We start from the raw sequence: 125427 nt of genomic DNA on the forward strand, positions 1-125427 counted from the left end.
CAACAATTGCCTTTCAGCAAAGATACTCATTTTTATCCAACTAGGCATGCCAAAGGACTGTGTTTCATTCTGCCTAAATGTAGAACAAACCAGAGCCAACGGACAGTGATGTTTCGAGCCATGAGAGAATGGAATCATTTACCACAAAAGTTAAGGGAACTGAGCAGTGGTCTGGGTTTTAAAAAGGAACTTAAAAAGTATTATTTTAAGCAAATGTCTGAAGCATTGTAATGTATTATGAGTTTTCATTGTGTTTTATAGGCCTTAATGGAAATGTGTTGTGTTATTGTACTGAAATGTGTATTTGTGAATTGTAATTAAAATTTGAATGGACCCCAGGAAGAGTAGCTGATGCAGTAACACTGCAGATGCTAATGGAGATCCAAATAAACAAACAAACAATGAACGGAATTTTCTCAGCACAACAAAATAAATAAAAATGCACAATCCAAAAGAAATAATACCAAATCAATGAACTTAATTGTCCATACTGTAACAAGAGGTTATATTATTTTTATAAAGTCTTTTAAAGCTGACTAGAGTACCGCATAATTTAATATGTTCAGGACAGATGTTCCAAATGTTTACACCTTTTTCAGAAACAGTGACTTTTTACAGTAGTTTGAGTCTTTATCAAATAATAATGTTCCTCTCAAATTATAATTGGAGTCCCTCATTTTAAACAGATTTTGGACATGTTGAGGTAGAAGTTTGTTTTTTGCTTCATACATGGTTTGTAATATAATCAACTAAGTCCTTGAATTTCAGAATATTAAAACAAATAAATAGTGGGTTTGTTGGCTCATGGTAAGGTTTAATATTGATCAATCTTATGGCTTTCTTTTGCAATAAAAATATTGAATTAGTGTTTGTTTTATAAGTGTTTCCCCAAACCTCAATACAATATGTCATATATGGAGCTATTAATGAATAATATAGAATGATTAGAATACTGAGGTAGGAACTTTTGGGCTTTATACAGAATTGCAATGGATTTTGACATTTTCGATTTAACATAATTTGTGTGTTTTCTAGCTTAATTTATCATCAATGATAACTCCAAGAAATTTTGTTTCAGTTACAACTTCAATTTCAGCATCATGTAATAATAAATTACTACTTAAATTCCTAGACGTATTTCCAAATATAATACCATTTTTTTACCAAGATGAAGTGATAATTTATTTAAATCAATGGTTTGTCCAAAAGCTGTTCCAAATGATCCCCACTACAGAACACAGTCGCATCATCAGCAAATAAAATACAATTCAGGGACTTAGAAATCAAACATTATGAATATTTAAAAGAAACAGCACTGGACCAAGCACTGAACCTTGAGGCACATCACATGTAATCTTCAAAAATTCTGAGTTTATCCCACCAATATGGACACACTGATACCTGCTGTGTAGATAGCTGCCTATCCAGTCATGAGCCAATCCCTTGATACCATGCATCTGCAAATTATCCAATAGTAAGGTATGGTCTATGCTATCAAAACCTTTCTGTGTACTTCTTACTCTCAATTGCATTTGTTATTTGTTCAATAAAGTCAATTAAAGCCAACAAGGTATTTTAATTCTTTCTGAATCCATACTGCTGTTCACTGAATATATGATGTTTAGCTATAAAATCATTTAGCCTCTTTGCAAATACCTTTTCCAAAATTTTTGAAAATTGTGGTAACAGTGAGATTGGCCTGTAGATTGAAAAGACATGTTTGTCACCAGATTTGAACAGTGGAATCACTTTAGCTATTTTCATTTTAGAAGGAAATTTCCAAGTCATTAATGACAAATTACAAATATAAGTTAATGGTTTAATGATAGTCAATAATCTTTATCAAAAACATGTCAAAATTATAGATGTCGGTTGACTTTTTACCTTTTAATTCATGAACTATGTCAATCATTTCTTTTTCAATTGTTTCTTTAATAAACATTGAATCCAAAATTGTATTGATTGTTTTGTTGTTATCCAAGGAACACATTTTAGGGGATACAATTGAATTAGCTAAATTTTACCCACATTAACAAAATAATCATTGGTCAACTATAGGTTTATTTTCCTTAATGATTGTGTCTGTGGGTGTGTAAAAAATAAAGTGGATAGTCTTTAACAACTTTTCTCTTTTTGATGATTTCATATAAAAGCTTCCAAGTGCCTTTAATATTTTTTTTTTTGGCATTCATTCTGTAGCCCCTTTGTGATCCATGGATTAGCATCATTCCATTTGTTACCAACTAAACACTTTGTTACCAATTTAACAAATCAGTGTCTCTTTATCAGCTATAGGCAGATCAAGATGAATCTTTGCTATATTCTGTGAATGATTAAAAGCCATTCTTGGGTAATCTAATGTTAAAGTCAAAGGTCAATGTGGAATCAAAGATTACGAAAGAAGTTTTAGCATTATCACTATGATGCAGCCAATGGTACAGTGGACTGTGAATTTTGGAAATAGGAAATTATAACTTTTTGGTTATTTTAATGAAGCCACACAATCCTGTAAAATTCTAAAATAACATTGTATTAATGAGCATGTTCTATATCAACTCCACAGCTCCACACTATCTGTCCAACAAGTGCTTTACAGGAAAAAAAATAGGAAACCTAAACCTGTCTTGCCTGAGGGATTGAAGGTCACGGGCATTCAATATTGCTTTTCGGCCTTGCCACTTACGTGTAGAAAGTTCTCCAGATTCTCTGAATCTTCTGATTATATTATGGACTGTAGATGATGGAATCCGTAAATTCCTTGCAATTGAACATTGAGAAACATTGTTATTAAATTGCTGGACTATTTTTTCATGCAGTTGTTCACAAAGTGGTGTTCCTCGCCCCATCTTTGCTTGTGAATGGCTGAGCCTTTTGGGGATGCTCCTTTTATACCCAGTCATGACACTCACCTGTTTCCAATTAACCTGTTCACCTGTGGAATGTTCCAAACAGGTGTTCTTTGAGCATCCATCAACTTTTCCAGTCTTTTGTTGCTCCGTCCCAACTTTTTTGAAACATGTTGCAGGCATCCATTTCAAAATGAGCAAATATTTGCACAAAAACAATAAAGTTTATCAGTTTGAACATTAAATATCTTGTCTTTGTGGTCTATTCAATTGAATATAGGTTGAAGAGGATTTGCAAATCATTATATTTTGTTTTTATTTACATTTCACACAACGTCCCAACTTCATTGGAATTGGGGTTGTAAATGTAGAGGACGATCATCACCAAGCTTCAATAAATGATGGCAATAAGTCAGTGCTGGCATTCAGCAGATGAGTCAAAGAGAAGTGAAATATTGTTAGAAAGTGGAAGTGTGATCTTTCTTCTTCCTGTCTTAAAGAGCAGGGGAGAGTTGAAAATATATTTCAATTTTGTGTTGTATCTTTCACTTTTGACATTTTGGCCTCAGAGTGAATCACCATCACATCTGGGGATTTTGTTTATTATTATTATTTTGTTGGTGGTGTTTTTCCTGTGGCGGAGCGTCGCAGCGGCTGCGAGCCGACGCTGCAATCCGCCTGCACGTCTTTCATTAAAAAAAATCTCCTTTAACAGTGGAATATCCGGATAAAATGCTGAAACCGACTTCTTCTGAAACTTCTCTGTTCTCTCACGACGTCCTGGATCAATAGAGCCTGAAATGTGGAGGTTTTCAGCTTGAAACAGGCTGACGACGGCGCCTGAGAGCGCTGCGCGACGTCTCGCACCGTGGGAAGTCCTTAAAGCGACAGTATCACCTCAAAATCTCTCATCAGCCATTAAAATTTTCACTGAAAACCAGCTTAATTTTCCGAACCGTGTCCACTTCGATGTGTCTCACAGGTTTAGAAAATTTTTTGATCAAACAAAGCGCCAGTCTCTCAGCAACTTCTCAGACAAAGGAATTCCGACGAGGGGCTGGACGACTCCTCCCACAAGGAGTGCTCACAGGCGAATGACGTCACTGACAGGCGTGGAAAACTCACGCATGCGCACGGGGGTTCAAGCATGTCTGACGTAAAAACATATGAATGAAATCCATATAGTTTTTGAAAAAAATAAAAAGGACCTATACTTTATTGACAGACCTCGTAACATAATTGTTATGTAGCTCAATGTGAGAGAAACAGCCAATTTTTTTAGTTGAAATGTGTAATTTTGAATCCTCACATAATGAAGTTGCCTTTTTATATTACTTATCTTAAAATTAAATATTATTATTAATAATTGTGTTGTTTGTCTCCAGTTATAATGTGTAAAAGTTGTAATTATTTCTAATTTAACCGCAATTCAAATTTCAGACATAAACATCACTGCGCACTAATCTTAGAGATTATTTATAAAGAATGCCCATAAGGTATACACACACATAAGGTTTGTTACTTTCTTCAGTACATTTTGTTATTAAAGTAGACCAGATTCTTAGAATTTTTAACTGATATTTGGAAATGCCAAAGTAATTCGATTTTGTTTTTTTTTATTAATGAAGACAAAAGCAAAACAAACAGTGAATGTCAAATGTATTAAAAATGGGTGCTTAAGACACTTTTACCAATTCCTCCATCATATATGTGTTGTTTGTAAGCCTTTAAGTGTATTTTTATAGTTTTGTCTCAGAGTTGAAAAATACGTGTGTCTACTTTGTTTAATGATTCTATGATTTTTATTATTATTATTATTAAGAATTGTTTTTTTTAAATAGTAAAGTTCCCTAAAACTCTTCCGCTGAGATGGGCTGTATGTTTTTGTTCAACATAAAATACAATGAAAATGAATCAGATGAAATTCATGCTATTTCTGTTTGAAAAGTGTCAGATTTGTGAATTAATTTTTTTTTTCACAGCGATACATTTAAGGGCCTTATTTTGATGACCATCGGCGTACAGTATAAAGTGTATAATTCAAGTGTTTTTGGGGCGTGTCCAACTCCTCATTGCTGTTTACAAAACACTGAGTAAAGTGGTTATATTTAGTCACTTATGGAAGGTTTCAGCCGTAACCCAAAATAAACCAGTCACATTGTCACTCCCTTTATGACGCAGGTGTCACACCATCTGGTGCATTATTATCAAATCGTGCGAATGGATCATTTAGAGAAGCAGCAGTCGTACACCTCACCTCTCTGATGTCAAGCATTTGTGCTCCTCTTTCTGCAAACCTGGAACATCCGCATCCCACCAGCTGCCGCCAGCCTGCCGCCTTCTGCTGAATCACAACAGGGATTCACCTGCACTGCTGGACAAGAGCACCCCATGTCTGTAAATCTGCAGAAGTGCACAGCTCAGCTGTGTGAAGACAGAAAACCTCTTTAAATTCCATTATGATCTGAATTACATTAAGTGAGGAAAGAGGCAGCAGGCCTGTTTTATAATTCCTCTGTGCCATTAACGTGTCTGTGCCAAATGCATATGTCCATCAGCAGGTCCACATCCGCACTCAGCCTGTGGGCACAGGCTCATCACATGGTGTTCACCGCGCTTGCTTTCCAAACCTGTTTGAGCAGAAAAACAAACACGGATGGAAGTGAAGCCTCTGCGGGTTTCACACTCTTAAATCACATGGCAGCAGCAAACAAGCACAAGTTGAATAAACACGGTGGTAATTAAAATGCACCTGATTGACTTATGTATGTATAAAGACGCACCTATTGCCACCAAGGACCAAATTCAGGGAGTATTTGTGCATGGCCAGCCAGTTGGAAACCACAGTCAGGCACGCCAAAAGACAACAACTGACTCAGCTCGGGCATTGTCCTGATGACAAACATCTTCCTCGGGCTGTCACTTTAATTTCAGACAAGTCCACCTTGACCTTCTTTGAACGGTTGGGAGCTTCTTCGTTTCTTATTAAGGTTAAGGTCAAGGTTGCTTTATTGGTCTCCCATGAGAGAAAATTGTCCTTGACAAGGAAACTGCTGTATCAACAAACATTACAAGACATCACAATGACAGCATAGTAAGTGCATCGTAGACGGGCAAACATTTTCACCATTATTCTGACGTAAAATACAATCACACACCTCTCTTGTATATAGTTGTATATAATATAGTGCAGCCAACCCTCCAGGCAATGACTAGTGGCAGTGGAGTGGAGGAGGTAACATCCAGGTCAGCGACTGCAAGCAACAGTGAGGTGAGTTCGAACTGACATCTTTAAATGATGTGCATGTTTTGTATTGGTTGTGAGCTGATGAGTGAAAAGGGGTCCAGCTGCTTCATAATGATGATGTGAAATGTGAGTATTCGTGGGTGAACTCATACTATGCTACTTTTCCACACTCCAAAGCACCTACAGTTATCTTCGGGCCTTCCTGCTACTCTGCAGGAAGTGTCCATTCATCAGTTCAAAAAAGGAACAAAGGAATGTTTGTAGAGGTTGCGATAAACACAGAGGGACCCTATACCTCCTACCAGAGTTCATTAGTACATATTCAGAGTTCAACACATGAGAAGGGTCAATTAAAATCCTCTGTCTGCTGCAGAGTGAACTACTCAAAAATACCTTGTTGATTAAGGAGTATGGGTATTCCCATCATCTTCCCTACCATTTTAACCAAATTGTGTATTTAAGACTTGACCGTTCCTAAATTTGCTGGTAACACTATACCATAAAATGGACTCTATAGTAGCCCTGTAAAAAAAAAAAAAATTCCTACAGACACCACAAATTTGTAGTTTCTGGAGGAAATGCAGGCAGTGGTGGATTTTCATACAAAGCTTTTTGAAAAACTCTTTGTCTCTGTCCTCACCTGAGAGCAATTTCTCAAGGGAAGCCCTACCAGGATCTACAGCTCCAGGTAATTCTCATCTCCCAGGATCACTGGAGCCCACAAACCCCTCCATTATGATAAGGGTGTGGATTCAGGGAGGGGTCAGTATCTAATAGGATACAAGTATTTGAAAGCGCTGTTGAAGTGAGCCTTCTTCTTAACTTCGGTCATTATCATGACCACAAATAAAACTTTTTGCCTACAACAGACTAGAGGCTCAAACACATTTCACCTCACCCTCATATCTGGTTCTGAACTGAGATGGACCTGGCCACAGAATGTCCAGAATCAGTGTTGACTGTTTACATCTGGAGTCTTGAAATGTGATACTAAAACAGTCACAAAGTGGCTGCTATCAGTTCCAGATGAAAGAATCAAACAAAACCATCTGTGATATAAAATCCCTGATCGTGGGTTTCAGAACTCGACCCTCTTCCAGTAACTGATGGTTAAAGTGTTGCTTTTCACAGATAAATGCTTCTTCCTGAACTCCTCCCATTCACATGTCAGTTTTCTCTTCTTTGTGGTGACCCTCAAGCGATGTTCATTGTTCATATTCACGCGAACTATCGAATGTTGATGCTTTTACTAACAGAAAACAAGCCAGTGGTTGTCATGTGACACCTCATTTATTTTTTTCAGTGAATGGATACAGGCCAGTTTTCTCTGTGATTCAATTGGAGCAGGAAATGATGCTTACCAGACCAAACCGATCCATCTTCGAGCAGGCCAGCTGCAGACAGCGCACACATTAACTCGTGCATCATGGCATTAGCCACGCTCTTGGCCAGAGGATTTAAGATTTTTTTTTTTTTTTTTAGAATAAAGTTTCTAATCTAATCCTTGCCGTGATCTAAATAGCCTCTTTTGTACACATTCTGTCATTTCCTGTTTACTTGACAGTAGCCGCTGGGTATTTTACTACGGCCCATTATTACATCATTGGCACAAAGCAAATCAACATAAAATACCATCCCTCTCCAACCACACAGCCAGCATTTTTATTCTTACAAGATATTTTCAAGTTTTACTCTGATGTAGAAACACCCTGTTGACACATTTGTGGCTGATGTATTTAGTCATTAACTTATGGACATGATCCCGTTTTAACACTCTGGGGAGAATACCTTATAGTTATTTCAATTCAATAATTTATTTTAAAATCTCAGAGTCCTCTGTAAGCCCTGAGGTCCACTGGTGCCAGTGCTTATTCCTGTCTTCCATAACATGAGGTGGATGAGGGTCTAAGACTCTGGATAGGACAACAGTCTGATGCAGGCAAGGCTGGTACCCATTAACAGCTGGGTGAACTGGAACCATACAGATGAAATGTTTTGTTAAAGGACACCCACAGATGGCGTGACCAGTAACTGAACCAAGGACTACATATTTAGCCCAGTTCCTTATTCCACTGAGCTATACGCTACACCCACCTTACACATTACGGTATAGGGTGCATTATAAAAAAAAGAGAAGAAAATATTATGGAAAAAGTTTATTTAGTTTTTGTGTGTTTTTTGTCTGTGTAATTGTGGTTGGTGTTTCTCTGGTTGCACTCTCTTGTCTTTCAGTGTGGGCTTTGGTTTGGGTGTGTGTGGTCCCTTTTGTTTGCCATGCTCTCTTCTTGCTTGTTCTCCTGCACCTGTGTCTGATTATCTCTGATCACACCTGTTACTTAAGCCTCTTGTTTTCTGCTTGTGTGTGTCAGATCATTTGTGCATTATGCCTGTGTTTCCAGCCTTCTTGTCCCAGTGTCCTTGTTCCTCATTTTTGTCTAGTTGTGTACCGACCTTGCTTTTTGACCTCGCCTTTTGTCTCATGTTTTGGACACTGTTATTACATATTGTTTGCTCTACTGTGCACCAAACCCAGCCTCAAAACCGTTTAAAGCTTTTTGAATAACTGTACTTGTGTTTAAGTCCTGCATTTGCATCCTGCCTCATCCAGTCTGAAATCATGACATTTTGTCATTTATCTGGGAGGTGGCGGCCCAGCAGTTAGTGCGCTTGTTTCTAGAGTGGAATTTTCCACAATTCAAGACCATTCTCCATTTAATGTGGAGCTGTGTCAGGACGGACATCCGGTGTAAAATGATATGATGTGGTGACCCAGACTGATAAAATGGAGACACTGAAGGAACTTGCTATTTCAGAAAATGAAAATTTTATATATTCCAGACTTATACCTAAAATGTTTTTTAATTAATTTTGATTCTGGTAATTATGACCTAGAGTTACAAATAAATAAATAAAAAAGTTAAAAAAGTATGTAGAATATTTTTGCAACATAAATACCACGAATCTCTCAGTATGGTTCAGTACACACAACTACAATCATTAAACTGCTGACATGACAGCTGTCTAGAAAACACTCACTGACACCGTCCACAAGAAGAACAAGCCACAGAAGGTCATGGCTGAAACGACTGGCTGTTTAGAGTGCTGTATCAAGGCATATTCATGGAAAGTTGACTGGAAAGGAAAAGTGTGGTTGACCAAAAGTGTGACCAAGTATTGAGTTCATAAATGATCATTATTTTCAGCGGTCCTACATCTGATTGAGCTTATGAAATATTTTAATATTTGATATACAATCCCCTCCAAAAGTATTGGAACAGCAAGGCCATTTCCTTTGTTTTTGTTGTTCACTGAAGACATTTGGGTTTCAGAACAAAAGATGAATATGAGACAAGAGTTCACAATTTCAGCATTTATTTCCTGGTATTTGCATTTAAATGTGTTAAACAACTTAGGACATATCACCTTTTGTGTTGGACTATAAGAATTTTAGATGAGCAAAATTAAAAGAAAAGTCTTAAAGTAAATAATATAAAATAATGAATGTTCATTCGTACAATGGAAAGAATATTTCATTCTTTGAAAGATTAAGTGTTCCATTCAACAAAGTGCACATTCATTATTTGTTTTATGTAACACCTAAAATAGATCCTTGTCATTTGATATTTTATTAATTCATAAACAAGAGAGCAGGGACGCACATTTTGGTGTGTGTCACTGGTCCTTTGAGGTCAAGAGGTTCCAAACAATCCAACACAAACTCTAAATAGCAATCCAATCCAGAAATGTTTTCAGTCAACTTGCAGATAGTCCAAAAACAATCCTGACGACGTAGTCTTGTATTAGTCTTAAAAGAATAAGCACAGCCAATAAGTTCATTCAACAACCGCCATGTTTGATTTTTAAACTCAGCACTGTTGCCGCTAGTGTGAGTGCACAGTGGTTGTGGTGTGCAATGTACGAAACATATGTAACCAAAATTGCATGGTAAATGGAACCAAATGGAGCACATCGAGTCTGCCACCCACCACCCCCACCCCCGGACTCCTCCTACTTCGCTTTTCTATCCAATCACTTGACCAAGGATGCCATTGCCACCACCCTCCACCCAGCCCTTACAAGTCTGGACAATAAAGACTCATATGTCAGAATGCAACATAATCATCCCCCAACAGCTGATGGTCAAACTGAACAGGTTGGGACTGAACACCTCACTATGCAACCGGCTGCTGGACTTCCTGACAGGGAGAACACAGGCAGTGCTGGTCAGCAGCAACACAGCCAGCGTCATCAACTTAAACACGGGGGCCCCTCAGGGATGTGTGTTAAGCCCCCTCCTCTTCACCCTGCTGACCCACAACTGTACAACTCCAGCCTCCTCATGAAGTTTGCGAAAAACACAACCGTGGTGGGTCTCATCAGCAACAGTGATGAGACCAGCTACAGGAATGAGGTGAGCCACCTGACCTCTTGATGTGAGAGCAACAATCTCTCCCTGAATGTGCAGAGGACAAAAGAGACTGTTGTGGACTTCAGCAGAGGACACACCCAACACCCCCCTCTGACCATCAACAGTGCTGCTGGGGTGAGGGTGAGCAGCACCAAGTTCCTGTGTGTCCACGTCACATCACGTCCCCCCATCATGTGCACTTTCTACAGGGTTATGACTGAGAGCATCTTATCAAGCTGCATCATGGTGTGGTACGACGCCTGAACCACATGCCGTAGGACCCTTCAGCGCATTGTGAAAGCAGCTGAGAAGATCACAGCCCCCCCCCAAGACATATACAGCATCTGCCTTATCTGTAAGGCCATCTGCATCACGGGAGATTGCAGCACGAGAGATCCCACCCACCCACACTGCCTCGTCAGTCTGCTACCATCAGGGAGGAGACTCTGGAGTCTCTGGGCCAGGACCAGCCGACTGAGGGACAGTTTCACTCACCAGGCTGTCAGAACACTCAACTCCCCCCCTGCTCTTCCCTCATTTGCCCTGCTGCTCCCCCTCATATACAAACTCTGGATCCTGACCTCCCCCCAGTCACTGACTTCTTACTCCTGACACCCACCTCACAAACACTGAACATATCTCCAGGGACTGCTTATGCACTTCAAATTAGTTTGAATAAACTCATCAGTGTTGAATCACTGCTCAAGTTGCACAAGATATATTGCTACTGTCAGGTACCTCACTGACCACGTTGTACTGCCTACCGTATTTAAATATTAATTTTATATTCTACTGTTGTGTGTTTTATTTACTCTGTATTGTCTGGGAGAACTCCGCCTGGGTGGTGTTACACCCTGGGTGTTTCTCCCTTCAGGTGACTCCATGCTGCTGTATTGGGTTAAGGTCAGGTGTTTGATTGGCCAGACTAAAACCTTCCACTTTTTCCTCCTGATGAAGTCCTTTCATTGACAGTCTGCTTTGGGTCATTGTCGTGCTGCATGATAAACTTCCTCCCGATTAGTTTGGATGCATTTCTCCGTAAACTGGAAGACAGAATGTTTTTGTGCACTTCTAAATTCATAATTCAGCTGCTACCATCATCAGTTAGATCATCAATAAGTATTAATGAGCCTGTTCCAGAAGCAGCCATGCAGACCCAATCCATGACATGACCTCCACCGTGCTTCACAGGTGAGCTCGTTTGCTTCGGATGATCATAAGCAGTTCCTTTCTTTCTCCACACTTTGGCCTTTCCATCACTTTGTTGGAGATTAATCTTGGTCTTGTCCGCCCAAGAGATTGTGTTCCAGAAATTTTGTGCCACATCTCTGTACTTTTTTAATCTGGCCTTCTGATTCTTACTGCTGATGAGTGGTTTACATCTTGTGGTATGGCCTCTATGTTTCTGCTCTCGGACTCTTCTTTGAACACTAGATTGTGATACCTTCACCCCTGCACTGTGGAGGGTGTTGGTGATGTCACTTACTGATGTTTTTGGGGTTTTCTTCACAGCTCTCACAATATTTCCATCATCAACTGCTGTTGTTTTCCTTGGCTGACCTATTCGATGTCTGTTGCCGAGTACATCAGTCACTTCTTTCTTTTTCAGGACATTCCAAATTGTTGTGGTGGCTATGCCCAATGTTTGTCCAATGGAGACAGCTCTCTCGTCTTCATGTTGGCTTATCTTCTTTAACAAGAAATGCAGTCTTCAGGGCCATATATAGGAATGTGAAAGGGGGGGGGGGGGTTCAAATCCTTGAGTTTGGGGTCCAGTGGACCGCAGGGGCAACGCCCTTGTGGGGGGTTCAGGGGGGCGAAGCCCCCCGAAGCAGAAGTTTTTTGAGGATTTCAAGGGGTAAAAAGCTACATAAATTTTATTTGAAACCCAAAATGTATCATTTTAGGAAATACATTTATATATGCAAATAGTCCTTGCTTGGGATTGGATCAGTTGCCATAAGAACCACCCAGGAAGAACCAAGATAACATTAATGCAAACTTTATACCTGCCCGACAGCCGTGAAAAAAAACTCACGCATGCGCACGAAGGTTCAACCCCATGTTGAACCCCCTGAACCCCCTCTATATACAGGCATGGTCTTTATGTTAAACCTAAGGCTAAAACCTACACTAGGCATGCAGAGCTATTTAATGTTTGAACAATCAACCTAAAAGGCAACAAGAAACGTGTCAGTCACATGTTCCAATAGTTTTGCTCACTTGAAAAATCAGTGGGTTCAAACAAAGGGTGGAATGTCATCAGTTGTTTAACACATCTGGATGTAAATACCAGGAAATAAAAGCTGTAATTCTGGACTCTTGTCTCATATTCATCTTTTGATCTGAAACAAAATGTCTTCAATGAACAATAAAAACAAAGGAATTGGCCTTCGTGTTCCAGTACATTTGGAGGGGACTGCATGTTTTTCTCTCTTTTCTTTAACTGTGGGCTGCAATCTTCAAAATTACACTAAAAAAATACTTGAAACATTTTAGTTTATATGTAACGAGTCTAGAATATATAACTTTTTTGCTTTTACATCTTAAAACTAGTACTGGTCGCCCCAAGGATATCACTCTTTCTTTAAAAAATCCTATAACTTAAAGCCAACAGATCGTGCTGGAAATGCAGTCCGTCCTGTCACTCGGAAAGCATCTGTAGGATGTCAGGATCTCGGTTGGTGTTACTGTTTTGGGAAAGTGGCTGTTGTGTGAACATTTGTTGTGTGTATCCCTAGTGAAAGAGCTGCTCTGCTGTTTATTAAAAAGTGTCATCCTGCTTGTTTTATGAACACTGCAGCCGTAAACAACCAGTGCAATCTTGTTGGCAGTTATTAACTGAGGGCTGGACCTGGGAAAGGCTCATTAATACTTTTCCAGGGAAAGAGTCCAGAGTCGAGACCCAGACGAAAACAACAAAGATGAAAAAAATTGCGCATGTTCTTGTTTCTCAGTGTACACTTGGAATAGTCACCTGCTACACTCAAAAATGCTCTTTGGATGAATTCAATTCAATTATGTGCAGGATTTGCATCTAATAAATATATGTAGCCTCAGCTCAAATAAAACACATCCATGCAAGATAATGTAATTTGATTTAGTTGGGACTACATATACACTCAACAAAAATATTTTGGTTTTGCTCCCATTTTGTATGAGATGAACTCAAAGATCTAAAACTTTTTCCACATACACAATATCACCATTTCCCTCAAATATTGTTCACAAACCAGTCTAAATCTGTGATAGTGAGCACTTCTCCTTTGCTGAGATAATCCATCCCACCTCACAGGTGTGCCATACCAAGATGCTGATTAGACACCATGATTAGTGCACAGGTTTGCCTTAGACTGCCCACAATAAAAGGCCACTCTGAAAGGTGCAGTTTTGTTTTATTGCGGGGGGGGGGGGGGGGGGGGGGGGGGATACCAGTCAGTATCTGGTGTGACCACCATTTGCCTCATGCAGTGCAACACATCTCCTTCGCATAGAGTTGATCAGGTTGTCAGTTGTGGCCTGTGGAATGTTGGTCCACTCCTCTTCAATGGCTGTGCGAAGTTGCTGGATATTGGCAGGAACTGGTACACGCTGTCGTATACGCCGGTCCAGAGCATCCCAAACATGCTCAATGGGTGACATGTCCAGTGAGTATGCCGGCCATGCAAGAACTGGGACATTTTCAGCTTCCAAGAATTGTGTACAGATCCTTGCAACATGGGGCCGTGCATTATCCTGCTGCAACATGAGGTGATGTTCTTGGATGTATGGCACAACAATGGGCCTCAGGATCTCGTCACGGTATCTCTGCATTCAAAATGCCATCAATAAATGCACCTGTGTTCTTCATCCATAACAGACGCCTGCCCATACCATAACCCCACCGCCACCATGGGCCACTCGATCCACAACATTGACATCAAAAACCGCTCACCCACATGACGCCACACACGCTGTCCTGCCATCTGCCCTGAACAGTGTGAACCGGGATTCATCCGTGAAGAGAACAACCTCTCCAACGTGCCAAATGCCACGAAATGTGAGCATTTGCCCACTCAAGGTCGGTTACGATGACGAACTGGAGTCAGGTCGAGACCCCGATGAGGACGACGAGCATGCAGATGAGCTTCCCTGAGATGGTTTCTGACAGTTTGTGCAAAATTCTTATGCAAACCGATTGTTTCAGCAGCTGTCCGAGTGGCTGGTCTCAGATGATCTTGGAGGGTGAACATGCTGGTGTGGAGGTCCTGGGCTGGTGTGGTTACACGTGGTCTGCGGTTGTGAGGCTGGTTGGATGTACTGCCAAATACTCTGAAATGCCTTTGGAGACGGCTTATGGTAGAGAAATGAACATTCAATACACGAGCAACAGCTCTGGTTGACTTTCCTGCTGTCAGCATGCCAATTGCACGCTCCCTCAAATCTTGCGACATCTGTGGCATTGTGCTGTGTGATAAAACTGCACCTTTCAGAGTGGCCATTTATTGTGGGCAGTCTAAGGCACACCTGTGCACTAATCATGGTGTCTAATCAGCATCTTGATATGGCACACCTGTGAGGTGGGATGGATTATCTCAGCAAAGGAGAAGTGCTCACTATCACAGATTTAGACTGGTTTCTGAATAATATTTGAGGGAAATGGTGATATTGTGTATGTGGAAAAACTTTTAGATCTTTGAGTTCATCTCATACAAAATGGGAGCAAAACCAAAAGTGTTGCATTTATATTTTTGTTGAGTGTATTTCTTAGATGGAAGCAAATCCAATGAGTCAGTTTTTTGAGTGTATCACACAAACAAATGGCTTATTGGATGAACTGAATTCAATTGTGGGCAGTGTTGTGGCCAAGCCAAAGAAGAAGAAAAGAATAAGTTTTCCATATAATAAATATATGTAGTCCCAACTAAATTAAATTAAATTATCTTGCATGGATGTGCTTCATTTGAGTTGGGCTACATGTATTTATTAGATGGAAATCCTGCACGTAATTGAATTGAGTTCATCCAATGCATCAGTTTTTTTGAGTGTACCAGCTGTATAGCCGAGGACTACTCTGAGTAAATCTATGAGCAAATCTTTCTTGCTGATAACTGAGCTCTGCTAGTTTCTTCAGAGCTTGACCTTCAAAATGTCAACCGTTGCTACTCCTCCAAAAACTGATTCCCTTGTTTTGCAAATGCCCCAACGGAAGCAGTTCAAATATCTCAAGGTATTGTTAACAAGTGATGGGACACTGTAGCATGAGATTGTCAAGCACATTAGTGCTTCATCAGCAGTAATGGATCAGTCGTTCTCAAGTGTCATAGTGAAAAAGGAGCTGATCTTATAGGTGAGACTCTTAATTTATGTATTCAACCCTCACCTATGGTCTGGAACACTGGTTAGCTCATGGATACAAGTGGCTTAAATGAGTTTTCCATTACACAGTGGCTGTGCTCAGTCCTAGAGACAGATTGAGAAGCTCTGACATCCAGAAGGAGCTCTGAGTTCAGCTGCCTGCTCCTTCACATTGAAAGTAGTCAGTGGTGGTGGTTCAGGTTACATGCACCTACACCTCCCTTTGAAGGATTTTCTGGCATGTCCAATTGGGAGGAGTTTCCAGGATAAACCCGAAACTGGCTGGTTATGACACCACTCGGTGTTTCCCTTTGGAATATATATGGACATGTTCAACCAGGAGGAAGCTCTGTGGCCAACCCACAACACTCTGGAGGGAATTCATACATACAGTACAAATATCCAGAATTCAGAAACAGTACTCGTTTTGTACTGTAGCATCCCCACATTCTTTATCCTCTGTCTGTACTTTTACTGGTCTGGTTCTTTTAAGATTCTTGGATTTTTTTTTTTAACAGTCTTCTAACCTGTTTGTCAAGTCCAAGACAAAAGACTTAGCTTTTTCCCCAGAGTTTTTCCTGCCTTATTTGCTTTCTTCCTTCATTCTCTTTTAATTTGTTTCTGGGAATGCCCTTGCATGGTTGACACCATACCTGACGACTTGTTCTCACTGTGTTTTGTGTGAGAAGTTGGATGTCTAGAAACTTCCTACTTTTCAACTCTGATAAGACTGAAATGATGGTTCTTGGTCCAGTGAGACATTGGCATCAATTTGACCAGTTAACACTCAGCCTAGGCTCGTGTGTCATACATCACACTGACAAAGTGAGGAACCTTGGGGTAATTTCTGAACCTACGTTGTCCTTTGAGCTCCACATTAGAGATATTAAGAGGCCTACTTTCTTCCACCTGTGAAATATAGCGAAGATTCATCCCATCCTGTCTATGGCTGATGCTGAGACCCTGACTCATGCGTTTGTCTCTTCTAGATTGGACTACTGCAACATTCTATTTTCTGTTTTACCGCAGTCCAGCAATAGGGGTTTCCAATTGGTTCAAAATGCTGCTGCCAGACTTTTGAAACAAAGCAGAAAGTTTGACCACATTACACCCATTTTGGCATCTCTTCACTGGCTTCCTGTCCCAGTGAGATCAGATTTTAAGGTTCTGCTACTAGCCTAGAAAATTGTTCGCAGACTTGCACCTCCCTACTTAGTTGATCTACTTAAACCCTATAGCCCGGGCTCTACGTTTTCAGGGTACAGGACTACTTTGTGTCCCTAGGGTGAATAAAATGATCTCCCTGCGTCAATAAAACAGTCAGATTCTGTAGAGACTTTCAAGTCCAGACTTAAGATGCACTTAATTTCCCTTTCGTATGGCTAGCATACTGGCATAGTATGTTACTATACTTTCTACCCTTTAAAATTCATTTTATTAGGAAACAGAGCATGCCACTGCCTCAGCTTTATCTAATGTCTGGGTCTGTTAGTGAAGCTTAGGGCTAGTGGCTGGTGATCACCTTAGTATTTCTTCTGTTTTTCTTGTTGCTTAATGCTGACAAATTATACTGTATTTGTTGTCTGTCTGCCACCTGATTCTGTTTTTTCTCTCTGTATGAGGTGAGGCTCCATCCAGATGGGAGTGGGTGTCTTCTTCTGCAGGCCTCCCATCCTGTGCACCAGCATGTACTCCTAAATTTTCCAAAAATTTCCTGTATATTCGTTTTGTAAATTGTTTTGTCAATTGTGCTGGTAGCATGACCAAAGGTGAGGGTCGCCCCTTTGAGTCTGGTCTGCTTGAGGTTTCTTCCTCAAATCAACAGAGGGAGTTTTTCCTTACCACTGTTGCCTGTGTGCTTGCTCTAGGGCAGGGGTGGGCAATTTGTTCCAGAAAGGGCCAAGAGGGTGCAGGTTTTCTTTGCAGTCACTGACTCCACCAGGTGATTTCACTCATTAACTGATTCCATCTGCTCAAAGTGATATTAATCAGTGAAATCATCAGGTGGAGTCAGTGGCTGTAAAGAAAACCTGCACCCTCTTGGCCCTTTCTGGAACAAGTTGCCCACCCCTCCTCTAGGGGTTGGTAAGGTTAGACCTTACTTGTGTGAAGTGCCTTGAGGCAATTTTGTTGTGATTTATTGCTATTTAAATTCAATAAATTGAAAACTGAACTGAATTTCTCAAATGCATCAACGCTTCCAGACAGTTCCCCTAAAACAGTCTGATGTCACTCAAATGTGGCCAAGACACAAACAAACTAGAAGACACTCAAGAGCACATACGGCTGCCAAAGCCACATGTTCTCAATCAAATTCAAAACAAAATCCCCATTTTTTTTCCTTCTGTTCACCAAATTTTATCAATATCCTCTAACAACTTTTGCTATGTGCCAAATAATCCTCTGGATTTTTTCTGTTTCAGAATATATTCCAGATCACCTTCAAAAGTAAATGACTAACTGTATTTAATTGAAATCTGTTCATTAATAGTAATAATAATAATAATAATAATAATGGGGGCCTTTATTGTCATTGTGCACACATACAATGAAATTTGTCATCTGCATTCATCTAATTACAGTTAGACACACTCCAGCCACTGGGGGCAGTGGGCAGCCAGAGTGCACCACCTGGAGACACCCTCCAGATGTAGAGGCGCTGCCTTTGCCAGCGGCAGAGAGGGACCCAGAACCTAAAAAAATCATGCTTTTGATTGTTGGAGGAAACCCACGCAGACACAGGAAAACATGCAAAGTCCACACAGTTTGGCTCAGACGAGAAGTGATCTCAGGACCTTCTTGCTGTGAGGCAAAAAGTGTGAACCATTAAGCCAGCAAGCTGCCGTTCATTAATTTTTCAGTTATCCTGCTAACAGAAAAACAGACAAATGCCAGTGAAACCATTGCCTCCTTGGTGGAGGTAACAAATGAAATAGTAGTAATTGTAAATGCTCAGAGCCAGTTAGATGTGAATCTCAGTCTGGATTTGAAGCAAATCATATTTGTGTACAATGATTTATGCCATTATTTTTTAATCAAGATATGGATGGATGGATGGATGGATGGATAACTTTATTGTCATTGTCATTACAACAACGAGATTGCCACACTCACATTCCACAGACAAACAGCAATTAATCCACAATTATTATTTGTTTGTCCCAATTATGACTTTAGAATATTCACCGGCCTCCGAAACCTTCAGCTTCAACTGCAAAACAAATGCATATGTACATTTGTTTTAATTTACAGACAAAACAACTACAACAAAGTGTCTAATGTTGCAAAGTTAACTAATTCCAAATTCTGATTAACACCCTATTTCAATGGGTTTTCTGAAAGCAATTTTCTTTTTAAAATGTTGATGAAACTTTCCAGCTGTACCCAAAGATCCTCTGAAGAGACCTCATTATAAAGCTATCCAGGTGTCACCTTAGGTCACTGGTTAGCATCTAAGTCTAACTTGCGTCCCTTGGCTTCAATTGTGAGAGTCAGCTTTGATATATTGGGCATGTTGCACATTTCTCTATGGATGATCTAGCATGCAGGTGCCCAGCTGTTGTAGAAGGCCAAAAAGACACCCGTGCTTCACCTTGTTGAGGCAGGTAGATAGTTACTTTTGAGCAAAGGGGATGGAATGGTTGTCTGCCCACCTGGTTACCATCCAGGACCTGGGGCATTTCTGTCGTGTCATAGAAGCTGTAATGAGCGGATGTCGAGCAATTTCAAAGAGTGGAAGCTGGTTGTCCAGCAATTTCTTACTTTTAAACTCTGACAAGATGGAAATAATGGTTCTTGGTTCAGCAAGACATCGGGATCAGTTTGACTGGCTAACGCTTAGCCTAGGCTCGTATGTCATACATCAATCAATCAATTTTTTTATATAGTGCCAAATCACAACAAACAGTTGCCCCAAGGCGCTTTATATTGTAAGGCAAGGCCATACAATAATTATGTAAAACCCCAACGGTCAAAACGACCCCCTGTGAGCAAGCACTTGGCTACAGTGGGAAGGAAAAAACTCCCTTTTAACAGGAAGAAACCTCCAGCAGAACCAGGCTCAGGGAAGGGGCAGTCTTCTGCTGGGACTGGTTGGGGCTGAGGGAGAGAACCAGGAAAAAGACATGCTGTGGAGGGGAGCAGAGATCGATCACTAATGATTAAATGCAGAGTGGTGCATACAGAGCAAAAAGAGAAAGAAACAATGCATCATGGGAACCCCCCAGCAGTCTACGTCTATAGCAGCATAACTAAGGGATGGTTCAGGGTCACCTGATCCAGCCCTAACTATAAGCTTTAGCAAAAAGGAAAGTTTAAGCCTAATCTTAAAAGTAGAGAGGGTGTCTGTCTCCCTGATCTGAATTGGGAGCTGGTTCCACAGGAGAGGAGCCTGAAAGCTGAAGGCTCTGCCTCCCATTCTACTCTTACAAACCTTAGGAACTACAAGTAAGCCTGCAGTCTGAGAGCGAAGCGCTCTATTGGGGTGATATGGTACTACGAGGTCCCTAAGATAAGATGGGACCTCACATCACATTGACAAACTGAGGAACCTTGAGGTGATTTATGGCGCCACGTCCTTTCACCTCCACATTAGAGATATTACGAGGACTGCTTTCTTCCACCTGCGAAATATAGCGAAGATTCATTCCATCCTGGCTATGGTTGATGCTGAGACCCTGATTCATGCATTTGTCTCTTCTAGATTGGACTACTGCAATGTTCTACTTTCTGGTTTACCACAGTCCAGCATTAGGGGTCTCCAGTTGGTTCAAAATGCCGCTGCCAGACTCTTGACAAAAAGCAGAAAATGTGACCACATGACACCCATTTTGGCATTTCCTCACTGGCTTCCTCTGTCTGTGAGGTAGGACTGACACCTCCCTACTTAGCTGGCCTAATGAAACCCTATGTACCGACCTGGGTTCTGCATTCTCAGGGTGCAGGACTACTTTGTGTCCCTAGGATGAATAAAAAGTCTGCTGGTCACAGAGCTTTCTCTTATCATGCATCTGTTTTGTGGAAACAAAATAAAACAGTCAGATTCTGTACAGACTTTCAAGTCTAGACTTAAGACACATTTATTCTCCCTCTCGTATGGCTAGTATACTGGCATAGTATAGTCCTATGCTTCCTATCCTTTTAAAGTCATTTTATTAGCAATGGAACAGGTCTTGGCCTCAACTTCATCTAAATTCGGGGTCTGTTAGTGTGGCTTAGGGCTAGCAGCTGGCGATCATCTTAGTAATTTCTCTGCTTTCCTGATGATTTACTGGTGATGAATTATACCTCAGGTGTAGTTTTTCCGGCCAACTGCTTCTGCTGTTTTTCTCTCTATCTGAGGTACGTATAATGTAGCTTGGGATTGCAGGACTGACTGCTACAAACTGCAGGTTGTCAGACTGCCTGTGAGATGCCAGACCTGTAGCTGTGCGGTTTGTGTTTGGCATGGACGTTGTTACAGGAGCAGGCCCACTGATGGCGTGAGGAAGCCTGGATGACCCCTGCCTGTGCAAACACCTGCATGGATGTCTCATCAAATGAATCTTTTTTCTTTTGTAAAGTTGTGTTGTTTGATTTCCTGTTTTCTGTTTCTTCAGCTTTTTAAAACTTTGAAAAAAAACTTGTAACTGTTAGAATGGCCTAAGCAGTGGGTCACCCCTTTGAGTCTGTTCTGCTTGAGGTTTCTTCCTCAAATCATCAGAGGGAGTTTTGTCTTACCACTGTCACCTGTGTGCTTGCAGTAAGGTTAGACCTTACTTGTGTGAAGCACTTTGAGGCACCTTTGTTGTGATTTGGTGCTATATAAACAAAATAATTTTAAACTGAATTGAATAAATGGCACTGGTGCAGTGCTATCGCAGACTTGACCAAAATTGGTCCTACCTGCAGGCAAAGTAGGCAACGTATTTGTTGAGGTATCAAACATTAGCAAGTCTACACTTTGTCACTCCAAACTCGCCACTTAAAAAATGTGTTGGGAAAACATACAGTATGAACTGTAGCATCTCTTTGAATGCTTACCCATTAATCAATCCATACATCCATCTTGGAGCACTTAACTCAGCTGAGAATCAGTCAGGAAGGCCAGGTAGCTTTTTGTCCTAGTCAATCCCTCACCAACATCTCTTGGGGATGCCAAGATGTTTCCTGTCTGGGTGAAACAACTTCTGTATTTCCACAAGCATGTTCTGGTTTTGGCATTAAGCAAATTCTCATCTGAATTGTGACAATAGTCCAGGATGCATCCCAACAGATGCTTGAGGAGATTCTTAGTCATTCAGGTTGGAGATATCTAGAAGTTTAAAGCAACTGGAATTTATTTAGGCTTAAAGATGTATTGTCACTCACCCAAGTGATTTCAGTATTTGCTTTCGAACAAACTTCTACAATTCTGCATATTCAAACTTCTACAGCAACTTTGTGCAGGGGCAGTAGGTCAGTGATGACCTCCATAGAGTTGCCCTCATACTGGGAGAGCAGAACCATCACGCAAAGAAAACTAGTTTGGCTGCTTGTATCTGCGACCTCATTCTGCATATCATTATCCAAAATATTTTCCCGTCAAACTGTTAATTATCTCACATCTTGAGCAGTTTTATTTGAAAAGTGGGGTAGCAAAGTTCCCAAACACCTGTTGGTACAACACCTAATGACAACAGCTTCTTTCTGGTCCATTTTTGCCAAACTTCAGATCAACCAGAGTGTGTGGAAGTTTTAAAAATGAAGAAAAAGGCACACTGACCATAGTGTACAAAATCACCTTTATCTCAGTGTGTCTAGGTGGCATATCTTTGTGACAAGACCACAGTGTGGTTTTAACACTAGATTACTCGTACTTGAGACCAAGGGTTGCCAGGTCAGCCAAAGTGGAACTCCCTACTAGCCAAGCCAGTAGGAAATCTTTTCAATCCTAACGTCACCTTGTTGTATCACTACCAATAATGAAAACAAAACATCCTCACAGTGTAACAGACCCCACCAGGGAAAAAAAAAATCACATCTCTATGTATATTTGAAGCCCTCACTACTGTAAGTTAGAACTGATTAATATTTTCTGGATGAAGAGTGAAATGTTTTCAGGAAAATGTAGCGTAGCACAAGTTCTACCAAGAAGACTCAGGTTTCAACCTTTCATTAACATCTGCTCATGAGTAAGAGCGGTCTCTCCAATCCCAAGCAGCTGGTTCACGATTTAGTTATCAATTGCAACCTGTAAGAAATATCAAAGCCATTTACCAGTGTCAATCCTGACTTATCTCTCTGCTGCTTGCAGTCGCTGCCCGGAACATTGCCTCCTCCACCTTGCCACCACCAGTTGGTTCCTGTTGCTGGCCTGTGTTGCACTTCCTCTGTCCCACTGCCTCCTGTTGGCCCCTATCTGCCACTGGGGTCACTGGCCAGTCCTTTGCCTCCTTGTTCTGACCCCTTCCGCTCAGTTCCTGTTTGCTGTCCTGGTTGCTGAACTGTACCTCACCCTCCTTCCCCCCACCACCACCAGTTAGTCTCTGTATGACATTGGGGGATATGCTCCATCCCTGCCTTCTTCAGACGGCAAGATTCAAGTTCGACATTCCTTGATGTTGTCAGGAGTGGGATCAGCACCAAAGACTCTTTCATTTGTAAAAAAAAATATATATATCACTCACACTCTCATTTCCTGAGTCTTAATGGTAGAACTAAACAAGTCCAGTTTGTATGACTCTAACTACCTGAGTGCATCTATAATGTTATTTTTTATTATGTCCGCCAAGGATGTAATAAAATCATCAGCGTTTATTTATTTGTCTACCAGTTCGCAGAATTACATCAAAACTACTGCACTGATTTTGACAAAATTTTCAATACAGAAGATATAAGGTCATGGAAGACTCCATTACATTTTGGAGGTGATCCAGATCTGGGTCCAGATTCTGGATCAAGATATCTCATTATATACACTTTGAAGGATTAGGTTTAAAAAAAAAAAAACTACTTCACGCACTCTCATCAAATTTGCACTACAGTTAAATTAGGGCATGGAAGACTCCACTAAATTTTGGAGGTGATCCAGATCCGGATCCAGATTCTGGCTCAGGATTTCACTTTATAGACTTTTAAGGATTAAGTCAAAACTATTTAATGGATTTTCATCAAATTTTCACTACACACTGGTGTTAGGCCTTGAAAGACTTCATTAAATTTTGGAGGTGATCTGGATCAGGATTTCATTTTGTAGACTTTGAAAGGATTACGTCAAAAGTATTTCATGGATATGACATGACGATGTAAAGACACTGTTTTGTTTCAGCTTGTGAATTAAATATCACATTGCAACATCTTGATCAGTCGGACCATTCTGGATCAGTATGCAATTATTGCATTGTGTTGTGGAATCTGGATCCAGGTAAAGTCTGAGTCATGATATGAATCATATATCTGTTATTTTGAGTCCTTGTCAACCCTTGGCGGATGTAAAACATCTTGGATTGCTCTTGTTGTTGATATTATTATACACTCAACAAAAATATAAACACAACACTTTTGGTTTTGCTCCCATTTTGTATGAGATGAACTCAAAGATCTAAAACTTTTTCCACATACACAATATCACCATTTCCCTCAAATATTGTTCACAAACCAGTCTAAATCTGTGATAGTGAGCACTTCTCCTTTGCTGAGATAATCCATCCCACCTCACAGGTGTGCCATATCAAGATGCTGATTAGACACCATGATTAGTGCACAGGTGTGCCTTAGACTGTCCACAATAAAAGGCCACTCTGAAAGGTGCAGTTTTGTTTTATTGGGGGGGATACCAGTCAGTATCTGGTGTGACCACCATTTGCCTCATGCAGTGCAACACATCTCCTTCGCATAGAGTTGATCAGGTTGTCAATTGTGGCCTGTGGAATGTTGGTCCACTCCTCTTCAATGGCTGTGCGAAGTTGCTGGATATTGGCAGGAACTGGTACACGCTGTCGTATACGCCGGTCCAGAGCATCCCAAACATGCTCAATGGGTGACATGTCCGGTGAGTATGCCAGCCATGCAAGAACTGGGACATTTTCAGCTTCCAAGAATTGTGTACAGATCCTTGCAACATGGGGCCGTGCATTATCCTGCTGCAACATGAGGTGATGTTCTTGGATGTATGGCACAACAATGGGCCTCAGGATCTTGTCACGGTATCTCTGTGCATTCAAAATACCATCAATAAAATGCACCTGTGTTCTTCATCCATAACAGACGCCTGCCCATACCATAACCCCACCGCCACCATGGGCCACTCGATCCACAACATTGACATCAGAAAACCGCTCACCCACACGATGCCACACACGCTGTCTGCCATCTGCCCTGAACAGTGTGAACCGGGATTCATCCGTGAAGAGAACACCTCTCCAACGTGCCAAACGCCAGCGAATGTGAGCATTTGCCCACTCAAGTCGGTTACGACGACGAACTGGAGTCAGGTCGAGACCCCGATGAGGACGACGAGCATGCAGATGAGCTTCCCTGAGACGGTTTCTGACAGTTTGTGCAGAAATTCTTTGGTTATGCAAACCGATTGTTTCAGCAGCTGTCCGAGTGGCTGGTCTCAGAAGATCTTGGAGGTGAACACGCTGGATGTGGAGGTCCTGGGCTGGTGTGGTTACACGTGGTCTGCGGTTGTGAGGCTGGTTGGATGTACTGCCAAATTCTCTGAAACGCCTTTGGAGACGGCTTATGGTAGAGAAATGAACATTCAATACACGAGCAACAGCTCTGGTTGACATTCCTGCTGTCAGCATGCCAATTGCACGCTCCCTCAAATCTTACGACATCTGTGGCATTGTGCTGTGTGATAAAACTGCACCTTTCAGAGTGGCCTTTTATTGTGGGCAGTCTAAGGCACACCTGTGCACTAATCATGGTGTCTAATCAGCATCTTGATATGGCACACCTGTGAGGTGGGATGGATTATCTCAGCAAAGGAGAAGTGCTCACTATCACAGATTTAGACTGGTTTATGAACAATATTTGAGGGAAATGGTGATATTTTGGAAAAAGTTTTAGATCTTTGAGTTCATCTCATACAAAATGGGAGCAAAACCAAAAGTGTTGCGTTTATATTTTTGTTGAGTGTATAACGCCTGAATAAATCCTCATCATTTGATTGGTTATTGATCATTTGTCCCATTTGCCATTTTGCTCCATTTAATGAGCAAATTTGGTTCCATATGATTTGTACCATAGAATAGAGCCCTTATTGCCATTGTACATATATATATATACACATACAATAAAATTTGTCCTCTGCATTTAGCCCATCCTAATTTCAGTTAGACACAATCCAAACACTAGGAGCAGTGGGCAGCCACAGTCCGGCACCTGGGGACTAACTCCAGATGTAGAGACACTGCCTTGGTTAGGGGCAGAGAACAGAGCGGACCCTAAATAAGCATGTTTTTGATTGTGGGAGGAAACCGGAGTGCCTGGAGAAAACCCACACAGACACAGGAAGAACATGCAAACTACACACAGACAGGGCGAGAAGCGATCTCATGACCTTCTTGCTGTGAGGTACCAGTGCTAACTGCCACCATGCCGCCCCATGCTGCAGAAGACGTACACGAAGACGTCAGTGCACAGCATCAGCTACAGACTACATCGTCAGGATTGTTTTGAACTATCTGACTGTTTTTGCAAGTTGACTGAGAACAATTTTGGATTGGACTTTTTCAAAGTTGTGTTGGAGGGTTTGAAACCTCTTGACATCAAAGGACCAGTCACGTACAAAAATATAGTCTCTTTTCTCTTGTTTATAAATGACTAAAATATAAAATTTTTAGGCATTATGTAAAACAAATAATGAATGTTTTATCATGGGGTATACTAAAATACGAAATGGATGAAATGGAGAGAAATGGGGACTGATAATCACAAAATGGAGGTAAAATGTAACAAAATGGAACAGACTGACCCAGACTCCAAATAAGTACTTTTATTTTATTGTTTGCTTTTTTTGTGTGTGTGTGAGCTGCTCAGTACAAATATTCGGGGCAGGTGCGCCATTTGGTGTTCAAGAGATGAAACTTCAGCCACTGTTACATTTTACCCCATTTCGTTATTATCAGTCCCCATTTCACTCCATTTTGCTTAAAAAAATTAAATAAAAGTACTTAATTGAATCATATTTGGAGGCAGTCTGGGTCAATCTGCTCCATTTTGTTACATTTTACGCCCATTTCGTGATTATCAGACTCCATTTCACCCCATTTCATATTTTAGTATTCACTGAATCCTTTGTGTGCTGGGGAGGGAGGGTTGATAATGGCTCAGCTTAATGCTAACTTTAACATTGAAAATGCCATAGGCATGCTAACGTATTAGCATCGGTTCCGTTTTTAAGTTATAAAATAGATCTATCAACTGTTTCAGAAGACCAGAACAGGTCAGTTTAACATAAAAAGGTAAATATTACTCACAGACATATGCTCTTTAGGGTTTTAGCGGGGAAAAATTAAGATAAAGCGAAATAATAAAAAGAACCAACAAAGCAGCAGATCAAAGATCGAAGCACTGCTTCATTGGTTCAAGGTTCAAAGCAAAGCCGAGCTGCAGAAACGGTTGATTACAGACCCACTGCAGGGTCTGTAATCAATGTAGAGAAATGATCATTTTCCTGAGAGGCACCCCCAAAAACAACGGCCACTCTGAAGGACTGATAAGGGATGTCGATGGATCAAATTATTTGTTAAAGATACCAGAAAAGAACCAGCTCCTGACACGCAACCCTAACAACACACTTGTTTTTTTTGTTTTTGTTTTTTTTTAATAAAACTCACATTAAAGACTCACAATTATCTTAAACACCTAAACACATATTTTGTTTTAACTCACCTCCATAACAACAATGCAATGTTGCAAACAAGTTGCCGCAAACGGTTGTTTACACTGAGAACGAAATCTCAGCCTCCCCACCGAGAATGTGATTACGCGCGAGATTTGGCACTGTAAAGGCATCAATAGCCGTTTTTTTTTTTTTTTTTTTTTTCATTTGCTCAATTATATGAATATTTCATGAGGTTAAACCTTGTTGAATGGAACATTCCACCTTTCACCGAATGTATCCCAGTGGACCCAGTCGCTAAGCTGTGCGAGATATCTAAATGTAGGACGTTACACGGCTCCAAAGACGGATCAAATACGTTTACATATTTTTCAAATTTATTTTATTATTTGAATTATCCTTGAAGCTCTTCGAAGCACATTTATAAACAAGCAAGACCAGACAGAGCCAAACCACATCCTCAACAGCACACTAACACAATGACACATTTCTCAACTCATACAAGCAAATACTAGCCCGTTTGTCTGCCTCATGCCAGATAAACTCAGCTTTTTCAGCGTCTTTTTTTTTTCTTTTCTTGAACTTTTGCCAAAATAAATTTATTAAACAGTATTTAACAAGTATAAGTTGTTTAAAGTAAATAATCACGCTGAGTGGAAAGATAGTAATATCGATAGTGGGCGGGGCTTTCGATGCGCGCTAGAATCAGAGAGAGAGAGAGAGAGAGAGAGAGAGAGAGAGAGAGAGAGAGAGAGAGAGTCGCCTGTCTTTCGGTTCGTCAGTTTGCCGTCTATTTATCGACACTTTACCGGCGCACGAGCCGTTTCAGTGACGTCGACGCTCCGCGTGTCAACTAAAAAACAAAACAAAATATTAGTTTAACAACAGCAATAGAAAGTTTTGGAGTCGCTGTTTTCCAGAGGAGCCGATGAAAGGTGAGAGATTATTTATTACACATGAAATCTGCCATAAAAAGATGTGTGAACGTTTCAAAATGATAAAGTTAATGTAAAATTAGTGTTGTACTGGAACTCCGCTTTGACCGTTCATTCAATAAAAAAGTGTAATTTACAATATTGTAAATGAAATGTGTTGACCAAGTGAAACATTTGAAGACTGTCTTGGCTTTAATCTATCTATCTATCTATCAATTTACAACAATATAGAATGAATCAGGATACTCAACAACATTCCATAACAGATTAATTTTTAATTTAAAAATAATATTATGTGTAGTCTCCAACAATGTACAGGAAAATCAAATTTTATACAAGTCAAGTTTGTTTGTTTGTCTTTTGCAATCATTTTATGATTGCAAAATTTGACAGATAATTACTTTCCTGAATTAAATATAAAAATTCATGTGTTTATTGTGCAGCACAGTGTCTTAGTGGTTAGCACTGTTGCCTGACTTGGGAAGGTCATGGGATCAATTCCCACCTGTGGCCTTTTTCTGGCTTCCTCCCACATCCAAAGACATGCAGGTTAGGTGAATTAGAAACTTGTCTGTAGGTGTGCGTGCGGCTGTGAATGTGTTTGTTTTTCTACCCCACCTCATGCCCTATGGTTGCTGGCATAGGCTCCAGCCCCCCGCTGCCCGATCTAAGCGGTTGAAGATAAGTGAGTGAGTGTGTGCCCATGTACACAATGGAGTTGAAGTGAATTGTGGAATGTCACCTTTAATTCAAGGGGGCTTAAACCGAATATTGCACTAACCATTTGAGTCATTTGTGTACATGCTCCCTCCATTTTCAAAGACCATAAGTAATTGCAGAAACTAAACAAATAAAAGGATTAAATTGTTGTTCATATAAAAGTGGTGATTTGGACAGCCACTTCTGCATCTGTCATCAAGGAATAAAATCAGTAAAACTGGAGTAGACAGTTCCCAAAGACTGAGTGAACATGTAAGAAAGAAACTCGTGCTGGACGCCACCAAGATAGCTGTGGCAAAGCAGTAATAGGCTAATGTGTGATTGTAGAAACTGCATGTTGCACGGTGAAGGGGAACAGAGAAGAATTTTCTAAAAAAAGATGATGTGAAATTCAGCTACACAGGACACTTGTTCCTTTATTTGATATTTTCTTGTACACTCAACAAAAATATAAACGCAACACTTTTGGTTTTGCTCCCATTTTGTACGAGATGAACTCAAAGATCTAAAACTTTTTCCACATACACAATATCACCATTTCCATTGTTCACAAACCAGCCTAATCTGTGATAGTGAGCACTTCTCCTTTGCTGAGATAATCCATCCCACCTCACAGGTGTGCCATATCAAGATGCTGATTAGACACCATGATTAGTGCACAGGTGTGCCTTAGACTGCCCACAATAAAAGGCCACTCTGAAAGGTGCAGTTTTATCACACAGCACAATGCCACAGATGTCGCAAGATTTGAGGGAGCGTGCAATTGGCATGCTGACAGCAGGAATGTCAACCAGAGCTGTTGCTCTTGTATTGAATGTTCATTTCTCTACCATAAGCCGTCTCCAAAGACGTTTCAGAGAATTTGGCAGTACATCCAACCAGCCTCACAACTGCAGACCACGTGTAACCACACCATCCCAGGACCTCCACATCCAGCATGTTCACCTCCAAGATCGTCTGAGACCAGCCACTCGGACAGCTGCTGAAACAATCGGTTTGCATAACCAAAGAATTTCTGCACAAACTGTCAGAAACCGTCTCAGGGAAGCTCATCTGCATGCTCATCGTCCTCATCGGGGTCTCGACCTGACTCCAGTTCGTCGTCGTAACCGACTTGAGTGGGCAAATGCTCACATTCGCTGTCGTTTGGCACGTTGGAGAGGTGTTCTCTTCACGGATGAATCCCGGTTCACACTGTCCAGGGCAGATGGCAGACAGCATGTGTGGCGTCATGTGGGTGAGCAGTTTTCTGATGTCAATGTTGTGGATCGAGTGGCCCATGGTGGTGGTGGGGTTATGGTATGGGCAGGCGTCTGTTATGGAAGAAGAACACAGTTGCATTATATTGATGGCATTTTGAATGCATAGAGATACCGTGACGAGATCCTGAGGCCCATTGTTGTGCCATACATCCAAGAACATCACCTCATGTTGCAGCAGGATAATGCACGGCCCCATGTTGCAAAGATCTGTACACAATTCTTGGAAGCTGAAAATGTTCCAGTTCTTGCATGGCCGGCATACTCACCGGACATGTCACCCATTGAGCATGTTTGGGATGCTCTGGACCGGCGTATACGACAGCGTGTACCAGTTCCTGCCAATATCCAGCAACTTCGCACAGCCATTGAAGAGGAGTGGACCAACATTCCACAGGCCACAATTGACAACCTGATCAACTCTATGCGAAGGAGATGTGTTTCACTGCATGAGGCAAATGATGGTCACACCAGATACTGCCTGGTATCCCCCCCCCCCCCAGTAAAACAAAACTGCACCTTTCAGAGTGGCCTTTTATTGTGGACAGTCTAAGGCACACCTGTGCACTAATCATGGTGTCTAATCAGCATCTTGGTATGGCACACCTGTGAGGTGGGATGGATTATCTCAGCAAAGGAGAAGTACTCACTATCACAGATTTAGACTGGTTTGTGAACAATATTTGAGGGAAATGGTGATATTGTGTATGTGGAAAAAGTTTTAGATCTTTGAGTTCATCTCATACAAAATGGGAGCAAAACCAAAAGTGTTGCATTTATATTTTTGTTGAGTGTATTACAATTTTGGCTGGAAAAGTCATGATTTGTATTACACAAAAATTTTTATATGGTGTTTTTCTGGGCAGCCCATGGCTTAGTGGTTAGCCAGAAGATCACGGGATCGATTCCCACCTGTGGACTTTCTGTGTAGAGTTTGCATGTTCTCCTAATGTTTGCAGGTTCCTTCCAGGTGCTCCAGCTTTCTCCCAAAGACATGCAGGTTAGGTGAATTAGAAACTTTGAGTTGTCCGTAGGTGTGCATGCAGGTGTGAATGTGTTTTTCTGTCTATATGTGGCCCTGCAACAGACTCATGACTTGTCCACCCTGCCTCACGCGCTATGACTGCTGGGATAGGCTCCAGCCTTGTTAAAAAGCAAACAATAAATAAAATAAAAATGTGCCACTGTCCAAATACCAAAAGGACAAACCAGAACCAGTAAAAGTTTATCTTTTACATGATCATTATCTCATTGTTGATTATTTTCAAACATATATGCCCAGTTATAATGAAGTGTCATTCTGCCAAGTAAAGTACAAAGCGGATATTTGGAATGGGTCAACAGTGAAATGCATTACAATATAACTATTCAGAGAATGATTCATAATTGATAACAATTAATTAATAAAATATAACTAATAAATCTAACCTAATCTAATCTCTAATCTAAGCGGAATCGATAATGGTATCGATTTCGATAAAATCTTATCAATACCATCCCTATTTCCAATCAATCAATCAATCAATCAATTTTTTTATATAGCGCCAAATCACAACAAACAGTTGCCCCAAGGCGCTTTATATTGTAAGGCAAGGCCATACAATAATTATGTAAAACCCCAACGGTCAAAAACGACCCCCTGTGAGCAAGCACTTGGCTACAGTGGGAAGGAAAAACTCCCTTTTAACAGGAAGAAATATTTCCACAAGTGTAAAAGAACCACTCTACACAAGGATAAGAAAGGCATTGCGGGGGGGGTGGGGGGGGGCACATAAAACGTGTGATTTTGTACAATAGTGACATCATGTCATGACGTTTTATCGACATCATCATAATGCCACTACTGACAAGTAATTAACGGATTGATATTCATAATTGATAATGATTAATTAATAAAATATAACTAATAAATCTGTTGTTAATGTTTTTCGAAGTAGTTTTACCTCTTTATATCAGTAACATTTGGGGAAATGCTGGCATATTTTTGTAATCAATCATTCAATCAATCAATCAATCAGTCAAGCAACTTTTATTTATATAGCCCTATACACAGCCCAAAGGGTAACCATAGTGCTTTCCAGTACAACTAAAAACAGACAAGGACAGTATATAATAACAAAATAAAATCAAGGATAATAAGAATAAAATGTCACAGCACTAGGTGTTAAAAGCCATTTTGAATAGAAAAGTCCTTAGTTTAAAAAAATGTTGTTATGATCAGTTGCCAAACAAATTGTACCTTTAATTATTACAATGAACTCTTGTTTCATATTTTTGATGTCATAAAAACTTTTAAGAGCTGTTCCCTGTATGAACAATAAAAATTATTTTGTTTTTTCTAATTGGTTCCACAGATTGACTGCAGTTGAAGATTGCAAGAAAGTGATATAAAGGCTACTCAAAGATGCTTTAAGTCAGAGCAATATGATGGGTCTCCTCCTGCTGCCTTGCCTTATTTGTGACCAAATAATGGCATCAAGGGGTCAGGACCTGCTTCTTTTGCTGTCTTGGAGCTCCTTATTTATTCAACACTGAGAAGTCATATTAACTCACGAGTATGCTTGCAAACGTATCCTGTGTAAACAGCACTGATGTCAGGGTGGATGGCAAGCCGGCTATGAGCATCATCATGTTTGTGGCTGCTGTGGTGGGAAATCTCTTGGCCCTCTTCATCCTTGGAGTCCACCAGAAGGATAAGCGCACCAGGTCTTCTGTTTTCTGCATCCTAGTGACTGGCCTGGCCCTCACAGACCTGTTGGGAACCTGCCTCCTCAGCCCACCTGTGTTCATCTGCTATGCTTATAAATTGTCACTCATTGGTTTGACGGGCAACCACCACCTTTGCAACCTCTTTGCCTTGGCCATGACTTTCTTTGGCTTGGCACCGACACTCATCCTGTGTGCCATGGCCGTGGAGCGCTGCCTGGCCATCAGCCATCCTTACCTTTACGCCAAACACATCCGCTGCAGCTTTGCAAAGTATGTCCTCTTCTTTATTTACCTCTTTACTTCGGCCTTTTGCCTCTTGCCTTTCATTGGCTACGGCCGCCACAGACAGTACTGTCCCGGGACGTGGTGCTTCATTGACATGGACATGGAAGGAGATGAAGCTGGATCGTGGGTGCTAGCCTTCTCTCTGTCCTACTCTTCCCTAATGGCGCTACTAATTTTGGCAGTGCTTGTGTGCAACGGGTCAGTGATTGTCAGCCTGTGCCAGATGCACCGGAGCCAGATGATGCGGCGAGGCTCTGTCGCATCAATGGGTAGAAAGCGAAAGATGAGCCTAGCCTGGTTTGGACAGGGAGAAGAGGAGATGGACCACTTGCTACTGCTGGCAGTCATCACCATCATCTTTATGATTTGCTCACTACCACTCACGGTGAGTTCATATTTCACCTTTCTTCAGCACGTGTCTGCAGTTGTGTGTTAGCAGAGACAGATAAACAAATTAGATCCATTTATTGACCCTTGGAAGATGTCACTAAATACTGCTGTCCTTTTCAATCAGCTTGAACGGGTGTACTGACTGTAGCTGCTTGTAACTGCTGTGCTTTGTCATCTTTGGAGGTAATTAACTTCTCCACAGTTATGGGCCAATCAATGAGAAACCTGCATTCACTTTGTACAAAGTACCGTAAATAACCACAAGTTGCATATTGTAGGTAGAAAGCTACATCACAGTGAAGGTGCAACAAGTGCAGCGTCCTCACAGTGTTTTGGAAATGCTCAACAAATGGTGATAAACAACAGGCTATTCACATATTATCTGTCAGTGCTAAAGGCATAAGAGAAATGAAATCAAATTTTTCAGTCTTCAATACTCACCAAGGACCGTGTGGTCAGTGAGTACGACCTGCAATATTATTGCAGTTATACTGTGATCACATGCATTACTTATGAACAATGACTGCATGCATTTGTTTTCCACATAGGGTTGGGTATCGAGAACCGGTTCTTTTCAGGTATCGTTAAGAAATTATTCGATCCACCGACATCAATAGACTTTTCGCTTAATGATTCCGTTATCAGTCCTTCAGAGTGGCCATTGTTTTTAGGGGTGTTTGTCGGGAAAATGATCATTTCTTTACTTTGATTACAGACCCTGCAGTGGGTCTGTAATCAACTGTTTCTGCAGTGCGGATCTGCTTTGAACCTTGAACCAATGAAGAAGTGCTCCGATCTGCTGCTTTGTTGGTTCTTTGCTTTGCTCTTCTTCAGAAGCGGCAACTCCGCTTCTTATCCCCTCTCAAAGCCATTAAAAAATATGTCAATCAGGAGTCACTTTTATGGGGATTAAAGTGACTAACTGGGACTCCTGTCTTGTTGCGAGAAAGAAACGAGAATCGTCCTCCGTTCCGATGCTCCAAACGCTGCGCCACTGTACTGAGTCAAGTTAGAAAGATAGAGTCCACTCGGAATTAATAACTTCAAAGCGAATCGCCATTTAAATCAAATGACACCTCTTTCCAAACGTTGTACAAACAATAAACTGCAGTCAATCAAAATGTTTTTTCCTCCAAAAATAAGACATCCTGGCTGACGTGCAGCAGCCCAAGACTGTATGGCTGCAGACTTGCAGACTCCGGCAGCCAGCTGAGTTCATCTCAAACGAGCAGCCATTCAGCACTGATGCAGCAAGTCTGATTTATTTACACAGATCATCAACTCTCCATCAGTCTTGCCCTGTTTCATAACATGATGCAGACTCAGTGGTACCAGGCAGCACACCCACAGTGCAAATTTCCAAAACATATTTTTCTCCTTTGCTTCAGATATGCACAAAGTCTGTTTCTGATGGATGGTGCATGTGATACAACCTTCTTACTGGACAATTAGATATCATTTTGCACATAAAATACTAATACTACAACTCATAATAATAATGAATATATTTTAACAACTAAAATGTTTTTTAATCAATACTACTTTGCACATCCTAGTTTAATAACTACGTATAATGCTGCACCAAGTGGAATAGGGAACTGTAGTCTCATTTGAGGGTGGGCGATAAAGGGGTTAAATTAAAGAGCATATGTTGTACTTCTGGGGACAACCCCAGTATCATTATTCACATTAAATCTTGCTAAAACTTACCAACACAACCTCTCTCATTTGCCATCTCTTCCTGTCTCCACTGGGAACTGGAAAAAACTGCACTTGTTGCAACTGATTGGTGACTGCAGCCGAAAACAAAACAGTACACCATTTTTCCGTTAGAAGCGATGCTGTGTTTGTGTAGGCTGTTCCCGGAAGTGGTCAAATCCCACAATATCACACAGGGTTTCAAACGAGACTGTGATGCTCAATTGACGAGCCATATATAGAAAATCAATTGAAGGTGTTTTTTCTTAATGCATGGCAGAGCTGTTAAAATGTCAAGCACATGCATTGGATTGAGTTTAATGTGCTTGCAATGTGCTCTGTGCAAGTGCAACGTTGAGGAAAATACAAGTGTTGGATCGGGACAGCTAGTCCGTATTAAATGACTTGGATCGGGATCGGGGTTTAAAAATGATCGGGACATCTCTAATTTCCGGATTAATAAAATCTTCACATCCTCTCTCCAGCTCTATTGTTTGCAGAGGTAACCTGAAAAATTTGTTTTTCACACGATACTTATAATTACCTTGACCTTGGCTTTTGACTGATCTGCTCCAAAATCTAAGACACACATAAGGAATGTTCCTCCCACGTTTAGTAAAAATCTGTGCACCTGTTTCCAAGTTCTTTTTTACACAGACAGACCCATGAGTGCCTACAATACCATATGCTAACAGCCTGTGTGGATAGTTATGGTTGCAACAATTTGAAGAGACATTATGCAGAGCATCACTGAGGAGTGCCTTAGCTGGGGTGTGAGGTGTGGCATCGCATACAGTGCAGCCGGAAAGTATTCACAGTGCTTCACTTTTTACACATTTTATGTTACTGCCTTATTCTAAAATGGATGAAAAAGTTTTATTTTATTTTGCAAATTTATATAAAAACAAAACAAAATAAAAAAAACCCAACAACTAAGAAATCACGTGTACATAAGTATTCACAGCCTTTAGCATGAAGCTCAAAACTGAGCTCAGGTGCACCCTGTTTCCACTGATCATCCTTGAGATGTTTGTACAGCTTAACTGGAGTCCACCTGGGGTAAATTCAGTTGATTGGACATGATTTGGAAAGACACACACCTGTCTACGTATAAGGTCCCACAGTTGACAGTAGATGTCAGAGCACAAACCAAGCATGAAGTCAAAGGAATTGTCTGTAGACCTCTGAGACAGGATTGTCTCGAGGCACAAATCTGGGGAAGGGCACAGAAACATTTCTGCTGCTTTGAAGGTCCCAATGAGCACAATGGCGTCCATCATCTGTAAATGGAAGAAGTTTGGATCGACCAGGACTCTTCCTCGAGCTGGCACCCATCTAAACTGAGAGATCGGAGGAGAAGGTCCTTAGTCAGGGAAGTGACCAAGAACCTAATGATCACTCTGTCAGAGCTCCATCATTCCTCTGTAGAGAGAGGAGAACCTTCCAGAAGGACAACAATCTCTGCAGCAATCCACCAATCAAGCCTGTATGGTAGAGTGGCCAGACGGAAGCCACATCCTGAGTTAAAGGCACATGGCAGCCCACCTGGAGTTTGACAAAAGGCACCTGTTGGACTCTCAGACCAGGAGAAACTTAATTCTCTGGTCTGATGAGCAGTGGCGGTTCTACACTGAATTACTTCCCGGGCGACACTCCGTCCGATTGCCCCACCTAACAGACAAAATTTTGCACAGCCAGCCACTTTTTTATTATTATATTATTAATATTTTAGAAGTGCCCCTGAAATTGAAATTGAAATTGACATCAAAAGCCCGCAGGCTACAATATAACTCTTATACAAAACATCCATGAATTGCAAGTTTGAATGAACCTGCCTTTACATTAGGCACTTTATTAATCTGTCTTTCAGGGAGGAACGATTAGCTCTTTTATTAAGGTGCATATTTGTCTCAACATTTAGCTAAATATTAAGCTTAATGTTTGTACATATTAGGCTAAATGTGTAAATACTGAGCATTAACTAATCTGCAAAAGTTTTAGGTTTGACAGAAATTTGATCATGTAGTGTTTGTCTTTTTTTCTCCCAATTTTTGATTTTCATCTGTGGATCAAACAAAAATCTAAACCGAAATGTTACTAGTGTTCCCATGCCATTGAAATCAAATGTGTGATTCTTTTTCTCCATTAAATAAACCAGTTAATTGTGATGATAAGCCTAATTTTAAATTTCATTATCATTGTTATTATTATTTTGTCAGTGTACATGACAACAGAAAGAGTTGCCAGCTGCTGGAAAATTATTGTAAAAACACACTCTTGCGGACAAAAAAATGGTCAGGTTCAGTCACTTCAGCTTGGAATGTGAACACAGCATCAGTTTTAAGCCATCTTTACAAATAGGCAGGCTGTCCTTTTTGCAAACATTTTTCCACAAGTGGGCAGATTCAAACTCGTTTTTACACCCTGTCTGTCTGCTTTCAAATGCCTTTCATTTCGTAAACTGGCTGCCTGCCTCATTTGCTGTGTGATCTGCAGAGAAATGTGGCTCAGAGTTCTGGTTCTGTGCTGCATCCTAAGTGGACGGAGCCAAAGCAGAGCAGAGCGCATGGGAGGAGAGCGCCTGTCCCGTTTTCTGCCGCACACGGAGAGAATTCAGCTGCGCCCAGCTCGGGATAAAGCTGAATCCTCTCCCCGTGTGTGGCAGGACATGTCACACAATTCAGAAGAACGTGCAGGAATTATAACCCTGTATTTATAATGTTATGAATGAGATTAAATTTTTTTTTATTTTAATTTAATTAGCTTATAATGCGCCAAATCACAGCAAAAGTCATCTCAAGGTGCTTCACATAAAACAATTCAACATAAAATTTAAATAAATAATTAAAAATTCAATTACAAATTCAAATACATGATTAAAAACAGAAGTAAAAGAATAAAACAGATAAAAATAAAAACTATTCATAACAAAGAGAATAAAAATAGGTTTTCAGTCTTGACTTAAAAATGTCCACGGACTCCGACTGCCTCACGGTCACAGGAAGACTGTTCCACAGGGTGGGTGCACGATGAGAAAAGGCTCTTTGACCTGCTGACTTCTTCTTCACCCTGGGAACACAGAGAAGTCCCGCATCCTGCGACCGCAAAGCCTGAGATGTGCGCTGTTTGGAAGAGAGTCGAGGTGTAACTGACTTTAGCCCACGACCCCCCCCCCCCACTTGTCACTCCCATTAGAGAAACCCAGAGGTGGACTGTCCTCTGCGTGCGGCGTGCCCATGCTCTTTCTTTCACTATCTCACTGCTTCAGCAAGCAGGGGTGCCTGCAGCTGCCTACAGGGGGCACCAATTTGCCAATTCTACACACTGACAAGAAAACCATTTTGCGGTGGACACGATTTTTTTTTAAGTGCTCGTCCCCATAGTGCCACCCCTCCATAAATGCCACCCAGGGCAACAGCCCGCGTGGCTCATATCAAAAACCGCCACTGCTGATGAGATGAATATTTAACTCTTTGATGTGAATGTCCGGTGTCATGTTTGGAGGAAACCAGGCACCATCCCTGCAGTGAAGCATGGTGGTGGCAGCATCATGTTGTGGGCATGTTTGTCAGCGGCAGGAACTGGGAGATTAGTCAGGATTGAGGGAAAGGTGAATGTAGCAATGTACAGAGACATGAAACCTGCTTCAGCACGCTCTTGACCAGGGTTCTAGCTACAGTGGGCTGCGCCAGGTGGTACCGCCCAGCACTGCAAATTTCCTCCCGGCTCTCAGGTTCAAATTTCCTCTCCTGCCCGCCACGGATTTTCCAAAAAATGAACTGAAATGTTGCTGAAAAATGTACCAATTCGATCATATTTCAAGCTTATAGTGTTGTGCAATTTCAACCAAATAATTAAAGAAATAACAAATATATTTCTCATTTTCTTCATATCTCCACTGCAAATGGCAGAGAGCTCGGCAGTCAGCTGCTTTCAGCACTTAAAACAGATCAGAGTGGAGATGCTATGCATCTCTCTCTGCTCTGATTTAAAGGAGAAAAAAAAAACGCAGTTAAAATGTTTCATTAAAATAATCCAGAGTGTCAGTGTTGGTAGATGTTGACACATTCAGAAGTTTAAGGTTTATTTTACAGTTTAAAAGCTCCCATTTCCCAAAAGCTCAGAGGAACAGTGAGAGCGAGGAGGAGGGGGAGGAGGAGGATGGGGAGGAGCATCAACAGATATTGAGCAAAGGCTGTAAATTCGTATGTACATGTGGGAGGTGATGGTCTAGTGGCTAAGGTGTTGGGCTTGAGTCCAGAAGATCATGGGTTCAAATCCCCACCTGACTGGAAAATCACTAAGGGCCCTTGGGCAAGGCCTTTAATCCCCTATTGCTCCCGGTGTGTAGTGAGCGCCTTGTATGGCAGCACCCCGACATCGGGGTGAATATGAGGCATAATTGTACAGCGCTTTGAGCGTCTGATTCAGATGGAAAAGCGCTATATAAATGCAGTCCATTTACATGTGATTTCTTTGTTTTTTATTTTTAATAAATTTCCAATAAATTAAAAAAAAAACTTTTGAGGGAAAAATGAATTTACTCAGTTTTGGAATAAGGCTGTAACATAACAAAATGTGGAAAAAGTGAAGGACTGTGAATACTTTCTGGATGCACTGTACTGTTGCTATACTGAGCTTCTGTGCTGTAATTCTTGCTACCCTTGCAGATAAAACATGATTTTGCATGCGTATTGCATCATATGTCGGATCTGTTTCTTTTGTTTTCTCAGAATACACTGAAAAAAGAGAATGTTTGAACTAACTTAAAAAAGTGTTACAATTTGTAAAAACCTGAATGAATTAAGTTGTTTGAACTTAAGTTTGTAAGTTGATTTAACTTTCAAACTTAAGTTCAAACAACTTAATTCATTCAGGTTTTTACAAATTGTAACACTTTTTAAGTTGGTTCAAGCATTCTCTTTTTTCAGTGTATGTGAACACCTGAACACAAGTGTGATAGTCCCCTATACTTTATCATTTTCACTGCCTTGCTTGCTTTTACAACTGGAGCACCGTGCTTGTAGAGTGCAAACCTCCACCAACACTAGTTTCCAGTTCCACACATTTTTACCTTGGAAAAAGGTCAAAGTTCTTGAAAGTGGCTTTTCATGAGCTAAATTATAATACAAAATAGAGATCAAAAGGGCTTTTCAATGGTAAAATCAAATATCCGCTAAATATCCGTGAATCAAACTTAGTCTATTCATTGTGAGTGCCAGTTTGCACCTCACTGTCACAAATGAGAATGATTGAGGCACTTTTGATTGAGATATAGAATGCAAAATGTACATCAAACAGGCTTTTCAGTATTAAATTCAATTGTCCACAAAATCCACAATCTAGATCAGATCCAGATCAAACTTTGTCAGGCGATAGTGAGTGCCAGTCTGAACCTCACTTTCAAATATGATTGGGGCATGTTGATTAAGATATAATGTAAAATATAGATTAAATGGGGACTTCAATGTTAAATTTTAGTGGAACAACAGTTGTCAGTCGATAAAGGATGCCATCCTACATAATGCTGTCAGATATGAAAGGAATTTCATCTTTTTTGACAGACTTATGAATTTTTGAAAATTTGTTCAGTGTTAAAGGATAGAGATTATTCCAATTTTCCAAGATTTTTCCTGACTTTGACCTTGAATCAGTTCTTGCCTATCAGGATATGAATCCTCTGTAAAAATTTCATAACAATATATAAAAAAAAATGTGAGTTACAGGCTGCTCAGGAACAGACAGACGTAAACAGGATCAGAATCAGAATTGAATTTATTGCCAAGTAAGTTCTCACCTTCAAGGAATTTGATTTGGTGTCATTGGTGCATAAACAACAATAAAAGAAACTTCTGTAAGAAGTAGTAGGTGTATAAACAACAATAAAAGAAAAGGAAAAAAATACAACTGTAAGAAGTAAAGGAGTCAGACAAATGGGCAAAGCTAAGTTTACTGTCAAATAGATATAGTGGAATGGGGCTGTGCAGGCATGTAGGTGAACAGTCTGATCTATCTGGCAAATCTGGACTTCTGGACTGGAGTTCCTGCCAGCACGATGTTTTTCCTTTTGCCTTCATGCTCTACTTACAGATAATTAAGTCAGTCAGGTGTGTTCAGCCAATCAAGAACTGGGAGACACCAGGCTTAGCTTTTTGGGTGTGGCCGGATCCGTGCAGGGAAGGGGGCCTCTGGGTTCCTGCAATGGGAAACACGCCACGACGTGAAAGCAGGAACATAGGCGGAGCTGCATGAGATCTATGTCCTTTTGAAATTTTCCAAACTGTATGACACTTTCAACACCCTTTTCTGTGTCCATTCTTGGCCTTTTTCACAGTTTACCTTTGAATCCGGACTTGAACTCCCACGTTCTCCTGTAGTGAGTTGTGAAAAGAAAGCACAGAACAGAAAAAAGTGTTTTTTCAAGCCTTTTAAATCAATTAATGAAAATCCTGACAAAAGATTTTGCAAAAATCCTGCAGAGTGTGTTAGCCTGCATTTAAGAGTAATTGTTCTGCAGTATTGGGTTATCATTATCTCAACAATAAATTGGCATGGAGACCATAGTTACTTTCATGAGTGTGGTATGTGTTTTTGTGTGTTGCATTCACACGCTGCAGTGTTGGTTGGTGTGAGGTGCGCCTGAGAGGGGCCCTCATTTTGTGTGCATTTTGTCTGTTGGCTCATTTTTTCTTTGTGAGGACAGTGGCAAACCTGACAATCCTGGAGGACTGGTCCTGCCCTGGGGCAAGGCTGCTCCAACAGCACGATGAGGTTTAAACCTCTCTACTGGTGTGTAAGTTCTGCACTGGAGTGAGCTGGAAATCACTTTGTGAAATGTCATGATTTTAGTAAATCACACAGCAAAGAAAAACTTAAAGGGTTACAATCGCAGGTCGTTTCCAGGAAGCAGTACAACTGTTCTTGTGCTCTAAACTGTGAACTCATTGTGTGCATGTGGACGGTTTGTGGTGAAAAGGATTGGTTGCATGCAGTCACATCTGAGCCGTGGTTGAAACGCCTCGGGAGGGGAAGGCGATGAGTTGAGTTGATGATGTATGCCGTCATCACACCTCCCGAACACCTCACCAGCTTCACCAGTCGAGAAACATATTTGTGAAGATGCCTCGAAGTCAAAGAGTTTAGTTTGGAATGGTTTTAAATAAATCTTTGCTCTGTAAATATACTTCTGTTTTTTTATTTGCATGTCAATATTTGAATTTAATGATATTTGTCAAACAGTCAGCCAACATATACTGTCAGCCAACATACGAGGTCTATTAGAAAAGTATCCGACCTTATTATTTTTTTCAAAAACCATATGGATTTGAATCACGTGTGATTGTGTCAGACAAGCTTGAACCCTCGTGCGCAAGCGTGAGTTTTTCCACGCCTGTCGGTTGCGTCATTCGCCTGTGAACAGGCTTTGAGTGAGGAGTGGTCCAGCCCCCTTGGCGGATTTTCATTGTCAGGAAATGGCGGAATGATTTGGGCTTTTTTCCATCAGAATTTTTTCAGAAACTGTTAAGAGACTGGCAGCTGGAAACCATTCGAAAAATTTATCTGGCTTTCGGTGAAAATTTTACAGGCTTCACAGAGAATAAGGACTGTTACTACAGCTTTAAGGATGGCTTCAAGGACGGTTTTATGGACGCTCGGCGCGCCGAGCTCCGTGCCGCCATCGAGTGCCACAAACCACCGGATCATTTCTAAACGGATGGCTCTGTGGATCCGAGACCGTCGTGTGCACTTTCTCTGGTTATCACAAGAGCTGGACATCAGCCATTTTCTGGCAGATTTCACTTTTAACAAGAGATTTTGTCATGGAAAGCCGAGCGGAGGCTTTGCACGTCATGACCGATTTGCTGATGGAGCAAGACAAAGGAACAGCTCTGTTTTGGTCTCACAGGACGGCTTTGAGATGGTGTTCAGACAGCTGTTGGTGGTTTTTCCATCGAGTGATTATCCGAGAAATTGTGGATGTGCCTGGACATGCCAGAACATGTCCCGTGAGGCTTCATCACGGCATTGCTGTGCGCCATGCAGCACCGCCGCAACGCGCGGAATTCCTCCGCACGTCTGTCTCAATGTGCCGAAAAAGTGTTGATGTCCACGTCTTTTCATAATTCCTGTGCTAGTCAGACGACGTCCCGGATAAAACACAGCGTCCAGTTTGGAAATGAACGGCACATTCCACTGTTACAGGAGTTCTTGTCATGGAAAGAGGAGCGGAGGCTTCGCATCGCGGCGGTGCCGCATGGCGCACAGCAACGCCGTGATGAAGCCTCACGGGACATGTTCTGGCATGTCCAGTCACATCCACAATTTCTCGGAATAATCACTCGATGGAAAAAACACCGACAGCTGTCTGAACGCCATCTCAAAGCCGTCCTGTGAGACCAAAATGGAGGTGTTCCTTTGTCTCGCTCCATCAGCAAATCAGTCGTGACGCACGAAGCCTCCGCTCGGCTTTCCATGACAAAATCTCTTGTTAAAAGTGAAATCTGCCGGAAAATGGCTGATGTCCAGCTCTTGTGATAACCAGAGAAAGTGCACACAACGGTCTCGGATCCACAGAGCCATCCGTTTAGAAATGATCTGGTGGTTTGTGGCTCTCGATGGCGGCACGGAGTGCGGCGCGCCGAGCGTCCTTAAAGCCTTCCTTAAAGCCGTCCTTAAAGCTGTAGTAACACTCCTTATTCTCTGTAAAGCCCGTAAAATTTTCACCGAAAGCCAGATAAATTTTTCGAATGGTTTCCAGCTGCCAGTCTCTAACGGTTTCTGAAAAAATTCTGATGGAAAAAAAGCCCAAATCATTCCGCCATTTCCTGACAATGAAAATCCGCTGAGGGGGTGGACCACGCCTCACTCAAAGCCTGCTCACAGGCGAATGACGCAACCGACAGGCGTGGAAAAACTCACGCATGCGTATGAGGGTTCAAGCTTGTCTGACGCAATCACACGTGATTCAAATCCATATGGTTTTTGAAAAAAATAATAAAGTCGGATACTTTTCTAATAGACCTCGTATATTGTACTTACTCATTTAAGACGCTACCATGAAGTCATTAATGATTCATACTGCACCACACTTATATTTAAAAGCAGTATATGTGCGGCTGAGTGTGCTTTTTCATATTTGTTCACATATCCGTGTGCGGTTGTCTGTGAAAAAACGGACGTGATGGTGACACAGTGTGTGAGTGTAGCTCTGCATGTATAATGCCACACAACTATGATTACGTGACGAAGACCAGCTGTGCTTCAGACTAACACCCGAAGTACAGGAAAGATTTTAGAGGAAAACTGAGCATTTGTAGATTTGGGAAAACGACAGCAGTGCTGTTGTTCAGTCTGCAGAATGACCCTTTAAATCCACCGGAGCTGGAATGTCTTTATTTATCAATTATTTCAATGTAAATCATATTTCCATAAGGCATAAAGTGAGGAGAGTTTTTAACTGGGTTGTTCATAAGATAACATACTCCCTTTCAGCATCGTAAATGCTAAATGCACATTTTTCATGTAATCTGTACAATCTGATAACTATGCATCCTAGTTTCTACTCTTATTTTCAGCTGCTACCTCACAGCAGCTTACTGGAAAAAAAACCCTAACCCTCAAACTGCTCACTTTGATTTTAATCTCTGCCACCTCCACCGCAGCATGCACCTGTAAACTCTGACTATATTCTTCAATCTTGCAGAGTTAAACAGGTTTGTCCCTCCCCAGTACACTACAGTAAACTTAAAGGTGTAATCCCTTTCCATTTTTCAAAGCATTGACAACATTTACTTTGTGTGATATATAACTATGATAGAGTAGATTTATTTCTGTGGTAAAATCACAAAATTACAACATATAGAAAAAGACACATGGCAGTATTTTCTTCAGGCACTACAAATCACTGTTAGAAAAACAGCATCCACATTTTAGGGTCTAAAACTTCTGGAGAACTTTAAAAAAGGTCACAAAACAAGAAATTATGAATGACTTTGCCAACTGACATCTAAAGACACACCTATGATCTTTATCCTTGGTCACTTTGCGTACCTGTGTGTGTATGTGTATGTGTGTGTGTGTGTGTGTGTGTGTGCTCCCAATCTTGAGTTCATGTCTGTATCTTGGAGTTAGTGTCCTGTCTCCTGTCATTGTTTGTCATCCGTGTGTGTTCCTCATTGTGGTTCTTCCTTTGTCTTTGTCCTTGGTCTGTCTCCTGAGTCTGTGTTCAGTCCTCGGTCTGTGTGTTGTCTTCCATTTGTGTCCCTTTGGTTCATCATGTTTTGTTCACCTGGTTCTGTACTTTGTCACTTCTCAGTTCCATGTTGTTTTTGTGTTTATGTTCCTTGACTTAGTTATTGGGTATGGTTCAGTTCTTTTTGTAGTTAGATTAATCATTGTCCCTTTTCAGGTGATGGTCTAGTGATTAAGGTGTTGTGCTTGAGACCAGAAGATCCTGGGGTCAAAATCACTGGAAAATCACTAAGGGCCCTTGGGCAAGGTCTTTAATCCCCTGTTGCTCCCAGTGTGTAGTGAGCACCTTGTATGGCAGCACCCTGACATCGGGGTGAATGTGAGGCATAATTGTAAAGCGCTTTGAGTGTCTGATGCAGATGGAAAAGCGCTATATTAATGCAGTCCATTTTCATATGTTTGTCTTCATGTTAATTTTTTCCGCAGTTGCCAGTTATGCACTTCTGGGTTCCACCTTGCTTACCTGTTTGATTTCGGTTCAGTTCTTATTGTTAGTTGATCACCTCTTTTTATTGTGTTAGTTGATATTAAAGGATTATTAACTGCGCATGAGGTCTGTACGGGAAAATATCAGACCAAGGTCTGATATTCTGATACAGACCGAGCAAGCGAGATTCATAATTTGTTTATTACACTCAACAAAAATATAAATGCAACACTTTTGGTTTTGCTCCCATTTTGTATGAGATGAACTCAAAGATCTAAAACTTTTTCCACATACACAATATCACCATTTCCCTCAAATATTGTTCACAAACCAGTCTAAATCTGTGATAGTGAGCACTTCTCCTTTGCTGAGATAATCCATCCCATCTCACAGGTGTGCCATACCAAGATGCTGATTAGACACCATGATTAGTGCACAGGTGTGCCTTAGACGGTCCACAATAAAAGGCCACTCTGAAAGGTGCAGTTTTGTTTTATTGGGGGGGGGATACCAGTCAGTATCTGATGTGACCACCATTTGCCTCATGCAGTGCAACACATCTCCTTCACATAGAGTTGATCAGGTTGTCAATTGTGGCCTGTGGAATGTTGGTCCACTCCTCCTGGCTGTCATTACATCATCAATAAATGCACAAGTTTACGGTGATATTTTGGACACTTTTCTTATCCCATCAATTGAAAGGATGTTTGTGGATGATGAAATCATTTTTCAAGATGATAATGCATCTTGCCATAGAGCAAAAACTGTGAAAACATTCCTTGCAAAAAGACACATAGGGTCAATGTCATGGCCTGCAAATAGTCCGGATCTTAATCCAATTGAAAATCTTTGGTGGAAGTTGAAGAAAATGGTCCATGACAAGGCTCCAACCTGCAAAGCTGATCTGGCAACAGCAATCAGAGAAAGTTGGAGCCAGATTGATGAAGAGTACTGTTTGTCACTCATTAAGTCCATGCCTCAGAGACTGCAAGCTGTTATAAAAGCCAGAGGTGGTGCAACAAAATACTAGTGATGTGTTGGAGCGTTCTTTTGTTTTTCATGATTCCATAATTTTTTCCTCAGAATTGAGTGATTCCATATTTTTTCCCTCTGCTTGGTCTAAAAAAGTAACCGTTACTGACTGCCACAAGTTTTTTTCCTGATTTCTTATAGTGTTTCTTAAAGCCAGAAAGTTGCCATTTGAAATGACTTTAGTTTTGTGTCATGTCTGTCATCTGCTTTTTTCTACAAAATTAAACAACTGAATGAACATCCCCCGAGGCTGATGATTCCATAATTTTTGCCAGGGGTTGTAGTTATTAAACTAGGATGTGCAAAGTAGTATTGATTAAAAAACATTTTAGTTGTTAAAATATATTCATTATTATTATGAGTTGTAGTATTAGTATTTTAGTATTTTATGAGCAGGGGTGGTGGCCAAGTGGTTAATGCGCTTGGTTTCAGTTCAGAAGGTTCCGGGTTCAAGTCTCACCCCTGCCGCATTTCTCCATGTAATGTGGAGTTGCATCAGGAAGGGCATCCGGCGTAAAACCTGTGCCAATTCAACATGCAGATCCACCTTGGATTTGCTGTGGCGACCCCAAGTGCAAACAAGGGAACATCCGAAGGGACTTACTTATTAGTATTAGTATTTTATGTGCAAAAATGATATCTAATTGTCCAGTAAGAAGGTTGTATCACATGCACCATCCATCAGAAACAGACTTGGTGCATATCTGAAGCAAAGGAGAAAAATATGTTTTGGAAATTTGCACTGTGGGTGTGCTGCCTGGTACCACTGAGTCTGCATCATGTTATGAAACATGTGTAAATAAATCAGACTTGTTTAAAGCAAAGATGAGTGTTTAAAACATGCACTGCAACTCTGTGGTGAATGCTGCATCAGCGCTGAATGGCTGCTCGTTTGAGATGAACTCAGCTGGCTGCTGGAGTCTGCAAGTCTGCAGCCATACAGTCTTGGGCTGCTGCACATCAGCCAGGATGTCTTATTTTAGACCTCTGCTTGGTTTAAAAAAGTAACCGTTACTGCCTGCCACAATTTTTTTTCCTGATTTCTTATAGTGTTTCTTAAAGCCAGAAAGTTGCCATTTGAAATGACTTTAGTTTTGTGTCATGTCTGTGATCTGCTTTTTTTCTACAAAATTAAACAACTGAATGAACATCCTCCGAGGCCGGTGATTCCATAATTTTTGCCAGGGGTTGTACTATAGCAAAGTACTTCTACTAATCACTAAGACTTTTAAAAGTTCCAAAGTATATTCATGCAATCTACTGACTCTGGAATTTAAAAGATTTTAAGGTCCTTTAAGGTAAAGTACAAATGTACTTTACAGGTCCTTTTTGGCTTGTGACAGGGAAGGTTATAGTAAGTTAAGTCTTCTTTGACAAAGTTTATGATGTTAAAGGTGGTATGGTGTCAGTGTTAATGACTTTCACATCTGAAACAGACATCGGTTATTAGTAATCTTTTCAAATGACATTTCCCCCAGTATTCCATTTACCAAAAGCCTCATGGAAACATTTAACACTAACACAAACACCATCTGTGATGTTACATGTCTTAATACTAGCAAAAAATGGTGTCCATCTTGGATTCCAATATGACCGATATGTAAATTGAAAGTAATTGAAAGTGATGGGGCATTAGATTCCCTAGACCTGAAAACATAGGGATAGGTCAAGGATTGGTTCTTCTGTGTGGTTTACTGAAGGAGTTCTGAGATAAAACCGATTTCAAATGGTGGCCATCTTGGATTCCAATATGACTGACATCTCAGGTAATTGGAAATGATTCCATTAGGTTCCCTGGCCCTGAAAATATGGGGATGGATCAAAGAATGGTTGTTGTAGGTGCTTTAGTTAAGGAGTTATAATTGGCAAAGCTTCTGGGGAAAACCTGGTCTTGTTAGGAGAGACGGCAGCCATCCCACTTTGGATGGAGCAGCTCTCATTTCTAGAAATCTGGCCAATTTTCTTAAATCCTCCAAACCGTGACTATCCAGGGTTGGGACCAGGAAGCAGAGTTGTAGTCTTACACACCTCTCTGCAGCTTCTCTCCCCCTGCCATCCCCTCATTACCCCATCCCCGTAGAGACGGTGCCTGCTCCCAGACTACCAATAACCAGCAAAAATCTATTTAAGCATAAAAATTCAAAAAGAAAAAATAATATAGCACCTTCAACTGCACCACAGACTAAAACAGTTAAATGTGGTCTATTAAACATTAGGTCTCTCTCTTCTAAGTCCCTGTTGGTAAATGATATAATAATTGATCAACATATTGATTTATTCTGCCTAACAGAAACCTGGTTACAGCAGGATGAATATGTTAGTTTAAATGAGTCAACACCCCCGAGTCACACTAACTGTCAGAATGCTCGTAGCACGGGCCGGGGTGGAGGATTAGCAGCAATCTTCCATTCCAGCTTATTAATTAATCCAAAACCCAGACAGAGCTTTAATTCATTTGAAAGCTTGTCTCTTAGTCTTGTCCATCCAAATTGGAAGTCCCAAAAACCAGTTTTATTTGTTATTATCTATCGTCCACCTGGTCGTTACTGTGAGTTTCTCTGTGAATTTTCAGACCTTTTGTCTGACTTAGTGCTTAGCTCAGATAAGATAATTATAGTGGGCGATTTTAACATCCACACAGATGCTGAGAATGACAGCCTCAACACTGCATTTAATCTATTATTAGACTCTATTGGCTTTGCTCAAAAAGTAAATGAGTCCACCCACCACTTTAATCATATCTTAGATCTTGTTCTGACTTATGGTATGGAAATAGAAGACTTAACAGTATTCCCTGATAACTCCCTTCTGTCTGATCATTTCTTAATAACATTTACATTTACTCTGATGGACTACCCAGCAGTGGGGAATAAGTTTCATTACACTAGAAGTCTTTCAGAAAGCGCTGTAACTAGGTTTAAGGATATGATTCCTTCTTTATGTTCTCTAATGCCATATACCAACACAGTGCAGAGTAGCTACCTAAACTCTGTAAGGGAGATAGAGTATCTCGTCAATAGTTTTACATCCTCATTGAAGACAACTTTGGATGCTGTAGCTCCTCTGAAAAAGAGAGCTTTAAATCAGAAGTGTCTGACTCCGTGGTATAACTCACAAACTCGTAGCTTAAAGCAGATAACCCGTAAGTTGGAGAGGAAATGGCGTCTCACTAATTTAGAAGATCTTCACTTAGCCTGGAAAAAGAGTCTGTTGCTCTATAAAAAAGCCCTTCGTAAAGCTAGGACATCTTTCTACTCATCACTAATTGAAGAAAATAAGAACAACCCCAGGTTTCTTTTCAGCACTGTAGCCAGGCTGACAAAGAGTCAGAGCTCTATTGAGCTGAGTATTCCATTAACTTTAACTAGTAATGACTTCATGACTTTCTTTGCTAACAAAATTTTAACTATTAGAGAAAAAATTACTCATAACCATCCCAAAGACGTATCGTTATCTTTGGCTGCTTTCAGTGATGCCGGTATTTGGTTAGACTCTTTCTCTCCGATTGTTCTGTCTGAGTTATTCTCATTAGTTACTTCATCCAAACCATCAACATGTTTATTAGACCCCATTCCTACCAGGCTGCTCAAGGAAGCCCTACCATTATTTAATGCTTCGATCTTAAATATGATCAATCTATCTTTGTTAGTTGGCTATGTACCACAGGCTTTTAAGGTGGCAGTAATTAAACCATTACTTAAAAAGCCATCACTTGACCCAGCTATCTTAGCTAATTATAGGCCAATCTCCAACCTTCCTTTTCTCTCAAAAATTCTTGAAAGGGTAGTTGTAAAACAGCTAACTGATCATCTGCAGAGGAATGGTCTATTTGAAGAGTTTCAGTCAGGTTTTAGAATTCATCATAGTACAGAAACAGCATTAGTGAAGGTTACAAATGATCTTCTTATGGCCTCGGACAGTGGACTCATCTCTGTGCTTGTTCTGTTAGATCTCAGTGCTGCTTTTGATACTGTTGACCATAAAATTTTATTACAGAGATTAGAGCATGCCATAGGTATTAAAGGCACTGCGCTGCGGTGGTTTGAATCATATTTGTCTAATAGATTACAATTTGTTCATGTAAATGGGGAATCTTCTTCACAGACTAAAGTTAATTATGGAGTTCCACAAGGTTCTGTGCTAGGACCAATTTTATTCACTTTATACATGCTTCCCTTAGGCAGTATTATTAGACGGTATTGCTTAAATTTTCATTGTTACGCAGATGATACCCAGCTTTATCTATCCATGAAGCCAGAGGACACACACCAATTAGCTAAACTGCAGGATTGTCTTACAGACATAAAGACATGGATGACCTCTAATTTCCTGCTTTTAAACTCAGATAAAACTGAAGTTATTGTACTTGGCCCCACAAATCTTAGAAACATGGTGTCTAACCAGATCCTTACTCTGGATGGCATTACCCTGACCTCTAGTAATACTGTGAGAAATCTTGGAGTCATTTTTGATCAGGATATGTCATTCAAAGTGCATATTAAACAAATATGTAGGACTGCTTTTTTGCATTTACGCAATATCTCTAAAATCAGAAAGGTCTTGTCTCAGAGTGATGCTGAAAAACTAATTCATGCATTTATTTCCTCTAGGCTGGACTATTGTAATTCATTATTATCAGGTTGTCCTAAAAGTTCCCTAAAAAGCCTTCAGTTAATTCAAAATGCTGCAGCTAGAGTGCTGACGGGGACTAGAAGGAGAGAGCATATCTCACCCATATTGGCCTCTCTTCATTGGCTTCCTGTTAATTCTAGAATAGAATTTAAAATTCTTCTTCTTACTTATAAGGTTTTGAATAATCAGGTCCCATCTTATCTTAGGGACCTCGTAGTACCATATTACCCCAATAGAGCGCTTCGCTCTCAGACTGCAGGCTTACTTGTAGTTCCTAGGGTTTGTAAGAGTAGAATGGGAGGCAGAGCCTTCAGCTTTCAGGCTCCTCTCCTGTGGAACCAGCTCCCAATTCAGATCAGGGAGACAGACACCCTCTCTACTTTTAAGATTAGGCTTAAAACTTTCCTTTTTGCTAAAGCTTATAGTTAGGGCTGGATCAGGTGACCCTGAACCATCCCTTAGTTATGCTGCTATAGACGTAGACTGCTGGGGGGTTCCCATGATGCACTGTTTCTTTTTCTTTTTGCTCTGTATGCACCACTCTGCATTTAATCATTAGTGATCGATCTCTGCTCCCCTCCACAGCATGTCTTTTTCCTGGTTCTCTCCCTCAGCCCCAACCAGTCCCAGCAGAAGACTGCCCCTCCCTGAGCCTGGTTCTGCTGGAGGTTTCTTCCTGTTAAAAGGGAGTTTTTCCTTCCCACTGTAGCCAAGTGCTTGCTCACAGGGGGTCGTTTTGACCGTTGGGGTTTTACATAATTATTGTATGGCCTTGCCTTACAATATAAAGCGCCTTGGGGCAACTGTTTGTTGTGATTTGGCGCTATATAAAAAAAATTGATTGATTGATTGATTGATTGAGTTATGGGCAAAAACTGAAAACAAAAGGCAGCCATCTTGATTCCAATATGGCCGACATGGCAGGTAATTGAAAATGATTCCATTAGGTTCCCTGGCCCTGAAAACATGGGGATGGATAAAAAAAAAAAAAGGTTCTTCTAGGTGCCTTAGTTAAGGAGTTATGAGCAGAAAATGATTACAAATGGCAGCCATCTTGGATTCCAATATGGCAGCCTCCAGGTGGGCGATATTACGTGTATCTATTTTTTTTCATGATCTACAGACCCCATAAAACTTCTGTACCCATTTTCGTGCTTTCTTCCAAAAATGCATGATTTTGGTGCTTTGCCGCTGTACTCTCCGGTTTTCAGTACTACTTAAGTATAGGCCTGCACAAAAATGCATGGTGGTTATCCCAGGGTGGCAGCTACAGCCAGGTAGGGGTCAGTGAATGAATACACAGAGGCCAATCTTTAAAATGCTCAAATCACATAAAGTAAACCTTTCCTCGCCAACAAAGGCACAACACGATCAGCTCCCTGTCCGTTGAAATCATTGGCTAGTGTAATGCTGCATTTACACGTAGGCAGGATGCGTTACGAATGTCGTATTTGTGGCATTCTTGGCACATTCCTGACATTCTTAATGTGACTTTACGCATCTGAATAGGTTTCTTAAGAGTGCACGTTGGTGCGTGATATTCGTGATTTTCGTGAAGCACGTTTTTGGCTGTCAAAAAATCTTCCACGAATGTCATGCACCACCCTCATTTCACCTCATGTCGTGGAGGTTGCAACTGTGCGCCTTGATCCATCTTGATTAATGGTGATCCTTAATAGAGCGCGACAGTGTTCTTCTCTGATGTACGCACAATTAAATCCTGCTGCACCGTATTCAGTTTAATTGCTGCAGTATGTTGAAGAAGGACAGTGATGCCAAGTTGGCTAAAAGTCTCTTTCCAGTGCTCATCAGCGCGCTCCTGCAGGTGTTCCAACTGCTGCTGTGCCTGATGTTTGGGAAAACCAGCGAGATGAGAGCTCCGTGGAGCCACACATCTGGCTGTCTCCGTCTCCTCCTCCTCTCTGCACCACTTCATGGCACAGAGCCCAACTAAGCATGCAATCACAAAGTTCTTCTGCTGTAGATTAATCTAGATTTTGAGGAGCTAACTGGAGTAATCTGAATTGTTCAGCAGCTGATGGTAGGATGAATATGGGGTATGTGTGGAGACAATTCGCCTCATTCACAACCTGACAGAACGTAACGATGCGCTGTTCAAGCAATAGTGTGCAACAGCACAGAACATTATTCTTGACCATGCTAATGGTTCCTGATAATTCGCCAGCAACACGTGCCATTAATCGTAACGCAAGGTAACAGGTTGCAGCAGTTCCTGAGGACACCTGACGGCTCTGCCCCAAATCATCATATTCGTGATCCGTGGCCAAGAATGTATACTTCGTGGCATTTGTGACTTGTCGTCATTATGTGTAAATGCGACATAAGATTCAGAACACAACACTAATAAGTTTGCATTTGGAAAAATTCAGAAATTTTGCACCCATTCTCAGGAGTGCATCGTTAAATAAATTAACATTTACAATAAAACAGAAAAAATAATGTCAAATCTCTTCATGTGTATGGATAGCATTTTCCAATAGCAGCAGTGATGATGTGCAGTATCGGCTCATTAACTTTGCGGTTCTTCACTTGAAATACACAAGTATACAGTCTTTCTGAACATGCCACAATGACTCGGAACAAACATTGTAGTTAGTGTTTTCAGACTGACCTCAAACCACTTTCCCTGAGTCGACAGTGGAGACGGTTTCTCAGCACCTTGGTGGATGTGGGCGAGATGAAAAACATGAGCTGGAAAGTGGTTGCTTCCTTTTTATTGTAAATTAGACAGTGGATCTGAAAATATGTGCAAAGTGGTTAAAGAGGAAAGAGTAATATTCCACTTTTTGAGGAAAAAAGTAATTTGGAGGGTTTTTTTGTAGGTGTGTTAGGAAATGAAAGATAAAAGTTATTTACTTTAATATATATATATATATATATATATTTTTTTTTTTTTTTTCCTGATGATGTAAACGCCATGAGACATGTATGTGTATGGTTGTCATGTTTTCTGTTGTGTGAATCTGGCCACAGCACATCAGATCAGTTGGAATGATTTAATGTGCAGTTGCATGAACAGCTTTGAAATATATGGTGCTATTAACCAGTAGAAATTGACATTATGAATGTTATCACCTTTAACAGCAGCCAATCTGTGACAGAACGTTTGATTTGTTTGATAGAGCATAAAACATTACTTTGTTATTCTTAACTCTGAGGACTATTGACACATGGTTTGAATTTGGTGCCACATGTGGTTTGGTCCTGCTTAAGATGTTTAAAATACAGTTACAAATAGATATAGCACTTGGACTTCAACCAACAGCTGACAGAAGGGTTCTACACTTTGGATCTTTGTGATATCATAAGGTGATATGACAAGATCATGATTCTTGAAACAAGTACTAAAAAGACATTTTGAAACGGAAGCGGACCAGGCACCAGCACTTGAAATAATAAGAATAAGAAGTTAATCCCAAAGGAAATTGTTTTGCCAGAGTGCTGAAACAGTAAACATTTTTTTCACAGTGAGAACAGTGAGTAAAACATGTTTATGCAAAATGACTGAAGACACTTGCACAAGATGTTGTATTGCACATAGGTCTGAGTAACTGAAAAACTCTGATCGTGATGTATTCATTTTGCAAAAGGGGAGGAGTTATACAGTCTGATTGCCACAGGTAGGAAGGACATCCTGTGGTGTTCTGTGGTGCACCTCAGTGGCCTCAGTCTTTTGCTGAAGGTGCTCTGACAGAACATCAGTGTGGCATGCAGGGGGTGGTAGGTGTTGTCATGGATGGTGAGCAGTTTTCTCAACATCCTCCTCTCTGACACCTCCATCACAGACTCCAGTTCCACCCCCAGGACAGAGCCAGCTCTCCTGATGAGCTTGTTGAGTTTGTTCATGTCCTCTGCATTCAGCCTGCTGCCCCAGCACACTATAGTGTAGAAGGTGATGCTGGAGACCACCAAGTGACAGCATATATATATATATATATATATATATATATATATATACAGACATAAAGACATGGATGACCTCTAATTTCCTGCTTTTAAACTCAGATAAAACTGAAGTTATTGTACTTGGCCCCACAAATCTTAGAAACATGGTGTCTAACCAGATCCTTACTCTGGATGGCATTACCCTGACCTCTAGTAATACTGTGAGAAATCTTGGAGTCATTTTTGATCAGGATATGTCATTCAAAGCGCATATTAAACAAATATGTAGGACTGCTTTTTTTGCATTTACGCAATATCTCTAAAATCAGAAAGGTCTTGTTTCAGAGTGATGCTGAAAAACTAATTCATGCATTTATTTCCTCTAGGCTGGACTATTGTAATTCATTATTATCAGGTTGTCCTAAAAGTTCCCTAAAAAGCCTTCAGTTAATTCAAAATGCTGCAGCTAGAGTACTGACGGGGACTAGACTAGAAGGAGAGAGCATATCTCACCCATATTGGCCTCTCTTCATTGGCTTCCTGTTAATTCTAGAATAGAATTTAAAATTCTTCTTCTTACTTATAAGGTTTTGAATAATCAGGTCCCATCTTATCTTAGGGACCTCGTAGTACCATATCACCCCAATAGAGCGCTTCGCTCTCAGACTGCAGGCTTACTTGTAGTTCCTAGGGTTTGTAAGAGTAGAATGGGAGGCAGAGCCTTCAGCTTTCAGGCTCCTCTCCTGTGGAACCAGCTCCCAATTCAGATCAGGGAGACAGACACCCTCTCTACTTTTAATATTAGGCTTAAAACTTTCCTTTTTGCTAAAGCTTATAGTTAGGGCTGGATCGGGTGACCCTGAACCATCCCTTAGTTATGCTGCTATAGACGTAGACTGCTGGGGGGTTCCCATGATGCACTGTTTCTTTCTCTTTTTGCTCTGTATGCACCACTCTGCATTTAATCATTAGTGATCGATCTCTGCTCCCCTCCACAGCATGTCTTTTTCCTGGTTCTCTCCCTCAGCCCCAACCAGTCCCAGCAGAAGACTGCCCCTCCCTGAGCCTGGTTCTGCTGGAGGTTTCTTCCTGTTAAAAGGGAGTTTTTCCTTCCCACTGTAACCAAGTGCTTGCTCACAGGTGGTCGTTTTGACCGTTGGGGTTTTACATAATTATTGTATGGCCTTGCCTTACAATATAAAGCGCCTTGGGGCAACTGTTTGTTGTGATTTGGCGCTATATAAAAAAAATTGATTGATTGATTGATTGATATATGTCAATGTCTGCAACATATTTCTGCAGACATTGAAAGATCTGACCTTTCTTATACACAGCATCTGTGTTTACAGTCCAGCCCAGTTTGTTGTCTATGTGGACACCCAGGTACTTGTAGTAGTCCACAAAGTCCACCTCAGTTCCATTAATGGTAACTGGGTTCAGACAGGGCTTTCATCTTTTGAAGTCCACCACCAGCTCCTTTGTCTTAGATGCATTGAGCTGCAGGTGACTGAGTCCACACCACTCCACAAACCTGTCCACAAATTGTTACCTGTCCTGACCATCCATATTTTAAGGAGTTTGGCCATTTTAAAATGTTTAAAACAAGAACAAGGTCTGCCAGTGCTTCCTTTTGGCCTCTGGCTATTAAGCAGCTTGATTTATCTGGCTAACTTGCTTCTTTTATGTTGCTTGATAGTTTTGGATTTTAGATTTTGTATGTCTTTATTACCTTTTAATTTATTCTATTATCATATTTCCTTGATTAACAGCCTGGTAATTTATTTTTTTCAAACCGTGTGCAGACCTGGTGCCTAAATGATGCAGGCAAGTATTAACAAAATGCAGCTTGCTGCCTGCTCTGTAATTTTCACACATATCCCTGGGTGTGGAGAACCAAAGACAACCACTTTACGTCTGTATGTCAAAAAGCGGCTACCAATCCAAACAAGGACAAAAATAGATGTGGAAACAAGAGTCCAAACAGCACACAATCTAATTCCGAACAGAGTCACTAGGATTGAATCTCACACGAGGGATCACACAGGAATACAACAGTATTAACAGGCAATTTCTGAATACTCACAACCGACAGGAAGCAACCTGAAAGAACTGGCAAACCACCAGGGACCGAGGTGTGGCTTAAATGCAAAATTAAGTGATGAGTAAATGAAAGACAGGTGTGTGACAAAGGCCAAGGTCAAGTGACAACAAAAAGTGGGTGAAAAAAACTAACAGCCATCAGAAGATGAGTAGAAGATAAAACATAATAATTAACCACCACAAAATATGTAACAAAGATCCAGACACATAAAAGTAAAAACAATCATGGAACTTAAAAGTGTGTACAGTGTAACAAAAGGGAACACTCACAAGATAAACATCCATATGAACTAACACAATAAAAAGAGGTGATAAATGAACAATAAGAATGGAACCAAAACCAAGGAACTCAAACAAGTAAGCAATATGGAACTCAGAAGTGCAAAACTGGCAACGGAAAGGCAAATGTGTTCTTCCAAATGTGTTCTTCTCTTGTGTTCTTTTATGGTTTCGTCTTTTTTTGTGTTTTAAAATTTTTTAATTCAGTTTTCTCTGTTTTTATTATGCTGTGTGAAGCGCCTTGAGGCGATCTCCTTGCGAATTGGTGCTATATAAATTAATCAATTAGATTTTTGACAAACAAAGGGGCAGTCATTAATCTAACTACAAAAAGAACTGAGCCATACCCAAAAACTAAGTCAAGGAACATAAACACAAAAACAACATGAAACTGAGAAGTGACAGAGTATAGAACCAGGTGAACAAAACATGATTAACCAAAGGGACAGAAGCGGAAGACAACACACAGACCTAGGACTGAACACAGACGCAGGAGACAGACCAAGGACAAAGACAAAGGGAGAACCACAAGGAGGAACACACACGGATGACAAACAATGACAGAAGACAGGACACTAACTCCAAGACACAGACATGAACTCAAGACTGGGAGCACACACACACACACACACACACACACACACACACACACACACACACACACACACACACACACACACACACACAAAAAAAAAAACACCCAACACACAGCACTTTATTTGACTGATCCTTATTTATTTATTGTGCTGGTTTAATTTCTGGTTGAGTGTGGTAGAGGTACTTTTGTTTCTCTGCTATGGTATTGTTCCATATTTGTCATACTTCTTTTATGGTTTTCATCTTTCCTGATGTGTCTCAGTACCTGCTGCAAACCACATTTCCTTTTTGAGTTGAAGCTGAAGTTATACAGATTAACTGGAGTTCACCTTTTCTATTTTCTGAGCAAAGCACTGATCTCCAAAAACTGGAGTGTTACTGGAATTTTACTTAACTTGTACTCAACTCAGAATAGCTTTAGATAAGTTGTGTCCAACTCAGCGTCCAGTCTTATGAAACAAGGAAGGAGTTACCCAAGTTGGGGATTTTCCCGCTGGCTGATCCCCTCCCGGTAGTTTAATGTGGGGCGTGAACTCAGAAGACTCAAAGACTGACAGGAAATGGACTTCAAATTCAGATGTCGTATTCAAAGATAATGCCTTCACTGAACAGAGAGTTGCTACGACAGCTTGCAAGCTGCCCTCATACAGCGCTGTAGCTACATCTTCCGCCTGCTCTCGACCCTGGACCCAGATGGCCGGGCCGTTGCCCTGCATGTGGATCAGTAGAACTATGTGATTGGTTGAAAAATGTTGCATTTGACATTTATATGCGGTGACTGCTCGTGTTGTATATCTGAAATGGTATGTGCCATATCAAAACTGTGTTTTGTCTGTGTAGCGTGGTAAGCAAAGAACAGTATGCATCACGGCGTCCCAGAGGAGATATGAGGTTATCAAATAGACCGAGAACAGGATCATGAGACATACTGTCCAACACTCCCAAGTTATCCCAAGTTGAGTATGAGTTAAGCTAAGTTACTTATGAGTTTGAATTCTCAAGATTTTTAGCATGTCCAAAACTGGATCGAGAGACACATGGGAATAACTTATGGTGTCATGTGCTTGCTGGGTAGAATTGTTTGGCAATGCAGATACCTTTGCAGGAGAACAAAAGTAACAGTCTTATGATCCTGATGCTTTCTGCCTTTTTGTACATATATTGTGAGTCTTGGGCACTTTTTGTACATATATTGTGAGTCTTGGACAATAACAGTTGACCTAAGGTGGCAACTGTATGTTGGAGACCCCTTGGGTACCACTGGAATGACTTTGTGACAAAAAAGAATTATTTCAGGACACTCAGATGAAGACTACTTGTATTGTTTCTCAATATGAGGACTCTACCCTGGAAAAAGCCAAGGGGACACCCCCCTGGTTCACCTGACCTTGGATGATAGATGGCTACTTTCAAGAGGTGTTGAAGGTAGGGTTGTGTGCCTGAGTGGTTGCCCTCCAGGACCCAAGGCAGTTATAGTGATGTGAATGTGACGACGTGCTGCACAAGTGTAGTTATTCCAGACATGACCTGGCCAAAATTGGTATAAATTTAAATAACCGTTCCCAATTTGTGACAAGCTACTGTATGCTGAGAACTTGTCAAATTCCCCCTGGGTTATTTACAAATTGTGCCAAGCAGATACTTGAGAAAAATTTGCACCAAAAGTGTGAGAGGTGCATGTGGAAATCCGCTGATGGGCACCCAGTTGTACCTCAATTTGATACGGCCCAATTTGGCACCAAACTCTTGCCTTATTAAGAGGGTGTAGGATTTATAACCCTCTTGAGTTAGTGACAAGCAGGAGGCGTGTTGAAGGTCACTGAGCTTCTGAGGGGTGCCAATGCCTGACAGACAGTTACCGGTCTGCCATAATGGTGCCACCCCCATGGGAACCACAAACTATCTGAGGCCCATATGCTGCAGGTCAATACCTCAATCCGTAAAGCACTGCACTCCTACCATAAGACGCTTCAATGTTTGGAAGTTGTTTTACTTCTGAATAATTAGTATAAGTCTGCAGACAGAAACAAACGTGTTTATTTGTTCCTGACTGACAATCTTTATTTGTTTTGACTACAGCAACTTTAAAATTTAGCTTCACTGTGCTAAACATCTGGTGCTGTGGCTTAATGATAAAAGGTTGTCAGTCGTGGAGCTGCTTTGCCTAATGTATTAATCAGCCAGTAATATTGATCGGTGTGAGGTAAGTGCATGCACCAGGTTTCAAAACAATGTCTTCAAAAAGCACTTTGTGTGTAGTCAGATTATATAACTGATTGTTATGTTTTAAATTCTGATTTTAAAAAATCGTTTAGATGAAGTATGTAGAACGTTTATGAGCTTGGGGGAACAAAATATGCAAATAAAACTATAAATACACTGATTGTATTTGTACTGATCAATACAAATCCACTCAGTGGGGAGAGTGCGGCAACACGCACACCAGCACGTGCAGCTACACCTGACCTAACAAAATGCAAACTGTTCTAGAAATTTTCTAAAGACAATACTGATCAGTACAAATGCACTGCGTGTATTTGCATTGATTTGTACTGATCAGTACAAATGCACTGAATGTATTTATACTGATTTGTACTGATCAGTACAAATACCCATTAAACAGTTTCTAGAACAGTTCGTACATTGTTAGGTCAAGTGTTGGAGCACGTGCTGGTGTGCGTGTTGCCGCAGTCTTCCCCTTGCATAACCTTCCGCAGTCCTGATTGACAACCTCCTAGATCGATCAACACTCCACTGTCTCCTAAAATTAGCCATTGATCTACCACAGCATGCCTTGCCCAGTTGTCCGTGAGGTGCAATTACACCCCCATGCAGAAGTACAGTTGGACATGTGGAGGTACTGGGTTTTTTTGTTCTGTGTCCATACACCTGTTCAACTGTGTGTAAACAAAATCACTTTAAGACATTTGAGAATATTTTGTCCAAAAGATAGACGGTCAGCCAAAAACAAAGTGATGTGATTGTGAGAAAGATTGGTTAAAAGTAAAGGTCACATGTTGAGATCAAAATTGGGGTCAAATGCTTTGATATAGCCATTATTTAGAATTGCTGTTTTGAGGAATTGGTTGAAGGTGTATCTATTGTTACTGTTAAACTTGGTTTGGACATTGTTGATGCAATTGATAAATCACAGTGTTTACAGTAAAATATGTCAATGGATGATGAAATCATTGGGGTCATGTTTTTTGTAAATACTTGATTTCATACTCTTTATGAATTAAAGCATAAATTAATTGCTATTATTTACCATTACACGGGTACTCATTTATCTTAACGGGCCAGGTAACAGTGCACCTTAATTATTTTCCCAAATCAACACAGAACATTTGGCTGCAGCACGATCGGAGTCCTTGCTTCGTTTTAACCTGTGCACGGCCTGCATCGGCCTCATCACAGTGTAACACCAGGCAGGCAAACTCTTCTTGACCCGTCAGTATGAAAATTGGAAGTCGAATTCTTTTTCTGTTTTTTTATGTTGTTTTAACTTCCTGTTATCTGTTTATTCAGCTTTGTAAAACTTTGTAAAAACCTTGTAACTGTAAGAATGACCTAAGCAGAGGGTCACCCCTCTGAGTCTAGTCTGCTTGAGGTTTTTTCCTCAGTATCGTCAGAGGAAGCTTTCCTTTCCACTGTTGCCTGTGTGCTTCCTCAAGGGCAGGGGTGGCCAAGTTCGGTCCTCGAGAGCCACATTCCTGACACTCTTAGTTGTCTCCCTGCTCCAACACACCTGAATCCAATGAAAGGCTCATTAAAAGTCTGCTAATGAGCCTTTCCTTGGATTCAGGTGTGTTGGAGCAGGGAGACAACTAAGAGTGTCAGGAATGTGGCTCTCGAGGACCGAACTTGGCCACCCCTGCTCTAGGGGTTGGTAATGTTAGACCTTACTTGTGTGAAGCGCCTGGAGGCAGCTTTGTTGTGATTTGGCGTGATATAAAATGAAATAAATTAAAATTGAAATTGTGCAGAACAGTATCTCCCTATGGGCCAAATATCCCATAGGGAGATACTTGTTTCATTTCCAAGATGGCTCACGGACTGCCCACTGAAGTCACAATGCATCTCAGCTGTTTCACATAGAACTAAAGACTCACTGTCACCCTTTATTTGTGCTCTCACTAGCTGACACTCCTTAAAGTACACATCCCAAGCAAACAAATTAATATATATTTGCATTATAGCAGGGACAACAGAATTAGTGTGTACATTGCAGGGTGGGGGATGTGGCATCACAATGGCGGCTCCATATTGGGGATGGATGGATGCCTACTTACTTTAACTTTCCATTGGTCACACGACATTTTACCTTGGGTGAACTTGAAAGGTCAAACTCATTTAGAATGACTATGTTGAGGAACTGGTGACAGATACAAGATCAGTCTCAGGTTCATAACTGTTTAAGTCAAATAATTTGAAGCCAGTATGGATTAAACATGATGGAAGAGTTGTGTGTTAGTCAAGAATAAAGTAGTTCAATTATGGACACAAGAAGAAGTAAGTCCTATATAGGCCCTCAGGCCCACTGGTGTAACTGCTTGTACCAGTATTCTTCAGCGAGAACCAGATGAGAATTGATATCTCCACCTGGATAGGAGGGCACTCTATTGTTGGATACTTCCCCATCCAGGGTCGGTAACTGTTCACAGCTTGGTGGACCGAGACAGTGCAGATGAAGTTTCTTATCCATGGACACAAACAGGAAACGTGACTGGGATCAAACCCAGGTCTACATATTGGTGGCCAAAGTTTAGACAGACTTGCTCAAACGTCAAGGCCACACACAACCATACATTACGACCCCTTCACACATAACACGATTGAAGTCAGCTGGCACACGAAGGAAGAATTGCATGCCATTTGTGAAAAATCGGAGCCGCCTTTAGCACCTCGTACACCTGTTGCTACAACTATTTGCGCACACCAGCGACCGAAAGACACAGAGTGCCCTGTGAGAACCCATTCAATCCCTTTCGTGGCAGGTGACGGCCAAATTCCAGGTGACACACACGAATATCCAACACTTCTCACTGGACACTTACAAAGTGTCGTGCCATTCGCGCTGTTAGCACAAAAATATTGAGCAGACGACCACTTTCGAGCTGGCTGTGAAATTTGTCTAAGTGCCCCCACGAGTGTGGCATTGCAAAGCGATACACATGTGGCATGCCAGTGTGTCAGCTCCAACCAACACATGTGGCAAGCGTGTGTATCACACGTGTGTCGCCCCTCCAACACATGTGGTGTGCATGTGTTATGTGCGCCCCTCCCCTTCCACAACACATATGATGTGTTGGGGGAGCACACTTGCATGAAATGCTGATATGTATGTACAGATGGGGACTGGCCAACCACATCTGAGCGCACACAGCACGGTGAGGCTCCTCCCAGCTAATTGCCAGCCAGAGATTCACTAACAGCTACAAATGATGGCTCAGTGCACAGGACATGTCACATTAAAACACAGAGACCACAGCCAGGACAGGTATATTAATAAGTACTACAATAACTACATACACAATTACATTACAAATAACAACAACAAAAAAAAGTCAACACATAACAGAGAAACAGAGAGTGACACATTGGTCTGTGCACTGAATGGACATGGGGCGTGGCCACTGACAGCAGCAGCTGTTGAGATCTCTGGTTCTGGATGTCACAGCTGGGGAACACGTACCGTGTTTACAAGGACATGACCGTACAACTGTCCACTGTGACGCATGTGTGTCTGCTTGATGTCCTCACGTGGAAATACATAAAACATATCGCTTTTGCAATTGGCTGCAGCAAGCAAGTGCACACCTCGCACATTGATAAGCTTTTCCAGGTGAAACAGACTGACAGATCATATGATCACGCAGCAGGCAATCTGAATGTCATGTCACCATGTGAGTTCTGTTTCACATGATGCGGTGTCTGCCCTGCAGCGCACCGCCCACAGGACATGCATGTCGGGCCGGACACGCACGTGGGGCCAACTGGACACGCCGGGCCAGCAGATGTGGACATGATAAGAGCGCACTGCATCATTCATGTCATGTCATGACTGTACGTCTATGACCATGGGTCATCTACAGAGGAACAGACGGTTCATACTTGTATTGTCCGCTCGATGAGAGGGATTCAATAAATTGTGGTGTGTGTGTGTGTGTGTGTGTGTGTGTGTGTGTGTGTGTGTGTGTGTGTGTGTGTGTGTGTGTGTGTGTGTGTGTGTGTGTGTGTGTGTGTTTTTTCTTCACAACAGAGGCGCAATGTGGTGCAACACGTTCCAGCTGGGTTTTTTTTCTCCTCAGCAGAGGTGCGATGTGGTGCAACACTTTCCAGCTGCTCCAACTGTGTTCTGCATGTGCATAAGTGTGCACGAAACCGTCACTGGTATATCGTGAACGTCTGCGGGACCATGTGTCCCTCACAACAGCAGGTGGAATGTTTCGTGGTTCCCCATTTCTTGTTTGGTTCACGGATTTTCTTCCGGTTTCTGCATCTTTCCTGTTATGTGTGAAGGGGCCCTAATGGTTTCACCAAATCATAAAGAATTAATTTGAGTCAGTGTCAAACATGTAAGGTGGGTGTTGCACTTTCTGAGTGCCCATTCTAATTTTTAAAAATTAAATTGTGTGTCCTGGGGAGCTAATGTGATAGCTTACACAACATTTTAGACATTGTTACAGTTAGCCATTTGACTTAAATTCCCTTCTTGTTTGCTAACCAGCAGCCTCTATAGGAAAAGATTATAAGAAAAAAGAAAAAAGAATGGAAGTTCCCGGAGTGAGGTGAAGCAGACCGCAGGAGCAAACACATACGTCACACGTCTGGAGTGTGAGGTGGAGGGGTAACTCAGGATGGGTTTCACCTCTCTTTGAGGAGGTATGTTCAGAATAGAGGGAGCATGGAGCTCCTCAGCAGGTTCAGTCAAAGCTCAGTCTTTAAAAGTCTATGTAGAATAATGAGATGACAGCCATTGACTTCATATCCAACTCGATCCAGATTGAGTAATTTAGCACAAGCGAACTTGGGAACTCCCCCAGATGTATCCAAGGTCACTCAAAAGCTATGATTCCTGTAATGACTGGCAGATGTGGTTGTTTTTGATCCTGTTGTGCAAAACCACATAATGTGAAACAAAGTGTTGACTGACAAGATAATACAGGTTGAGACATCTCAATATGTAAAAAGACAGATGCTGATCTTTAGATAAGGCAGATAATTTTGTCTGTCCGGCTCTTATGCTGCAGATAAACTTACATATAAACGTTATTATGGGGAAAGGCATCCAGCAGCTTTGTATAAGGAACAATGAGGATTCCATTTCTTAGTCAGTATCGTAAACACATCACGTGTGCAGAAAGCAAATGCAGACATGCAGAGGTGAGTGGCTGTTTTTGTGCGTACTTATTATAATAGACAGAAGACCCAGAATGGAAGACTTGCTAATTCTGTTCCATTAACGACAAGTCTGTTGAATGTCACATTTAGCTTTGATTTTAGCAAAGTGGAGGAAAGTGGACAATAAGTGAGAGCATTGATGGTAACCCCCAAGGTAACAAGGAGCGACATATTGGACCTTGATACAGTGTTGATAGATGTGGGTGGCTGCTGAGCTTACGTGGGTTTAGTCTTCAGTTAGATGTGAAACAGGTGCTGGAAACATTTCCGATTGCTACATTACAAAAAGATGGGTGGAAAAAACCCATAAATACAGATGAGGTGAAGACATCTAGAAAACAGAACCTCAAACGTTCATGGTTGTGGGACATGTGTTTGTAATTAAGTAAATGAACATGATTCAGTGGCGCTTAACAACATTTCTGAATTTCAGTTTAAAACTGAACTACATATAACTGAATCATTCTCTTTAGTCATGCCAATATAATAGTTTCTTCAAAGGACATTTATCTTAAAATCAAAGTTCTTTTCTTTTTGAAAACAATGTGCTTTTATTGTTGCTTTATAATTGTATTCCATTTTGGAATGTAGTATTACGGTATTTTCTGGACTAAGCCAAAGGGTTTTTTTTCTTCTTCTTCTTTTTAAGTAGTCCTGAGCCTCTAGTGTGACTTACATACCAGAAAATCACATGTTCATTTTGTTATAATAATTTTTAACATAATAATAAGAAGATGAACAATCATTAACATCATCAATTTCATCCACACTCAGTGTATCCGGAAAGTATTCATGGTGCATCACATTTTCCACATCTTGTTATGTTACAGCCTTATTCCAAAATGGAGTAAATGCATTTTTTTCTCTCAAACCTCTACTCACAGCACCCCATAATGACAGCAGGAAAAAGTTTATTTTTTAATTTTTGCAAATTTATTAAAAATAAAAAGCTAAGAAATCACCTGTACATAAGTATTCACACCCTTTGCTTAATACTTTGTTGATGCACCTTTGGCAGCAATTACAGCCTTACGTCTTCTTGAGTATGATGCCACAAGCTTGGTGCACCTGTCTTTGGGCAGTTTTGCACATTCCTCTTTGCAGCACCTCTCAAGCTCCATCACGTTGGATGGGGAGCGTCGTGCACAGCCATTTTCAGATCTCTCCAGAGATGTTCAATCAGATTCAGGTCTGGGCTCTGGGTGGGCCACTCAAGGACATTCACAGAGTTGTCCTGAAGCCACGCCTGTGATATCTTGGCTGTGTGCTTAGGGTCATTGTCCTGCTGAAAGATGAACCATTAACCCAGCCTGAGGTCAAGAGCGTTCTGGAGCAGGATCTCATTCAGGATGTCTCTGTACATTGCTGCATTCATCTTTCCCTCAATGCTGACTAGTCTCCCAGTTCCTGCTGCTGAAAAACATCCCCACAGCATGATGCTGCCACCACCATGCTTAACTGCAGGGATGGTGCCTGGTTTCCTCCAAATATGATGCCTGGCATTCACACGAAAGAGTTCAATCTTTGTCTCAGAGTCCTTCAGGTGGCTTTTGGGAAACTCCAGGTGGGCTTTTATTAAGGAGTGGCTTCTGTCTGGCCACTCTACCATACAGGCCTGATTGGTGGATTTCTGCAGAGATGGTTGTCCTTCTGGAAGTTTCTGCTCTCTCCATAGAGGAATGCTGGAGCACTGACAGAAAGACCATCGGGTTCTTGGTCACCTCCCTGACTAAAGCCCTTCTCCCCCAATCACTCAGTTTAGATCTGCGGCCAGCTTTTAGATGAGTCCTTGTGGATCTGAACTTCTTCCATTTACAGATGATGGAGAGCACTGTGTAGAATTTTAAGGAAAATAAATTAATTTCATCCATTTTAGAATAAGGCTGTAAAATAACAAAATGTGGAAAAAGTGAAGTGCTATGAATACTTTCCGGATGCGCTGTAGTACGTTTCAACATTGTGCAAAAATCTCAACTTAAAGAGCTGATTAAAAAAATAAAAATCAAATGAACGCACTTCTTACTGTAGTATTTCCAACACTGTGTTTCAGCAGTTAGTGTTCATCTGTATCAAATAACATCCAGTATGTTCATTGCATGTTTATTTGTCCAGTTTGTTTTTATTTTTGGAATATAAAAGTATTTATGGCACATGTCACAAGCTGAGGGCTTCCTGTAAAAAGCCACTGTCCATTTCAAAACCCGTGCCCATCTGACATTTTCTGTTATCCAAACTGCATAGGGTAACATCTAATGTGTTGTCCATTGCACATTTATTTATACATCTTGCTTCTTTTTGGAATTTAAAAGTTAATATACATAGTAAATATTCACAGCCTTTGACATGAAGCTCAAAAATGAGCTCAGGTGCATCTTGTTGCCACTGATTATCCTTGAGATGTTTCTACAGCTTAATTGGAGTCCACCTGGGGTAAATTCAGTTGACTGGACATGATTTGGAAAGGTCGCACAGTTGACAGTGCATGTCAAAGCACAAACCAAACATGAAGTCAAAGGAATAGTCTGTAGACCTCTGAGACAGGATTGGCTCGAACCTCATTTTGTTCTTTTTAAGGTTTCATAAAGTTGAAGTTACTGTTCCAAAAACATCACAGATCAGTCTCTGTGAATTTGTTGCAACATGACTTCTATCATTTATTCTATCTAATTCATTTATTTGTACAAAACCCAGATTCACAGAAACACCAAGACAATAAACAACAGCGTGTTTAGGTGTTGTTGTGTTCATGCACACTTGGTGTTCTTCTCTGGCTTTTACACAGCCTCCGCCTTCTTCCAGTCAGACTCCTGACTACATTTTTCTCAGAACAACATGTTGAAAACATTACATTAGTGGCAAAACCTGGAAAGCTGAGGGGAAACGTTCCATCACCGACAATCGTTTCCACACGCTGTTGGACTTCATATAACCTCTCAAATAGCAGGCTGTTAATGACGGTGTAAATTGCACAAAATAAATATTATCCAAGAAAAACAGATATTGTTAATTACCCTGATAAACTCTGACATTTTTTGTAGAGTACCCAAAATGCCTTTGCATTTTTATCAAAATATGTACATTAATAAAATTGCTATGCTATGGATTTTAATTTTATAACAGTTTCTGTCAGTAGAGGTTGCCAGTTATCCAGGTAGTTGATAACTAGAAGTTCACTCCACAGCACTTGAACCTGTTACTGGATTTCAAGGTGATTTCCCACTCGTCCAAGTGACTTCTTCAGTTACTGACTTCTTAGATGAATGGCAGTACATCTGTTGTGTGGGCCGCCAGAAGAGGAGGTACTGCTGGCCCACCACCAGAGGGCGCCCTGCCTGAAGTGCGGGCTTCAGGCATGAGAGGGCGCTGCCGCCACGGACACAGCCGGGGGTGACAGCTGTCACTCATTATCTCATGACAGCTGTCACCCATCTACGATTCATCATACTACTCCATAAAACCCGGACGTCATCTCCACCTCATTGCCGAGATATCATCTACCTGTGAAGCAGTACCAGATCCGACAGTCGGGGACGGTGATCACCTGGGAATTCGGGACTTGTCGGCTCCAGTATTCACCAGGTTCGGTGGCAGCGGAAATCGTGTGGTTCCGGCTCTTCTCAGGACAGACGTCTTCTATCCTCGAGCCTGCCCACACGTCACCTTTGTGTATTGACTGCTATCATATTCTGAGATTGTCTGTGTAGTCGTTGTGCACATTCACAACATTAAATTGTTACCTGTTGGCTCATCTATTGACCGTTCATTTGCGCCCCCTGTTGTGGGTCCGTGTCACTACACTTTCCCCAACAACATCTTGTAATTCAGTTCATCAGGGAATTGACCAAATGGTGCAACAAAAAACAGGATGCAGGAAACAGAAGTAAAAGTTAACAGAAATACATTTCTGTTTCAAAGGTTGTAAAGTCCAAACATTAAGTCTAAAGCTGATTAATCTGGCTACAGGTGGGTGTAGGAATGGTCAAAAAGCTGATCGTTTTTAACCAGTAATACAAGAAGACAACCTGGCATTGAACAGAACTTTCGCTTTTACATATTGAGTCCAGGAGGGAATGATTTTTGGCAAACATGGTGATCAGGTGATTGGCGGCATTACTCAGCGCTAACTGAAATAACAAGAGGTGTAATTGGATATCACAATAAAAAAAAAAACATCGCTTCGGCTGCTCCCTTGTTTGCACTCGGGGTCACCACAGCAAATCCAAGGTGGATCTGCATGTTGAATTGGCACAGGTTTTACGCCGGATGCCCTTCCTGATGCAACTCCATATTACATAGAGAAATGTGGCAGGGGTGGGATTTGAACCCGGAGCCTTCTGAACTGAAATCAAGCGCATTAACCACTTGGCCACCACCCCCTGGATATCACAATAAAAACATGGTAGAAAAACATGGTAGAAAAACAAACGGATTGCGTTTATGACTGTACAACCCTAATTCCAATGAAGTTGGGACGCTGTGTAAAATGTAAATAAAAACAGAATGCAATGATTTGCAAATCCTCTTCAACCTATATTCAATTCAATACACCAAGACAATCTTTGCTTGTGAACACCTGAGCCTTTTGGTGATGCTCCTTTTATAGCCAATCATGACACTCACCTGTTTCAAATTAACCTGTTCACCTGTGGAATGTTCCAGACAGGTGTTCTTGGAGCATTCATCAACTTTCCCAGTCTTTTGTTGCCCCTGTCCCAGCTTTTTTGAAACGTGTTGCAGGTATCCAATTCATAATGAGCAAATCTTTGCACAAAAACAATAAAGTTTATCAGTTTTAACATTAAATATCTTGTCTTTGTGGTGTATTCAATTAAATATAGGTTGAAAAGGATTTGCATATCATTGTATTCTGTTTTTATTTACATTTAATACAACGTCCCAACTTCATTGAAATTGAGGTTGTACATTATAACAGAAGTAATATGTGATTGACATCCAGGACCTTGGATGGTCCTGTGCTGTGCCAGATGCTGTTCCATGCTGTGGCGGATGTCGTGACATGCAGTGCCAGAGCAGGATCCCAGACTTAACTAATATGTAGAAATTTTAAGTTTTTTTTTTTTGCTTCAGTATCTACAAAAAAATTCTTTAATGTTATTAGTGTAAGAATACAAGCATGGCGAGATAATCGTATTGTTGCACGTCCATCAAATCCATCCATCAATTTTTTGAAGTGAGTATCCTATCATTAAAATTCAACTTGTACATTGAAGAAATCTTGACTTCTTGAAGAAGAAAAGCATGAAGGATTTGTAAAAATGTAGAAATATGATACATGTCCAAGACTGTGATTTATATTTCAGAATGATTTGTTTTTTTAATGATAAACCTGCAACACTGTTGAAATATCTGCATAATTACTGTGAACAAGGAGATTTAAAGTAATTAGAATCAGCTGGTTGAGCAGGTGGATGTAAGAAATATGTGGTAGGATTTTTGCTGTTTCACGCTGGGGTTTCCACCTCTGGTAGTAATACATACTGTATTTTCTGGATAAGTTGCAGTTATTTTTTTTTTTACTAGTTTACGAGGCCCTGTTACATATACTCCAGTGCAAACAAAAAAATCATGCATTTGTTATTAATAATAACATATAATAGGTATTTACATTGGACTTTCCCAGGAATCAAAGTACTAAACAAACTAACCTTCAGTAATATAAGAATAAATGCGAATCAGAAAAAAATACACTACAGAACTGCACCAAAATCCCAAATTAAAGAGCTGATAATACAGAAAAAGGGCACAACTTATACTCCAGAGTGACTTATATGTGTTTTTTTCTTCCTCAAGCCATTTTTGACAGGTGCGATTTATATTCTGAAAAATGCGGTAGGTTTATCACGATGTGTATGATATCGTCAAGCAGGAGTATTGTTGCAGCCACCTTATTTATTTTTATTTATTTATTTCCTTTATATAGCGCCAAATCACAACAGAGTTGCCTCAAGGCGCTTCACACAGGTAAGGTCTAACCTTACCAACCCCCACAGCAACATTGGTAAGGAAAAACTCCCTCTGAGGAAGAAACCTCAAGCAGACCAGACTCAAAGGGGTGACCCTCTGCTTGGGCCATGCTACAAACATAAATTACAGAAATAATTCACAGAACAATTCACGGACAAATATACAAGAATTGCTGTTGGTGCACAGGACAGGAGGATCGCCAACACAAACACAACTCCCATCTCTGGATGGAGCTGCACCTTAAACAGAGAAAAAACAGAATCAGGCATCAGAAAGACAAAAAATACTGTATAATTTGCCAGCATTAATCAACAAGAAAAACAGAAGAAATACTAAGGTGATCGCCGGCCGCTAGCCCTAAGCTTCACTAAAAGACCCAGAATTTAGGTGAAGTTGAGGCTGCGGCAGGCTCCAATTATTAATAACATCAATTAAAAGTGTAAAAAGCGTAAAACAAAACTGTACCAGTATGCTAGCCATATGAAAGGGAAAATAAGTGCATCTTAAGTCTGGACTTGAAAGTTTCCACAGAATCTGATTGTTTTATTGATGCATGGAGATCATTCCACAGAACAGGGGCACGATAAGAGAAAGTTCTGTGACCAATAGACTTCTTATTCACCCTAGGGACACAAAGTAGTCCTGCACCCTGAGAACGTAAAGCCTGGGCCGGTACGTAAGGTTTAATTAGGTCAGCTAGGTAGGGAGGTGCCAGTCCATGAATAATTTTATAGGTTAGTAGCAGAACCTTAAAATCTGATCTCACTGGGACAGGAAGCCAGTGAAGAGACGCCAAAATGGGTGTAATGTGGTCGAACTTTCTGCTTCGTGTCAAAAGTCTAGCTGCAGCATTCTGAACCAATTGGAGACCCCTAATGCTAGACTGTGGTAAACCAGAAAATAGAACATTGCAGTAGTCCAATCGAGAAGAGATGAATGCATGGATCAGGGTCTCAGCATCAGCCATAGACAGGATGGGACGAATCTTAGCTATATTTCGCAGGCGGAAGAAAGCAGTCCTAGTAATATTTCTAATATGGAGACCAAAGGACAATGAAGGATCAAAAATTACCCCAAGGTTCCTCACTTTGTCAGTGTGATGTATGACACACGAGCCTAGGCTGAGTGTTAACTGGTCAAATTGATGCCGATGTCTCACTGGACCAAGAACCATCATTTCAGTCTTTTCGGAGTTGAAAAGTAGGAAGTTTCTAGATATCCAGCTTCTCACTGCTGCAAGGCAACCTTCTAAGGATTTTATGTGAATGAGATTGCCAGCAGTTATCGGCATATATAACTGAGTATCATCTGTATAGCAGTGAAAGGTAATCCCAAAATGCCGCAATATGTGCCCAAGCGGTGCTATATAAAGGGAGAAAAGCAGGGGGCCTAAGACAGACCCCTGAGGAATCTCAAATTTCATGTCACTAAGGTTAGAGGTAGTGTTACTGTACAAAACACAGTGAGAACGACTGGTCAAGTATGATGTCGGCCATGCAAGGGCACTCCCAGTAATCCCAAAATGATTTTCCAGCCTATCAAGTAGAATACGATGATCCATTGTATCGAATGCAGCAATGAGATGTAACAGCAACAGAACCGTAGTGGTGTCTGAATCCATTGTAAGCAGAAGATCATTCACCACTTTAGTGAGAGCTGTCTGTGGAATAATATTTTCAAAAAGCAGACTGCAGCGGCTCAAAGAGATTATTCTCAGTAAGATAGTCTACAAGCTGCCGTGACACCATTTTTTCCAGAATTTTAGAGCAAAATGATAGATTTGATATCGGCCGATAGTTTTTCAATACACTAGGGTCAAGATTAGGTTTCTTAAGTAATGGTTTAATCACTGCAGATTTTAAACATTTAGGAACAGATCCAGAAGTTAAAGAAAGAGTAATAATTTCCAGCACAGTCAGCCCAAGAGTGGGCCACAGGTCCTTAAACAGTTTTGTTGGTATAGGATCAAATAAACAGCTTGTGCTTTTTGTTGACGTTATGAGTTTCGTCAGCATGTCTAGAGAGATACCATCAAATTCTGTAAATCTAGGTAATACCTCAGTAGTGGCGCCCACCTCAATAGCAGGGTGTAGTGGCTGGGTTAAGGCATGCTGGGATATGTTCAACCTAATGTCATCTATTTTCTTCTCAAAGTAATCCAGGAAATCTTGTGCTGTAAAAGGAGAGCGAACTACAGGTGGTTGTCCATGAATAAGGGTTGCCACCGTGTCGAACAAGAACTTTGAGTTATGCTTATTTTTGTTGATCAAATCAGAGTAATAGGTCCGCTTTGTGGCCAATAATGCATGCTTATAGTCTAAGATAGCATCACGCCACGCAAGGTGGAATACTTCTAATTTTGAACGATGCCATTTCCGTCCTAGACCTCTTGCTTTATGCTTGAGGTCACGCAGGTAATCATTGAACCAAGGTGACTGCAATTTGGGGGAGCGCGGTTTCAACACAGGTGTTGCAATCAGGCAGGGGTGTCGTTTTGAGCACTGAGTTTAAACTATCCACAAGTCTGTCTACTGACTGGGTATTTGTCAAAAGTGAGGCTAAGACATCAGGCAGTGTAGCTTCGAGTTCAGTCTTAGTTGAGGAGTTGATGCATCGCCGTAATGATAAATAAGGTTGTTGTTCCACTAAACACGGCAGTGAAACTGTAAACTTAATAAGTGAGTGATCAGACACCACTGATGTAAGAGGCATGATGTCAATATTCGTGACAGCAATACCACCTTATGTACTTTGTGATTTTGTTGCTCCGTGTGTGGACATGTGTCATTCTGTATCATGTAACAATTCTGTTGGCAACATATTATTTTACACATAAGCGTCTTTGTTTTGGTGAAGTTTTTTTTGTTACACCCAGCTGTGATTAAACAGTATGAGACGCGTTGTGTAGCTTCCTCAGAGGATAATGATTGCTGAACGCACCCTCCACTTCATGGTCCAGTTTGTCTGGCTCACTAGTGCTACGCTTTGATCTGATTGGCTGTACCTGCGTGAGCTGTTACGTGATTAATTACATGAACTCCTTTATTTAGCGACAGCACATCTCTTGTAAAGACGCGTGTCGCAGCAGCTTCCCTGAACGTCAGCGCTAAAACATTTTGCTGGAAATAACGGTGAGGAGCTTGAAAACATCTTCCTGTTTGTTTTTCTTGGAAATAAACAGCTCTTTACCATATTCCCAGGTTAATTTAGATTTGGCCTTTTATCTTGTTTGTGTTGTTCTCATGGCAATTGACTAAAATTGAATACAACAGATGGACCGTTTCCCTTCGAGTCACCAGTAGGTTGTGTGAATGTATTGAAATAGAATCTTCAAAGAGGTTTCTTGAACTATTTGGAATCCATATCTGATGCCAAGATATAGAGGAAATATCAATGCATCATTCTCATGTGTCCATTTGCTGTACAAACACAACACAAACATTACTGATTTATGGCTGGCTGGTTTTATCTTTATTTTTTGTTACGTGTTCATGATCAATCCTCTCTCCTGTATATCATCAAGACCTTCATTCTCCACACAATGTTTACTTGTGACAGTCCACAGCTTCATACAGACTATATTCATACAGTATCTGAGACTTAGATGAGTAGAGCAGGTGACTCTATGGATTTGGAGTTGACCAATATATAGACCCGGGTTGAATTCCAAAACCTAAGAAGTAAGAAGAAGAATTTTAAATTATATTCTAGAATTATTCTAGTACCTGTTAGTACTCTAGCTGCAGCATTTTGAATTAACTGCATGAATTAGTTTTTCAGCATCACTCTGAGACAAGACCTTTCTAATTTTAGAGATATTGCGTAAATGCAAAAAAGCAGTCCTACATATTTGTTTAATATGCGCTTTGAATGACATATCCTGATCAAAAATGACTCCAAGATTTCTCACAGTATTACTAGAGATCAGGGTAATGCCATCCAGAGTAAGGATCTGGTTAGACACCATGTTTCTAAGATTTGTGGGGCCAAGTACAATAACTTCAGTTTTATCTGAGTTTAAAAGCAGGAAATTAGAGGTCATCCATGTCTTTATGTCTGTAAGACAATCCTGCAGTTTAGCTAATTGGTGTGTGTCCTCTGGCTTCATGGATAGATAAAGCTGGGTATCATCTGCGTAACAATGAAAATTTAAGCAATGCCGTCTAATAATACTGCCTAAGGGAAGCATGTATAAAGTGAATAAAATTGGTCCTAGCACAGAACCTTGTGGAACTCCATAATTAACCTTAGTCTGTGAAGAAGATTCCCCATTTACATGAACAAATTGTAATCTATTAGATAAATATGATTCAAACCACCGCAGCGCAGTGCCTTTAATACCTATGGCATGCTCTAATCTCTGTAATAAAATTTTATGGTCAACAGTATCAAAAGCAGCACTGAGGTCTAACAGAACAATCACAGAGTTGACTCCACTGTCTGAGGCCATAAGAAGATCATTTGTAACCTTCACTAATGCTGTTTCTGTACTATGATGAATTCTAAAACCTGACTGAGACTCTTCAAATAGACCATTCCTCTGCAGATGATCAGTTAGCTGTTTTACAACTACCCTTTAAATAATTTTTGAGAGAAAAGGAAGGTTGGAGATTGGCCTATAATTATCTAAGATAGTTGGGTTAAGTGATGGCTTTTTAAGTAATGGTTTAATTACTGCCACCTTAAAAGCCTGTGGTACATAGCCAACTAATAAAGATAGATTGATCATATTTAAGATCGAAGCATTAAATAATGGTAGGGCTTCCTTGAGCAGCCTGGTAGGAATGGGGTCTAATAGACATGTTGATGGTTTGGATGAAGTAACTAATGAAAATAACTCAGAACAATCTGAGAGAAAGAGTCTAACCAAATACCGGCATCACTGAAAGCAGCCAAAGATAACGATACGTCTTTGGGATGGTTATGAGTAATTTTTTCTCTAATAGTTAAAATTTTATTAGCAAAGAAAGTCATGAAGTCATTGCTAATTAAAGTTAAAGGAATACTCGGCTCAATAGAGCTCTGACTCTTTGTCAGCCTGGCTACAGTGCTGAAAGGAAACCTGGGGTTGTTCTTATTTTCTTCAATTAGTGATGAGTAGTAAGATGTCCTAGCTTTACGGAGGGCTTTTTTATAGAGCAACAGACTCTTTTTCCAGGCTAAGTGAAGATCTTCTAAATTAGTGAGACGCCATTTCCTCTCCAACTTACGGGTTATCTGCTTTAAGCTGCGAGTTTGTGAGTTATACCACGGAGTCAGGCACTTCTGATTTAAAGCTCTCTTTTTCAGAGGAGCTACAGCATCCAAAGTTGTCTTCAATGAGGATGTAAAACTATTGACGAGATACTCTATCTCACTTACAGAGTTTAGGTAGCTACTCTGCACTGTGTTGGTATATGGCATTAGAGAACATAAAGAAGGAATCATATCCTTAAACCTAGTTACAGCGCTTTCTGAAAGACTTCTAGTGTAATGAAACTTATTCCCCACTGCTGGGTAGTCCATCAGAGTAAATGTAAATGTTATTAAGAAATGATCAGACAGAAGGGAGTTTTCAGGGAATACTGTTAAGTCTTCAATTTCCATACCATAAGTCAGAACAAGATCTAAGATATGATTAAAGTGGTGGGTGGACTCATTTACATTTTGAGCAAAGCCAGTTGAGTCTAATAATAGATTAAATGCAGTGTTGAGGCTGTCATTCTCAGCATCTGTGTGGATGTTAAAATCGCCCACTATAATTATCTTATCTGAGCTAAGCACTAAGTCAGACAAAAGGTCTGAAAACTCACAGAGAAACTCACAGTAACGACCAGGAGGACGATAGATAACAACAAATAAAACTGGTTTTTGGGACTTCCAATTTGGATGGACAAGACTAAGAGTCAAGCTTTCAAATGAATTAAAGCTCTGTCTGGGTTTTTGATTACTTGATAAGCTGGAGTGGAAGATTGCTGCTAATCCTCCGCCTCGGCCCGTGCTATGAGCATTCTGGCAGTTAGTGTGACTCGGGGGTGTTGACTCATTTAAACTAACATATTCATCCCACTGTAACCAGGTTTCTGTAAGGCAGAATAAATCAATATATTGATCAATTATTATATCATTTACTAACAGGGACTTAGAAGAGAGAGACCTAATGTTTAATAGACCACATTTAACTGTTTTAGTCTGTGGTGCAGTTGAAGGTGCTATATTATTTTTTCTTTTTGAGTTTTTATGCTTAAATAGTTTTTTGCTGGTTATTGGTGGTCTGGGAGCAGGCACCATCTCTACGGGGATGGGGTAATGAGGGGATGGCAGGGGGAGAGAAGCTGCAGAGAGGTGTGTAAGACTACAACTCTGCTTCCTGGTCCCAACCCTGGATAGTCACGGTTTGGAGGATTTAAGAAAATTGGCCAGATTTCTAGAAATGAGAGCTGCTCCAAAGTGGGATGGATGCCGTCTCTCCTAACAAGACCAGGTTTTCCTCAGAAGCTTTGCCAATTATCTATGAAGCCCACCTCATTTTTTGGACACCACTCAGACAGCCAGCAATTCAAGGAGAACATGCGGCTAAACATGTCACTCCTGGTCCGATTGGGGAGGGGCCCAGAGAAAACTACAGAGTCCGACATTGTTTTTGCAAAGTTACACACCGATTCAATGTTAATTTTAGTGACCTCCGATTGGCGTAACCGGGTGTCATTACTGCCGACGTGAATTACAATCTTACCAAATTTACGCTTAGCCTTAGCCAGCAGTTTCAAATTTCCTTCAGTGTCGCCTGCTCTGGCCCCCGGAAGACAATTGACTATGGTTGCTGGTGTCGCTAACTTCACATTTCTCAAAACAGAGTCGCCAATAACCAGAGTTTGATCCTCAGTGGGTGTGTCGCCAAGTGGGGAAAAACGGTTAGAAATGTGAACGGGTTGGCGGTGTACACGGGGCTTCTGTTTAGGGCTACGCTTCCTCCTCACAGTCACCCAGTCGGCCTGCTTTCCCGGCTGCTCGGGATCTGCCAGAGGGAAACTAACGGCGGCTAAGCTACCTTTGTCCGCACCGACTACAGGGGCCTGGCTAGCTGTAGAATTTTCCACGGTGCGGAGCCGAGTCTCCAATTCGCCCAGCCTGGCCTCCAAAGCTACGAATAAGCTACACTTATTACAAATACCATTACTGCTAAAGGAGGCCGAGGAATAACTAAACATTTCACACACAGAGCAGAAAAGTGCGGGAGAGACAGGAGAAGCCGCCATGCTAAACCGGCTAAGAGCTAGTAGCTGCGCTAAGCTAGCGGATTCCTAAAAACACACAAAGTGAATAATGTGTAAATAATTTAGAGGTGATTCAGCAGAGGGAGTGCTTTAGTTAAGGCACGTGAAGATTACACTGTGAAACAAATCGTTATCTAGGTAACTAGATCAATCTAACTGCGCAGATTAAACAGCTAACAGATACAGCAAAACACCGTTGTGCTCTGGAACAGGAAGTGATACAATACTGCAGTGAGAGCCAACCACCAGTAGAGGCAAGCAAGATAGAAGACGTCCGTCCAGAGAACAGCCGGATCCCACACGATTTCCACTGCCACCGAACCCGGAGAATACTGGAGCCGCCAAGTTCAGAGTCCCCAGGTGGCCACCGTCTCCGGCTGTCGGATCTGGTACTGCTGGCAGGAAGCAGAAACAGTTATGTGTGGGTGTGTGTACACCCAGCAATACAATCAGCAACAGTTCCTTACTGGTGGGTAAGACACCTCCACCTCCAAAACAGGAACACAATAACAATACCAGTAGTACCTACTGAACACGGCTGAGAGTTTTACCTCAAAGGCAAACGATATCTCGGCAGCGGGGTGAAGATGTCTTCCAGCTTATATGGAGTGGTTGATGAGTTGATGATTGGTGACAGCTGTCAGGAGTTAATGAGTGACAGCTGTCACTCTTGGCTGTCCTGTGAGGCGGCAGCGCCCTCTCGTGCCTGAAGCCCACACTCCAGGCAGGGCGCCCTCTGAATGGTGGGCCAGCAGTACCTCCTCTTCAGCGGCCCACACAGCAGGACACCTGATTCACACCTGTTTGTTCCACAAAATTGACGAACTCACTGACTGAATGCCACACTACTATTATTGTGAACACCCCCTTTTCTACTTTTTTTTACTAATAGCCCAATTTCATAGCCTTCAGAGTGTGCATATCATGAATGCTTGGTCTTGTTGGATTTGTGAGAATCTACTGAATCTACTGGTACCTTGTTTCTCATGTAACAATAAGAAATATTCTCAAAACCTGGATTAATCTTTTTAGTCACATAGCACTACTATTATTCTGAACACTACTGTACACTGCCTGATCGTCACGGAGTGATTCCATTCAGCGGGTTCTTAGGAAAGTCTTTTGCGTGCAGGCCTTTGTTAATGAGAATCCACTCCTTGTTAATTTAGTGATGCTCACATACTGGTAATGATGACTTCTCTTAGCTGCTCTTCCAGTTTGCTGTGGATTCTGGGGCAGCACCAGAGACTGAACAATAGCTTTTGTCTGATTGTGCAAATATTTGAAGTGACGTAAAACATCATGTTAAAAAAACAAAATGAAACAATTAGCATTGTATTATTCTCGAATCATGGTTGTGTGTAAGAATCTATTATAGAGCTGTATTTGTTTTAAATTTTAAGAGATCCAAAACAGGTTCAGGCCGATCATATACAAGGTCTATTAGAAAAGTATCCGACCTTATTATTTTTTTCAAAAACGATATGGATTTGAATCACGTGTGATTGCGTCAGACAAGCTTGAACCCTCGTCCGCATGTGTGAGTTTTTCCACGCCTGTCGGTTGCGTCATTCGCCTGTGAGCAGGCTTTGAGTGAGGAGTGGTCCAGCCCCCTCGTCGTTGTTTCATTGCCAGGAAATGGCGGAATGATTTGGGCTTTTTTTCCATCAGAATTTTTTCAGAAACTGTTAGAGACTGGCAGCTGGAAACCATTAGAAAAATGTATCTGGCTTTTGGTGAAAATGTTACGGGCTTGGTAGAGAATAAGGAGTGTTACTGTCGCTTTAAGGACGGCCCCCAGCGGCTGTGGGGCACGCCGCGCTCCGAAGCCGCCATCGACGGGCTGAACGACCATTTCATTTCTAAACGGATGGCTGTATGGATCCGTGACCATCGTGTGTCATTTCTCTGGTTATCACAAGAGCTGGACATCAACCATTTTCCGGCAGATTTCACTTTTAACAAGAGATTTTGTCATGGAAAGCCGAGCGGAGACTTTGCACGTCACGATGGATTCGCTGCTGGAGCGAGACAAAACCACCTCCGTTTTGGTCTCACAGGACGGCTTTGAGATGGCGTTCAGACAGCTGTCGGTGGTTTTTCCATCGAGTGATTATCCAAGAAATTGTGGATGTGCCTGGACATGCCAGAACATGTCCCGTGAGGCTTCATCATGGCGAGGGTTCAAGCAATCACCCGTGATTCAAATCCATATGGTTTTTGAAAAAATAATAAGGTCGGATACTTTTCTAATAGACCTCGTATGCTGTCATTCAGAGCTTCTTAAAGCTGAGTTTAAAATGCATTTGTACATGTATGTTTGAATGAACGCACATGCTTTTAAAACTGTTTTAATAGACATTTGACTATAAACATTAAGCTTTATATTTGTCTGTGCAAAGAGAACAATAGAATTGTTGCGTGACACTGACACCTCGCCAACACTATCAGAAAATATGACCCAGTAAAAGTTGGCAGAGGCACGTCAGTGAAAGGCAACACACCCTCATCTCAAACAAACTATAAGTGAAGCAGAATGCGGTGATCATTGCTGCCGCTGAAAGATGTGAAACGTAGTTTTGACATGACAGATTACACAGCCAGTGATCATCCTGATTACACAGACGTGACCTGATCAGGACACATGTTTCAGTTTATCTCAAACTTTCATCATGAGAAGAAAGGCCAGCAGGGTGGGGTTCGCGTGTTTGCATCCCGAAAACACGGCCCACAGTTAAAGGCCACCCGTGCTCTATTTTTCAAATCCATCTGAAGTTACATCAAAGCGGGCATTTGGAGTAAAATGTGCAAAATTCCACATGCAAATCCATACCAGGTCCTCTGCAGTGTCCCTGAGAAAAAAAAGAAAAGAGAAGAAGTTACTATCATAAGCAGAACTTTCAGTCAAGTCTGGGAGTATGCAACAGTATGGCATCGCCGCATCCGCCACATCACTGAACCACCCTATGCCCCGGATGGGAAACACTCAAGCATATGACGGATCCATCCCATTGCTCAAAAGTAGCCATCTACTGTATATGCAACAACCGGATGAAAAATGGGCAAGTTCTTGGATTTGTCCAGTCTCTGGGGTCCTCAATACATGCTGCGTCATGCACTACTGCCCAAAATGTCAAAGTTGACATTCCCTCACAATGCACGTGATAATACCCCCCCGAGTCTCCCCAAATAACTGCTTGTTTAACACAAGTCATTCTAACAGTGCCCAGGGATCCTCCAAAGAGACCTAATACCAAAGACATCCAGTCTTTCCCTCCAGAAAGACGTGTAAAAAAAGAAACCACACATGGTTTCATGGATAAAATTAAATCTTTTGTGGTGTAGCAGAATTTTTGGCACTGCAGGAAAAAGTTTCTTAAGCAATGAAGTAATAAATATCTTGTTTCCTGATGAGTTGAGTTCAAGAATCTGTCATGTTCTGCAAACTCCCTGTTTTTCAAAAACAGATTAGACTGATATTCTGTTAAAAAAAATTTTGAAAAAATCCCTGAATTAATCACTCAGCTCTGTGTTCCAGCTGAGTTGTTTCCTTGTATGTTAAAATATTTTGGTGTTTTATTTCACTTTTCTTTTTTTTATCTTTCAGCTAAAATGATTAATTTATTTTTTAAATGCCGGAACTGGAGTCGCATGTTGTGTATAAAGCTATTTCTTCCTTCCAGCTGCTTCTGAGCCAAAACATGCAGACAGTAGGGACTAAACAATTTCAACAAGATAATTGAAACCATTCAGCCCGATTCTGTGGTTTGGCATTATAGGACCATATTAACTTGAGCTAATGTTTACAAGAATGTACAGCCTGAAATACATAATGGGAACACATTCCCACCATCTCATCTGCTCTCTGGTACTCCCTCAGCGCTACCTTCTCCTGCATCATTAAATCACATAATACACAATACCTTGATGGCTGGCTGTGATGAAGACAAATGGTTATTCTCAGAATGCTCAGAAGGTATTTTAAATAGAGATTGTGTGTAGGAAGTCCTTGTACACTGATGACGGCCTTCATTGTTGTTATTTTCCACTGTTTGAGAATTTGTCTTCTATGACCATCCAGGGCTCAGATCAGGTCACCGAGTGGACAAGGAGCTGACCTGCCAACAAGCTACCTGTCTGTGTCCTTAGACAAGACACTTAATCTACACTGGTTCAGCCACCCAACTGTAAATGGGTACTGGCCTCGGCTGGGGAAGTAATCTGCACTGGGCAGGGGACACCAATGATCCTCTGAGCCTACATAGGACTTACTTCTTCAGCACTCAAACAATCGTTCTTTGGATGAACACAATTCAGTTACCTGCAGGAATTCCATCTAATAATTATATAGCCCCAACTCAAATAAAACACATCCATGCAAGATAATGTAATTTAATTTAGTTGGGACACCATATATTTATTAGGTGGATTCCAATCCAATGAGGTAGTTTTTTTGAGTGTATAACACAAATAAATGGCTCATTGTGTTGTGTGGGCCGCCAAAAGAGGAGGTACTGCTGGCCCACCACCAGTGGGCGCCCTGCCTGAAGTGCGGGCTTCAGGCACGAGAGGGCGCTGCTGCCACGGACACAGCCGGGGGTGACAGCTGTCACTCATTATCTCTTGACAGCTGTCACCCATCTACTCTACATCATCTCACTCCATAAAGACCAGACGTCATCTCCACCTCGTTGCCGAGATATCGTACTTCGTTGGAGGTAATATCCTCAGCCGTTTGTGTTTTGCAACATATTTGTATATTGTGAGTGTTTGCAGGAGTACCGGTCCCTCTTTCTGTGGAGGCTGAGTGAGTGCAGGACGGCACTCTTTTCCCCTGAGGAATCACTGCGGTGCAACATATTGAGTGAGAGGTGGAGGTGGCATTCCCACCGTTGTTGTTACAGGGTGTACACACACCCACACTTGACTGTCTTTGTTCTCGCCAGCAGTACCAGATCCGACAGTCGGGGACGGTGATCACCTGGGAATTCGGGACTTGGCGGCTCCAGTATTCACCAGGTTCGGTGGCGGCGGAAATCGTGTGGTTCCGGCTCTTCTCAGGACAGACGTCTTCTATCCTCGAGCCTGCCCACACGTCACCTTTGTGGATTGACTGTAATCATATTCTGAGATTGTCTGTATGTTTGTTGTGCACCTTCACAACATTAAATTGTTAATTTTTGGCTCATCTATTGACCATTCATTTGCGCCCCCTGTTGTGGGTCCGTGTCACTACACTTTCACAACACATTGGATGAACGCAATTCAATTATGGGTAGGATTTCCATCTAAAAATATATGTAGTTCCAACGAAATTAAATTAAAGTATCTTGCATGGATGCACTTTTTTTGAGTTGGGGCTACATATATTTATTAGATGGAAATCCTGCTCATAATTAAATTGAGTTAATCCAGTGCATCAGTTTTTTGAGTGATTTGTGGTTCCAGCAGTCCAGATATATTCGCCTAAATCCCAAAATGGGTAATAAACATTTTACAAGATGAGAACACTTTAACAAAATGCTGCATATATTACATTGCATATATATGTGCTACTGTAACAAAAGACATTAGAAGGACATCAAATTTAACCATGTTTATGTTGTGGAAAGATCATTTACATACTGCCCCAGTTCAGAAGAAGTTGTGACGATAATGCAAATTAAACACAAAATCAAAAACAAAACAAAATGCAGCAGTGATTCTTGCCATCTGTCTCATTACAGAAGTCACAAACCCAAGATGTTTTATGTTACATGTGATCAACTTAATTTCATTTGTTCATGTACATCCATTCCTGCATGTAAGGCCCGCAACATCATTACAAAGCAATGGCGTCCTTATCATGTTATCTCATGTGTCCTGGGTCAACTCCTTGGATGATTTAGACTGAGGTGAAAGATGACATACTGTTGAAACTTAACTTTCTCTGTAGTCATAAATAGAAGTTAAACTGCACATCAGTTTGGTGAGAACTGTGATGCTTAGGACCTTGTAGTGCTTATTATTAATCACCATGACTGGACCATCATTACTGTTGGGTCGGGTGTCTGTTTATTGACAAGGGACTGCTGTAAATTTGAGCCTTTATGTGCAGAATACAGAATTAAAGTAGAGATTTGTTTGAAGCAGCCTGGACAGTTTAATTCTGTTTCAGCTATAAAATTAAACTAAAATGTCTTCATTGTCGTTGGCAGATAAAACAACATACACAGATGCAAATTCACCAAGGATACACACTTGTGTGCTGAGCACCCCTTCCCACCCCCCATTCATTTGGCTTTAATATTGGCTTGATCACTGGCAGATAAATTAGGAGATATTCAGTGAAGCATATTTTTACTGTTCCCAAACTGTTATTTTGAAATAAAAACATCAGGTTGTATTGCTGATCTAACCATGCTACCACACTGGGATTTGGGTAAATATAATATTGGGAGTTATGCTTTCCAAATTTAAAGTAGCAAGGTTTATAATTTGTGGAGACAAAATATTGGTGTTCTTTTGTGCCTGATTGGTTAGGTTTGGGACTTGAAAGAAAACCAGCTAATGTTGACAAAAAACACTACAGCCTGGAGGCAATAAATCTCATAAAACAATGGACCATCCAGTAAAGTGGGCAGGTATTGGTGTCCAACCCAACTGTGTCCAAATTCTAACTTGTCTGAGCTACAGTCATTTGAGCTGTCCACTTCAAACTGACTGAAAATTAGATAAATTATGTTGTATTTAGCACAACAATCATTATTCTTTCCAGTAAAGTCAGCTGTCCTCAAAAGATGCTGATGAAACCTGATCATACTCAAATTCCAATCCTTCCTAGATAGAATCATTTGTGACATCCAGCAATAACACGAATCTTGTTCCACACAAGAATCAATGCACTGTTCAGTAGAGGGAGTGGCCCTTAGAGGGTGTTAGTGAAATACGCTCATGCTAAAATTTAAACTTGTTCAGTACAAATTTAGAGAAAAATATATATGTGTTGTTTAAAGCCAGCAGGGGATGGAAACAGCTGAATTTTAACAGACATTGCATTGTTCACTGGAGACAAAAATGTGTGCAGAATTTCCTACAATGAAGACAAGATGTTGTAGGAAATGAAAATCAGGAAAGCTGACTGGAATCGGCTCCAGTGGTGAAGTTAAAGGTTCAAGTGAACAGCATCCAAACTGAAATGCAAACTGTTGCACTAACTTGAAGTTATGATGGCTAGATGGTTGTGTGATTATATGGTATTGCAATTTGATCACGACAAATCAAATTTCTGCTAATGAAATTTGTCTGCTGCCACTGACGCCTCTGAAAGTATAACCTAATCTGTCAGAGTGCATTTTTGGCATTGTTTAGACACCACATCAAATAGGCAAGAGGAGCCACGCTAAGATCTTGGAGTGTTTCTAAGTGTAGACATGCAGAGGAGGAAGTGTGACAAACACTTGTTAAATCTAATTGCAACAGCAGGAAGGTTGTGCAACATGCCAGTGTTACCCGGTCCTAATGTTTTGGCACACAACCCCTCTGCCTGCTTTGTCATCCTGTGGGTTTTCATCTTTTTGCTGCTGCTTCTGCTTCCTCTTTTTTGTTCCCTAAGATGGTTTGTGTGGTTGTCAGCAGTTTCTCACTTTGGGTGTGTTGTCCAAAACAGCAACAGAAGACTGGGACAAAAAAGGATTATAGATCCTTTAATCTCGAAGACCACAACAAAGTGCTTTTGTTGTTTGTACTGCGAAATTTTGCGTACCACTCCTGTATGGTGCCACACTTAAAAACACATTAATCTATATTCCATGTAATAATAAATAACAAATAGTGAATCAAAACAGTATGTAACTAGAGCACCGCACTCATATAGTGCAAACCTCCGCCAACAATATCTTCCAATTCCACAAATTCTTACCTTTTAAGGTCAAAGTCCTGTTGGAAGTGGCTTTTCCTAAGCTAAAACATAATACAAAATATAGAACAAAAGGGCTTTTCAATGTTAAAATGAAATATCTGTTAAATCCACAATATGGATCAGATGTGAATCAAACTTTCATTCTATTCATTTCAGTCTAGTCATTGAGAGTGCCAGTTTTCACCTCATTATCACAAATGAGAATGATTTAGGGACTTTTGATTGAGATATAATGCAAATGTACGCCAAATGGGCTTTTCAATATTAAAGTCAAATGTCCACAAAATACACAATCCAGATCACATCCAGATCAAACTTTGCCAGGTGATAGTGGGTGTCAGTCTGCATCTCACTTTCAAATATGAGTGTGATTGGGGCACATTTGTTTAAAATATAATGTAAAATACATCCCCAATTCCAATGAAGTTGGGACATTGTGTGAAATGTAAATTAAAAAAGAATACAATGATTTGCAAATCCTCTTCAACCTATATTCAATTGAACACACCACAAAGACAAGATATTTAATGTTCAAACTTATAAACTTTATTGTTTTTGTTCAAATATTTGCTTATTTTGAAATGGATGCCTGAAACACATTTCAAAAAAGCTAGGACAGTGGTATGTTTGTCACTGTGTTACATCACCTTTCCTTCTAACAATGCTCAATAAGCGTTTGGGAACTGAGGACACTAATTGTGAGTACCATGATTGGGTATAAAAGGAGCATCCCCAAAAGTCTCAGGTGTTCACAAGCAAAGATGGGATGAGGATCACCACTTGGTGAACAACTGCGTGAAAAAATAGTCCAACAGTTTAAGAACAATGTTTCTCAACTTTCAATTGCAAGGAATTTAGGGATTCCATCATCTACAGTCCATAATATAATCAGAAGATTCAGAGAATCTGGAGAACTTTCTACACGTAAGCAGCAAGGCCGAAAAGCAACACTGAATGCCCGTGACCTTTGATCCCTCAGGCGGTACTGCATTAAAAACCAACATCATTGTGTAAAGGATCTTACCGCGTGGGCTCAGGAACACTTCAGAGAACCATTGTCAGTTAACACAGTTCATCGCTACATCTACAAGTGCAAGTTAAAACCATGTAAAGCGAAAGCCATGCATCAACAACATCCAGAAACACTGCCACCTTCTCTGGGCCTGAGCTCATTTGAAATGGACAGACGCAAAGTGGAAAAGTGTGCTGTGGTCTGATGAGTCCACATTTCAAATTGTTTTTGGAAATCATGGAGGTCGTGTCCTCTGGACAAAAGAGGAAAAAGACCATCCAGATTGTTACCAGCGCAAAGTTCAAAAGCCAGCATCTGTGATGGTATGGGGGTGTGTTAGTGCCCATGGCATGGGCAACATACGAGGGCTGTCAATAAAGTAACGGTCCTTTTTATTTTTTTCAAGAACTATATGGATTTCATTCATATGTTTTTACGTCAGACATGCTTGAACCCTCGTGCGCCTGCGTGAGTTTTTCCACGCCTGTCGGTGACATCATTCGCCTGTGAGCACTCCTTGTGGGAGGAGTCGTCCAGCCCCTCGTCGGAATTCCTTTGTCTGAGAAGTTGCTGAGAGACTGGCGCTTTGTTTGATCAAAATTTTTTCTAAACCTGTGAGACACATCGAAGTGGACACGGTTCGAAAAATTAAGCTGGTTTTCAGTGAAAATTTTAACGGCTGATGAGAGATTTTGAGGTGATTCTGTCGCTTTAAGGACTTCCCATGGTGCGAGATGTCGCTCAGCGCTCTCAGGCGGATAAAATGCTGAAACCGACTTCTTCTGAAACTTCTCTGTTCTCTCACGACGTCCTGGATCAATAGAACCTGAAATGTGGAGGTTTTCAGCTTGAACAGGCTGACGACGGCGCCTGAGAGCGCTGAGCGCCGTCTCGCACCGTGGGAAGTCCTTAAAGCGACAGAATCACCTCAAAATCTCTCATCAGCCGTTAAAATTTTCACTGAAAACCAGCTTAATTTTTCAAACCGTGTCCACTTCGATGTGTCTCACAGGTTTAGAAAAAACTTTGATCAAACAACGCACCAGTCTCTCAGCAACTTCTCAGACAAAGGAATTCCGACGAGGGGCTGGACGACTCCTCCCACAAGGAGTGCTCACAGGCGAATGACGTCACCGACAGGCGTGGAAAAACTCACGCATGCGCACGAGGGTTCAAGCATGTCTGACGTAAAAACATATGAATGAAATCCATATGGTTTTTGAAAAAAATAAAAAGGACCATTACTTTATTGACAGCCCTCGTACACATCTGTGATGGCACCATTAAGGCTGAAAGGTACATCCAGGTTTTGGAGCAACACATGCTGCCATCCAAGCAACGTCTTTTTCAGGGACGTCCCTGCTTATTTCAACAAGACAATACCAAGCCACATTCTGCACGTGTTACAACAGCGTGGCTTCGTAGTGAAAGAGTGCGGGTACTAGACTGGCCTGCCTGCAGTCCAGACCTGTCGCCCATTGAAAATGTGTGGCGCATTATGAAGCGCAAAATACAACAACGGAGACTCCGGACTGTTGAACAACTGAAGTCGTACATCAAGCAAGAATGGGAAAGAATTCTACCTACAAAGCTTCAACAATTAGTGTCCTCAGTTCCCAAATGCTTATTGAGTGCTGGTAGAAGAAAAGGTGATTCCAAGCCCTTTGGCCCATGACCTTGAAAATTTAGTCAGTTCTTGCCTATCAGAATATGAATCCTCTGTAAAAAAAAAAAAATAATAATAATTATAATGATATATGACAAATTGTGGGTTACAGCCTGGTTGGTTGGTTGTCTTGGTATTTGGTTGGTATTCTGGTTCTGTATGTTCTCGCAATCCTTAGTTGTGTTTTTGTTTTATTTTGTTAGTATGGCCAACATCTGATCTGAATGAGGATTCTTCCTATAACTCCTGAGGGAGTTTTTCCTTACCACACTGTCACCAGTGTTGAGATGATTTATGGTGTATTACATGATCCAGTGCATTGATTCCTGAATATTGTGGACCCCAGTGGCTGGAGAAGGACAAGGGGATCCCTACGCTTCAACTGGGTGCAGCAGATAGATGGTTATTTTAGACATGTGGGGATGGCCCAGTTGTCTGCCTGAGTGATTGCCATCCAGGACCCAAAGTGGTTCTGTGATGTCGTGGATGTGGTGAAACTTCCAGACATGACTTGTATTGTCTACAATATTAGATGATTGCCTGATCACCTGGCCAGTGGTGACACAATGTATCTGTCACAGAATATCATAGATCGAGCCCATTGGCCAGAGTTTGGGAGTTTTTGTTGAATCATCTAGGATGACCAGAGTTGTCTGCTTTTGTAGGTAACTCATCAACACAATTGTACAAACACTGGAAATCTGGAAGTTGTCCAATATAGGCTCTGAGGTGATCCAGGCTGAGGCCGGTGTGTATCTTGCTTGCCTCTACTGGTGGCTGGCTCTCACTGCGATATTGTATCTCTGCTCCCCTCCACAGCATGTCTTTTTCCTGGTTCTCTCCCTCAGCCCCAACCAGTCCCAGCAGAAGACTGCCCCTCCCTGAGCCTGGTTCTGCTGGAGGTTTCTTCCTGTTAAAAGTGAGTTTTTCCTTCCCACTGTTGCCAAGTGCTTGCTCACAGGGGGTCGTTTTGACCGTTGGGGTTTTTCCGTAATTATTGTATGGCCTTGCCTTACAATATAAAGCGCCTTGGGGCAACTGTTTGTTGTGATTTGGCGCTATATAAATAAAATTGATTTGATTTGATTTATCTCCAGATACTAGTGTAAAACAGGTCAGAGTCTGCCCATGGATGGGACGCCAGTCCATCACAAGTTACTCCCCCATCCAATGCTGATGTTAAACAGAATATGGACACATGAAATATATAGCAGGGATCCATATTCAACATGGGGGGTTGAATATGGATCCCATGGGGGTTCATTTTACAGTCTGACCAGTTGACATGTGGAGTTGGTTGGACTGGGACAATGCAGAAGTAATTAGGTCATTGTAACATTAAAATAATGGCTTTGCTTAACAGCATTTCTAACTAATATGGTAGGGGTTGCGAGAAATCTTTCTGTTCTTAGTTGGTCCTAAAGGGTAACACTGAGTCACTCGTAACTGTGCATGATTAACCAATGTGGTACTATTTGTCTTGTTTATTTTTTAAAGCAGTGGTTTTAGTCTGCCCTGTTGTGTTCAGTTGCAGCTGCTTTGTCAGGCTGATACTCGAATGTTGGAGGAAGTGAACCACTTGATATCTGTTTATAGCCCCATGTTTCTTATGTTGAATATTAGTGGTCAGCTTTATTCCTCAAAAGTGATCCCACTTGAGTATCAGCGTGAGGCATGTTGTCTAGAATTACTGTCTCTGTCTCTCAAACTCAGCATTGCACAAAAGTGCAGTGCCATCTCAGTACAACCTGTGGCATTATTCAGAGATCATCAGACGCTGTAATTCCCCAGACACAACCTGTCTGCAGAGTGCAGACAAACATAAATGCACTCTTTTATGCATTGAAAGGGGAAGAATCCACTCAAATTTTATGATGGGTCTTTAAACATGGTCATTTAGGGGATTTATGTTCATCAGTAATGCAGAAACTAATGTACAGATGCATAAATTGTCACGCACAGGCAGGTCTGCTCATTGTTCCACTTGTTTGTCCGTAGCTCATACACAACTATAAAGCACAACCTCCAAACCTCTATGCCAACTGCAGACTTTGTGGAAACTGTACCACCGCCTCCACTAACGTTTACATTGCTGAGCTGTGTGACTCACTACCAGCCGTTTATTATGTCATTCAGGAATTGAGGGGGCAGAGGTTGGAAAAGGTCAGACAACCCCGGACCAAGCATGCACACCCGGTTTTTCATTTACTGTGAGTCAGAGCCTCATGCTGCCCGTGTGATGGATCTCAGTGGAAAACACTGTACTTTAAAACATCATAACATCGTTGAAAACTGTTCTTTACACATGAAGGTGGTGGATGGACTTCAGATCAAACCCAATGTTCTCCTGACTCAGGTCACATCGCATCCACCACGCTACAGAAAAACCTTGAGTCCTGGTTGGCAATCACCCAGGCAGACAACTGGTCCATCCCCACCTCTTGAAAGTAACCATCTATCTGCCAAGTGAAACATGGACATCCATTTGGACTTTTCCTGTTGCTGGGGTCCTCAGTAGTCAAGGTTCCTGCATGCTGGATCATGCTGAGAGAAACACGTGTTGTACCTGAGGTTCCCTCACAATTCAAGTGAAATGCCTCATCTTAGTTTCCATAAGTATCTGTTCATTTCAGCCAAAGTCATTCCAGCAGCACCCAGGGATATTCCAAAGAGACCAAGTACCAAAGACATCTAGTCACCAACTTAGGTCACTGTTTAGCATGCTAGTCTCCCAACCATAGAGAAAGACAGATCGCACCGGACCCTGAAGACCTGGACCTGTGTTCTCCTTCAAAGATATTAACAATGGCAGACACCTCTGTCTAAGGACCTCATGACTCCATGATGTCTTCCAACATCTGTCACAAGTGCAAGTTAAGAGCCATATGGCACCATTTTGGACTGTTTGCACACAAGAAAGTTGTAGTTGCAAACATGAGCTAAAGCAAAAATATGAATCATTTTGCTTTATGGATCAAACGCTGGTAAAAATCTTTTGTGCCCTTGAGCATAACACAGAAACCCAAATTGCTCCAAGTGTACAGGTCTGCACTTTCCGCGGAAGCTGCTAGAATGAATGCGAAAATATGATTAGGATAAAAGCATCTGCCAGTCTTCAGTGTAATGTAAACTGTGTTGATGCTCTTCACTCCTGAGCTTGAAAACAGAAAAGGCTTTTTCACACACATTTGGTAAAAGATGGCATGACCCAGCAGTTTGAGTGCAAATCAGGCTCTGCGGTCTATAACAATGAGTGCACCGCACATATAAAATTCCACAGTAGCACGACGGCAGCCATCTTTCTCTTTGTCTTTTCATGGCGTAAATAATCCCTTCTGAAAGCCCTGTAATCTGCTAGTTGCCTCTTCCCTTCCTCCTGTAATGTGAAACAGTATCAGGAAGACAGTTATGAAGAGTCCTCCAGGACCAGAAATGGAAAGTAATGCAACAGTGTGGACACCCATTACACGGTCTATTTCCTGAAAGTCAAAGCAGTCATCAGCTCTGATATATATATATATATATATATATATATATGACTGTCATAATGTACATACAGCAGGCCGACTGGTTCATGGAACAACTTACAGAACAGTGGAGATCGAAACTGATCATATCTGTACATGGAGCAACATATAGCTGTGCATGATTGTAGTTTCATACCACACAGTTTTTCCATGTGTGCAAGTTTATCCGGCAACGAAGTTGGAGAAAGTTATGTTTTCCCCCCTGTTTGTTTATGTGTTTGTTTGTTTGTTTGCTTGTTTGTGAACAGCCTGTAACCCACAATTTTTCATATATCGTTAGGATTTTTTTTTTTTTTTAACTGAAGATTCAGATCCTGATAGGGAAGAACTGATTGAATTTTCAAGGTCATACGTCAAAGGGCAAAGTCAGGAAAAATCTCAGAAAATTGGAAAAATCCCTATCTTTAATATTGAATGAATATTAAAAAATTCATACCTCTGTCAGAAAAGATCACATTTCTTTCATATTTGAGAGTCTTATCTAGGATGGTATCCTTTGTTTGATCTGGATCTGATCCAGATTACAGATTTTGTGGCCATTCAAATTTAACATCGAAAACCCCATTTAATGTATATTTTACATTATATCTTAATCAAACGTGCCCCAATCACTCTCATATTTGAACGTGAGGTGCAGACTGGCACTCACTATCGACTGACCCAGTTTGAGCCGGATCTGACCCGATTGTGGATTTTGTGGCCATTTGAATTTAACATTGAAAAGCCCATTTGTTGTACATTTTGCATTATATCACTCTCATTTGTGACAATGAGGTGCAAACTGGCACTCTCAATAAATAGACTAAGTTTGATCCACATCTGAACCATACTGCGGATTTAGCGGACACTTAATTTTAACATTGAAAAGCCCTTTTGATCTTTATTTTATATTATATTTTAGCTTGTGAAAAGCCACTTCTAACAGGACTTTGACCTTGAAAGTTTTTTCCAAGGTAAAAATTTGTGGAATTGGAAACTGGTGTTGGTGGAGGTTTGTACTCTACGAGCTCGAGTTTATGTTGGATTTAAATCTGTTTAATCTTTGCCTATAATTATTGGATTTATTAGTTTACAGATTTTTCTGGGACTTGAGGGCCAGGATTGGTAATAATAATAATAATAATAATAATATTCAATGTTTAAATAATAACAATTGTTGTTTCCAGGAATTGATGGGTTGAACTTTTTAATGAAAAATTATGGACCAGGACCAAAGTTTTATACTTTGATTCTAAAGAATCTCGTGAACAAACATCTGCTGTTGAGCTGTGGCATTTCTTCTGAACAGGTGATTTTTTTTTTGCTTGATTTTTTTTTTTAAATCAAGTCACAGTGACAAAAAAAATCACAATTCTGTAATCTTTGCAATTAATCCGCAGTTCACAAAATGTTGAGGACTGATTTAAATGTTAACGTGTCAATGCAGCTTTTGGACATGTGGGGGGAGGCTGACGAAGGCCATGAAAGCAGTCTTCTGCGGTGGAGCCATGGAGCGATCCACAGAGCCACGTCATAGACGCAAAAATCAAATGGGGGGGTGATTTCAAAAAGTGGAAATCCGCGTTTCCGAGGAAAACTTACATGTCTGATGATGTCCAGGAGATGCGTCTCTCAAATTCCATTGATGTCCACACAGACAGTAAAAATAAAAATAATAACTCTGGATCACCTTGTCCACATTTTCCACACAGGTGAAGCCCTCTGTCGCTGTGTGCACGGGGCTCATTGCAGGCCCAGCAGCGTTGCTGCCTCATGCGCGTGTAGCAGCTGCACTCTCTCTTGTCTACGTTGTGTTGTTGTTTTAGACTCCTCCCATTCGCTCCCCTCGGAACGCGAACTCATGATCTCCAGCATGGGAGGCGGACGCTCTGTCCAGTCGGCTAAAACCCGGAGTCTAGCCTGAGTGGCCAGAACATCCTTTAGCTGTCTGGGGAGTGAGGCCTATTGACTACTTTTGCACAGCGACTCCTGCTGGCCTCCATCACACGTCATACAGCTGAACTGTGCATGCACAACCTGTCCATGCATTAAAACTTAATTCCATTAGATGGCGCAGCTCCTCCACTGCTGGACAGGATGCACGGGCACCGTGATCCTGTGGAAGGTCTCTGCTAAAAATTCAGTTTAATTAGGGAATAACACTGTTCTTTCTGATGATTTGCAGACGTTCATGCTGGTTATATGGTCGCAAATTGAACTTTACCGGCGACGCGTTAGCGGAGGCAGTAAAACAGATATTCCATCAAATGTCCATCAAACAGAGTAATCCATAAAATGTGAAAATCCATAAAATGTGAAACCGGAATCCTGTGTCAGAATCCACATCAGTACTTTCATATAGTATCTTAAATTCACCCATTTCTGTGGCATCGTTGGTACATGACTTTCTCGCACTCTCAGCTAACAGCGCCATTATGACATCTGCATAGCAGCACGCACAGCCAGTGTTCTGTCGAATTGTGTGTCTCGTTGCATAAATCGATCATTCCGCATCCCAACAATATTGCGCATGTGTGCGGAAGGCTGGCCTGCCAACAGGAATGACATCTCGTCAGAACACCGGTCAGGGCGCGGAGTAATACATCCAAACATTAAACGGTTGAATTTTTTGCCACCGTTACCCTGATATTATATGGTCTGGTTCTCACACAATTATCCAGTCAGATTTGAGGAAAAAAATGTAATTGGATTAGAATCCATAATGTAGGATATTAGTTAAAGCTCACAAACCCATGACATAACAGCACTCTTGAAGTCACTCTTGAGTCTTGAAATTTTTTTGGTGGCACACCAAGCAGTCGCCAGGAAAAATTGTAAAAATGTGCCCTGGGGCAATTTTTTTCACTGAGTGTGCAATTTTTAGAGCAGTCGGCTGATCCGTAAACCAATAAATCCAATCACTATGGCCTTATATGTGGGATAGGGCAGCTTGGTGGCCAAGTGAGCAGTGCAGTTGCTTCCATAACAGAAAATCTCCAGTTCAAGACCATCCATGTCCACTCTCCATGTAATGTGGTGTTGTGCCAGGAAGGACATGGGAAGGTAAACCTTGTGCCAACATCAGCATTCATTTTCTATACCTGCTTACACCAATCAAGAGTCACGGGGGGCTGGAGCCTATCCCAGCAGACACTGGGCGAGAGGTGGGGTACACCCTGCAGAGGACGGCAGTCAGTCACAGGGCCACATATAGACAGACAAACCCATTCACACAGCTACGGCCAATTTTAAAGGTACCAACCCAAAAGGAATTATAGTATCTGCTGCCTGGAGGACCATCTTCAGTTGTAGATGAGGTTTAACAGCATGCCCAGGATACAGTACATCCATCAACATGTTTCTTTTTTTGTCCAAAATGATCACCTGCCTACTGCATATACACCATTTCTGTTCTTCTCTAACCATCGACTCATTAATGAAAGCACTCGTCTTTAAGAGGAGCCTGATGTCATCGGTTTTAGCCCCAGAGTCTGCACAGTGTAGAGAAGACAGTTTGTGATTTATATATCTTTCTGTGGGGCTTAAGATGTGCTCAGAAGACCATAAGAGGCAGGGTGGCATGCAGGAAGAGAAGCAAGCGTTAAGGGTGGTAATACGGTTCAAAAACAGCAAAGGCAATGATGACAGCAGGAAGTATGCGTATGCATGTCTGTCTGAAGTCTTTCAGGCAACAGTGGATTCTGCAAGAGATGTCACTGCTACTGATACCATGTAACATTAATTTGAACTTCAACCGTTGGTTCAGGTTCAGGTTACCTTATTAATACCCGTAGGTAGATTTGTGTTGCAATCACAGAAAGCATCCAACTTAGAACATATAATGACAAAACTAACATACCTAAAGACCCACCACCTTCATAAAAGTGCTCAAAGCCACATCAAACCACAGTTTACAAACTACCTAACTTGGTGCAAATTTTCCTCCTATAATTTATTTATCTGAATAATAGCAGCTGGAATAAAGTTGTTCCTGTAGCGCTTTGTTCTGCACTTTGGGACTGCAAGCCTCCAACCAGAGGGGAGAAGCTGAAATTCCCCATATAGAGGGTGTGAATGGTCATGTAGAATCGATTTTGTGATCCTATTTAGCTGCCTAATATACAACGACTCGGGGCTAAGCTAGCTATGGCTCTCCAGTCAGCTTCCCTGACCACTTCACAATCTGCATTAGTTTGTTCCTTTCCTTCACTGACAAAGCACCATACCATGACACTGAAGAATAAGACAAAACAGATTCAATAAAAGACCGATAAAACAGTGCCATGATGGTTTTGTCAATATTAAAAGATGACAGCTTCCTAGGGTTGCCAACTCTCTGAAAAATAAATAAGGGACACCTCACCGCCAGGGCCGACCGGCCGACCCTTCCCAGCATCTGTGTGAAACGATTTTTAACCATTTGACTGTTGACTTGACCCTGAATTTAGGTAGATGCATACATGAATTTGTTCTGATATGAACACGTGGAAAACAAATTATTATTTAGCAATTTATTTTTAGTGCAAAATAAATTTTCACTCACAATTTCAGTATGAGCATTCTGTCTTCTTTAAAAATAAATCTCTGTAGTGCTATTGCTTAACTTAAAATTGTATAAATTAACAAAAAAAAAAACAATAAAAAATTTGCATCATCCAAAACAATGTAACAGTGCAAAACAATGTAACAGTGCACATTTACACATTTAGTGTAATAAAAAGTGCAAAAAATAAAGTCTGAAAAGTAAACAATACTGTTGTTGCGCACCTTTTCCACCCAGCCATTTTCCTTTTCTCATTCTCCCCTGTATTTTTGCATTCTTTTTTGTTTGTTTTTTTTTAGGAGGAGTAGTAACGACGTTACAGACTTTGCTGTCCGTAGGCATATCTGCAGTGCCAGTGTTGGTGTCTGTATCGATATCAGCCATGCTGCTTTGTTATTGTCGTCCAGCGACCGTTGTCGGCTCATGACGTCGGTATCTTCTTGCGAGCAGATGTCCCTCGACCAATGAGATAAGAGTGATTCTGTATTGTCAACTAGTGTCTGTCAGCTCATTGGTGAAATGCAGGAGAGAGGCTGGGATCAAATTTACCGTAAGTTTCCATATAAAGCGCCAGTCAATTCCATTGACATTTTACAGACTTTTTGATTCTCACAGAAATACGGGACAAACTGCGTCCCGTTTCAGGTCAATACGGAATGCACACTTTTATTTCCAAATAAGGGACGATTCCGTTTTTCAAGGGACGGTTGGCAACCCTGCAGCTTCCTCAAACAAAACAAACACTGATGCCCTTTTCTACACACAGCTTCACAGTTGGTTCAAATAAATTGTTGGGAGTACATGGGGCTTTGAGAATTTGTGATCCACAGTGGTGGAAAGCATGAATCATGTCTTAAAGTTTTTGTATCTGATATCTTTAAGTTATTTCTGAACCTTTTTGAAACTGGGACTTTTAGTACATGTATTTGATTGCTTGGTGCCTTATACAATATTACTAATTACTACTTTTAATATAATATGCAGAGATAATAGCAAAAAAAAATCTATATCAAACTGGAACCAGTCAGTAGTCACTAGTTCCATGGGTATGTGCAGAAATAATCTTGTTTTCCTACTATCCCACATGAAGGGGTATCTCAAGGTTCAATAATGGGTACATTTTTGTTTTCTCTGCAATTGTTTTTCCTGGTATGTAAGAGACATTTTTGTCACCTTAATGCCCAAGAAATACAGTTATATCTTACAGTAAAAGCCAATGGGTTTTCAATGAGCAGTTCTGTTTTTAGGAAATTGGTAAACACAGCACTCCCCTGGAGGAGCTGGGGGAGGTGTGTGTGTGGATCGGGAGGTCTGGGCGGCTTTGCTTGAACTGCTGCCCCCGTGACCTGACTCCGGATAAAGCGGAAGAAAATGGATGGATGGATGGATGGATGGTAAACACAGCATCAGAAATTGTCATGACTTTTGCTCATAATACTCTCGTCTAGCCACATATCTTGGCACTCTGAATAATTAAAAATACCATATTTCGTATTATGCTTCTTTTGCTTCCATCATGTTATTTTAACCTGAGAGCTCTCAGAAAATGTTTATGTACAAGATGAAAGTGCAAGAATACAGGTATCAAAGACATATGTGAAAATAAATATCGTTCTTTTCAAGTCCTCGTAATTCTAAGATTAGAGTGCTTCCAGTTTAAAAAATCTGGGGATTACAAATCAAAGGTTAATTAGACATGTTAACAGGATTATAGAAACAATGACTAAACTGATTTTCTTGAAACTTGGTAAAAGGGTGGAGTCCGGCCCAAGGAAGAAACCGTTAACTTTCTGAGTGGATCCAGTTAAGAAGGCAAATCAAGGAATTTTTTTTTTCACTTTCTTTAACATTGTGAGATAGTCCATTTTTCAACATTTTAATGAATTTCTCAAGAGAAAGGGTATTTATTTGTCTTACTCAATGTAGCCAGCACATTGGCCAAATTTTTTATAAGTCGGCATACACTGGCTAAATTGTCAAGGTGTGACAGGCCTATAAGGAAGGAGTATGTCCTGTATATCCAAAGCAGATGCCCCCCCTCAAAACAACAACAACAACAAGAAAAACACAAGGGACTGTTTCATTACTATGTTGTCTATGTGCACTTGAGGGGTGTAAATGGCTTACATTTATAATGTGCTTTTCCATCCAAATCAGAAGCTCAAGGAGCTTTATAATAGTGCCTCAAATTCACACACACACACACACACACACCAATGTCAGGGTGCTGCCATGCAACACAATCACTACACACTGGAATAGACTCAGAAATTAAGGACTTTGCCCAAGAGCCCTTAGTGATTGTCTGGTCTGGCTGGGGTTTGAACCAAGGATTCTCTGGTCTTAGGCACAACGCTCAGTTAAACCTTAAAGTAAGGTTAGACCTTCCCTGAGAAGCACCTTGGGGTGACTTATGTTGTGATTTGGCACTATATAAATATATTTAATTATAGGCCCCAGATTCCATACCATGAGTAGGGTGAAAGTCTGTGACGCCCCCTGAATAGGATAATGGTCACTTCCCCAGTCACTTCTGGTACCAGTTTACAGCTAGGTGGAGTGAGATTGTGTCTCTAAAGTAGCATGAAGCAGGATCAAACCCAGTACTACAGATTGGCAGACCAGCTCCTTATCCGCTGAGCTGTCTGTCTGCTCCTTGCAATGATAAAGCAATTTGGGGTGGGATCCAATCTGCCCCAAAAGTTAATGATTTCTTCCTTTGTTTACACTCCTCCCTTTCACCAAGTTTCAAGAAAATTGCTTGAGTGTTTTTTCCGTAACCCTGCTAACAAACAGCACTGAAAATGTTACCTCCATGGTGGGGTAATAATGTTCAGATGCATGCATTTAAAATTTTAGAAGCCAACTGATTTTCTAGCACTGAAGAATATTGACCCTTTTTCACATTTTTTTTCAATCATATCAGTAATCTTGCAGCAGTTTCTTTTTGTTTTTTGTTTTTGCGCTAGCCTGAATGCATGTTCATACACAATCTGCTTTGATTCACCAAGTGACAGTAAATTCACTCAGCGACCTGACTCATACGTTTACTCACACTTGGTTGTCATTGTCACACTATGGTGCAGCATAAATGCACAGCCTAGCTGTCAGATTGTTGTGGTCACCTCGTGTGTTCAGCTTCATTTCATTCTTCTTCAAAACTATTTTGGGTTCTGACCTTTGCCATAGCAAATAAAAAAAAAAGAAACCATGTCCCAATGACTTCTTAATTCATCCCAAGATGCTAAAACACAGGATACACAAGCACAGAATTCCCTCTGTTAAACCACTTAAGACCCAAACTTGACAAGGAGCTATGTTTTGGAAAAAAAGATCTCAGGAGGCTAATATCATGTGGATCTGAGACTGTTATGTGTGTTTGTGTGACTTTATCTGCATGAGAGCCCTTGCAGTTCATCCAAAATTCAGAAAACCCCAAATAAGGTGATTAGCTACAAAAAAAACAAACAAAAAAAAGTTTGTTTCCACTGGGTTTGGTCCATTTGTGACAAATGAGAGGATGACGATAGCGTTTTGGGGATCTTGCAGAACTGAGCTCAGCTTCCTTTTAGAAGCATCACGGGATAATTGCTGTTGTTTGAGGTTTGCTTCCAGTTAGTTTCGTCCTCTCTGTCTGGATTCATCTTCACTGTTCACGTTTGAAACAGCGACCACATCCGTGTGAATTTAGAGAACTTAATGAGCTCAGAGACGGCGGCCCTATGTCTCATCCGTCTGGTATACTGGTTTGGCCCGCTTCTCCGCCGCTCTCTTCTGCCCCTCTCGGTCTCATTAGTTTTCTGTCCAGGCCCTAGCAACAGGGAAACATTTACATCAGTGCACAAAAGCACTCATTCGCCACAACCCATTAATTAGGCCACTGTTTGTTGGATATTTCATTATGTAAATGGAGAACTGTTGAAAGAGAACGAGGCAACAGCGACGATTCCTGAGCCAGATGTTGATGCGTCGCTCTGCCCGGCATTGACAAACAGCCAGATTGTTTGTCTGCAGCCTGTTGTAGCTGAAACGCCGACACCATTTTGTTACATTTCTATCATATGCATCATTTATTAACTGCTACACACTGAAGGGAAACAGACAAGTGGAGGACAAGAAACAGCAAGCATCTTATTTCATACTACTTCAGTGTTTTGTCCTCATCATTGTGGTCCATTTATCATTTTGCTGGTGTCCCAGTTGTCATGCCATAATATTTCCATCCAGATCAGGCTATGACTTTAAAGCTGGGTCGTCCAAATCTGGAAGTTTCACTGCAAACAAAACCTGCGTCACAGACAAAGAATGAATCACATTCTTCATCTGTTAAGTCCAGCACTGGTAAAAATTTACTTAAACAACCATCTGCCATCAGACTTGTCAATGAGAAATCAGAAACCAACAAAAATATCAGTTTAGAAACACATTTTTCCCACTTTGAAATTAAAAGTGGGCAGTTGTTGGCTTAGTAGAATGTACCCCATGGATGGATGGACAGATAAGCTACTGGACTGACTGCATATGGGCACAACTAGGAGAAAACTGTTGGGAATAAGACCAAGGACTTGTGAGTTCAGCACTTTAGTTTGAAGTCTTCGCTTCGTTTGTGCCTTTTATTCCGGCGCCACAGTTTCAAATTGAATACAAGCTGGTGATTGAAAGCTGGTGATTGCAGGCCAGACATGTGAAACTGATGTGTGTTTTATAGGAAAAGCAACCAATTTTACACTGACGCTGTTTTACTTATAATTTAAGAAATGTAAATTTTGAAATGTGCTTTTACTATAACAAGCACAGCCCCTTTCACATATCTGCTCTGCTGTGTCTTACAGTCACAAATAAAGTATCATTTTCTGTTTTTTCCTTCACTCAATCTGTTCCAACCACAAATACATTGTTTACAAAATAAAATAAAATAATAATAATAATAATAATAAAACAACTGAGCTTTGATAATCAAATTTTTACCAGAGGCCATCAAAATATGGCCATTAGGTAATATGAAGGGTTTATGTGTAAATATAATATGTTTCACATATACAGTTGTATGCAAAAGTTTGGGCACCCCTGACAATTTTCATGATTTTCCTTTATAAATCATTGGTTGTCTGGATCAGAAATTTCAGTTAAATACATCATATAGCAGACAAACACAGTGATATTTGAGAAGTGAAATGAAGTTTATAGTATTTACAGAAAGCGTGCAAAAATTATTTAAACAAAACTGGGCAGGTGCAAGTTGTTGAATTGTTGAATGATGCACAGAGACACTATCTGCAGCAAGATCATGTTGTAGGTCTTTGAAGCAGGTCTGTGGGTTGACGATGACTGTTCTCACCATCCTTCGCTTCAGCGTATCTAAGATTTTTCTTGGCCTGCCACTTCAGGCCTTAACTAGTACTGTGCCTGTCGTCTTCTGTTTCCTCACTATGTTCCTCACAGTGGAAACTGACAGCTGAAATCTCTGAGATAGCTTTTTGTATCCTTCCCCTAAACCATGATGTTGAACAATCTTTGTTTTCGGGTCATTTGAGAGTTGTTTAGAGGCTCCCATGTTGTCACTCATCAGAAGAGATGCAAAGAGGAGAAACATTTGCAAATGGCGACTGTAAATGTCCTTTCTCATAATTGGATTCACCTGTGTAAGGAGGTCAAGGGTCAATGAGCTTACCAAACCAATTTTGTGTTCAAATAATTAGTGCTAAATGTATTCAAATCAATAAAATGACAAGGGTGCCCAAATTTATGCACCTGCCCAATTTTGTTTAAATAATTATTGCACACTTTCTGTAAATACTAGAAACTTAATGTCACTTCTCAAATATCCGTGTGTTCAGCTACTATATGATGTATTTAACTGAAATTTCTGATCCAGACAACCAATGATTTATAAAGGAAAATCATAAAAATTATCAGGGGTGCACAAACTTTTGCATACAACTGTATTATGTAAAAGCTAGCATAAAATAAACACTTCTAAAACTGAAAATGCTGTTTGTGTAACCTGATAACACCTGTGTAATTTACAAGACATCTCACAGAAGTCAGCGTGCACGCTTTCACTAACTCAAAGCTGACTTCTGCTCTTGTCAAAAGCTCATGTATGCACACACGCTCGCCCTCCTGCAGATGCCTTTAAAACATAAATAAAATTCACGAAATTCATGCCGATGGCTTCGGCACGAAGCTGCCGACGGAGCAAAAGCGCCTCCGTGTTGAAGTCTCACAGGACATGCTGTGACATGCTCACCTCTTCCACAATTTCTCGGATGATCACACGACTGAAAAGCCACCGAAAGCCGTCTGAATCTTCCGAATGGTGGAAGAGGTGGACATCATTTTTCGGAGTCCAGCATGTCCTGTGAGACTTCAACACGGATGTGCTTTTGCTCCGTCAGCAGCTTCGTGCCGAAGCCATCGGCATGAATTTTGCTGCAACTCTTTTCATGGCCAAATCTGTCACAGTGGAATGTGCCAAAAGTGCTGATGTCCACCTCTTCCGCAATTTCTCGGATAGTCACACGACGGTTCCGCATCACCACAGGGTTCACTTTGGAAATGATCTGGTCATTTCAGCATGTTGATGGCCGACCGGAGCGTGGCTCGCTCTCCACCGTTGTGCGGACGTCTTTAAACCGGTTGTACCGCTCTTTAATCTGTGTGATGCCCATAGGATCGTCACTGAAAGCCGTCTTAATAATCCGAATGGTTTCCACCTGGCTGTCGCCCAGTTTCTGGCAAAATTTGATGCGGCGCTGCTCCAGTTGTTCCGCCATTTTCCTTGCAAAGAAAATCCGACGAGAGACTCCACCCATCCGCACACAAAGGCTGCTTACCAGCAAATGATGCAATCGACAGGCGTGAAAAAATTCATGCATGCGCACGAAGGTTCAAGGTTGTCTCATGCAAGCACACGTGATTCAAATCCATCAGGTTTTTGCAAAAAATAACAAGGTCGGATGCTTTTATATATATATATATATATATATATATATATATATATATATATATATATATATATATATATATATATATATATATATACACACACACTTTGCACTGGATACCAATTAAATAACTGCAAATTATAAAGAAAACAAAAATTGTGTTATTTAAAATGCACAAGTCTAGCGATATTTTCCACAAGTATGTGCTATAACAGTTTGACCACCATCTTAGCTTCACAGATAGCAGACTGATGGTGGACAGCGGACTGAGTCCCCAAACTATGAACACAAAGGATCTGTGCTGCGGCGGCACTGAGCACTGAGAAGAAAACTTTCTCAAATTGACCTTATTCTCGTCATGTGGTGGCAGCAGGATATGGCTTTACAGATCACTGAACAAACATTCCAGCTGGGTTTTCTATTTTGGTGTCTCATCTGAAACTGAGATGTGCCGTTCTTAAACATCTCAAAGAGACCACAGCTATGTTTTTGTAGGTGAAAGCGCACTCAAGCCTGATTCTGTTTGTCTTCAGATTGCAGGTTTCATCAATGCCATTGACCCGTTCCCGAATGACCAGAACAACCTGACGGCGTTCCGTTTCTATGCCTTCAACCCCATTGTGGATCCCTGGGTTTTCATCATCTGTAGAAAGTCTGTGTTAAGGCACCTCCTGTCTCTGCTGAGCTGCCGGTTTAGCAGAGGAGCCGTGAAGACGACGACGATGCACGCTTCAATATCATTTCCCCCGGACAATCACATACGTCGAAGCCCCGTGGACATGACGCTGTCGCATCCCGACATCTACTCAAGTTTGGTTCTGTGATGTAGCCGTTCACTGTGGAGTTTTTTTCTGAACCAACATTGTAAAATTAATTGCACTATACTTCCACTGACTGATGGACACCATTTCAAATGTACAAATACTATCATTTTGTTGTAAATGTCAGCGCTGTAATTTAGCACGAGGACACAGATTTAGTGTTTAAAATAAAAAACTTTCTATTAAAAACGACGACTTGAAGCCAGTATTTAGATTTAGCTTTCCAGATTGCCTTAGAATGCAGAAAAAAGGCTGGAGAGCTGTGCACTTGGACCCCCCCTACTCATGTTGAAGCTAGATCTACCCCTGATTAATACAGTAAAATGTAAAATATCAGAACGTTTTCATTCCTTAATATCACTAACGGTATCGGGTCACAAAATCTGCTTTACACACACTTGGAAACTCATTCTATGAAATGTATTTATTTGTGAAGAAAAGCACTAATTACAGCCCAAACCTTGGCTCAGAATAATTCATGGGAATGCTCAGTGGTCATTCCCACAAATGTTGCAGCCAGAAATAAAACAATGTTTTTGTATTGGTTTGGAGGATTTTAAGCATGCACCCCTCCTCCTCCTTGACCTGCTGACATCCAAACACACACTCAACTGAGTACTCACTGGTTCACTCAGTTATTCAACCTGCAGTTTATCTGTCATCTTTGAGAGCTGCACTTTGCTGTGGAGAAATATTAATTTAACGTCCCAGCACAGAAACATTTCTCGGCACAGTCTACGACCTGGAATATTACATGTTGTTTAGCAATGACAAGTCGAGATATAAATTATTCTGCACCTGTACCTGTAAATTTATTTATCATCGTGCTGCTCTGTGTTACTTTTGAAGCATTTTTTTCAACACGTGTGATTCTGAAGAAACATTCCTGATGTTTGTGCAATTTCAACTCAACATTCGTGACCTTTTGAAACCATGCAGTCGTAAATTGCTCAGAGACCATTTAAAGCTGAAGTAACTCATTTGGTTTTAGGAAATGAATTCATATCTTCAAAGAGTTGTCTGATTTGTCACTTTGACTCAGATTTAGACTGAGTCTTTAATCCTGGTCCGTGCATGTCAGTACATGTGAATTGCATGAATCTTTGATGTCGTCCTTCTCTGGTGTTTCTGAGCGACCTGCGTCTGTTCTTTTGGGAACCCGCCTCAGTAAACTTATGATCCTGTTTTTGAATATCTGCTGCTGCAAAATGCACTGTGAAAAAAGTGTTGTTGTTGTTGTTGTTGTTGTTGTGACTTTATTGCTGTATGTATTGTAGATATTGACTGTGCTATAATGTCTTGTACGGTGAAAATAGTGTTGTTTGGTGTTCTGTGGTGGTGAGTAGTGACACAGGGATAACTCGATGTGATTTTAGTGTTTTTTTTTCTCTTTGCATGCTCTCGCTTTTAAGATTATTGATGCTTATCTATGACCCGTCATACAGCAAACAAACACAAATACACGCTCACAATAAAGTTGGGCTGTAATTCAATATTATTATGCAGTGACTTTCAGTGGAATCAACTTTTTAATTTAGCTAACTTATTTCCAGATTAATGATTCCAAGCATGGTGAAATTTAAAAAAAAAAAATTAGGGTAAACTAATATTAAGAATTTCACACATTTCCCAACAGTGACCTGAGGTTATGTCTTTGATACTAGGCCCCTTCAGTGGATCTTTGTGTACTACTGGACTGACTTTGTGTCAAATGGTGACATTTTAGCCACATGGTGTGTTTCTCTGGGCATGATCCAGTATGTAAGTGCCTCAGGGTTGAGGGCGCCAGCGGCTGGAGAAGACCAAGGACACGCCCACGTTTCAGATGGCTGCAGCAGATAGATGGTAACTTTTGAGAGGGTGGTTGGACACCCCATTGCGTTGCTACCAGACTGGACCACCATCAGATGTTCTGGTCATCACTTTATTTTACAGTATATCTTATTTTTACACACATTTTCCACTTTGTTTTGCAGTATGGTTTCAGTGGTTTTCTAAGCTATGAAAAAGCTGAGACGTGTAAAATCCAGTGAGTGTATCAAGAAGCCCCCCCCCCCCCCATCCCATTCTGTTAACACATTAACTCAAAAACAATAAAATTCTATAATCTTGTTAAACTCTTTTAGTCTTCTCGTGTTCTTGTTCAGGGTCACTACAGCTAATCTGGTATTGGCGTATGTGTTGATATGGCACACGTTTTACACCGGATGCCTTTCCTGATCCTACTGTTGACGCAAAATTTGAACTGGTCACAGCAACATCAAACCAGAGACCTTCTCTTGATGGAGCAAGTTTTTTTTTTTGTGACTTTTATATCAAGAAAATGCTGCATTGCCATCAATGACCACAAGATGGAGCCATCCACAAACATAACAAACTGCTCTTGAATATTTAGGCCTTGTGGCTGTGGCCCAATTCAGTATCTACATCCTTCTAAGGACTGTGTCCCACAAAACTCTTCAAGCTTCAGATACAGCGGAGACCAGAACAAACCATTATAAAAAGAGATGGCCTAACCCACGAAGTGTTTTGCTGTTGCATGATTATGTACCCCCCACCCCCGCCTTCTGTTGCCTGGCAACCTTGACAGCTGCATTGGCCAAGCTAGCATAATGGGTGTAATGGGCCTTTCAGATTGCAAGTGGCAGTTAACGCCTCCCAACATGTCAGTGACACCAGACGCATTGCGTCGGATGCAGCAAGGGGGACGGAGACTTCTACGTCACACGCCGGGGAAAGCTGAGCAATCGCCATCTTAGTCCAGTTTGTATGTGATGCTGGGGTGAGAGGGGAAAAGTGGATTATAGACAAGGCGGACTGGGATAAATTTAAGGCGGTTAGCGAAGAGTTGTTGCTAAGGGTTGATACAAGTCTGGACATAAGCACAGAGATCAGCTGCGGTATATTTACTGCGGCTGCGTTGGCAATCCCAAAAACTAAGCCTAAAAGGCTGAATAGAATTGTCCCATGGTGGACAGCTGAGTGTAAGCAGGTTATCAAAGACAGAAATAGAGCTTTTAGACTTTTGAAAAGGACACACAACTTCCAAAACCTGATTAACTATAAGAAATCCCAGGCAATGGTGCGGAAAACTTAAGAATGTTAAAAAGGAGTATTGGAGGAAGTTCTGTAACTCGATTGGCCAAACGACCCCAGTGGGAAAAATCTGGGGAATGATCAGGAAAATGAAGGGGAATGGAAACGCATATGGGTACTCAGTGTTGATGGATGGCCAGAACATGATTACTGACAATAGAGAGAAGGCAGAAGTTATTGCAAGAACACTTGCTGAAGTTCATAGTACAGATAATTTAAACCAGGAAGAAAAAAGGAGTAGAGAAGGCACTGTTAGATCTTACTGGTTTGAGTTTGGGGATGAAGGTGGGGGAAATTATGCTCTTAATATGGATTTCTCCAGATCAGAGCTCAGTAGAGCTCTGAGGAAATTAGGAAACACCACACCAGTAAAGGATGGAAACTGCTACTCTATGTTGAGAAACTTGACTGGTAAAGGAAGGGATGTGGTGTTAAGCCTGTATAATAAAATTTGGGAGGCAGGAGTGATTCCGGTTGAGTTGAAGACGACCGTTATTATTCCCATCAAAAAGCCTGGTAAAGATCCTACGAATGTGTAATTATAGGCCAATTGCACTGACGTCTCATATGGGGAAGACTATGGAGAAAATGATAAATGACAGACTGACATACTGGATTGAAAGCAACAGTAAACTGGAGAATTACCAAAGTGGGCTCAGAAAAGGCAGAAGGACAATGGATCTGCTTCTTAGAGGATGACATTAGAAAGGCACAAGTTAACAGAGAATCTGCGATAGCCGCTTTCCTCGATATAGAAAAAGCATATGACATGTTGTGGAAGGATGGTCTTCTAATTAATTTAAACCAGTTGGGCATTAAGGGGTGAATGTTTCAGTGGGTGAAGGCGTTTCTGTCTGATAGATCAGTAACAGTGAAGGTAAATGAGATCTTGAGTAACTGCTATCAAGTAGACAACGGTACTCCACAGGGGCGTATTATCAGTCCATTATTGTTTTGTATTATGGTGAACCGAATGTTTGTTGGCATTCAAAGATGTGCGAGTGTGGCACTGTTTGCAGATGATGGGGTGATCTGGAAAAGGGGGAGAAATGTACCCTACATTATGAAAACAATGCAATAAGCCATAAATTCAGTCCAAGAGTGGGCTCTTAAATGGGGTTTTAGGATATCGGAGGATAAAACAAAGTTTGTACTGTTTACTAAGAAAAGAACACTACCGTACCTGATATTACAAGTTACTGCTAAAGACTTGGAAAAGGTTGAGTCGTTTAAATACCTGGGCCTATGGATGGATAAGACTTTCTCATGGGCCGTACATGTGAAACAGATGATTGATAAGTGTAAGAAGGTACTAAATGTGATGAGGTGTTTGTGTGGTGTGAACAGGTGAGCCAGCAGGTCAGCCCTGAAGGCCATTTATACTGGTCTGATAAGGTCAGTGTTGGACTATGGTTGCATGGTGTATGGGTCAGCTTCTACAACATCACTGAAACAGCTAGATGGAGTTCAAAACTACTACAGGAAAACTACTGCAGTTGCAGCCATCCAGGCTGAGATGGGAGAGATGCTGTTTCACCTTAGGAGAGATCAACTGGCTCTAGTGTATTGGGCAAACTTAAGGGGACTGTTGTGAAAGTGTAGTGACACGGACCCACAACAGGGGGCGTAAATGAACGGACAATAGAAGGAGTTAAATTTGAACACTTTACTGTTGTGAATGCCACAACCACACACAGCAGATTATAGAATGAATACAAAGTCAATGGATAAAGGTGTCGTGTGGGTAGGCTCGACGATAGGAGACGTCCGTCTAGAGAAGAACCGGAACCACATGATTTCCTCCGCCACCGAACCCGAAGGATACTGGAGCCGCCAGGTCCCGAGTCCCTCAGGTGGCCACCGTCTCCGCGTGTCGGATCTGGTACTGCTGGCGAAGAGCAAAGACAGTCAAGTGTGGGTGTGTGTACACCCAGTAACAACAACGGTGGGAATTCCACCTCAAATCACACACTCGTGCAGCTCCTGTTTCAGCACTTATCTGGAAAGAGTGAGAGGCGAAGACGTCGGCACTCTCACAAACCACCAATCAGCGGACAAGGCTCCACAGGAAAGCGGCTGCAAAAAGAGTTCAGACTAGGATACAGTTTAGTTTATGGCTGAGAATATTACCTCCTTAGAAGAACGATATCTCGGCGACGTGGTGGAGGTGTCATCCTGCTTTTATCCGGGATGAAGTGCAGATGATCGGTGACAGCTGTCACAGTTGATGAGTGACAGCTGTCACCTCGGGTGTTCCTGTGAGGCGGCAGCGCCCTCTAGTGCCTGAAGCAGTGGTGGGCCAGCAGTACCTCCTCTTCTGGCGGCCCACACAACAGGGACATGATACGAGCCATATGACCCAGTCAGTGTTATCACCCTGTCAAGAGAGAGAGACGGCTGCTGTCAGAAGCTTTGGATGGATAATCAAACGGAAAGTGGAGGATATGAACCTAACCACAGTTAAGATCTCACCTACTGTAGTCTTCCCAGTGACATCTCTGTGTTTGTTTACAGATCCGAAAGTTGACTTAGGGTTACTGGAAGAATGGCGTGAGAGTGTGGTGGACAACTGTAGGGTCATGTGCTTTCTGTGTGAGATTTGCGTCTGTACAACCACAAAAAAGCTTAAAAAACAGCAGGAGAACACATCACCATGCTGAGAGAAGCTTTTTTCAGCTACTTTTCGGAGTGACGCAGAGCAGAGGGAGGACTGATGACTTGGTGAGGTATCGACAACTGTGACAGTGTGCAGAGCCGCATGGAGGAGCCGGAGTTCAGGCCTCATTCCGGTGCAGAGCGAGGCAGGCAGCCGCGATGATGGAGCAGACCGAATGAATCTGACATTCCCCACTTTTGAATATATACAAACACCCAGTTTGACCAACGAAGCTCAGTTCTGCCGCTTACTCAAGGTGAGAATAATTTAAAAATAAAACGTGACGGCACTGCTGAAGTTTTAATGCTCGGCTAACATTAGCTTAGCCTTTTAGCACAGTTGAGCTGAGTGAACGCTTTAATTACCAAATAACGCCATAGCTTTTTTGTTACTTCTGAGACACAAAAAGCTCAACTTTAAATAACAGATTTAGATTTAAATAATAACTTCTCAAGGCCAGGGCTTCTCAAAGTCTGGAGACTAATTAGTCACAGCGCAGTAAACGAGGTAAAAGCTGAATGAGTCAGAGTCAGGTTTGCCATTCAATGTGGGAACAGCTGTGGAGGCATCGTGCATGCGTGTTTGAATGCAGAGGATTGTAGATATCCCTCTGCTCAGGGCTCTGTGGCTTTGCAGCTGCAGGCTGCAGCGGAGGCAGGAGGACCTGCTGCCTCTCGGTAAGAACAGAGATTAGATCAATACGTGCTTTCACTTTTGAGTCGCCAAACACCAGAAAAGTCTCCAGTGACACCAGGAAAAGTAGCTAGATTTGTTGCTAATCGTTTTTGGGAAAATAAGTCGTCAAGAGGGTTTGGAAAGTCGCCAGATTTAGCGAGAAGGTCGCCAAGTTGGCAACACTGTTTCTGCACTGCAGTCGTCCGAGTTTTGGCCTGATGCCTCGTTTCTATTGGACAACGCGAAGCTATGTCACAGCGCACGCAGCGAACGTTGGACTGGGTTTAACTCTAACTGCGGCAGCGTGACGACAAGCAGCAATGCATGCTCCCGGCAAAGCTTTGCTTTACCTTGGTTTTTGACGCTACGCCAAACATCAAAAACGCATTGCGTCTCATTGAAAATAATGGTTTTTAGACTGATTTGTGATGCTTCTGTGATCCAGCCCCGGGGAAGGCTTTATTTTTGTTTGCTGTTGTGTTTGCATGTTTTCGCTTTATTTGCTGTGCCTTTAAATTCTGCCTCCTCAGTGGCTGTCATGGCAACCCCAGGAGCACCTGACTCTTGTTTAATCTGATATTGCCTGCAATCAATGCACCTGGGGCATGGCGCATAATGTAGCCATGCCCCAGGTGGAGTTTGGCAAAGAGGCAGACAGGCCAGGAACAAGGATGAACAGGGACGGGGACACAGGCAAAGAGGGCACGGGCAGGAGGCGGCAGCTGCCGGTATCTTAAGTGGTGTGGTGTGGAGAGCAGAGGATGGGAGGAGAAGCTGCAGGAGAAATCAGGAACTGCACCGGTACAGGCAACATAGGGTCAGCTGGATTACCGTCTGGAAGGAGCACCACAATGTGGCTCACATGTTGGGGGAACCCTGCCGGGTCCATGAGTACAGTTCATGTGTTTGTAGTGGTGCTTGTGAAGCAAGAGTCTTTGGCTCCAGCGACATTTCGCTGTGCGTTCGCTGGCCCCGTGTGTGTGTGTGTGTGTCTGCCAGGTGTACGGGAGGAGAGACGCCGGGAGAGGAGCTGAGAGGGGAGATGAGTACCGCGAAGTTGATCACACGCAGCGGAATGGGAGGAACTCTGCCCCGCCTGTGAGTATTTGTGGCGGTGCTTGTTAACAGTGGAACAGATAGCCTTTGGCATTTGAAGTACATCCACTGTTGGCGGCATTGTGCTGGCTTTGGCTTTATTATTTTTAGTTTGGCAACCGCTCATTCTTAACTGTGTTTTATCTTTTTAAATACTCTAAATTATTTGTCAAATAAATTGTTAACTGTTAATGAGTGGTTCCCTTGTTTGGTTGCTCCAGCTCTCCTTTTCAATATCAGCTTAAATAGGCACACTTCATTCATTAAGTCCACCTTTTTCCAAAAATTACAATGTACTTTACTCTTTACCCCCATTACACTTCTGCTGCTCACGTTTTGCTTCTGGTACAGTAACATTAATTCGCTTGTTAGCTTTTGGTAGCTAATGTGCAGTGTTTGTATTATGAATAAATAATGCACTGATCGGTACGGTTGGACATCCGGGTCCCTGATGCGGCTGCACATAGCAATGCGCATAGTAACCAGCGAGCCGCTGAAAACAAACCACTGTTGTGCTCATTTCCTACTTGACGTATGTCGTGCACACATCGTTCTGCCACGTTTTTTCTAATTAATATACACCAGTTTTCACAGACAATGCCACGGCCATGTGTTGCAGTTGGCTGTACCAACCACGATAAGTTAAAAGATCGAAACATGAATCAAACGCTTTTATATAACGGCTGAGTGGATCCTTGTCATTTGATTGGTGCTTTGTATGTCACGACATGGATGAAAATTTGGTACCATACGTTTGGTACCATTGCACTCTGCACACACACGCGCATGCAGGCGTAAAAGGTGCAGCCTGCAGTTATTTATGAGCTACTTAGGAAGCTAACAATTAGCTTACCGTTATGCTTCATCTCTTTAACAGCTTTTATCTTCTCGTCTTCGTCTTCATATTGACGTATGAATTCCCAAAGTCTTTTGTACTCTTCAAGCATGTTTCATCTTGCCACCAGCAGCTTTCTCTTAAAAACTCACAGAGCAGTCAGCACACGAAGTCCGTCATTGTTTATGTTTGTGTCGCATACGCCATTCGGCATGACCAAATCGGCAGGCCTTTGCGAATCAGCATGAATGCGCACACAGTTTGTTTTCACCGGCGATCCAAAATGGCGGCCATAACTAAGCAGAAGTGAAGTAGGCCCGACCGTACCTATTAAAGTCATTGTGGTTCTGATGGACAAGTTGAAAGATGAATGCATGAAGCCTTAGCACCACCTTTCAAAAACAAACTTTACTTGTTTGTTTTTGCCTTCTTCAACACGGTGTATTTTTTTAACAGATGAGACTTATTTTCTGGAAAATATGGCACTAAATCCTAAATCCAGACCCAGTTCTGAATCGAGCTGAGCCACTGTGAAAACCTTGTTCTCAGGATTTTGTCATTTTCAGATCACTCTGACGACATAGCTTATGTGAGCAGACACACCGTTCTCAATATTCTGTTAAAATTTTATAAACATACAACTTTGACTGACTGAGATAAGTCGACTTCTCTCTCCACATCGATGGGTCCAGGAAAAAAATCTGCCACACACTGAGGCTTTTCACTGTATAATGTTACAGTAGCTTATTTTTATTTTTATGACACTGAAAAATTGTATGTTAAATTTAGTCAGCATGCAGTTGTTGGAAATAGGATTGTAAAATGTGACACTTTCCAGGTTTTTGTAAGACAAGGATGAAGATGTCCTGACTTAGTCATTTTTCATTGCAGCTACTTAAAATAGACATTCCTTCCTTCCTCATTTATTACTATATATATATATATATATATATATATTTGAGTTATAAATGGTAGCTTGTTTTGATTTTAGTGTACCGAAGCATAATAATCATGTGGGCCTGGAGAACACACATCAAGTCTTTTCAAATGTAATTTAACCTGAATATATAACGTGCTGATTTTTGTACAAGATGAAATTTAATTTATACTTTTTTCACTAATCATTCACTTTTGGTCTCAGTGTTTTCACTGCTCAGGGTGAAAAGTTAAAGTTCAGCAGCTGAGTGTTATGATGCAGAGTAAAAATCTGATGTGTTTTAGATTTACTCTTATTTATTCTTTATAAAAGTGTCCACAACAAAATGACTGAGTGCTGCAGCACAACTGGTGCACGAGCGCCCCCTTGTGGGGGAACAAACCTCCATCTTTGTCCACTGGAACATAAATTAGTGAAAACTCAAACAAGGCGATAACTCGTGCATGACAGAAAAGAAAATTTTCAAAATTTGGACTGTTTTTTAAAATATATATTTTGATAATACAAAATTAGTTTGTTTGCATTTATTTGTGAACATATTTTAAAATATTTACCCAAAATAGAGGAGTGCCAGTAATTCTGAGCACAGCTGTAGTTACGTTGGTGGTGTGGGTTGCACTTTATTAACTGAAGGGTCATGAGTTTCTGGGTCAACTCTGAAAGAACTGGTGCTGGACACGTTGGACCCTCATACAGGGGCCACATGTAAAACATTAGCACATTTTTTTTTTTTTTTAAGTTTTGATGTCAGGTGCCAGAAGGTTGTTGGTTCTACAACCCCTGGCATAAACAATGGAAATCCCCACATGTAGAGAAAATTCAGCATTTGTAGCATAACAAAGTCTAACAATATTGCTCAATAATTGAACATTCTGGCTCAAATAAATGAATCATAGTTTTATTACTGGCATTGCTCTCAAGACCAATGAGAATTTTTCAGCCATTATTTCAGAAACAGGAAAAAACTCACAGCCAACATCACCCACAGTCGGGAGGTGAACCCAAGAAGGCTGCAAACTGAATTCTACAGCATGTGGTTAAAACCCTCAACCTCCTCAGCCATCAAATCATTAACCATTTGATTTTACAACAAAATTAAAGACTGTAAAGACAAAATTTCAAAGACCACTTAAAAAAACAGTGTGGGTTTGAAGCATTTTGTCAAAGTGTCACATTAAATCAGTAGAATGTGCTTTTGCTTTCCAAAAGTTTTCCCAACAACTGGAAACATTTGCAAACATTTCGAAATCACCCGAGGTCACTCTGTAAGAGACTCCAGATGCACATCGATTAGTTACACAATTTTTATGAAGCGCAACAGTTTCTAAGAACAAAGTCAGATTTTTGATCACACTGATATCAGCTGAGTTTAAAGCCTCATTAACAACCCCAATTCCAATGAAGTTGGGACGTTGTGTGAAATGTAAATTAAAAACAGAATACAATGATTTGCACATTCTCTTCAACCTATATTCAGTTGAATGCACCACAAAGACAAGATATTTAATGCTCAAACTGATAAACTTTATTGTTTTTGTGCAATTTTGAAAATGGATGCAATAAAGTACGTCGGCAAACACTAATCATGACCACGTGTGTGCGGACAGACTTACAATCACCAGTACTTTGATGTTGTGTTGTTGAACAGCATGTTAACATTTCCTTCAAGATAAAAATGTATAGTGCTGTGATTTGTGAAATATTTGTCTCATTACTCCTCTGTGCTTATGCCAATTTCAATCAACCGTAGTGTCAAAGTCATTGGGTCAAAAATCAATGTTTTTCAGTCCGATTAGTACCAAACCTAGCAACCATATGTGAGTGTGTTATGGAATTGCCATTGGGCACAAGGTCATGTCTGCCTGTTTCTTTGTTGGTCCTTTTGTTGAGTTCTACCAAACGCATATCAATATAAAAGTTACCTTTGAAAGAATTAATTTTGGCAAAAGTAAAGGAATTTGATTTTAAACACAACTTACAAAAAAAACCTGTGGCACACACATCTCTTCAAATGAGTACAGAATAAATGAAGTTTCTTTAAAAATTGTGTAACAGTTAACAGAATTTGTAATTTTTAATGACATTCCCATCATAGAAACATTCACTCAGGATTGTGTCATTTTTCAGTGTCCATGAAGTGATTTTGTTTTGTTTTATTATTTTATACATCCTGCCAAATGATGTTTTCACCCTGTTCATCCATCCATGTCTCAACCTTTCTTTATGCACAATAAGTAAAAATCTTCTTAAGCTTTAGCACTAATTAATGTAACATTTGTGGACTATAAAAATGTAGTGATAAGTTAATGAGTTGCAGTTTTACTACCTGCCACTAGATGGTTGCAGATATGATGTACCCCCAGATGTGTGTCTGTGTGTTGGAAGTCGTCAGTAGAAGAAGAATGAACATACATATCACGGTGTACCTGTATCCCCCTGACTCGCTATGTTAATAAATAAGTTTAGTGACGAACCCAAGTTTCTTCCATAACATTAGAAACATTACATGGTACCAGGAGTGGTCCAACAGATGTCATGGAAAGTGTGAAGCTGCCTGAACATCTGAATTGGACTGGAAATGTGGACTGTGAGTGGCGAACGTTCAAACAGTGATTCAAGTTGTACCGGCAAGCACTGGGCCTGGACACAAAGCCAGACACGCGGAAAATAGCACTGCTTGGAGGTATTTAATACGTTCGTATTTCCTGAAAGGGATCACCAGCAGCAGTTCGACAAAGTCGTGGAAATGTTTGATGAACACTGTTCACCAAAGAAGAACGAGACCTTCGAACGGTATGTGTTTCGATCCCGCATGCAATTGCAAACTGAAAGTTTCGATGCTTTTGTGACGGACTTGAAATTGAAAGCAAGAACATGTAACTTCGGAGAACTGAAAGACTCAATGATTCGTGACCAAATAGTGTTCGGAGGGCACGACAAAAAAGTGAGAGAGAGGTTAGTACGAGAACCTGAACTAAAGTTAGCTGAGGCTATTAAAATTGGTAACGCGAGCGAACTGGCTAAGCAGCATGCAAAAACATTCAGTGGGCAGAAGGATCAGGAGAGTGCAACGGTGCCCGTGGCTGCAGTGAATAAGCAAATGCAGAAACAGAAAAAACAGAGTAAACAACAAAAAGACACGGAGACGTTTTCATGCAAAACGTGGCAATCAGCATGCATCTAAACAATGCCCAGCATTTGGCAAAACGTATAGCAAATGTAAAGGGAAGAATCACTTTACTAAGCAATGCTTTTCCAAAGGGAAACAGAGTGGCAGTGATCGAGTCCGCACAGTGGAGGAAACAGAGCTTGCTGATTCGTTCTTTGTCAGCATGATTGCGCAGGCTGAAGATAGCATGGCAGCACAGCCAAAAGACACTGAACAGTGCACAAATGCAACCTGTGTTGGAAAGGATAAGTGAATGGTGCCACTGGAGATAAACGGTGCAGTCATTCCGCTGACGTTAGACACAGGGGCAAAGGCCAATTTAATCAGTGAGTGCGACATCAGAACAATGAAGGTGAAACCACGCATCCATCCCAGCTCAGTGAAGCTCAAAGCCTACAATGGACACAACATTGACACAAAAGGCACATGCAAACTAAAAGTGAAAATTAAAGGAAAAGAGCATCACCTTATGCTGCGTTTACACATAACGACGACAAGTCACGAATGCCACGAAGTTTACATTCTTGGCCGCTGATCATGAATATGATGATTCGGGACAGAGGCGTCAGGTGTCCTCAGGAACTGCTTAAACCTGTTACCACACGTTACGATTAATGGCACATGTTGCTGGAGAATTATCAGGAACCATTACGCACGGTCAAGAATAGTGTTCCGCGTTGTTGCGCGCTATTGCGCGTAACAGCGCATCGTTAAATTCTGTCACGTTGTGAATGAGGTGAATTGTCTCCACACACACACCCATATTCATCCAACCGAATTCAGCTCGCTCCAGTTTTTCAGAAGAACTTTGTGACTGCATGCATAGTTGGGCTCTGTGCCATGGAGTGGCGCAGAGAGGAGGAGACAGACAGAGCCACATGTGTGGCTTCATGCGGCTCTCGTCTCACGCATTTTCCCAATCATCAGGCACATGCAGCAGGTGGAACGCCTGCAGGAGCGCGCTGAAGAGCACTGAAATTAGACTTTTTGTTGTATGGCTGGGGGGGCCTGGCTGCCTTTTTGTTTCTGTCTTTTGTCCTGTCTTTTGTTTTTCCTTCCAGGTGGCTTGCATTTGGGACTGAGTGGCTGTGTAGCTGAGTTTATCAGGACCTCACCCTGATCACCTGAGGCTGATCACCTGCGGCTCGTCAGGACTCACAGCTGTGGTGCATCTACATGGATTGGAACATGGTGGCATTTAAGACTGGAGTACACAGTGTGTATTTGCCAGAGACTCGACCTTGTGACCAGACCGGTGAGATCGTCGTCTCGGGAGCCATCTCATCATCAGTGGATGCAGAGAACGTCCAGGTTTGATGCATGGTCTGTGAAAGAGGAGGGGGTGAGGTCTCACGCTCGTCAGCACACTTCCTGAGGTACGTTAGATTTTGTGACTAACATTTATACAGTCAGTAAATGTGGTGTCCCTCACACCTTATTATATTGAGCTGTATGTTGGTCGTGTAATCAGCTTCCACTGCAGTGGAGTTTTGTGAACTGGGTGTTCCATGCCTGCAGGGTGGGAAGCTGATTAGTAATTAAGCCAGGAAGTGTTTGCTGTTTGTGCACCTTTGAGCGTTCTCTCTGTGTGTTGAGTGTGGACTCACATAATGATTCCTTCTTTCACAGACTCGGTTTGTCGCGGCCACCTGGGGGGTGTCGGCGGGGTCCTTGGGTCCGAATTGGTTCTGGCTCCGGACCGTTAGCGCTGCTGGGAGTGCACCGCAAAACCACCACGCCAGACCGCGCACTTTTATATTTTTTCACAGCACTGTTATGTTAATTAAACTCTGTTATCCTTTGTACCGTGCTCTGCTTATTTTATACTGGGTCCTTCAAACGCTGGTCGGTTCTCCGGGCTGCGTCCGACACATAACAGTAGTCTCTGGCCAAACATCACGGACCCAGCGGTAGCAGAGACGGTAACGCGCCGGGAAGGCGGCAGCAGACGTTCAGAAGTTATCCGGATCAGTTGCGGGTGCTCTCCGCCCGGATGGTGCGCGTTGAAGAACCCATTACTGAATACTGATTTGAGCGCTCGTGCAGCCGTGTTCCTGTGTTTGTGCCTTATCCGTGGGTCGTGGTGGAGTGTGACTGGCGACGGCTTCGCGTCGCACTTCGACCGGATAAGAGGTTTGAACGGGAGCTGCAGGAGTGGGTCTGTAATGGGTGAACGCGCATGGTGGAGCTCTGTGGCACGGGTCGCAGTGCTTCCTGTGTTACAGTCGTAGCCCCGTTTCCCCGGGTAATGATAGCTACTGCGTCTGTTGTGTCAGCTCCGGTGTTATTTAGTTGAATCACATTTTTGGTTGTGTGTTGCTCACAGCTGCGCACAGAAAAGCAGCTCGTTTGTTTTCTCTGTCACCAAAGAGGGTTTTTCATTTTTAGCACTCTGGCTCCCTCTTGTGGTGACTGAGTCACATTACCGTTAAGCTCTTAAGTTGGAACAGGTGTGTTCGATTTATTTGAGCTTGACGGTATAAACCACTGATTAGTTTTGTGTTGGTTCGTTTCTTGTGGGTGTTTTTTGAGTTGGTTTTTGTGTGGGATTTTATTTTTTGTTTTCCACTATTAGTGTCTGGGGTTGTGACCCTGCAGCCTGTTTGGAGCAACAAAAAAGGACCCAAGCAACTTTATGTTAGTCTGTTAGTCTTTCTTTTTATTTCTTTTAGTTTCACCTCCCCAGGGTTTGATGGGACGGTCCCCTGGGGGGTGATGGGGGGTAATTGGGTTGTTTTTTCTTTTTTTTGTTTTGTTTTTTGTTATGCCCTCTCTTCTCCTCTGACTCCAGCCGGGTGAGCCGTAGAGTCGGCGTTGCTGGAGTGGTGCAGTTTGGTTATGCTGGGCGTTTCCCAGGTAACCTCTGCACCCGGGAGGGGAGGGGGGGGGTTTGGGGTATTTTCTTTTTGTTCCCTCTCTTCTCCTCTGGCTCCAGCCGTGTGAGCCGTAGTGTCGGCGTTGCTGGAGTGGTGCAGTTTGGTTATGCTGGGCGTTTCTCAGGTAACCTCTGCACCTGGGGGGGGGGGGGGGGTGTTTTTGTTGGTTGATTCCCTGTTCCACCTCCGGCTTCAGCGCGCCTTTGAGCCGTCTGCCATCGGCGTGGCTGAGGTTTGGGGCAGTGGGATATACCCGCAGCTGGTGGCTGGTTTGGAAGTCGGAGAAGTGGCACCGTTTTGTGCCGTCTGCCATAACCGCTGTTCCACTCCTCCCGGTTGGCTTCTGGGGTATAGTCACGGTTGGTGACACTGGACGTGTTTCCAGTTTCCACTGCGCCAAGGGGGTGGGGTTGGGGTTGTTTTGTTTGTATGTTTTTTTTCTCGTTTTGTTTTTCCCCCCAGTTTCCGCCCTCAGGGTTTGACTGTGGTGTCCTCTGGGGGGGAAAGGGCTGTGGGTCCATCTAGCCATAGACGGCCGGGGCTGGGTCCGTTGGTCATGAGGGGAGGCGTCTCCTGGGGTTGATGGAATGGTCCTCTGGGAAGTGCTGGGAGTCCCCGTGGGTGACATTGGATCCCAGAGGGACCTCGGCTGTGGTTATTACTCCTGGAGCTGGCGGGATGTCCTCTGGGGGGTGTTGGTCCCTACATGTCGGTAGGGGGGCGGGGGGGGTGTTAGTGTTTTTATTTGTTAGCTTGAGTTTGGGTTGTTTTTCTTTTCTCCCCTTCCCGGGGTTTGATGGAGCGGTCCTCTGGGGAGGGGGGGGGGGGGGTGTTAGTGTTTTTATTTGTTAGCTTGAGTTTGGGTTGTTTTTCTTTTCTCCCCTTCCCGGGGTTTGATGGAACGGTCCTCTGGGGGGGGGGGTGTTAGCATTTTTATTTGTAAGCTTAAGTTTGGGTTGTGTTTTTCTTTTCTCCTCTTCCCGGGGTTTGATGGGACGGTCCCCTGGGGAGGGGGGGGGGTGTTTGTCTTTTTTGTTTTATGACTAATCAGACTGTGAACATGGTTGGACAAAGGCTGACCGCACAGGTTCAAGAACTCCTGGCCACACCTGTGCTAATTGACTGATAGAAACAAGGGCAAAGATGCAGCCAGAGGAGAAGACATCAACCGTTCTGTTAGATGAAGATTCTGTTGGAAGATGAATGCGGATACGGTTTCCAGCCATGGTCCCTGAAGGGGGGTGTTTCTCCTGGGCCAGGTTTGTGTGGTCGCCGGGAGGCTTCCCGTGAGGGTGGGGTACTGTTGTATGGCTGGGGGGGCCTGGCTGCCTTTTGTTTCTGTCTTTTGTCCTGTCTTTTGTTTTTCCTTCCAGGTGGCTTGCATTTGGGACTGAGTGGCTGTGTAGCTGAGTTTATCAGGACCTCACCCTGATCACCTGAGGCTGATCACCTGCGGCTCGTCAGGACTCACAGCTGTGGTGCATCTACATGGATTGGAACATGGTGGCATTTAAGACTGGAGTACACAGTGTGTATTTGCCAGAGACTCGACCTTGTGACCAGACGGGTGAGATCGTCGTCTCGGGAGCCATCTCATCATCAGTGGATGCAGAGAACGTCCAGGTTTGATGCATGGTCTGTGAAAGAGGAGGGGGTGAGGTCTCACGCTCGTCAGCACACTTCCTGAGGTACGTTAGATTTTGTGACTAACATTTAAACAGTCAGTAAATGTGGTGTCCCTCACACCTTATTATATTGAGCTGTATGTTGGTCGTGTAATCAGCTTCCACTGCAGTGGAGTTTTGTGAACTGGGTGTTCCATGCCTGCAGGGTGGGAAGCTGATTAGTAATTAAGCCAGGAAGTGTTTGCTGTTTGTGCACCTTTGAGCGTTCTCTCTGTGTGTTGAGTGTGGACTCACATAATGATTCCTTCTTTCACAGACTCGGTTTGTCGCGGCCACCTGGGGGGTGTCGGCGGGGTCCTTGGGTCCGAATTGGTTCTGGCTCCGGACCGTTAGCGCTGCTGGGAGTGCACCGCAAAACCACCACGCCAGACCGCGCACTTTTATATTTTTTCACAGCACTGTTATGTTAATTAAACTCTGTTATCCTTTGTACCGTGCTCTGCTTATTTTATACTGGGTCCTTCAAACGCTGGTCGGTTCTCCGGGCTGCGTCCGACACATAACAGTAGTCTCTGGCCAAACATCACGGACCCAGCGGTAGCAGAGACGGTAACGCGCCGGGAAGGCGGCAGCAGACGTTCAGAAGTTATCCGGATCAGTTGCGGGTGCTCTCCGCCCGGATGGTGCGCGTTGAAGAACCCATTACTGAATACTGATTTGAGCGCTCGTGCAGCCGTGTTCCTGTGTTTGTGCCTTATCCGTGGGTCGTGGTGGAGTGTGACTGGCGACGGCTTCGCGTCGCACTTCGACCGGATAAGAGGTTTGAACGGGAGCTGCAGGAGTGGGTCTGTAATGGGTGAACGCGCATGGTGGAGCTCTGTGGCACGGGTCGCGGTGCTTCCTGTGTTACAGTCGTAGCCCCGTTTCCCCGGGTAATGATAGCTACTGCGTCTGTTGTGTCAGCTCCGGTGTTATTTAGTTGAATCACATTTTTGGTTGTGTGTTGCTCACAGCTGCGCACAGAAAAGCAGCTCGTTTGTTTTCTCTGTCACCAAAGAGGGTTTTTCATTTTTAGCACTCTGGCTCCCTCTTGTGGTGACTGAGTCACATTACCGTTAAGCTCTTAAGTTGGAACAGGTGTGTTCGATTTGTTTGAGCTTGACGGTATAAACCACTGATTAGTTTTGTGTTGGTTCGTTTCTTGTGGGTGTTTTTTGAGTTGGTTTTTGTGTGGGATTTTATTTTTTGTTTTCCACTATTAGTGTCTGGGGTTGTGACCCTGCAGCCTGTTTGGAGCAACAAAAAAGGACCCAAGCAACTTTATGTTAGTCTGTTAGTCTTTCTTTTTATTTCTTTTAGTTTCACCTCCCCAGGGTTTGATGGGACGGTCCCCTGGGGGGTGATGGGGGGTAATTGGGTTGTTTTTTCTTTTTTCTTTTTTTTTGTTTGTTTTTTGTTATGCCCTCTCTTCTCCTCTGACTCCAGCCGGGTGAGCCGTAGAGTCGGCGTTGCTGGAGTGGTGCAGTTTGGTTATGCTGGGTGTTTCCCAGGTAACCTCTGCACCCGGGAGGGGAGGGGGGGGTTTGGGGTATTTTCTTTTTGTTCCCTCTCTTCTCCTCTGGCTCCAGCCGTGTGAGCCGTAATGTCGGCGTTGCTGGAGTGGTGCAGTTTGGTTATGCTGGGCGTTTCCCAGGTAACCTCTGCACCTGGGGGGGGGGGGTGTTTTTGTTGGTTGATTCCCTGTTCCACCTCCGGCTTCAGCGCGCCTTTGAGCCGTCTGCCATCGGCGTGGCTGAGGTAAGCAAGATCAATCAATCAATTTTTTGCCTGGAGTGCGGGCTCCAGGCACCAGAGGGCGCTGCCGCCTCACAGGAGCAGCCGGGGTGACAGCTGACACTCATCACCTGTGACAGCTGTCACCACTCATCTGATCTGTATCGGTATATCAGCAAGACGTCATCTCCACCTCTTTGCCGAGATATCGTTCTACCTGAAAGGTAATATCCTCAGCCTGACTGCTTGATAGAAAACCCTTTTTGTGGTTTTTGTGAGTAATAACAGACTTTTTCTCCAACGAGAGGTGGAGGTAGCTTCCCTGCCGTGCAGATTGCTGGGTGCAGACACACCCACGTTTAATTGTGTTTTTGTTCCTCGCCAGCAGTACCAGGTCCAACACGCGGAGGCAGTGGCCACCTGGGAGTTCGGGACTTGGCGGCTCCAGTATTCCCGGGGTCTGGTGGCGGAGGAAATCATGTGGTTCCGGTTCTGCTTTGGACAGGCGTCTCCTATCTTCGAGCCTGCCCACACGACACCTTGTAATTTGACCTCTGATCTATTGTGTAATCTGTTGTGTTTGTTGTGCACGTTCGCAACAGTAAAGTGTTGTTATTTGACCTATTCCATTGTCCGTTCATTTGCACCCCCTGTTGTGGGTCCGTGTACTTACACTTTCCCAACAAACAGTGCATCATGGGAACCCCCCAGCAGTCTACGTCTATAGCAGCATAACTAAGGGATGGTTCAGGGTCACCTGATCCAGCCCTAACTATAAGC

The 125427-nt window shown here is 41.7% G+C and overlaps 1 protein-coding gene across 2 annotated transcripts; it reads left to right on the plus strand.

Annotated features, from left to right (window-relative positions):
* The first annotated feature begins 11568 nt into the window (after positions 1-11568).
* On the plus strand, positions 11569-107964 carry ptgir (prostaglandin I2 receptor). Of its 2 annotated transcripts, none has more exons than XM_034169238.1 (3): positions 11569-11692; positions 32919-33943; positions 105623-107964. In XM_034169238.1, the coding sequence occupies exons 2-3, from the start codon at positions 33122-33124 to the stop codon at positions 105911-105913; spliced, it is 1113 nt and encodes a 370-aa protein (XP_034025129.1). In that variant the 5' UTR covers positions 11569-11692; positions 32919-33121; the 3' UTR covers positions 105914-107964. The 2 variants fall into 2 exon arrangements, with proteins under 2 accessions (XP_034025129.1, XP_034025128.1); XM_034169237.1 differs by lacking the exon at positions 11569-11692 and adding an exon at positions 28449-28585.
* The last annotated feature ends 17463 nt before the right edge of the window (positions 107965-125427 follow it).

Source organism: Thalassophryne amazonica, chromosome 4 (assembly GCF_902500255.1).
Source record: "Thalassophryne amazonica chromosome 4, fThaAma1.1, whole genome shotgun sequence".
Classification (NCBI taxonomy): domain Eukaryota; kingdom Metazoa; phylum Chordata; class Actinopteri; order Batrachoidiformes; family Batrachoididae; genus Thalassophryne; species Thalassophryne amazonica.

What these genes read in the sequence shown, in the direction of transcription:
- ptgir (XM_034169238.1), top strand. Translation starts at nt 33,122, where the DNA reads ATGCTTGCAAACGTATCCTGTGTAAACAGCACTGATGTCAGGGTGGAT. An exon ending in TTTGCTCACTACCACTCACG is followed by an intron (nt 33,944 to 105,622) that starts GTGAGTTCATAT and finishes GTTTGTCTTCAG; the next exon opens with ATTGCAGGTTTCATCAATGC.